We start from the raw sequence: 144,179 nt of genomic DNA on the forward strand, positions 1-144,179 counted from the left end.
TCTAGCTTTTCCCCGTGACTAATAGACACAGTTCTAATCGGGGTTGAGGGGGTCTGCAGGTGTCGAGTCTATTGCACCTCAACATTCTGTTATGTGGTCATCTCAATAAAATCAAATCTGTTTCAAGATTGTTAGCAAAAATAATCTATTGCCAGAGATTTTCGATGACTTAGTTGAATTTAAATTATACAAAATAAATTCAACTTAATCGATTGAAATGACCTGAGTTGATAATCTCAAGTTACCTACCAAGAGCTGAAAGCATGCTTCACAGTGGTCGACCGGGCGAAATAGGCTAGGGCCAACCGAAAGTAGAGGGTTAGGCCGACTGAGTGAAGCTTAAAGCTGACCGAGCGAAGAAGCCGACCGAGTGAAGCTTAAGGCCGACCGAGCGAAAAGGTCGATCGAGCGAAGAGGTCGACCGAGTGAAGCTTAAGGTCGACCGAGCGAAAAGGCCGATTGAGCGAAGAGGTCGACCGAGTGAAGCTTAAGGTCGACCGAGCGAAGAGGCCGACCGAGTAAAGAGGCTGACCAAGCGAATTGAAGGCTTCTGCTGAGCGAGTTGCTGCCGAGCGAATTGTAGACTTCTGCCAAGCGAATTGCAAGCTTCTGCCGAGCGAGTTACAGGCTTCTGCCAAGCAAGTTACTGTCAAACAGCAGAGCGAAGCCTATAAAGCGGTCGGACAAGTGAACTGAGTAAATTGATGCCTGCGACGAACGTAGTTTCCTTGAAACAGATTCGCCCTACCTCTGGATGTACTTCGAGGCTTTCTTGGATTGTCTGTTTCCCTGAATACAATGGTGAACCATGATTTCCACCAAGCACTAATGGTCACAGCAAATTGAGAGGTACCCGACTACTATCACGGACACTCCACTGAGCAAAAAATGCATGATAGAGGAGATGGGGAACGTAGGTGGAGATTCATCCTTTCATGTATGTAATCTTTTTCCTGTGGTCGTAGCCTTCTTATGTAAGAGTTGAGACCAATGACAGTGTTAATGATCGTTTTATGATCATTATTTATCAGCTGTGTAACGCTAACGTTTCACTCGGCTGCATTAATCGTTTTTTAATGAATCTATTTCACTCGACTGCATTAATCTTTCTTTAATGCATCCGTTACACAAGCAATAAAAAGGTTTACGTGGCAAAATGTTGGTTGTTCTGCTTGGGCAAATTTCGCCCCAACCAGTCTGGCATTCGACGCGCACAGGTCATGCCCGCACACGAGTCAACATGGTTCAGTGTAATCCGGACCCTGGATTTGTACCCTCCCCCTGCGCACCACGCGTGAGAGAGAGTCTCCCCCACGTACTTATTCACATCCTCAATGCATGTGAATCACTATAAACTAACCAACATATCTTAAAACTCCCAATGTGAGACTAAAGTTTTATTCATAATAAAACTCTATGCCTCTTCTACCTTTTTTTTATTCACATATATTCAACAATTAATTAGTACCATTTAAATTTAGTAACGGAGGTTTTTTTATTAGATTTAATTTTATTATTTTTATGTGGACCACATATTGTCTGCATTGATTATCATGCCAATTACAATCTTATATAGTCTAAGACTTCCTTTATAAAGAAGATAATAATAGGAGGATTAAAATAAGTTAAGATGAATAAAAATTATATTAATAATATAATATAATGGGATGAATTAGGGAAATCTCTATGAATTTTTACCATATTTTCTTATTTACCTAAAGGAGCATCTTAATTTAAAAATTACCAAAAAAAATATTAAAAATAATATTATTCTCTTTCTATCCTTCCCACCAACCTTCTAAATCTCCTCTTTATAATATATCCTCTCTTTAGGATTAAAAAGGGTATGATATTTTCTCATATCAAACCTATTCTGGGTTTGATATGGTCCAATATAAAATCCACATTGGATCTGATATGAAAATATCAGGTCCACTCTCAACCTGATATGGAAATATCAAGTTCACTCTCAGCCTGATATTATCCATATCAGGTCAAGTGTGAGCTTGATATTTTCTCACATCAAATCTAGTGTGGGTCTGATATGGTTCAATATCAGGGCCAGTATAGAGCTGATATGATCGAATATCAGATCTAATATAGGTCTGATATTTTCTTATATTAGGTCCAATATAAGTCTGATATTTTTCATATCAGGTCTATAGAAGATATATTGAAAAATAGCGTCGGGAAATAAGAGATTTAGGAAGTTGACAGGAGTGATAGGAAGAAAATAATATTATTTTTAATATTATTTTTGATAATTTTAAAACTACGATATTCTTTCGAAAAACGTGACCGATTCGGTTGGTAAAAAGCCGAAATCTCTAAGGTGAATTAACAATAAATTTAAAAAGAATTTTAATTAAAGCAATTAATGCAAAATGGCTAACAGAGTTTCGTCCACTTAGATTTAACATCCTTACACGATAAGGAATAACGATCAAATGAATCATCAATACCAAATAGTGCACGCAATTGATATGACCAAGACATGAGAATGAGGAAAAATCACCATTACATGTGCTTGTTATTAAAGAGGCATCATTCAATTCTCGATAGATATAAACTATGTTTTGAGTTATCTCATGTCCGTATCTAGGAAAGTCCCTCACTCGGTTACGATGGAATAATTTACCTTATTCTAAAACCCGCAGAGTCATCCTTGAGAGCCATAAGATGATGACTTATACAATCCGAGAATGAGGAAAAATCAACGTTGGAGGGCTACACCATCTCAATCAAGGAAAAGAGTTTACGAAAAATATTGAATAAGTGGTTATATGAATAAAAAAAAGTCAACAAATTAATAGGGAGTAGAAAAGGATTTTGTTGCAACAAGCCAACAACATTAAAAGGAAAGGGACTGAAGATTCCAAAATGGTCACAAGGAACGAGAGGATGCACCAAATATTACGAATTATTATCATAAATTTATTTTTTTCAGAAAAATTAATATTTAAAATACTTTTTTTATGAAGAAAGTAATAATGGCATGAGTCGAGCACAGCAGAGTCCACGATATATTTTGCACCAGTATTCAATTTAAAGATTAATTCGATTCTTAGGTTAATTATTTATTAAAAAAAATATCGATTAATTTTTCGAAACTAAGATTCAATCTTAAATATTTTTTAAAAAAAACTAGCAAACGCATCATTACCCCAGGAGTAAAGGAAAGTCCACATACATCACCCGTGAGTGTCTTATGTGCAAATGTTATCTAACATGGTACTAATTGAGAGACAACTTAAAAGGTGGGTCGTCCTCGAGAGTGGGGCAATTTTGACTGATGTCATCAGGAAAATGGGCAGATCAAGGGAAGCGAACAGCAGCCCATTTATCGGGCTTAAATTTGGGGAAATTAACTAGTTGAATCTGCAATCCTGTTGGGCTTTCAGAACACTAAATCTTTCATAATAAAGATACAATTTTACATGTCAATACATCTCCTACAATAGCATTGCTTAATCATCGACATGCACGCCATTTAGCTAGTAAGCATTACACTACTAAACTTTAAGCTTATCAAGCTCGCAGTGCTGCATATGTATCGATGCAGGATCCTCCCTTCTTCCTAATTGCCAGATCGAGTAGCTTTTGCAACTGGACCGACTTGCCTGAGCAACTGGCAACCAAAGCGAGAGCATCGTGAGAAAGCTTAGTTCACACATAATAAGATAGAAAGAGTATATTTAGAATAATGAAAAGGCTTCTTGATGGAATTCTTTGCGCTTTAGTCATCAGTGTAGAACCTGGAAATAATTCTCCAGCTTCTGTCTCAAGCATGCATGCTCCTTCTTAACCTTTTGGAATGATCTTATGCATCTGAATATAGTCACGGATGCATCAATAAGCACAGTATTAAGAAGATATCCAAGTGATATTATTGAAGATGGTAGTGAAGGAATAAGAGGTACCCTTCTTGATTTTCTTTGTCACAGAAATCTCTGAAAACAGTGCATTCATTCTTCATCTTTGCAGCACCGATGCTAAACAAGTTTATAACAAGTGAAATAAAAGCTACAAGATTAATGGACTTACAATTAAATGAAAAAAGAAAGAAAAAGAAAAGGAAAACAAGAAGTCATGACTAGTTTCACCTGGAAGCACTACCCTTTAGTTGGTGTATTAGTGAGTCCAGCCGATCAAAATCTTGAGGAAACTTCTCTCTGTAGGAAAAAGAAGCTGATGGAATATTAATATAAATACTACACTACACATACATTAGAAAAGATTACCCACAGATGTGCTTACAGGGCATGATCAATGTTGCCCATTAGTCTCAATGAGTCCTTGAAGAACAAGGTTACAACCTCCTCCACAAAATTAGGGCTAACATCATCTTGCAGCTCTTCTATCTGAAAAAATTGTTCATCTAGGAACCCCTACAATTAACACAACTTGATCAACCTCCACTGGAGGTAAAAGTGCTGATCTTATTTCAAAACCTAACCTTTTTCTTTTCAATTGAGCAATTTCAAAATCATGTTAATAAAAGCCTTCAATATTACTCGATGTGAATACGACAATGTTGCATGGTATTAAATGTGACATTAAGGTGCTCCAAAGTCAATTTTAACATTAATCTATGGGAACCATTTTGTGTAGTGACTGAGACAGGAAAGTTAAGCATTTAAACTAGCCATCAGACAATATGTGTGTCTTAGTTGCTCATTAAACAATGTTGACTTTGCATTGGCCATCAGCAAACATTACATGAGAAGCTCTCTATGCAATAAGGAAGCATAAAACGGGAGAATTAAATAGATAGCAGGATGCTTATTCTTACACTGTTAGCTAGTGCTGTACTATAGTTAGAAGAAAATTATTGTTTGTATTACTGTCTTGTAGTTATTGGCAAACAGTAATTTATAGACCTTAGGAAGGCAACAGTAAGAGGTAATTGTGAGTTGTTCTGCAAAAAACAAAGATACTAAAGTGATGAAGCACAGAAATTTAACCTGATCAAAGAAACTCTTCTTCATTGTGGCAAGCTGTCGGTGCAAACTAGAGTATTCCATGTGTGACCACAGGAAAAATGCAAAATGGAGCAAAGGATGAAATGCAAAGGGAACAGTTGCTGATGAGACATGAAAACCATGAAAGGCTGCTATTTATAGAGCAGAAAAAGGATTTTTCATATGTGATATAAGCCACCAGGACAATGGTTTAACAAAAATATCATTGAATCCAAGAAGAAAAAATACATTTCTAATTCCAGTCTACTTTTTCCTTAGATACTCTCTAAATCCTTTCAAATTATAAAACAGTTCAAAATTTGATGCCAGCAGATAGTGAAACATTGGCATGGCACGTCCACTTAAATAAAGAAATATACTTCTTTTAACACGCATTAAAATTGGGTTTTAAAAAAAATGGCAGGCAAACCCAACAAGCAAATACTTGAATCGATCTAAAACAGAGGCACAAATTGGAGCTAAAAAATACAAAATCAAATAGATAAAAGTCATTGTCTTGCTTTTTTTTATGGTCTGAACCAGCTGAAAAAGAAAAGATGAGAATGTAATAGACATTTGATATGCTATCTTTATTCCACGTCCAATATGAGTAAGATTTTGTAATGTTTCTCAGAGCCTGATTTTCAGTTTTGGTTTCTTTAGAGTGTTTGGTCCCGTCCTGGTCCCATCCACTTCTTTGCTAAAGGAGTAAAAGTTGTGAGATGCAATGCATAATTGGAGCAAAAGGTGAAGCTGTCATCTTAGCGGCCCCTCCCGGGCGGTCCCACACGCTCTGGAAGGGGGTAAATCACAAGGGGCATTTGCCCTAGCATAGGGGTGGGAATTGACCCTAAGAACTATTGGAGCAACCATCATCCATGTAGGTACCAACTACACCAACCCGTGGTGGTGAGATGCAATGCATAATTGATCCAATACATCATTGTCCAATGTAGATATCAGAATCTAAACTTAGATTGGCATGCCACATGGCAATTTTGTGATCAACAGCATTACAAAAAGATAAATTCTAAGCCAAGTGAACAATAATGAATAGAAGTGATTCTGCAGTCATTGAATAACCCTGCTGTAGGCACATTGTTGCAAGGTAGCAGGTTCAGCTCAGGCAGGCAAAATTGTCCATGGAAGATAAGTTCCTTTCTAAGCACAAACACCAAAGATAAGATATTGTGGAATATTCATCCAACAAAGTATTAACAAAAGGAAGATAAACAGTGAATATGCAAGGTGGCAATTATTTGAGATGCCATTAAGTTCCACTGATTTGCAAATAATACACTACTCATTCAAAAACTCACCAAAATATTTGGGATTTTTTTTTTAAAAAAAAAATCCTATTTAAACACAAAGAAAAAACTGCCACCACTTGGCCTTACTGAAAATTCAATAATCCAAAAGAGAATTATATTAAGGAATCAACAGACCATGAAAAAATACATACTATAGTCAATTAGCAGCCTACTCAGACAATAACCTGAAACCAGTTATATGCCCAGATCATTGTCTCTATAAATAGGAGGTAATAATGCAACTGCTACAGTCCCGAACACATCTTGAGTTATTTCATTTAGATGAAATTCCTCTCCACTGTTTGTTCCTGTGTTATTCAGAATTGTACCATGTGAATCCAAGTGCTAGACACAGTTTTCTAAACATGTTTACATGTAATCAATATAAATATCGAAAGTTCACTAAGAATGTTCGAGTGTTGGTATTTGACATGAAAAAAGGTAGATGAAGAAATCCAAGTATCAGAGGTTAACGTAGGAGATTAGGACTTTTATATACTTGATCCTAATAAAAACTAGTAAAGAAATAAGTAAATTGAAAAATACAATTATTCTCACTAATTGACTACCAAAGTGAAGGATAACAAGTCAAAATAGACTAATTAACAAACAACTAGAACTATTACCAAACAACTCAACTTGGAATTCAAAATTCAAATATTCTCCAATTTAATTCTTTTTCTCTATTTGGAATTATTACCAAAATGTTCTCCAATTACATCATCAGCTCATTAATGATGCAAAAAAGTAATCAAATTTGAGAATGTTTGATATAGAATTCAGATTTGAGTTGATTGGTAATAGATCTAGTTGTTTAGTAATTAGTCTATCTTGATTTGTTACCTTTTATTTTGGATAGTTAATTAATATGGATAAATGTATCTCCTGAATTCCTAGTTTTCATTAGGATTGAGGCAATAAAACACATAGTCTCTATGTAGCTTTCAATTAATAAAAATTTTCTACTTTCAATACTCTGTGAGGCTTAGTTCGTGTTCATTCTACATCACATTCATTATCGTACGTCATGTTCATTCTCCTCAAAATATAAAATTGAATGGGATAAGCTAATACGGAATCAAACAGATATATATGAGACAAAGAACCAAGCGATCTACAAACTTTCAAGAATATTCGCATCACAATATCGAATATACAAAATGCTGCATCAGGACAATACAGTAAATCACAAAGGAAATATCCTTGTGTTCATAAACACATCACTAGTTTTTTTTTAGTTGATAAATGCCAAAACTATGGATCGTAGATTTTGCCAAAGATAAAAAGTGGAAACATTTGAACTCTAGTTATGATTTTTTTTTTTTTAAATAGAAGTTTAAAATTAAAAATGCAACAATAGGAAGACTAGCAATTTTTGTGCAGATTGTATTTTATCTGTAACATACTAGATATTCTAGTTAAATGCTTGGTAAGCTTGTCTTATCTGGATTCATTGTCAAAAACAAATAATACATTGCATCATGTATGAAGCCTTTTCATCTTGTATAATTCTACAAAAGTGAAAACTGAGTGAAAATGCCAACAATGAAATAAGCCATATAAAAATTCCATTATATATGCTCTGTTGACATGTTTGCATAAGAATACCATCAATATTGATCATTTGACTACCTAAGATCAGACTATGTAGAAGATGGACATTTTTTTATTTCCTTCAGTTTGCATATATTTTTTCTAATAGTTGATGAGGAAAAGTCATAATTCGCCAAATTCTAGCAGAAAATCCAATTGAATGTCTGCAAGATATTTTTCGCATGAACAAAAGATGATAACAATTATGACTAGGTCTTAGCTAGGCAGATAATATTCCAGATAGACACAGTGCTGACTGTAATGAACTTATCCTGTATCAACTCCAACTTTATTTAACAGGAATCAAAGGCCTGTATCTACTTTTGAAGCAAATCTAGTCCATGTTCAACCAGTAGCTGAACAAACCTATGAATCAGCCAGGATACATGTGTGTCACAGAAATCATCCTTATCAATAAATATGTGATAAATCAATCATTGGGACAGACTTTACTGCTTCGGCTATCCAAGAGAATCTCAAGATGTTATTGGTTCTTTTAGTGGACGCATATCCATTGAGCATCACTCAAAGTAGAATGAAGTGACAGATCTTGCATCTTCCTCGCAAGGTATAATTTTGCTCTACTCCACTTAAGCACATACCAACAAACTGAATAAAAGAGGAAGTCAAAGACGTCATCAAATATATTAGCATATGAATCTTTGATGTAAAATGTTTCACTGGCAATCAATCCAGAAATCATAAAACGCAGTTGAAAATTACTGAAGGAAATAACTATGTTGCACTGCATACAATAGTTAGAGTTGGCAATACCAGCAATTTAAAACAATTGGGATGTAGTGCCTATTGAAAAATAGAATGTAAAGATCTATCATCGAGGTTATTTATGAAAGTTGTATAAGCCGCACTTTTAAATGTTATTAACTTATTTCACTTTATGTGTAAGTTCTCATTTCCAGTTATGTTGAACATTAGTGATAATATTTTTCATTTTGCGGGTTTTGGGAAAAGTTGAGAACCGTGAGGACATAGGATAGAGCTCAATTCTCTGTCCACACATGTTCTTTTTTATTGTTTAGTCTTGATTGCCAAAGTAGTTAGAACTTGTTACGTTTAGTTACATACATTTTAGAAAATCCTATTGAACCTAAAATGAAAGTGGACAAATTCATTTCCTTTTCTCTTTATTTCCTCAAGGACCACCGCAAAAACAATCAAACAAACTGCACCTTATCTTTATCACAAATAATGAGAACAAAAAGATGGTTCCACCAACCAAGGCGTGGCATTCGGCTCTTCTGGTAGAAAAAAACCCACCCGAACGACACAGAGCAGCGTGAGAGCCCATTGTCAAAAATTTGCATGTGATCCGTTGGTTCCTACCATAAAGAAGGGAAATCGAAAGACACTACAGTTTTTTTTTAAAAAAAAAAAGTACCGTTGCATTAGATCATGAAGCAACTCAAATTCTTACTCAGCACAAAAGTGTATTCCTGACATGGTATCGACCATAAGAATCTTCAACAAAGACAGTAGGATTATTGGCTAAATTAAAGGAACGAGAATGGACATATGGAAAGAGGGACGGTAGCGGAATCGAATCTTTGTGCAGCAGCAAAATGTTAACTGGTTGCATATGGAGAGAGGGCCGGTTGCGGAATCGAACCTTTAATTGTCACCTAAATGCTGGTGGCAGCTCCGACACGGAGAGCGGCCTCGTTGTATTGAACGATCGAAACAATGCAGAAGATGAATTGGGTGCCTCCTGCGACGTGAATCCATCGAATAAACCCTAGATTTCACTGGCAGCGAATCTGAGGAAGGCGCAGCGGACAAGGTCTGTCCTTCCTAACACTCCCAGTCCCTTCCCTTAAAATCTCAAACATATTTTGTCGAAAAGAAATTGAAGGGAAAAACAAAACTATTGGGCTTGAATATTGATGGATTGAGTTGAGCTTAAAAATTGATGAGATGATAATAACACAGCACTCAAAATTGTGATGCCAGCTGACATGACTTTATTGTTTTTATTTTTCACTTTTGTGCAGCGTCTCAATTTTTATTGGGTCCATATTTTTTGTTTTAGAGAAATGATATTCATCTAAAAAAATTCATCTAGAAAATTTTTAATAATAGACACATAAATAATGAGACCCATAAAAATTTTTTTAAGGATAGACACATAAATGATGGGACCTATCATTTCATTTTTTGTGGGTCTCATTATTTATGTGTCTATCCTTAAAAATTTTCTAGATGAATTTTTTAGATGAATATCATAGTTTTTTTTTTTTTTTAAAGAAAGGAAACGAATAGATTCATAAAAATTTGCATAATGTCATTTCCAGCAAAGCTTTAGATTTAAAGATCTCGTTATTAATAGATAGAATCATAAAATGGCTTAATTTTTAAATTTATTTTTAACTATGTATATTATTTTATAGGATGTAATCTTTTAGTATTTAATATCCCTCAGCCCTAGTATTTTCTCATTATGTGATGTTTTTTCAGTTGATAGTTAAGAACATGAATTAGAAATTTTTTATCTATATAATGTAAAATAAAATATTAGTTTTTTTTGAATTCCCTTTCTTCTCATTTTCCAACTCCTTTTTGTCTTTATTTCGCTCATTGAGATTGGAGAAAAAAAATCATAGCTAATGTTGTCATGATAATTCGGTTGGTACTACTATGTATGCTCCTTATTTGACAAATAAGTTCAAATATTGATATCTGATTGAAATGGAGAATTTATTATTATTTTTAATAATAACGAATTAGATACTTTTATCATTTCATGTCTATAATAAATTTATCTTTTATTTAGATGTATTTATAGTTATAATTTTTTTGATTTCCTCTAGTCTTCATTTATCATTTACAACTATTATGATTTAGTAATGACTATTATGATTTAGTAATGAAAAATATAATTAATTTTTGATAAATGATAATAATTTTTATTAAATTTTATCATTTTGTACATGTACTTTTTATTTATTTATTTATTTTTCTTTACAGATGAAGATGAGTTGAGGACGGCAACATAATTTTTTCTATTATTATCTCATTTTGTTATTCTTATTTTTTAAATTTTATTCCTTTATTTAAAAGTTTTTCTTAGACCGATTAAATAATTTAGTAATTCTATCACTTTTAAAAAATATATATGTAAATTTAATTAATAATTTTACATTTAAAATGGCTAGAAAATTAAATTTATATAAAATTTTATTTTTAAAATTAATATTTTAATCTGTTTAAAATAAATTTTAAATTTATCGTTGTCAGATTCAAGTTCGAATGGAAAAGGATGAAGAATTTATTTTAACAAATGTCAAAAAGGTCTAAATTTTTCCGACAAGGCCTCAAGTAGATTTGAACTGACGTCGATGGTGTGATGGTAAAAAGTAAGACAGATTTCTTCAGCAATAAGAAATCAAATTTTACTCGCGGTATATTATATTTAGAGAGTTTGAAGAAAACTATGATGCTAAATTATTTTTTACGATCTATCCGTGATGAGATGACTGATTAGCACATCCAGCTTTTTAAAAATGACAGAAGGTTACAGAACTGGGGTCAATGTGAGATGAGATGAGGGTGTAATAAGTCAAACGCGAGGTGTAGCTCTCTCATAACTATCTTCCTCCTATTAATTATGGGCAAAGGGGGAGGTGCACCTCTCTCATAACTATCTTCCTCCTATTAATTAATGGGGTAGATTGCTTTCTCCACTAATTCACTTACCATAAATTTAGAATATAATTTTTATATATTTTCATCTTGGTTGAAATTCAAATTCTAATCCATTTATTCCTGTAAATAATTTACGACTTTATCAAATCCCTGTGAGACGTTCAGGTTTCAATTCGGGTAGATTCTATAGGTTGGGAGCGGATTGAAATTCTGTTATTAAAAAAAATCTTAAATCCTACTCGAACTTAATTTGAAAATCTTAAACTTAAACCTACTCAATTCAATTTTTTTATTATTATTTTCTTATAATTTTTAATTTTTATCTCAATATTTTATCATTATTATACACTCTATTATTTATGTACATAAAATATTTTAATTTTTAAAATAAAATTTAATTTAACCATTAAAAAAACTTCTAAATTATAAATTTAGGTGAATGGAAATATGAATCCGGCCCAAAATTAAACCAAATCCAATACCTCCAATTCGAACCCAATCTAAATCTAAAAATCTTTAACCTAAACTCGATCTGACCCGAAAATCCTCTACCTACACTTAATTTTTTTTTTTCCCGATCGACTCAAATCGAGTTGACGGATTAAGTTTATTTTTGGCAGTTGGCACCCATAAGTACATTGATTAAGAGAAGGCATAACCTTTTCTTAAATGGGCGACCCTAATCCTAATTACACTCAGGAGATTTTCAAATATAACGATTTGATTTGATTAAGTTTACTCAAAACTTAGTGATATATAGAGAATTGTGGGAATTTAAAATTTACACAACCTTGAAATATGAAAAATAATATACATTTAAATATTATAAATAAAAAAAATTGGCTCCGCATTTCAATAAATGGTCGAATAATCGATCATTTAATGGACCAGCAAGCGCCACCTGGCATCAGACATCCCACGGTCCTCTCACCATTTTCAGCAGTTATAGTCCTCACGGACTGGATCAGCTGGTTAAGTGCCTGCAACTTACCACTGAAGTCGTGAGGTCGAAGATCGTCAGTTACACTCGGGGATAAAATCTTGGTCTGCTGTGTCAAAAATTCCTTCGACCCCCAGTCACCTATCCTGCCCAACATTAATCATGATTTATTTTCTCTGAAATCTTATGGGGCCGGGGCCAGAGGACCGCTAGGATGACGTTTCCACTTTTCTTTTTTTTTTTCCCACCATTTTCAGCTGTTATCAGAAAACTTGGAGTCCCAGTGAGGCTCAGTTTGTTCATATTACACTACAGGTAATAAAATAATTGTGCTATCCTGTCGACCATGCATACCCGCAACACCCTGTTAATAACGCGCTTGGACAAAGTCGAGCCGATTAGTAAATTTATAAAATTGAAGCAGAATCGATGAGGAAATATCCTCTGTTATTTACTCCCTTCTAAAATATATGAGGTTGTCCTGAAACGATCACTAAAATAACGATTTCATCTTTACTGTAACAGTGTGTTGATGACATCTCCAGAGAGACAAATGGTATAATGGTAAGATACTTTCTTTAAATAATTAATGATTGACTTAAAGAATGTTGTATGGATAGATTGTCTGGATCTATCTTGATATTCGTTGAAAATTTTATAGAATTGGATCGCCTTAGTCCGTTTAAATTAAATACATTTTGCTAATAATAATAATAATAATAATAATAATTCTAAAACAAAAAAAACAACCTGCTAATGACTTGCGTCGTGTGATGTCGCATGAATTGGGAGAGGCGTGATCTTGCGCTGGATATAGTAGCTAGGTTCAAGATTCCACAAGGTTTCACGTGCAGTTTTAATCATTTCCCAGAGGATGATGAAGACGAGTTCAGAGTTGAATCTTCGTCGTGACTCTATTAAAATAAAAGCTTCATAAGGACTCAGTCAAATGTAGAACTAATTAATGGAAATATATTTCTAATTTATGTCATATTTCCTAATCGCACACCTGAATCGAAATCAGAGGCTGGCACCACTCGCTCGTTCCCTTGTTCCCCTCCTCTTTCTCGATCTTTACCTCCTGCAGCACGACTGAGTCCACCGAGGCGTCGCCGGCTCCGGCCACGGCCGCGCACGTCAGCAACTGAGCCCGCCGGGCCTGCGCCTCCCAGTCTGTTGTCCCCACTGCGTGAAGCATGAGGCCGGCGCAGCAGACTTGGGCCGCCAGCAGGCCCGTCCAAAGCCCGACGAAGCCTAAACCAAGCCAGAAGCTGAGACCCACGGCCGCCGGCATGCCGACGAGGTAGAAGGCGCCGAGGTTGACGTGGGCCGCCCGCACCGGCCGCGCACTACCGCGAAGGACCCCGCATGAGACCGTCTGCGGGCAGTTTCCGAGCTCGCAGAGCCCGACGACCGGAAGAGCAGCCGCCGTCAGCCGCAGGATGTCGGCGTCGTCGGTGAACATGCGGCCCCAACGCTCCTGCATCCCGGCGGCAAAACACATGGCCGCGAGTCCCATGACGGCGGCGAAGAGCACGGAGACAGCGGCGGAGACTCGCGCGCGGGATGGGCGGTTGGCGCCGAGCTCGTTGCCGACGCGGGCCGAGACGCCGAATCCGAGGGAGGAAGGGAAGACGTAGACGAGGGCGGTGGTTTGGATGAGGACGCCCATGGAGGCGACAGCGGGGCGGGGGTCGGGGAGGAGGCCGCAGAGGAGGATCATGAACTCGTACCACCACCACTCGAGGCAGACGGAAGCGCAGCTGGGGGCCGCGAGGCGGAGCAGCGGACCCCACCCGGCGAGGCACTCGGCGGTGGCCCCGCGTGGCGCGTGCGGTAGGAGGCAGAGGATCAGAGCAAGATTCGAAACCGCGGCGGCGGTAGCCACGCCCGATGCGCCGAGGCCGAGGCGGGTCACCAGCAGGAAGTTCGCCGGGAGGTGGACAGCCGCAGCAAGGGCGGCGGCGGCTGTGAGCGGCCGCGTGACGCCCTGCGACCGCAGGTAGATACGTATGGGGTGGATGAGCGAGAAAGATAAGAGATCGGGGAGGGAGAATAGGAGGTACTCCTGCGCCGCCGAGGTGATCTCGGGGTCCTGCCCGAGGAAGAGCAGAATGGGCGACATGTGGACCCAGAGCAGAGCGATGGGCATCGAGGAACAGAGGAGGAAGAGGACGGAGCGGTGGAAGGTCAGCGCCAGGACGCGCGGCTGGTTCGCACCGAACGCCTGCGAGCAGAGCGGCTCCATGCCCAGCGAAAGCCCGGAGAGAACAGAGTAGCCGGTGATGTTGGCGAAGGCGACGGCCAGGGAGCCAGCGGCGAGCGGCAGGTCGCCCAGCGAACCCAGGAAGAGCATCGAGACTACGGAACGCAAGTAGACAAGCAACGCCGTCACCGCAATGGGGAAGGAAAGCCGGAAAAGCGAGGCGGCCTCCTGAAGCGCTTCCGCCGGCGATGGAAGCGGTTTCTCCAGATACTCTGTTGCGGGGAGGGACTTCAAGTTCTTCAACCGCTGCTCTTGGATATTGCCAAGGCCGGATTGTTTGGAAAGACGAAGGAAGGTGAGGTAGAAATGGGCGGGCGACCGAAGAGCATGGCTTTCATCCGTTGAGGCGCCGGCGGCTGTGGTGTTGCACATCGCGGCGGAGGCGACGAATTTGGAATTCAGAAGGCAACAAAAAGTTAAGATGGAATGGAAGCTTAATTCTGCACTGCTTTCGTTTCTTCCAGCATTTAATGAGCGGGGGCGCAGCAGAAGCGTCGGTTCTTCTTGGGCATTAAATTTTGAAAGATTGGCGTCGCTTCCAGCCTTCAAATTCTTGTTTATCCTGCTGCACAATCTCGAATCATGTCTCCTAGATTTTTTTTTTAAAAAAAAAAAATCCATGTGTATTTTTTATTACTCTGTGTTTAAATTCAAATTTTATTAAAATAAATACATAAGAAAGATAAGACCGTTTAATGTTTGTGGAAGTAAATAATTCACTGCCGCCTTCCAAGGAACAGTTTGCATGTCCGTGAGGAGGAAACTGCCTTCTTCCTCATGCACGCAACAGATGTACGTGTTGTATAACCTAAAACACGCAGCTAATAATCTTCATCATATCTCTCACATTAAATTTTCTTTATTCAGAGGAGCCTGCTGGCACGCAAGCTTCGCACGCTCTCATGGCGTATATATGTGGGACTGTAAGCCGGCAGTTACAGCGGTGACATCAGAGTTGGGTAGGCGTATCTGCTTGTTTAGGTGCATTATGCTGCCATGTAGGGTTTGGCAACCCTAGAGAGCTAACAGGCCTTGATTCACAGAATGCATTATGATGATGCACAGGAAAGATTGTACACGTAATTTATTAGTGAAACAGAATAAAAAGAACAAATGGCCCCCAGTCTCATTAGGAAAGGGAAGAGAAGGAAAAGGTTAAAAAATAAAATAAAATTGGTGATGGACCCTCCATCGCTTGAATCGATGAAGAACTAGAGGATGCCAATCAGTATTGTTTGGATCTAACCTATAGAAACAAATAATCCACTGTTGTTTCGACCAAAGTATACATAGCTCTACTTAAACAAAGGGAACCCTATCCTCACCTAAAGCCTAGATGGAGATCCTCGGTCTAAAATCTAGAAGTTGGATATTTTTACCCCATCTCGATATAAGACAAATACAAACAGCAAACAAAAGGCCTTCCTTCACAGCAATCTTGCTTCAGCAATTCCACCATTGTCGGTTGATCCGCCTTCCTACACAAGCGTGTCTCATTTAGCCAAACTGCATCGAGTCTAGTAAGCTTACCGTGAACTGCACATTCATAGAATTTGATATGCTGATCCTGTTTAAGTATCCATCGCATGAATTGATTGCCTATCCCAAAACTTTAAGCTGTAGTAGTCAGACTTAACCTGCCACAGAAGTGGAAAAACAATATAAGGCAAGACAGTATAAAGAAAACAGATGTTAACATTTCTCAAGCGGCGTGCAGGGTTACGATATCCATGCCTTAATGCAGACTTCTGAGGAGCATCAGTAGACACTCCGTGTGATTTAATTGCTACTCTGACCGTGATGTTTGGCTTAGAAAAATATAAAAAGAAAGTAAAGGATGAACATTTCAGCAATAAAATGAAATTGTGCTCATCATATAATACGAAGTAAGACAAGAAACAAAAAGCAATACCTCCAACTCATCTGCCATACTATCTTGTGCAGGTTCATTCACAATCTGGTCCGACCCTACACTTGTAAACTGTCTCCCATCTTGCAATATTTGACTCTCATCTGCAATTTTGCTATCACATCCAACAGATTGCTGCAGAACCAACTGTTTCTTAGTCTCTAGATCAGATGCCACATTTCTAGTGGAAGCTCCTTCACATTCGAGGCATGAAGTTCCATTTGCCAACTTCTTGCTGTAGTTCTCATAAGATCTTACCACTGCACCATCCATTATGCTCCTGACTGCCGTCAAATCCTTGAAACTGTTAGTGCTACAGGTTACCGTATTGTCAGGATCACTACGAACTGCACATTTTGTTCTACCTGACATCCTTTTGTAATCTTTAACTGAGAAACATACCTGACTGCTGCAATTGCCTGCCCGGACCAACATGATCCTCATGGTAACCTAACATATTGTCATTCTGATTCACTTTAACTACATGATCTCTTCCATCAATTGTGTGGTCATGTTTTGGGCTAATTGATGCCATTTTACTAGGTCCAGCACACAAGCAACTAGTTTCAATTTTCATCTTAGGTTGTTGTACAGAATCACCACCCATCTGCTTACAAGTGTATTCACCTTGGGCATCTGTTCTACTCTGACTTTGATTCTCTTCTATGCTTACAGGACCTTGTCCATCCGATTTTAGAGACTTTTCCTTTTCTGGGCTAATTGAAGCACGTTTATCTGGGATAGTACCTAAGCATTCAACGTCAACTTTCCTCTTACGTCGCCGCTCTGAGGATCCACCTTGGCATTCCTCTTCACTCATAGTTTTATCAACATGCTGCAGGAACATTGGTCTCGATGGACAAGGCCTCTTATAGCCATCAGGAAACACATAAGAAGGTATTTGCTTCCTTCGTACATGAGAAACATATATTTCCATCCCAGGTTTCCAGAACATATACATATTCACTTCATGCCTGAACTCATCAACAGTACCGCGAATATCAAACTGTTGACCTTCTTGTATGTTAACCCCTTGTTTCCTTTGCAATCCCATGAAGAAAGCACAATGTGAGCACTGTTTGGATGGATCAACATACTCATTTGGGTATGGATGGCACTGCAGCATACCATAAGTATCACGCTCAATCTGCTCAAAGATGAGAAATGTTTAAGTAGTTGCATTCTAAGCATAAAAAAAAGAAAAAAAATTGGTAAAATTAGTATTTTAAAATGCTAAAACCTTGAGCGTCAACTGCCTAAGACGAGATTCTATCCAACCCTTCCACAGTCTTAGATCCTCAGCATCAGCAGCAACAATGTCGACCTGGAGATAATTTTTGTATGCCTCAAAGAAACGGTAAGGTTCAAACAGAGCAGTCCAGCAAGCCTTATTCAACTCAATTTCCTGCAAGCATGAAAAAAAGGAAATACAACAGATATTGGTCCAAATAATAACTAAAAGTAACAAAGTAAAATACAGACCTCACAGATCTTGTTGCCCATTTGAAATTGTTCCATCATGACCCTCAATGTGCTTGTTGATACATTGTAGCTAGAGTTCATGCATGGATATGCCGGTGTAATAATAGGCATGTGGTGAGTCCGATCTCGTGGGTTCTTGCGTGGATCCCAAACTGGAAAGCCAAGCTCATTTTCTTCAATAGCACACAACATCACTGGATTTGGCCAACGCCACTGTGTATAAACTCTGAAAAATCGGGAAATTAGCATACTGGGCACAGCATTAGGGTAAAGTTGGCAGACCCGAGCAACCAACAGTGCCCAGTTAACACCCCCAAGAAATCCAGTGACCTGAACATGAAAGGAAGAACCCACATGATCTTGAGATACTAAATCACAACAATTTGAAGAGATTCAGTTACAGAACAAATAAACACAGTCTTACATTGGAATAAACACCGCGTCTATTCGCCCAAAATTTTATACATCTGAGAGTGGTTCGAAAATTCTATGAAAAATATAACTTTAGTATCCATATAAATGCATAATAAATTGCTAAACACAAAAAAATGTAATATAAAAACTAACCACTACATTTGGCACCAGACGCAAGATTTGGTCTGCTCCCCTGCAGCCATTAAGACTTCTGACAGTTGCCTCATCAACATCATAAAGCACAGACCCATTTGAAATATCAAGATCCTTCATAAAATGTTTACGGTAGATATGTTAAGCATAAGCCCAAATATTACAATGTAAAAAATTTTAGGAGTTTAAAGTCCATGTGATCATAAGACTTGAGGAGAGAAAATATAACAAAACAAAGAACTGCAAGCATTTGAAATTTATTTAAGCACATGACTGGCTGGTCACTTTATTCATTTCACTATTAATCTTGAAATACCACATTAAGTAAACAATAAATTCAGTTAACAATAACCAAACAAGAATGAACTTCATGTCTATCCATATTCATTGTGTCTACTAATATGCAGACTTTACATGCTAGCAAAAGGACACAAGCTGTGAAACTAAGTAACAGTGTCAGTAAAAGGCTACAAGCTGTTAAACTTAGGTGTAATTAAAAAAGGATCTCCCGACATAATCTAAGAGAACCTCCAAGCATGGAAATGTAAAAAATAATATAAAAAGAATCAGGACCAAATTTTCCTGGTAATGCATGGTGTTGGCACAAGCACTACCACATCATGATTAGGCATAGGCATACATCTGCAGTGAAGATAAAAGGAGGTTCCAAAATAGGTGAGAGGGCATCAAGTATCTAGATAAATAATCACACAACCCACCAAAACAGTGTTGTGATATCAAAAGATGACATGTGGAAAGATACATGTGACTCACAATAATTATTGATACAACTAGATATCAGGTCTGTGAAATGAAGAAACACACAAAGATGAACAAATATGGGCATATGAATGATTTTGAATGTGTGGATTGCAATGTGTGGTCAGACAGGTAGAGTAGTGAACAAGAAACTAGGTCAGCTATAGATAAGGGGAGGAATTTGTGTAAAGGGAAAGATATCAAGGTATATTTACACTCTGATCACTGGTGCTTTTGATGGATTTCAGTCTATTGTTATATCTAGTCTAAAAAGATACTTATAAATTCCATGGAATTAAACCAAGGATCAGCAATGAGCAGGTACAGCACAAAGTAAGTGATAGAAACAACTTCCTCCTCAGGGGTAATAAAACCAATCATACAAATGCCATATTTTAATTGACAGTTCCTAGCTATTTATGGACAACTCAGAGGGTAGGCAAACTGAATAGGGCAAACAGATAAAAAGAAACTGAACTAGTAAAGCATATAAACACTGAAACAAGAAAGTGTTGAAGGGTGGAAAAAATCCATTGACGCCTAAAATACCCAACTTTCACAATAACATGCATACCTGTGGAACAACTAACTGTGATATACTAGCATAGAGTAAATCGATGGGTATTTCCCGGAACTTAAATTTGAGGACTGGAACATGAGCATCAGGAACTGGATGTAGTTCAGAGACTTCCTCCATTTCAGCCAATATATCATGGAAAATAATAAAGAAATCCTCCTGCAAAAAGCAGGGATTAAGTATATAAATTTAGCAATACAATTAATTAAAAAAAAAAACAGAACCTCTCGGTTAACATAGGAAGGTCCAACACATAAAGTGTCAACATCAGCCCCTGGTCCATGAACCTGCCACCAGCGAAAGCAATTTTAGCTTGCTAATAGTTAACATGAATCTTGAGTAACATTATCAGATGCCAAAAAATTACGTGTGGAGAGGGAGGGAGAGAGAGACACTATTTGTAAGAGCACACTAGATAAAATCTTATAAGCTTGCATACTCAAATGAAAATGAATACATGACTAGTTCACAAAGAAGGCATATAACCAACAAAACGTACATACAGGAATATACTCAGTCATTGCAACCATTGCTGTTAAGGTTATGATTCTGATCTAGATCATTCCTAGACGTTCCAAATGCTAAATAGAACCTGCAAAAAAGGTCAGTCTGGTGCACGAAGCTCCCACTAATGCGGGGTGTCGGGGAAGGGTCTATTGTACGTAGCCTTACCCTGCTTTGCAAGAGGTTATTTCCGAGACTCGAGCCCTGACCTCTAGGTCAGGGAGCAACAACTTTACCATTACGCCAAGGCTCCCAGAACATGACCATTCTTCAATAGGTGATGGAATATACTTCCATCCATCTAAGTGTTCTAAAAACTCAACCACCATTGAAAGTAAATATAAGTTATTGTCATACCATCTCATAAAATTAATAATTATATGATAATACATTTTAACTTAAATGTCTACTAATTTTTAAAAATTATATCTGTTAAAGGATCTTAGCATCCGATGCTTCGATCTTAAGTATCAGCTACCTAGGTAGAACCTTAATCCTGAAATCCATTTTTACAACTGTACCTTAAAAACGGCAAAATAGATTTTGCATATTAAAAGACCATTTAGTGCAAAATTCAGTTCTGAGAAGTAAAAGTTGTGAAAAACAAGCGAAGTGTATAGTGCCAATTAAAAGAATGCAACAAGAAATAACATGACTAACTACACAAGGCAGAACATATACAACTAATTTTCAACCAAGAGATTAGAATTTTATTTACTGGCAAGCAAGATTATAGATAGAGTGCAGTGACAGGAGCTCCACATAGAAGGCAAGGTTTTATGTGCTTAGTCCTCCACAGCCAAATGTGGCAGTTAAAAGATAGCTTAACAATGGCAAGTACTGCATAGGAATCCACTTCCATAATCAAAGTATAATATGTGTGTTCGAATGTGAATACTGTATGGTGCTTGACAAATCAGCCATATATTTTAGCAAATTTCTCAAGTGATATTTGTCATACATTGTTTGATGATTTTACAATGGTTCACTTTAAAAACACTAACTTTAACAAAAGAACATTTATAGAAATCAATTTTCATGAAATTTCCAGAAAAATTACATAACTATAAGACAATCATAAAGTAATGTGATAGAGAGCCTTGTATTTGAACTAAGCAACAAAAATACTGTTGAGAGTTAAACTAGTAGAAGATTTGTGATGCAATGTGAATTTTAAGAACTGAATAACCAGGATTTTTGCAGGCAGTAATAAGAGCCCCATTTTACACTTGTAGTTATTCATCAAGAACAATCATCAAAATGGTTTGTTTTCTAACCTAAAATACACAGCGCACAAAAGCCTAGCATAGAAAACTTAAGTTCAGATTACACACCCTAGTAAAATTACAAACTTCAGGCCTCATACAGCTAGAATGCAAAGTGTTGATAACATACCCCCAATCTATAAGATCCAAACGTGAAAATGACAGCATTTGCTTCTTCAACCATTTGATCAGAATAGCCCCTTTGATGCGTTAATTGTTTCACCCAATTTTTGACAATCTGACAATTTCAAATTAAAAAAAAAGTACAATGCAGCAAATGAGATCAAGAAACGGCAAACAAAAGAATCTGAAACCTTATAAAGCTTAAATTCCAGATATTAACCGTAATTGTTGATGAATAGTAAACCAAATATTTAAGTATGAACCAAGATTAGCAAACAATAGGATTTATACTGTGTTACCTTGTGTGGAAATGCTCGAGGAAAGGTCAGGCTGTGAAAAGAATTCCTCAGCAGACCTTTCCCTCCATTTGATGAAAATGAAGGAAAGAAAAGGGCTATGCAATTCTTTCCCCAATTTTGCATAAAACAAGCAGACAAAATTCTATTCACATTTAATCAGTCAAATGTCAGCTAAATCTGACCCGTAGAAAACACATGATACACAAAAAAAATCAATTGTGTTGATCATTAAAATATCAAATATCAAATTTTTATAATTATTTTGAGAGAGAGAGACACAGAGAGAGAGAGAAACTCCCTTTCTTTCTTTACCTCCAAGGGAACAGTGTGAAAGAAAACTATCTACAGTTTTCCCCCAAGAAAATACAAACTAAGGAATCATTTCCCTACAAATATTTTACCCTACCCTACGTCATTTCCTTAGTTGTTTCCCTCCCAATGAAGAAGGAACCATGACCATATGGCATAAACCATCCTAACAAAGATTCTAAACCCCAACAGTAGATGTGTCTTACCAATACCTAAACAAAAGGACCCAAAACTCACCGCCTTCTAAGCAACTATGATTAACCTTATGTATCCATAATTCCAATATGCATTACATTGAATTGATAACCTGATCATGGTGTTTTATATAGACAATTCATCAAATCTAAAGGAAATTGCAAACTCTGAAAGCTGGTCTGGGTAAATTTACACAAAATTATTGGATGATAAGCGGGCAGAGAGCAGTAAAGGGAGGACCAAATTGAAACCAGGAAACACCAACCCAGATTAATCAGGGTTGACACAAGCTTGCCTTGGTATTGTTCAAAGTCAGCCAATTTGGCACGTGTCGCAATCTATTTACCATCCGATAGGAAAAGCATTAACAGTCAGCTCAATTGAACTCTCAGCAACTCAAATGCACTAGATCAAATTCGCTGCTAGTTTGACTGATTTAGGTTGCTACTGAACTGAACTGAAATCCATAGTGTGTCATCTCTAAGACTCTAACCATACCTGACAGAAAACCTGCACTGACCATGTGAAACCAGATTTGAACATTTCTTGGAATTTAGATACAACAAAAAGTGGGCCTATTCAGGCAAGAAGATAAGCCGCACACCAAGTCCAAGTCAAGTAAGCTATTCAGAAAATTTTAAAGAGACAAAAAATAATGGGAAAACATTATCAAATAGAATTATTGGCCAATTTATCATTATCACCAAGTTCACATTTGTGAATAATTAAATAGTAAATACTAGAAAAATAGGGCAGATCCAACAGACAAATTCTCAGTACATTTTATATAATACTGCATTCCACATAGAAAGAAGTATCCAGAAAATATGAGCAACTAACAGATGAAACAAGCAGTTCCCTAATGAAATAGATTGAAAATATTTATTCACATGATAAATAGGCTAATCTTTCAGAAAACAAATTAAAAAACTACCTTATCTAGTTCTTCTAATACTTCCTCCCTCTTGGTAGATTCTTCCTTGCTCTCATAAAGTCCAGCATCAACCAAGAGCTTTTGGTAGACCAAAATAAACATTCGACAAATTAGGGTTGATAATTAGATGCAGCATGGGAGGGCTGAGGAGATCAATAATGTAGTTTGATAATGGAACAAAAAACAACAAGCATACCCTTTCAAGTTCAACAGTCCTCTTGAGATCAGCCTCAGTAGGTCCAGCAGTCGAGATTGGCTTTGTTATACCATACTGTATTGGGAAAGGTGGAGGTGCACTACCCATTTCTGAAGAACTACCCATGAACAAAATGAAAGAGATATTCACTAGACGAACGTTGGGTCTAGCGGGAGGAGGCCTTCCAGATGGTAATACTCAAGCAGCCCTAATTATCAGACAGCGATGAAACTAATCCTAAACGGCGCCTAGAAAAAAAAAAGTAGGGAAAAAAAGGGATGTTCACTCTTTTAGAGAGATCACGGAGAAGCAGATGCTAACACAACACGGATAAAGCTAAAACCCTAAAGACACCCAACAAAGTGATTGTTCAAACAAAAACGTCATCAGAATAGATAAATTAAAGCTTTGATCCAACAGAGAGACAACACGAGTAAGACTTCCAGCAATCGATTACGAGCGCAATTCACCCGGAAGTGAGCTTCCAACCAGCATACAAGAGACCAAAGACCCCTTTCTTCACCTTTTTTTTCTTTTTTTTTTTACATCCTAAACTAGAACCTACAGAGTGGAAAACGAAGAAAAGGCCTTTGAAAGGAAAGGGTCACTGACAGCCACGAAATCGGGATGCAAACGAAATTACCCTAGAAAAACAAACTCCAGACGACAAACACTAGAAAAAACGAAATTTTCTTTCTTATCCCACAGAAACAATTAGACCGAATTGGGGATGGAACCACAGAAAAGAAAAGACAGGCCTAAACGGCAGATCAAACCCTAGAGTTTACTGAATCACGTCGACTCCCATGACCCGGTACGGCAGCGGCGAGGCGGTGAAACCTCAAATGCAGGCGTTGGGGTCTTCTCCTCGTCCAGAAGCAGAGGCGGAAGACGCAGCGGAGGTAAATCTAAGCGAGAGGGAGCGACACCATAGCGACGGCCCACGATGATTGAAAAAACCAGATCTTAAAGGAAGTCGAAGGAGACAGGACAGGGATCGACCTCCACGCGGTGTCCCGTACCGGCAATTCAACGAGGTGTCGAGGTCGATCGCCGGAAAGCAAAGGGGGAAAAAAAGAGGAAGGCGTTGGTTGCGGCGTTGTTTCACGAAGACACGGAAATCAAGCCTTTTCTTCGTTAGATTTGGTGGCGGAAGGAAAGCAAGAATAATGAATGAGGCCGTCGGATCTATCCTGATCGACGGCCCAGATACGCCTGGTGACGGCGAAATTATATAAACGATTAATATTAAATCGAAAGAAACCACTTTTTTTAATTAATTTGTATCATATTAATAGAAAATGTTATTTCCATTTTTATTCGTCAAATAAGAATTTAAGAATTAACATTTTAGTAATTGTCCGCAATCTTCGCAACCGTTGGATCTGCCGTCAAATTAACAAGGCAATAAATAAAGTGATGCAATATTTAATTAATTAGTGTCGATTTTTTTAGTTAGTGCTAGATTTTCAATTTACGCTAATTAATTTTGAGTCCTACAATAATACCGTCAATTTATCCATTAATTTAAATTAAGATTTGAGCATATATTTGAGAAATTAAGAATGCACTCTATCGTAGTACCATTGCCCAATTGCCCGGGCAGAGTGCAGATGTTTTAAACTATAATAACTGATACTTATTTGGTTTCCATTTATGTAATCCAAAGAGATTTTCCACCTTTGAAATGTTTCCAAATGATATTAAATTTAACACATTATTTAGAGTTTGATGTCAAATTAAACATTCCATTAGTTAATTTTATGTATGTATAAATAATATGTTATGTGCACTGTAACATAATTTTTATAAATAATTATTATCTTGATCATGGAAAGCCAACGAGGGTTTCCACCTTTTCCATGTGAAAGTCATGATCCATTCACACTTGTTACGTGAAAGATTCATCGAAGCCATAGGGATATTGGAGTTGTTATACTATTGGAATTATCTACACGACTACACTATTGTACTATGCCTCCTTTGTTTTTGTAATTTTGTAAACAAAAGGTTGATTTTAAAAAATATTTCTATTTTAATAATTAAACTCTCACAAGAATTAAATTATAAATTATAAAATTTATAATTATTTTGAATCATAATTGATTGCATAGCATAAACCGATAAGGTGATCCCTTGTATCACTAGCTCAGGTGATGTTACAAGCAATACAACTGACTAGGACAGCCAGATTGGAAAAGAACAGTTCACTCATTCCACTTCTGCATTCATAAAACTGTTAAAAAAAATATATATGAACTACCCAATAATCTGGAATTAAAGGTAGCATTATAATTCTACCAGTGGAGAGTGCCTTTCAATTACCCAGTTCATCAATACCTGTGTCTCAGCCTTCTGTCACTCCCAGTCCCCACATGTGCATCAGTTGCAGGCCTTGAGCATCAAATTACTATGATATTTTGCTATGCTTCTTCATTAGAGTACATAAAGATGACAGCAAATTCTCCTCGATGCAGGATCATCTGCAAAAGAAAAAAGAAAAAAGAAAAATGAAAAATGAAAAATGAAAAATGAAAACAGAGATCAGGCATAAACAATGGAGAATATTCTCCATAGCATTGGTTAAAAGGGTATGGCTAGGAGTTCTCAAGCAGACACAGAGTTCCTTCTATAATTTTGTGTATAAGAAGAGCTAGAGGTATGACTGTCCATTCAACTTTTTTAAAGTATTCAACTGGCTTTGTTAATCTTTTCAGTGGGAGGAGCATCCAAGGAAAATTAGCAAGGGCAAGCTCCATCATTCAGAGGGATAAATGTTTACATGGAGTGGGAGTAAAGTAAAAGGACAGCATAAAGAGCACAGGAAAGAACGAATACTACAGTAAAAATCTAAAGCATATTTGAGCCAATGAAGTGCAACATCTCCTTTTAAGACATAAAGGAGAGAGCTCATGCCTCCACGAGTATAACAATCATGGCACCCAATAAACACAAACAAAAGGCTTTGTTGAGTACAAAAGAGACTCACAATTATAGGCAAAACAAGTGGGGACGACCAATAAAAAAAAAATGCTTGGACTAATGTTGTGGCACAATTCAAACTGGTTAGATGGTTAGTGACAAAGTAGGAAGTATAATGGCTCCAAACTGAGTTTAACTAACAATACAAAAGGAATGCATGATTGAGGTTGGAAGTGTCCAAAGCGCTCTGCCAAAGATAGTGATCTCATGCTCATTTGGCTCTTCAAGGAAGAAAAGTACAAATGAGTTGGATATTAGCAACTCCATTAGTATACAACAAAAAAAAGTGGTCCTGGATTAAGAAAGGTACATGATAGATATTCATATGGTAAGCACAAATTCTTACTGAAATTTAAGCAGACAGAATAGTAGACAGGGTAACTCTAAACTTCAATAGCTAGCCATCAACTTCGTCTCCTTTGCCAACCTTAAATTTCAAGGTGTATTCTAGATCATTGCACCAACTAACTATCAAACACTTTCTAATAACAGAGTGCTTCAGATGAACAAATATGGAGAGAAATGGCACAAAATTAAGAGGGAAAGAACCTTACACAGTCCAACAGTAGGCTCAATGCAGTCCAAGCATGCTCCTTGTCATGTAGTGGGAAGGTATTTGCCTCCCCCCGTTAGTAGAAACTCCATTCCTCCGGCTATTTCGCATTGGTGGCAAGTAAAACCTGAGCATGCCATTGTCGAGACGGTTGGGGGAGTACCTAGCACTTCTGTTCCTTTCCAAAACAAAGTCATCTCTTCTATTCTTATAATAATGGCTGCCAAATTTTGAGCTGTTCTTCTTCGTGCCCCCATATCCAGCATTGCCACTGAAAGAATGCCTAGAGCTTATGCTGCTGTTACTACGCAGCATCCTATTATTGAAGCTACTGGACCTCAACTCTGGCCAGGACTCCGACAAAGATCTCTCGACTATATTGGCTTCTCCTCTGCTACTGCTTCTTCGCTGAATGAGCCCCCAAATGTTCCATGCTTTGCTCCACCTCCGAGATTTCTTGGCAGAAGCACCTCTTTGATCCTTGAAGGCTGATTCGAAGCTTCCCAGATAGTCATCCCTGAGAGAATTTGAGCTCCAATCTTTGACATCCCGGTCAAGCAACGTAGTGGGGTTACACTGGAAGAAATCCATGCCACCAGCAGGGGATAACTTCCCATTAGGGACAGGTTTGGACTCAGTAGGCTCGACAGGCTGCTCCCGGATAGAGGCTGATCGGTCCAGGCTATGCCGTCGCCGGCTGGACGAATCCAAGTAGTAGTCCCGAGTCTGCAACGAACCACCGGGAACGGTTGTGTCCTCCTCGACGGGGATCAGAAAGTCCGATCGCGGCACAGCTTGAGTGGGGGCGTCCTCGACGACTGAGAGAATGGGAGGGAGACGAGGGAACACTGATCGCCCTCCGATGAGGTAACCGTCCCAGGACGCCCTCGGCTCGTCCCAGGAGAACCTCGGGTCCTCGAAGGACATGCGGCCGGCATCCAGCGAGAATCGAGGGTCAGTGTCGCATGATCTCCTGCCGGAGGCATCCACGGCGACCTCCGACTGCGTGTCCCGGAACCTCCGGGACGCAGTGGGCGCCTTCTCCGCCCGCATTGCGCCATCGCCGCCTTGCTTCTTCAGCTTCTGCTTTCTGCGCCACTTCTGGAGCTTTTTGCTGAACACGGAGGCAGCGAGCCAGAAGCTGCTCGCGATCTCCTTGAAATCCTTGGCCGGCAGTTTCTTCGCCTGATGCTGCTGCTGCTGGGAGTCGAGATCTATATGGTCCTTCATTGGCTTCACCTCAGTCGTTCTCTCTTCTATTTCCGCCTCCTCTTTTCTTTCCTCATTTATCTCCCCCGAGCTTTCGACCACCAGGACCACGGGATCGACTGGCGTGATCTCATCATCATTCTCATTTTCCTCTTCTCGTGTTTCAGAGAAAGGAGGGGCAACGCAGGGACCAGGAATCCCTAGGTTTCGGCACTCGACCTCACTAGCTATCACACCACTGGCGACAGCAACGACGGAGACCGGGTGTGAAACGGAGGAGGGAGCAACAGAAGTGTTCTCGGCTACCCGTTGGTGGTCGTCCTGGTTAAACAACGACCACAATGTGCTACGGCCACGAACGTCGCAGGACCTCCGCTGCGGCTCAAAGGCCACCGCAGGCGGCCGCTGGATCGATAACCCTTCACCTCCTCCCCCACGAGCGAAGGAGAAAGACTTGGAGCGGCGAAGGAAGGAGGGCCCAGCGGCTGGCGCGGCGCCGGAGGAGACCTTCTGGAAGACGGATCGGAGAGCGGAGGTGGACTTGCGGCCCGAGGAGGCGGCAGGGGCCTCCAGGCCGGAGAGGCGCTCGCGCAGACAGGAAGCGCAGAAGCCGGTGACAGTCTCACCCGGGTGAAGGTCGCAGGTGGAGGACGGCAGGCGGCGCTGTGGCTGCAGCAACTGGTGGTGGTGGAGCACTTCCCTCTCGATCTCGGCCGTCATAGGAGCCTCGCGTCCCCGTCCCCGCCCCTACACTCAATGAACCGAGGCTTCTCGGCTGCTTCCTTCTTGCGGCGTTGGCCAAAGCTGACCCAGTACTGTCGCTACAGCACCCGCCAGTCGCTTCCTCGCCAATGGAGCAAGCCGTGCCGTTGCAATGGCAGAAGCAGGAGAGCACAAGCGAGTCGCAGAGAAGGATTTGGTGGTTTGATGAAGGAGACGACAGTAAAAGCAGACACAAAAGCAACAAAAATTGGATTACAAAGGAGAAAAAGTAAAAGCGATCAGGCTCCCTCCTACCACTTTATCCCCTCTCTTCCCTTTTCTTTCTCATTTTCCATGCATTTCTTTCGATACAATTTCACCTTTATTTAATAAATTTTTCTAAGAAAGGCACATTAAAATTCAGAATTTACTCGGAGGTACACAAAGTTCCAGAAATTCCTCAATCTTCATGCGGGTGCATTCTAGTTTCTAGATACCTATTCGTTTCTAGATACATAAAATATCCTTAATATTATAAACTAATGCGGGGTAAATAACAGTCTTCTTGACAACGGTAAGTTCCTTAGGCTCAATCACTTAGCTTGGTCATCCGAATCAGCCCGGCTAATTCTTTCGACTCAATCACTTAGCCCAATCATAACAGTTTCTTCAACTCAATCACTCAGTTTAGTTACTCAGCTCGGACAGGTCAACTCGTCTTGCAAGACTCAACCTTACCAACTCTTCCTCGATCATGTCGACCACAGCAACACCGAGCCATACTAAAAGAATAGCCCATGTGAAAGTGGAGGTCAACGGAACATGAGATCACCTGACCCATACGAGATAACATGATTAGCATGGCATGATATGACAAGACTCACAGATCAGGGTAATGTGACACCTTCTATACTTATACCGAAACGTCTCATTAATAAGGGTACAAAAAACGTGGGTCTCATCCCTCTTGCAATGGAATATATAAAAGATAATTCATCTTGACTAATGATGCTTATCAGTAATTATCCTTTTCAGAATTCAATCTCTGTTGACTCAGACATAGTCGCGATTAAACTATTCTCTCTTCGATTTCACAAGTATTTAGGAATCATGAGATTGAGTCTATTATTCTCTCTTGAGTCGGATATAATCACGGATTGACTTATTATTCTCTCTCTGACTCCACGAATATTCAGGAGTCTAGAGATTGAGTCTACTATTCTCTCTCGACTCAAATATAATTGTGGATCGAGTTATTATTCTCTTTCGACCCAGACATAATCACAGATCAACTTATTATTCCCTTTTGACTTGAACATAATTGAGGATCAAGAATCTGTTCTCCCTATCTAGACGATCATTGGCATTTCATCTCCTCTGCCCCAAGTAAAGTCGTCATGCCAAAGTCTAATATGCTCATCTCATTTCTATCAGTCATATTTCCATTAATAGTGGAAGACTTCCCCGATCTTCGGTGCCAACAGTCCAATCAATCGGACTTCTGTCTCCTTCAACTATACTTGAGAGGATACTTGTGATACGAAGGTAAATAAGGGTCCATATGGCGAGTCATTAACTTGGTCAATATAGACTCCATAGACATGTCAATTGCCAAGCAAACTCGACTAGCCGAGTCGTTGACCTCTCTCAAGAAGCTTTCCCAGCGAATGTTGGTTCTTTCAACTCAATCATTCGGCTCAGTCACTCAGATTAGCCAGGTAAGTCCCTTCAACTCAACCACTCGGCTCAGTCATGTCAGTTCCTTCAACTCAATCACTCGGTTTAGTCACTCAGCTCGACCAGGCCAACTCGTCTCGCCAGACTCAGCCTTGCTGACTCTTTCTTCTGTGAAGACCCAATTTTGGACATGATGATGGACACCAGTGGAGATACCTTTGAAGGTTAAGTTAGGTTCGACTCCTAGAAATGTTAATACCATAAAATTGAACCCAAATTTATGATTACTTTGTGTTATGTGTAAGCTTGGATCTTAGAGATTTCGGATGTTGGATTTAGTTACTCATATGTTTCTTCTATGCTCTTCATCATAATAATTTAATGAGTCACATGTTAATTTTATGTGTTTTAAATTTTTATTCTAGTTATATCTATATTTTTCTTACTTTCTAACAAGATGACTTGTGAGTCATATGTTAAAATTTTATGCATGTGTTTCTTTTAGTTTTATCATGATAACATAATAAATCATGTGTTAATCCTTCTATGTAAATTGGACTTGTTCTAGCTATGTCTATGTTTCATGTGCTAAGTTGTAATAGTATGGTGACCTTTCACCTAGCCTTTTTAATGGATGACTTTTTATCTAGCCATGACCTTTCACCTAGCCTTTTTAATGGATAACTTTTCATCTAGCCATGACCATTCACCTAACCTTTTTAATGGATGACTTTTCATCTAATTATGACCCTTCATCTAGCAATGACCTTTCACCTAACATTTTTAATGGATGACCCTCCATCTAGTCATGGTTGGTCTATAAATAACCAAGGCATTGTCTCCCAAAGACACACTTGAATCCTTTCAAAAACTTCCTATCCAAGTGCTGCAGAAATTCATCCAAACCTCATCCACATTTCATGCAAGTTTCTACCCAAGTTTCGATCAACAAGTGCAAGTTCAAGTCCCATAAAATTTCTATCCAAAATCGAAGAAGTTTCTAACCAAGTAAGTGGGCTTTTACGTTTCGAGTATAGCTGCGAAATATGTTTACATTTCATCATTTTATATTACAAATTTGTTTCTTTTTATTCCAAGATACTGTTATGACTCAAGTTAGATATGGTAAAGGGAATTTCCAAAAATATGATAAGATATGACAAGTTATGGCCCTGATGCGGTGGGTAATAATAACTGATATATGACCTCACCCCTTAAAGGAATTATATATAGGGGACTGATTAGTAAAGGGAATTTTCGAAAACATGATAAGATATGACATGTTATGACCCTGATGTGATGGGTAATAATAATCGATGTATGACCTCACCCCTTAGAGGAATTACATATAGGGGACTGATCAGTAATACCATGGAAAACAAGATGATTAACAGTGTTATATTTTCGATTAAGTTATGTTTCTATCATGAATTCTAAATGTCTTGCTAAAAGTATATGTTTTCGATTAAGTTATGTTTCTGTCATGAATTCTAAATGTCTTGCTAAGAGTATATGTTTTCAATTAAGTTATGTTTTTACCGTGTTTTAAGAAATATGTTTCTGTCATGAATTCCGAATGTTTTGCTATATTTTGTATTATGTCGTGCTATATTCGATCGATCCCACTTACTGAGTGTTTTCCCAAGTACTCACCCCCCCCCTTTACTTTCATCCCCAGATAAAGACGAGGAACAAGTCGAGAAGGAGGAGCAAGAGATATTCTGGGGCCGGTAATGAAGGCGTGTCTAAGTAATTCATCCTTTTAGTTCATGTTATCTTTATTTGTACGCTTTCACTTTTGGATTGTAAAGACATTATTTTCATTATATTATTATTGGTTTGGTATGCACTTTATGAGACTTATTGTTTTCGAGTATTTATATTCGTGAGCAACGCAAATGTCACGCGCCTAGGTCACAAGGTGTGACATTGAAATGGTATCAGAGCCAAGTTCTAATCAGATTGGGATGTTTGTATGCAAATCTGACAAAGTTGGATTTTCGACAAACGGCTAGTACCTTCTAAAATTGCCTAGGAAAATATCACGGACCCTTCATCGTGACACATGCCATTTTTTTACTGAATTCCATCGTTTAGGCCCTCGAAATCATGTTTTTGTCATTTCAAAAAAGTTTTCGATTACCTATAACTTCTCGTAGGAAAGTCAAAATTCGATTCCATTAATTGATTCTTAAGTAGTTATCTTTGAACTATCATGAACCATTTCGCTTATCTAATTTTAGAAAATGGCTGACAGACCCGTCCGGAACAACCATAACCCCAACTGTGCCAACCGCAACAACAATGAAGATGTAAACCCTCCCCCAAGAGTTAGCCTAAGCCGAGAAGATTTAATGGTCATCGCTACCATCGTAGCAACCACACTGCAAGGGATAGCTACCCCAAGTGCTAACTAGAATCCCAACCCACCACCAGAAGCCCAACCACGTGACATTAAGTACTACTATGAGTCTCTTCAGAAGAACAGAGCCCCGACGTTTGATGGCAACCCTGACCCAGAAGTTGGTCAAAACTAGCTCAAGAATATCGAAACTCAGCTTCGACTATTGGAAATTCTGGAGGTGTTTAAAGTGGACATCATGACACCCTTCCTAGAAGATAAGGAATGCAAGTGGTGGGAAATCATTTCACTAGCAATGACTGAAGTTGGACTTGTGACATGACAATACTTTAAAGAGATGTTCTTAAAGCAGTACTATCCGATTGAGCTAATGTTATAGAAGCTCAGTGAATTTGAAAACTTTACTCAGACTCCGGGGTATGTCCGTACTGGAGTACACCGCAAAGTTCAACTCGCTCGGGACCTATGCCTCAACCATCATGGCAGATGACACCCTGAAGCTACATCGCTTCAAGAAGGATTTGAGTAGCCGAATTCAATCAGCATTAGTAATCTACAAGCCAACTAAATTTGCTGATATGATGGGAGTAGCTATTAGAACTGAAACGGACATCAAAGGGCGTGAAGATGAAGGCAAGAACAAGCGACTCCTCGCAAGTCAATCTTCCCCAAGTGAACAAAGGTTAAAACGGCTCAACCTATCAAGTGGCCAGTCCAAAGGACCCTCTTTCACTTTGCCCTCCCAAAGCATTAAGCCATGTCTAACTGTGGGAATGTCATAGGATCTCCGATGCATGCTTCAACTGTGGGAAGATGGGGCACCGAATTGCGGATTGTCCTGAACCCAAGAACAAGGGGCGGTATCAAATTCTGTTGCAATCCAGAATAAACCAAAGGAGAATAAGTCCAATGCTCGGGTGTTCGCTATTGCTCAAGAAGAGGTGGACAACGCAAGCGATGTGGTGGCAGGTACCATTCTAATCAACAAAATGACTACATATGTATTGTTTGACTATGGTGTCACTCATTCTTTTATATCTAAAAGATTCACTATGAAGTTAGGACTCAGAGCTGAAATACTTAGTGAACTATATAGAGTAGCTATGCCCATTAATAAGGACATCGAAACTCATAAGTTGCATCGAAACTATCAGGTCAGTATTGGTAATCATACATGGATTGGTTGGCCAAGAACCACGCATTAGTGGATTACCACAAGAAGAGCGTCAAACTTCGGACTCCAAGCCAAGAAAAAATCATCTATTATGGCAAGGCCAATGAAAAGAGATCTCTTCTGCCCGCATCTCAGACTTTGAAAGCCATGAGGAGTGGTGATGGAATCTATCAGCTATGATAAGTGAGGTGGAAGAGAAGACCAAGGCCAGGCTAGAAGAAATTTCAATAGTTCAAGACTTCCCAAATGTATTTCCTGAGGAATTACCTGACATAATTCCAGATCGTGAAGTAGACTTTCAAATTAATTGGGCACCAGGTGCGACACCAATATCAAAGGCACCCTACCGAATGACCCCTGACAAAACTCAAAGAACTAAAAGAACAACTTCAAGAGTTGTTAAATAAAATACAAATCAGACCAAGCGCATCTCTGTGGGGAGCCCCAATCCTATTTGTGAAGAAGAAAGATGGGAGTATGAGATTGTGTATCGATTATCGAGAATTGAATAAAATCATAATCAAGAATAGGTACCCCTTCCAAGGATAGATGACCTCTTCGACCAACTTAATGGGGCTCCTTAACCAGCTGAAGGTTAAGGCCGAAGATATACCAAAGATGACTTTCAGAACCAAGTATGGACACTACGAGTTCATGGTAATGTCATTCATCTTAACCAATGCCCCAGTAGCATTCATGGATCTCATGAATAGGATGTTCAGATCATATCTTGATAAATTTGTGATGGTGTTTATCGACGGCATCCTCGTATATTCACCTAGTGAAGAAAATCACAAAGAGCACCTTTACCTTACCCTCCAGACACTGAGAGATAAGAAATTATATACCAAATTCAAGAAGTATGAATTTTGGTTAAAAAGCGTCACCTTCTTGGGTCACATAATCTCCTAAGCAGGCATTTTTGTAGACCCCAAGAAAGTGGAAGCAATTTTAGACTGGCTAAAACCAAAGACAGTAACAGAGATTCAAAGCATTTTGGGGCTAGCTGGCTATTATCGAAAATTCATTTAAGGATTTTCCTCGATAGCTATACCTCTCACCAAACTCACATAAAAGAACTCCAAATTTAACCGGAGTGAAGAATGTGAGAAGAGTTTTGTAACCTTGAAGAAAAGGCTTGCATCTATACCAGTACTAGTACTACCGGCAGAGGATAAGAATTTCACTATTTACAATGATGCCTCAAAAGGAGGTTTGGGGTGCGTCCTCATGCAAGAGAGAAGGGTTATTGCTTATGCTTCACGACAATTGAAACCATACGAGCAAAACTATCCAACACATGATCTCGAACTAGCTGCAATAGTATTCACGCTAAAAATTTAGAGACCCTACCTATGTGGTACCAGGTGAGAAGTATTTATAGATCATCAGAGTCTCAAGTATCTATTTAAGCAGAAAGAATTAAACATGAGTCAACAACGATGGGTTAAGCTCTTAAAGGATTATGACTTAATAATAAACTACCACATAGACAAAGCAAATAAGGTAGTTGATGCATTAAGTTGAAAGAGCATGGGCAAGACAGTTTTAGCATCGTTCTCAGCACAACCATGCTTTCGAGAAACAATCAAGTTGAAGCAGAAGCAAGATCCGGCGTTGGAAAGACTTACAGAGTAGATCAAAAAAGGAAAAGCTCCTGATCTTCAAATAAATGATAGCGGGATCTTATGGATGAAAGGAAGGTTGTGGGCGCCTGACATTGATAATCTTCGACAAGAAGTAATGTCTGAGACCCACAAATCAAAATTCTTGGTCCACCCTAGCAGTATAAAGATGTATAGCGATTTAAAGAACTTCTGGTGGAGCGGAATGAAGAAGGATGTCGGGGAATTCATCTCTAGGTGCCTAGTAAGTCAACTGGTCAAAGCAGAACACCAACAACCTGGAGGACTTCTTCAACCTTTAGAGATTTTAGAGTAGAAATGGGAGTACATTTCCATGGATTTTGTGATGGGATTGCCAAAGGCAAGACAAAGTCATGATGGGATATGGGTAGTGGTGGATAAACTCACAAAATCTGCACACTTCCTACCCATTCGCATGAATTACAATCTGGATAAGTTGGCTACTCTATACATGGACAACATTGTGTGGTTGCATGGAGTTTCGACAAACATATTATCCGACAGAGACCCAAGATTTGCGTCCCATTTTTGGCAAAGTTTTCAAAAAGCTATAGGCACTAAGGTCACTCTCAACACGACCTATCACCCTCAGACTGATGGTCAAACTGAGAGGACAATACAGACACTTGAAGACATTCTAAAAGCATGTGCTTTGGACTTCAACAATAATTGGAGTGAGCACCTGCCTTTAATCGAGTTTGCTTATAATAATAGTTATCATAGCAGCATTAGAATGACCCATACGAGACTCTATATAGGTGCAAGTGTTGGTCACCTCTATATTGGGATGAAGTAGGAGAAAAAGTTATCATTGGACCTGAGCTTATCCAAACCACGGTAGAAAAAGTGACTGTCATTAAGGAACGACTCAAGGCTGCTCAAGATCGACAGAAAAGTTGGGTTGATTTAAAAAGAAGACTACTGGAATTCGAAATAGGTGATAAGGCCTATATAAAGATTTCGCCAATGAAGGGAGCAGTTCAATTCAATAAAGCTGGGAAATTGAATCCTAGATATGTAGAGCCTTTCGAAATTCTAGAGAAAGTAGGATCACTAGCTTACAGACTAGCATTACCACCGGATATGTCAAGGATTCATAATGTCTTTCATGTCTCCCAACTAAGAAGATACTTTGCAGACCCGAGCCATATTCTGGAAATTAGACCACTCCTAGTCGAAGGGAACTTGAATGAAGAATTGAAGTATGAAGAAGTTCTCATTTGAATTATTAACACTAAGGATCAAGTACTTAGATGAAGAACCATCCCATACGTCAAAGTACAATGGTCCAATCACACTGAAAGGGAAGCTACTTGGGAACCCGAGGAAAAGATGCGCAAACATTACCCATATCTCTTTGAAGATCAAGCAAGCTCAAGTTTCGAGGATGAAACTTCTAATAAGGAGGGTGGGATGCGAAGACCCAATTTTGGACACTAGTGGAGATACCTTTGAAGGTTAAGTTAGGTTCGACTCCTAGAAATCTTAATACCATAAAATTGAACCCAAGTTTATGATTAATTTGTGTCATGTGTAGGTTTGGATCTTAGGGATTTTAGATGTTAGATCTAGTTACTCATATGTTTCTTCTATGCTCTTCATCATGATAATTTAATGAGTTACATGTTAATTTATATGTTTTAATTTTTATTCTAGTTATATCTATATTTTTCTTGCTTTCTAACAAGATGACTTAGTGAGTCATATGTTAAAATTTTATGCCTATATTTTTTTTGGTTTTATCATGATAACATAATAAGTCATGTGTTAATCTTTTTATGTAAATTTGACTTGTTCTAGCTATGCCTATGTTTCATATGCTAAGTTGTAATGATATGGTGACCTTTCACCTAGCCTTTTTAATGGATGACTTTTCATCTAGCCATGACCTTTCATCTAGCCCTTTTAATGGATGACTTTTCATCTAGCCATGACCCTTCATCTAGTAATGACCTTTCACCCAACCTTTTTAATGGATAGCCCTTCATCTAGCCATGGTTGGCCTATAAATAGTCAAGACATTGTCTCCCAAAGGCACACTTAAATCCTTTGAAAAACTTCCTGTCCAAGTGCTGCAGAAATTCGTCCAAACCTCATTCACATTTCGTGCAAGTTTCTGCCTAAGTTTCGATCGACAAGTGCAAGTTCAAGTCCCATAAAATTTCTATCCAAAATCGAAGAAGTTTTTGATCAAGTAAGTGGGCTTTTCGTTTCGAGCATAACCGCGGAATATGTTTACATTTCATCATTTTATATTGTAAATTTGTTTCTTTTTATTCCAAGATGCACTGTTATGACTCAAGTTAGATATGGTAAAGAGAATTTCCAAAAATATGATAAGATATGACAAGTTATGACTCTGATGTGGTGGGTAATAATAACCGTATATGACCTCGCCCCTTAGAGTAATTACATATAGGGGACTGATGGTAAAGGGAATTTCCAAAAATATGATAAGATATGACAAGTTATGACCCTGATGCGGTGGGTAAAAATAATCGATATATGATCTCACCCCTTAGAGGAATTACATATAGGGGACTGATCAGTAATACCATGAAAAATAAGATGATTAACAGTGTCATGTTTTCGATTAAGTTATGTTTTTATCATAAATTCTGAATGTTTTGCTAAAAGTATATATTTTCGATTAAGTTATGTTTCTGTCATGAATTCTAAATATCTTACTAAAAGTATATGTTTTTTATCAAGTTATGTTTCTGTCATGAATTCTGAATGTCTTACTAAAAGTATATATTTTCGATTAAGTTATGTTTCTGCCATGTTTTAAGAAATATGCCTTCGTCATGAATTCTAAATGTCTTGCTATATTTTGTATTCTGTCGTGCTATGTTCGATCAATCCCACTTACTGAGTATTTTTCCAAGCACTCAACCCCCCTTACTCCCATCCCCAGATAAAGACGAAGAACAAGTCGAGAAGGATGAGCAAGAGATGTTTTGGGACTGGTAATGAAGCCGTGTCCAAGTGATTCGTCCTTTTAGTTCATGTTATCTTTATTTGTATGCTTTTGCTTTTGGATTGTAAAGACATTATTTTCATTATATTATTACTGGTTTGGTATGCACTTTATGAGGCTTATTGTTTTCGAGTATTTATATTTGCGAGCAACGTCGGTGCCACGTGCCTAAGTCACGGGGTGTGACACCTTTTCCACTTGAACATGCACAAACATAAGCTATATCAAGCCTTCAATTCCAAAAGCATGGTTCGTGTGAGAGGCAAGGGTCAACGGAACAGGGATGAGATAACCCATAGAGTACGAGATGACATGACTAGTAGGAAATGGTATGACATAACTCAGAGAATGTAGCGATGTGACACCTTCTATACCTGTACATAATATCTTATCGATCAGGATATAGAAAAATGTGAGCACCGCCCCTCCCATAATAGAATATACATAAAAGGTAATTCATCTTATAAGAGGAGGTTTGTGCACAAGACTATTTTCAACATTTTTCCTCTGCTCTACTATTCTTCTTCTGCTCCCTTTTCATTTCCCCATCGGAGATCTTACTTGAGTGTCGGAATGGTTTAGTTAGACACCCCTAATCTCCATTCTAACCCTCTCTTGAGCTTTGCAGATGTTCAGATAACTTGCTAGCCATTCCTCCTATGCTTGATAACTTTGTTAACATAGAAGAATTTGATAACTCACCCTGTCAACGGTCTTAGTTAGGAACATAAACTTTAAAAAAATCAACTATTTAGAAAATCTTACACACATACACACATATATAAAAGGTAATTCATCTTATAAGAGGAGGTTTGTGCACAAGACTATTTTCAACATTTTCCCTCTGCTCTGCTATTCTTCTTTTACTCCCTTTCCATTTTTCCGTTGGAGATCTTACTTGAGTGTCAGAATGGTTGAGTCAGGTACCCCTGGTCTCCATTCTAACCCTCACTTGAGCTTTGTAGATGTCTGGGCAACTAGCTACACCTTCCTCCTATGCTTGATAACTTCATTAATGCAGAAGAGTCCGGTACCTCACCCTGTCAATGGTTTTAGTTAGGAACATAAACTTTAAAAAAAAAAACTATTTAGAAAATCACACGCGCGCGCGCGCACACACACATATAGTAATTTGATACCTTGTACATTATTATCCTGCACACTCATGAGCGACCGAGTACACTTTCAGGCTCCCGAAAGCCCGACTGGGCTTCCAAGTGCCCGGTCGGGCTTTCAGGTGCTTGAATTTGTACTCAGTCGCCCATGAGTGTGCATGTACAGGATAACATTTTCACACACACACACACACACACACACACACACATATATATATACATCCTGTACACCCTTACCTTGTGCATTCCTAGGCACCCCTCATAGGTCCGGGTACTTAGATGCCTATCCGGGTGCCCGGATACCTACCCGGGTGCCTCGATTTTCAAAAAGTGAATCGAGACATCCGAGAGTGCTTCCGAATACCCGGACCTGTGAGGGTCACCTAGGAGTGTTCAGGGTAAGCGTGTACAAGGTATTATTTTTCTCTTTCTCTCTATATATAAAATGATAGTCTGCACATCCGTGCGGTGCACACTCTTAGGAAACCCTCACATGTTCAGGTGCTCGGGTGCACCCTGGGGCCTCGATTCTCAAAAGTGAATCGGGATGCCCGGAGGTGCATATATATATATATATATATATATATATATATATATGATCCTGTCCGAATGCTGAATCAATGGACGCTAGGCACGGGGCGCTCTTCGACTGCTGTCGTGGATCTTCGACTGGTGGCACGAAGCTCCGGCGAACCTGCACAGAAGTCGGGCCGGGAAGGGGTTCCCGGCAGCGACCCTCCGACGCTCAAGTCAGGTGAAGCTCAAGAAAGAAACAGTGGCCTCAAAACTCGTAGAAAGTGTACCTCCGGCGAAGAATGAGGGCCTTTATATAGGGCAGCGAAGAAGTGAGTGTACACCTACCGAGGTGTACACGTATCCATGGTCCATACTCCAGTAAGGACTTGTCAGTGAGCTTCCCTAACCCATACTGCTACAGTCTCAGCATGTCCTCGATGGGACAACGGAATCCTTTGTCATAAGATTTGGAGCATGGCCCACACGTGAAACATACCTGCTGTCAGAAAAAGACGTTCCTTGTCCTTTTCCCCTTTGCTCCAGATCTGGCTTCCGGGCGGACAACTCCCTCAACATCCGGCCGGACATATGCGGTGGTTTAGTTGGGGAGATCTTCCATCACGTGCTTTGTGGAGACTATTAGCAGTGTTACCTTATGGCTTTGGCCGAGCGTGAAGTCCGCTCGGCCCCGCGACCTTTTCCACTGAGCGCCGGAACCCTGATTTCGACAGGGCGCCTTTAACCATCAGCCGAATATCGTCCGGTCGGCCAGCCGATCGGACCCCTCCCTCTCCGGACGTTCAATTCCACCGGCCGGCCGGCCAGCCGGCCAGCCGTCCGGTCGGACCAGGCCCTCTCTGGATGGACAACTGCCACTGTGACTTCCACGTGGCTTTGACTCCACAGGGCGGGGTCTCCTGTTCTTACTACCGGATCACTTGCCTCCCCTTCAAGTCTAGTCGAAGGAGGCGAATAGTCCGACTGACTGGACTAAGAATCTGGCCGAGCGGCTCCTCCGTGCTGGTATCCTCAGCTCGGCCAACCATGGAGGTAGCCTTAAGCGAATCAACAATGGCATTCACCGGATCCCCTCATGTTCTGCGCCAATCTTCGACATTAAGGTTGAGCATGCTTTCATTAAATGCTCCGAATGATTGAATGCCACGTGGAGCACTGCCATCGGCGTACGGCGGCGGTGGCATGGTGTTTTGATGTGATCGAAGCGATTCGAAATGGACGGCTCGATGCATGCTTTGATTCCCGTGACCTGGATCCAACGGTGGAGGTCGCCCGGCCTTCACCCTATAAATTCTTCGTTTCCTTCTCTCCCTCACTTGCCTCCGTGATTTCGACCATTGCCCCCTGCGCTTTGGAACTCCGGCGATCCTGTTTCTGCTCTCCGACGCTCTCCGGCGCCTTTTCCTTGATCCCTTTCCCCGCAGCAAGGTTTTATATCTTTCCTTCCTCCTTTCCGGTGTTTCCTCTGCGTTTCTTTCTCAGTTTCGATCCTTGAAACCTCCTTTCGTTTGCTGTTGTTTTTCTCCTGCCTTTTCGCCTTTTGATTCCTTCCGATCGGCCCATGGCTAGCTCTTCCAATCCCGAAGATCAGTCGCTCGACCCATGGTATACCACCATGCAGTCCCGATTTGAACAGCGGGACTTCGATATTTTGACAGACAATTTCGAAATCCCAGAGGATTTCGAAATTCGCTTAGCTGGTCCCTCCGCTCGGCCTCACAGGCCGCCGCGCGGAGCTTTCTGCGTCTTCCGATACCAGTTTACCACCGGTCTTCGTTTTCCTGTACACCCTTTCATCATAGATGTCTGTAATTTTTTCGGTGTGCCGCTCGACAGTCTAGTACCCAATACCTTCCGTCTCCTCTGCGGTGTTGTCGTTTTGTTTAAGATTCACAACATCCCCCTCCGACCGGAGGTCTTCTTTTATTTCTATTACCCCAAGCAAGCCGAGCCGGGCACCTTCATGTTCCAAGCTCGGCCCGGCTTGGTCTTTTTCAACAAACTTCCTACTTCCAATAAACATTGGAAGGATTATTTTTTCTATATCTATATGCCCGATCGGGCCAACTTCCCGACCCAGTGGCAGGTCAGCCTACCCCCCACTCCCGAGTTGAAGAAGTTCAAGACCCGACCGGACTATCTCCACGCTGCAAATATACTGGCCGGTCTGTGACTTGACATCAACAAACTTCTCCACGAGGGAGTGATGTACATCTTCGGGCTGAGTCCTATACGGACTCCTCTTCCGACCGGCTTCGGTAAGAATTTTGCTTGGGCATTTGCTTTAATTGCTAACTAATTTCTTTTCTTTCTCCTGCAGCTGACATCGTCATGGACTCGGTGATGGCCGGCGTTCTGAAGAGAAAGGCGGCGTCGCTAGAGGCCGCGGCGGCCAAGGAGATGGAAGCGCTGGGTATCCAGCCGGTCGGATCCCACGAAGGAGAGAGCGGAACTCAAGCTCAGTCGGCCGCTCAAGCTTCCCAACAAAATGTGGCTAGCGGCGTCACCCCCTCAAGAGAACGAACTGCCCCCGAGGAAGGTTCCGCTCGGGAGGAGGAGCAGCCCTTACAAAAGAGGCGTCGAGTGGAGACTCCCCTGCGCTCGGCTACCTCAGCTGTCCAACCCTCCGAGCGGGACACTGCAACCGCTCGAGGCAAGGCGCCAGTGACTGAAACCATTTCATCTGACCGGACACCTTCTGAATGGGACGAGCCGACCGCGCCAATTGATGCTATTCCGGTCAGCACTCTCCCGCCCGCTCGTCGACCAGTCCAACGCTCGACCATTCATTCGCAGTTTTCGGTGCCGGCTTCTGATCCCCTCCCGACAGCCGGTCGGACGACCCCCGGTCATGGTCGTACCATTCGGGTCACTCTTCATCTCCCGACTGAAGAGCTGCTGCCGGAGGCCGATCAACCGACTGCGCCCGAGCACACTATCACCCTGAAGGGGCCTCTCGCTAAGATGTGGGCCGACGCTCGGGCACGCGTCGCCCTGATCCCCATCGGGAATTTGGCCAATAGCCACATGCGGGAGGCCACGGGGGTAAGTTTGCTCTACTAAGCTTTGTATGCATTCTTTCCGATCGGCCGCTAATAACTATAATTTTCTTTTGCCAGAGATGGGTGGAGGAAATTGCGGTTTCCAACCGCTTGGCCTTGGTGGATGAAGAGCTGCGACAACTGAAGGCCGCAGTTGGTCCGTTCGGCCTTCAGGGCCATTCCTATTCCGAGCTGCAAAAGGAGCTGAAGAAAACTCAAACTTTGCTGGCGGCCGAGTAGAAGAAGACAGCCGACCAGGCCCACGCCTTGGCCGAGTGCGAGCGACAAGTCAAGTCGCTTGACACAAAAATAACCCTGGCCACCACTCGGAAGAATACAGCTATCTCCGATCTGGAGAAGAAGAACGTGGAGACTCGGGGCCTAGAGCTGAAGATAAAAGAGTTGACAGAGCAGCTCGACAGGGAGAAGGCGGGCCGCTCGGCCGACGCGGCTAAGATTCAGAATCTGAATGAGGCCTTTACTGGCTCCCAGGCGGCTTTCAAAGAATATCAAGATGCCGAGCCGAGTCGAGTTGCTGCCTTAAGACAGAGCTACATCCGCTCGCCCGAATTCTCAGAGAAAATATGCGAGTGGATGTACACAGCCTTCGACTTGGCTATGACCGCCACTATCACTTATCTGAAGTCTAAGGGTCTTCTTCCGGAGTCTACTACTATTCCGGCCGGCGATCAAGTGGAGCTTCTGAATAACATTCCCCGGGACCTCTATGATTATATTGAATAGTTTTATGTAATTCGGCCACCCGCTTGGATATCATCCTTTTTGTAATTGGGCCGCTCGGCCTAAAACTTTAACTTTAATGCAATGTTTTCCTCATATTTGCTGTCTTTTTACATAACCAAAATATGTGTTCATCCGCTCTCCCATTATCACTCCTCTGGTATTCGAAAGGGATTTTTACCAAGTGCCTGGCATTGCCCTGCCGTTCGACTAAACATGTAATACTTTGCCTACTTAATTTTCCGCTCTGATAGCAGAAATCCTTCGCTATGTATCGAGCAAGTACTTTTTGGCTCTGGGCCGAGCGGAACGTAGAGACGATTTAATGATATTGAGGGTGAGTTCCTGGGGCAATTGTATTCTCTTTATAGGCATTCCCCGCTCGGAGGGTTTATAGACGTCGGCTCGTCTCTCGATATTTAACGTCGGAGCTCGACGGTCCTCAGCTCGGACGTTTATAGACGGCGGTTCATCTCTCGATATTTAACGTCGGAGCTCAACGGTCTTCCGCTCGGACGTTTATAGACGCTGGCTCGTCTCTCGATTTTTAACGTCGGAGCTCGACGGTCTTCTGCTCGGACGTTTATAGACGCCGGCTCGTCTCTCGATTTTTAACGTCGGAGCTCGACGGTCTTCCGCTCGGACGTTTATAGACGCCGGCTCGTCTCTCGATATTTTGTCGGAGCTCGATGGGCTTCCGCTCGGACGTTTATAGACGCCGGCTCGTCTCTCGATATTTAACGCCGAGCTCGGCGGCCTTCGCCGGACGTTTATGACGCCGCCTGTCTCGATTTTTAACGCCGAGCTCGGCGGTCTTCCGCCGGAGCGTTTATAGACGCCCGTCTCTCGATTTTAACGCCGGAGCTCGGCGGTCTTCCGCCGGAGGGTTATAGCTCGCCTCTCGATATTTAACGCCGGAGCTCGGCGGGCTTCCGCCCGGACGTTTATAGACGCCGCTCGCTCTCGATTTTTAACGTCGAGCTCGGCGGTCTTCCGCCGGAGTTTAGACGCCGGCTCGTCTCTCGATATTTAACGTCGGAGCTCGACGATCTTCCGCTCGGACGTTTATAGACGCCGGCTCGTCTCTCGATTTTTAACGTCGGAGCTCGACGGTCTTCCGCTCGGACGTTTATAGACGCCGGCTCGTCTCTCGATATTTAACGTCGGAGCTCGACGGGCTTCCGCTCGGACGTTTATAGACGCCGGCTCGTCTCTCGATATTTAACATCGGAGCTCGACGGGCTTCATGGCTAATCTTTAACACAGCCGCTCGGCAGGAATGATAGCCATCCTTTTAATTCATTTCTGCTTCCTGCATTACAAGGACATGGGCAACTAGAATATACATAAATATGTGTTACACCAGTGCACCTTTCATCCAGCACGATAAGACTGGAGATGATTCACACTCCATGGCCGATCCAGCTGCCGTCCGTCCTCATCTTCCAGATAGTAAGCGCCCGAGCGGAGCTTTTCGATAACCTTGAAGCGGCCCGCCCACAGAGCTTCAAGCTTGCCGACGTCGCCGACCGGCTTGTCTTTCTTCCAGACGAGATCGCCAACCTGGAATGATCTGGGGATTACGCGGCGGTTGTAGTTTTGCTTCATCCGCTGCCGGTATGCCATCAGCCGAACGGACGCCTTGGCTCTTTCTTCTTCGACCAAATCCAGCTCCATGTTCCTCCGTTCGGCGTTGTCCTCATCGTAATTTTGGATCCGAGCGGACTCGACGCCGACTTCAACAGGAATGACCGCTTCGCCGCCATACACCAAGTGGAAAGGCGTGACGCCCGTCCCTTCCTTTGGAGTCGTTCGGATGGCCCAAAAGACGCCCGACACTTCATCTACCCAACTTCCTCCCAAGTGATTGAGCCGAGCGCGCAGAATGCGAAGAATTTCCCGATTGGCTACATCGGCTTGACCGTTACTTTGGGGATAGGCCACGGACGTGAAGTGTTGCTCGATGCCATAGCTTTGGCACCAATCTTCGAGCAACTTTCCTGTGAATTGTCGCCCATTGTCGGAAACCAGTCGGCGAGGGATGCCGAACCGACAGATGATGTGTTGCCAGATGAATATTTTGACCATTTGTTCGGTGAACCTGGCTAGCGGCTCGGCTTCCACCCACTTGGAAAAATAATCGACCGCCACTAGTAGAAATTTCCGCTGTCCGGTCGCCATAGGAAATGGACCAACGATATCCATTCCCCACTGGTCGAACGGACATGAGACCGTCAATGCCTTCATTTCCTCTGCCGGTCGGTGATAGAAGTTGTGGTATTTCTGGCACGAAAGGCACATCGACACGGTCCGAGCGGCGTCCGCTTGTAAGGTCGGCCAGAAGTACCCGGCCAACAAGATCTTCTTAGCCAGCGATCGTCCGCCCGGATGCCCACCGCAGGATCCTTGATGCACTTGTTGGAGGATATACGCCGCGTCTTCCGGGCTCACGCATTTCAGTAACGGACGGGAGAAAGCCTTCTTGTAGAGCTGATCGCCGATGAGTGTGAACCGACCGGCTCTCCTCCTTAGCAGTTGAGCTTCATTCTGATCGGACGATGTGGCGCCCGAGCGCAGAAACTCCATGATGGGTGTCCTCCAGTCGCTCGGAAATGCGAGGCCCTCCATCCGATCGACATGCGCCACCAAAGATACTTGTTCAATTGGCTGCTGGATGACGATCGGCGTCATTGAACTTGCAAGCTTGGCTAACTCATCAGCCGCTTGGTTCTCCGCTCGGGGTATCTTTTGGATGATAACTTCTCGGAAGTCAGTCTTGAGCTTCTCGAAGGCTTGAGCGTAAAGCTTGAGCCGAGCGTTGTTGATTTCAAAGGTGTCTGTCAGCTGCTGAGCGGCCAATTGGGAGTCTGAATGGAGTGTTACCCGTCCGGCACCTACATATCGGGCGGCCTGTAAGCCGGCTATGAGGGCCTCATATTCTGCTTTGTTGTTTGTAGCTTTATAATCCAACCGGACGGATAAGTGCATCTTTTTTTCTTGAGGGGAGAGCAACAGTATCCCAATCCCGCTTCTGAGCCGAGTGGATGATCCGTCCACAAATATTCTCCACATAGCTTCTGGCTCTGAATTCTGAACTTCAGTCACAAAATCCGCCAAGGACTGCGCTTTGATTGCCGAGCGGGGCTGGTATTGGATGTCAAATTCACTTAACTCCGTCGTCCATTTAATGAGCCGCCCGGACGCTTCTGGATTCAGTAATACACGCCCGAGCGGGCTATTGGTTTTGACAATGATAGTATGCGCCAAGAAATATGGACGAAGGCGTCGAGCGGCGAGGACCAGAGCGAAAGCTAACTTTTCGAGCCCAGTGTAGCGAGATTCAGCATCTTTTAAAATGTGACTAAGGAAATACACGGGCTCCTCTCCGCTCGCCCTCACCAGTGCTGAGCCGATTGCCTGCTCGGTCGAGGATAGATAAATACAAAGTGGCTCACCAATAGTCGGCTTGGCTAATACCGGGAGCGAATTCAGATATGCCTTTAAATCTTCGAACGCCCGGTCGCATTCTTCGTCCCAGTGAAATTTTATAGCCTTGCGTAAGATCTTGAAAAAAGGAAGGCTCCGATCGACGGTTTTGGAGATGAATATGGACAGAGCGGTTATCCGACCGGTCAAACGCTGCACTTCCCTTGTATTTCTTGGAGGCGGCATATCTTGTAGAGCGGAAGCTGAAATATACGCCGAGTGGAATCGATCTCAATTTTTATAGACGCCGGCTCGTCTCTCGATTTTTAACGTCGGAGCGCCCCGTGCCTAGCGTCCATTGATTCAGCATTCGGACAGGATCAAAATATATATATATATATATATATATATATATATATATATATATATATATATATATATATATATATATATATATATATATATATAACCCAAGCCCGATGTAATTCTATTTTTATATTTTAATATGTTTAAATCTCTTAAAATAATTTGGTAATTTACCAAAGGGCGCATATAGATTTCTAAATTTGCTAAAAGGCGTACGTTACTTTAGTATTTATCAAATAACACATATTTTTAATTGTATTTCTTATTTTATCATTCTGACAAATATGTCTTTTTTCCTTTTCTCTGTCGTTTCTCACTCTCTCTTCTATTTTCTCTCTCCAATGCGTGCAACCAATCCACTGATGGACCTAGAGAGCTCTGATTGCGCTTATTTTAGTTTATGTAGATTTTTGATGTTGCAAGGAGTTCAAATGTACTATCTATTATTTATTTTGACTTTTAGAAGTTATATATATATATATATCCTGCGCGTCCGCACAGTGCGCGATTGTGCGCGCGCGCAGGATATCACTGATTTTAGTTTGTTTTTTATTTTTTTTATTTTTGAATTAAAAAAATAATTAAAATATTTTTTAAAAATTGTATTTCTAGGGTTCAGGCTTTGGGTTATACTATTAAAGTTTTTTTTTAGATTTTATCTCTAGGGTTCAGGTTTTGGGTTATAGTATCAAAGCTATTTAGGGTTCAGGCTTTGGGTTATAGTATCAAAGCTATTTTTTTTTTTAGATTTTACCTCTAGGGTTCAGGCTTTGGGTTATAGTATCAAAGTTATTTTTTTTAGATTTTACTTCTAGGGTTCAGACTTTGAGTTATAGTATCAAAGCTATTTTTTTTTAAGATTTTACCTCTAGGGTTCAAGCTTTGGGTTATAGTATCAAAGCTATTTTTTTTTTAGATTTTACCTCTAGGGTTCAAGCTTTGGGTTATAGTATCAAAGCTATTTTTTTTTAGATTTTACCTCTAGGGTTCAGGCTTTGGGTTATAGTATCAAAACTCTTCCCAATTAGGTTATAGTGTTTGGTTTTAAAAATAATTAAAATAAAATTAACTTAAGTATTTATTGAGTATTGTAATATGTTGAGGGGATATATTAATGTATTAAAAATTTATATAAGGAAATGTTAATTTTTTTTAATTTAAAATATTAAAATAATAAAAAAAAGCTATTAATTGATCTCCTGCGCGACGCGCATAGTTGCGCACTGTGCGCGTCGTGCAGGAGATCAAAACTCTCTCTCTCTCTATATATATATATACAACCCAAGATCGATGTAATTCTTTTTTTATATTTTAATATGTTTAAATCTCTTAAAATAATTCGATAATTTATCAAAGGGAGCATGTAGACTTTTAAATTTACTAAAAAGAGCACGTTACTTTGGTATTTACCAAATAACACACATATTTAAATGCATTTTCTATTTTATCCTTATGACAAATATGACTTTTTCTTGTTCTTTGTTGTTTCTCACTCTCTTTTATTTTCTCTCTTATGCATGCAACCAATCCACTGATGGACCTAGAGAGCTCCGATTGTACTCATTTTAGTTCATGTGGATTTTTGATATTGCAAGGAGTTCAAATATACTATACATTATTGCTTTTGATTTCTAGAAGGTGTTAAAATATAATAAAAAGAATCAATAAAAAAATCTCCATATTGGACCTGATATAAATCATATCAGACCCACACATGAAGATTTTTATCGATTCATCATTATTATAATTTTACACCTCCTTAGAAGCCGAAATAATAATTGATCAATTTCTATCGATTTCTGGGGTTGTAAAGAGTTTAAATATACTATTTATTAATTATTTCGACTTCTAAATATATTAAAATGTTATAAAAAAATTAACTAAACTTTAAACGTTGTGGGTCTGATGTATATTAGGCTCATGTTATGCATGTACACATGAGAGATGAGAGGAAAATTAAAATTAGTTGTACATCTAGGAGAGAGAAAATAGAAGAGAGTAAAAAATGACAGAAAAAAAAGAAAAAGTTAAATTTATAAAATAGAAAATGTACTTAAAAATATATAATTTTTGATAATTACTATACTAACGTGTGTCTTTGATAAATTTAAAAATTTACATGTACCCATAAATTGTTCAAAATAATTTTAAAAGACGTATGAATAAGACAAATCTTCAAACGAATCGAACCGTCGGGTTCCATCTGATGTCGGTATAAAAAAAATAAATGACAAAAGCACAAGGGTATGGACAGTGGATTCGGGATTCGTAGCCTCGGATGACGTGGAAGCAAAGGAGTTGCTGCTAGCTAGAATACAACTGATAAAGGAAATAGACCCAGTTGCCATGCGAAACCATGAAATATTATATATCAACATTATTCATAATTATTTAATTCTTTTTATTACGGCTAAGATCCAAAATAAATAAATAAATAAATAAATAAATATATATATATATATATATATATATACCCACTGAATATCTATCTATATTTGGTTAATTAGATCTACGACAGGTGATTGGTGGATGGATTCCCTACCAATGGCGTGGAACCAAATGGAATTATGGAGGCCTCGATGTTGGCACCGGTGTCGCATATATATATACTCCGAGACCGGTTCGAGATCGGGCGGACCAGAGCAGCGAAGTGGCAGCGCGTGTGTCAGGTACAAGTGAAAGCGGCCAAGTGGGGCGACCGTCACGGAGGTCACATGAAGGGAGTTAATAGCGCAGCAAGTAAAGCGCGTGCGCGAGAGACCGACACATGATTATTATATTGCTCGCTGCGTCTACGTTAATTTGGGGGCGTTCTCTGCTCTGCGCTGGATGCTGTTTCACTACTATCTTCTGCCACGCATCGTAATAAGAGTCAGGATAGCATCGTCCTCGCTGTACAAAGAAAAGCAGCATGGAGTTTAATGGACAAATATGCAGATTTCTGAGGGAGTGCTTCAAACTTTCCCACAGCACTAGCACTGAAGTTGGTAATTATGTAGCATGATAGGGGAAAACAAAGCTTTCACTCTTATCGGTTCCCATGGAAGGAGTCACGGTGTGATATGGCAAAGTCGTGGGATAATTTTAAAAACATGAGCAGATGCAGATTCTTTGCTTATTTATTACCGAGGAAACAACAAGAAAAAACATCGGTAGTAACGGAGAATAATAATATTAGATAGCTTGCAAATATTCCCTACAGAATTCTTTGTGGCAAAATGAGAAGATGGAGTAGGCTCTCATCATTGACACCACCGTGACATTGCTTATTTTTCGCCATTTTGACTGTACTTTCCGTTTGTCTTTGGAAAGAAAGTATTTTTCCTCAGGTTCATTAATTAACTCGTCGCTAATGGAAGCGGAAGAGGGAACAAAGCACTAGTAGACTGAGGATGGGCAGGAGTAGATGTGCTGTTGGAGTTCTCCGGGATTTGGAATAATATTCCGAGGAGAGAGACAGAGAGATGAGTTGCTGCTGCTCCTTGGAGTTCACGAAGGGGGCTCTACGGCCTCTGATAAAGCAGCTTGATTGGATTGCATGGAGATCATCATCATCATCACTGGCTCGCTGGCTGCACGGGCCCGATCGACTCTGCTTCGAACAGAGTAGCGACTAAACATCTATGCTTTTGATGGCGATGAGAAAGAAAGAAAGAAAGAACGGAGGACATTTTTACCATCTCGTTGCAGCTAAAATTTGACGCCATTTTTTGAAAATGTGCATCGCACTGCATGCCCAGGCTACTCACATTCCCATCCGCGTACTTTCTAGCTGTCGAAAGGATGGAAAATGAATGGTAGAAAATTCTGGAGATGATTAATTAAGAATGTGATTTATGTGTTGATTGGATATAGTGTTCGTTCCGCTCAATAACGTAATAAATGTCAATATCGAGTTAAGAATCTAGGGATTCCGACGTTCACCTTCTGACGTTCAAGTTAGTCATCAAAACGATGGAAGGAAAACGGAGTAATAGTAAATATAGGCATGAATTGTGAATAACGCGTATCTTTACCGATGCATAGATCCCCCATTATATAACATCCCAGCGGACGACGTACACGCTCCTCGAAACATAGGTACATTCTCCGAATGTCCTATGGAAGAACCTATTAGGAAAGTGTCTTTGACACTATACCTTAATAGAGCATGTAAATCTCTGACGAGACAATAGAAACTTCTGTCATACGATCCGTCTGTTGACCACGTTCTATTATCAGCGGTACTATCTCCCAAAGGGATATCAAAAGATAAGAGAGAGGCCCCAATGTTTAGCCGAGTGGGGAGCCGCTTGGCCGGGGATCCTTGTTCGGTCGACCTCTACTACTTCCCTGCAATGACTCGATTCGATAGATTATTTTTGTTCAATCGGACTAACACTCTAATCATCCCAACGCTCGTATGCTCCGTAATGAGCGCTGATGATCTTGATTGTACAAGCATTTTACTTGAACTAACATTTTGCTAGTCGGAAGCTTCATGTTCATGCCCACTCGACCACTATAGTAGAGCTCCGTTCAACCCTTCTTTAATGAGTCCGTTAGTTTTCTGATTTTAACCTCTTGATCTTGACCTTAACATTGATCGCTATCTCTATCTTTTAACCTACACTTGATAGATCTTCTTTTATCACCGCATCGTTCAATTTTAAGTTTCACCACATACGCACAACACGAGGAGGTCCTTTTACCCTTCTGCTAAAGTAATGAAAAAGAGAAAGATATTGAGACGGGACCTGTGATCACGCACAGGCGTTTGCTCTCCCTATTGTTATTTCTGTATTTCCTTTTTCTTTTTCCAAGAAAAGATTAGTGTGTGGGATCGAATCTAGAGTAAAGTATAACTGCAGTGGAGTGAGGATCCGTGCTCAAATTGTTTGCTCCAGATTTGGTGCTTGTCCGACAAGGTTATTTAGCTTGGGAAATGAGAGGACACGTGTGAAACTAATTGATAGACCGAGACAATCTCATCTAATTGAGGATGGATCCAAAACACATGAATAAAAACCAAAACCATTTTAATTATTTCAAGAGGTTTTTTCTTGTCCGAGACCAAGCATGGATAGGTGAACGGTGAACCATCGATGAGTTATCGTATACTCGCATGCAGAAAGGAGAACCGGTCGACAAGGAAGTCCACAAAGCTTGGGAGAAAGAGAGAAAGAGGGCGAGAGCTAGAATGGAGGCCAGGGAATGCACTGGCTTAGCTACTCCGATATTCAAGTTAGGTTTCAGTAAAAGAGAATAAAGAAGAAGAACAATAAAGTAGCTTGCATGTGAGTGCATGCATGTATATAATCGTAAGTGTATACCTCTATTCGCAGGAGCTATATATATCATAGCGGTCTGATACTTTATTTTCGGGTATTAATTGATGATATGAATCATATGATGTCTATCATATTTTGGTAAAGACAATGTCACATCATATCTAAGGTCACATCACTCATATTCTGACCATGTTGTGCGAGTTATCACACGTCATATGCACCATACTGTTTCACAAGCTCTAACAACCCACATGATGTATGACATGTTATTGATCGATGGGGTTGAGGATCTGAGCATATTAGGTTATAGTGCGTTAGATGATCAAAAGCAAGTTGAATGTGCCTAAGTATCGGGCCAATAAGAACTGAGCCAAACATAGCAGTGAGTAAGTCAGTAGAGCTGAGATGAACATGACGGTGAGTTGAGTTAATGGAGTTGAGCCGAACGGGATCGTCAAAATCCTAGTTACATAGAAGGCCAGACATAATGTGTCAAATCGGTAGGATCGAATGGAGATGAACAAAACATCGAATTGGTGAAGACTAGCCAAATGGCACTGACCTTTCAGATTGGTAGAGCTGAACCGAATTAGATCACTGGAATCCTAGTAATATAGAAGGTCAAGTACAGTGTGTTGAATCAGCAAGACCAAAGAAGATAAACAGAGCATTAGCCAAATGACACTAGCTTATTGGATCGATGGAGCTGAATCAGATGGACAGTCGACACGGTGGACTCAATAAACTCATAACTTTTTCCATACAGATGGAGGTTTTCGATAATCCCCATAATCCCCATACCAAGGTGTGAATAAAATAAAATCTACCAAGAGAACAGTGGTCTTGGTCGCCACTGTCTCTAAAATTCTAAGAGTGTTCATCCTTGTTGCCGATGTATGAAAAGCTTTTTAATAGAATTTCTCAATGTCAGAGGAAATTTTTTTCCCCTAAAAGGCAGCTTGTGTTTTAGGTTTTATCACACATCGTTTTAAGAGCTCACTTTCTATTGATTCAAAATATTCTCTCATAAAACCAAATAAATTTCAGTCCTTTATTTGCAGGAGCTTGTCAAATTTAATCTTGACCTTTATTTTTAAGTTATTTTGATCTACCCAATAATTTAATGAACCAAAACACTTTAACACGTGGTAAAAAGTGATCTACTCATCCTATCATCTCTGTCAATTTATTTCTAGATCAACACAGAAGAGATAAATTATAGATAACTGCTAATTATTAGTACAATGACTAAGACTAAAATACTTTAATTAACATGATATTCAAATGACTTGTCTAATAGATTAATTAATAATTCCTATCAATTTGACAGACTTGGTCTCCTACAACAACGCGACTACCACGAATACAACAATTAATAATTCCTATCAATTTGACAGACTTGGTCTTCTACAACAACATGACTACCACGAAGATTGAGTTTCTCGAAGTATTTACCCACCCTCAAACGAGCAAAATACAGAGCATGATCTACAAGCATGATTCATAGATGAGCATGATCTATGCATGTCAAATACCAGACCAGTCGAACTAAAATTTGTTTAATTGGAACAATCGATACGTGGATAATTCTTTTACTTAATGCTAATGTGTAACAGATGAATTAATCATTCATTAATTGAGAATCCATAACCGTCGATTTGAAATGATCACTATTGATGACTGAGCGACTGGAGGCAATGAATGACTATTACTGGGTCATTCAATGCAGCGAAGGCATGAAGCTCGTATAAGAGGAAGTCATGACCTTGAGAGTAGATAGATGCAGTAGCAAAAAGAAATCCTCCACCTTCGTTCCCGGTTTTTCTTCTTTGTCGTGCACTTGCTTGGCAACTCTACCTGTTATAACATATGGGGTACTCTCTCAGTTCACCACGAACAACTAGTGCTTGGTTGTCAATGTGGTCTACTATCATATCCCGGGAAACAAACATCCATCGTAACCTTGAAACACTATTGGAGGGGACACATCTATTTTAAGAAAATTACGTCTAACACAAGCCTCATACATCTTGGCATCTCGGATAGCTCGACATCTAGGTTAGCTTGACATCTCGATTATCTTGACAATCTTGGCTGTCTTAGCTATCTCGGCATCTCAATCTAGACGTCTCGACTTTGACATCTCAACCAAGGCATCTTGGCCAAGGCATCTCGGTCTTAGAATCCCGGGTGCCAAGGCATCTCGACCAAGACATCTCGACCTCTGCATCTCGATCGGGCATCTCTGTTTGCTAGCTTAGTTATACCAACCAACTCTTCCTTCTCTACTTGGCAGCATGAGATTATCAGCTCAGTCATCTTAAAAGGGATGAAATTGATTTTTGAAGTAGATTTCAATTTAGCCACTGTCCCTGTAATTTTCTACGAGCAATCTTCATTGTGGAAGATTGTCTAACAATCTTAAAATAGATTCATTTCTGTTGAAAAGATCACAAAAAATGTTGAGGTGCAACAAACTCATTACATGAAGGCTCCCTCCGTCACAATTGTAAATGTTCTAATCAACTATAGAAAAATCCAGAGAAGTTCACTGGGATGAACTTCAAAAGGTAGCAACTAGCAGAAGATGTATTTTTAGTTGACCATATTAAATATGGCTCGATTCTTGATCGAGGAACCTCCCAAGCATGTTAAGGATACTATTGATGTCTAAACCATTAGTGTAGTAGAAGCATGAACTCATTCTAAGCTCCTTTATCGAAACTACATTCTCAACTGCTTTACAAACTTATTATACATAGTGTATAGTATGAAGAGAATGACTAAGGAGATGTGTCAATCCTTGGATAAGAAGTACAAAGCGGAGGATGCAGGGGCAAACAAAATTCATTTTGGGTCAATTCTTGGACTACAAGATGGTTGACTCCAAGATAGAGATCAACTAAGTCTAAGAGCTTTAAGTGATTCTGCACGAGCTTCATTCAGAAGGCATGATGTTGAGTAAAACCTTCCAAGTGACAACAATCATTGAGAAATTACCTCTCGAGTGAAAGGACTTCAAGAACTACCTGAAACACAAGCTTCAGAAGATGAATGTCGAGGAACTCATTGTTAGATTTGACATCAAATAAAATAACAAAGAGTTTAGGGAGAAAGTGTAAGTACCCCGAGGAAATTTTGATGTGATCAACTAAGTTAAGTTAGGTTCTGTTGTGGTTTAACTCCTATGTTTAAGTGCCCAGGAACTTAGAAGCATAGGAAGTCGAGCGAAAGACGCAGCTAGCGAGAATGATGACACGGGAGAGAGCTGATGGGCTTGGTGCGCCCAAGGAACGAGATGCTGCGAAAGAGTACGTGGGCGGATGAGAAGGAGGCGTGCGACATTTCCGAGGGATGAGAAGTCGGAGCGAAAGATTGCTCGAGAAGGCCAGAAAATGGGTTATGGTGAGCCCTATTCCGGATGACCGAAATCACCCTAGCAAGTGGAACCGGAGTGGAAGACCCAGACCAATGTGACAGGAATCGAAGTGGAAGACCGGGACTTTTGGTCCGGGCACCTGGACCCCCGGGACAACCCGGGGGTGTCTCAGCTTTGCGGAGTCACGGATGGCATTTCAACCCGGTCCGGGCACCTAGAACCCTTTTGGGCGCCCGTACTAGAAACTTTATCGAAACGCGACGTAGCACGATCCGTTGCGACGGAGATAAAATTTTATCCCCTTTTAGGCATGTGGAACCCCTCCAAGAGCCCCGATCAGGGCTATACATACAACCCTGATCCCAGTAGCTTAGAACAATCACTGGTAATCAATTCATTTGTCTGTTCTACTACTGTATGAGCTGTTAATGCTATAAGAGGCTTCTCCGCCTGAAGGCGATTTTAATAGTGAACTTTAACTGCCTTGGATTAGTAATCATCTGATTCTAAATCAAGTAACCTGTCTGTGCCTCTTCTTTCTTTCTAATCAGTTTGTTAATTACTTTTTATGTAAGTGTTATTTTAATAAAGCTGTAAAGTTCGAGAAGGGTTTTTGTTTGTTTTATTTTTGTGCAGGGCTATTCACCCCCTTTACTCGACCGCCAGGGGACCAACAATTAGTATCAAAGCCAGGACACTTCAAAAAGACTAACCATCAACCAAAGCACAAGAGATGGTCGGACCGAACATCTACCCACCTAAGTTCGAGGGGGAATTTGTGATTTGGAAAAATAAGATGGAGGTATTTTTCAAAACGAACTTTGATTTATTACTAATATTGAAATATGGTTTTGTAACACCAAAGGACAAAAAAGAGTATCAATAGACCAAGAAGAAGCAAGCAGACTTCGTAGAAAATGGACGAGCCAAATTCCATCTACTGAGTGTACTACCTCTGCAAGAAATCAACAGAATCGGCGCCTACGAATCAACAAAGGAGCTTTGGGAAAAATTCTTGGAGCTACACGAAGGTACGTCTGAAGCCAAACTAGCGAGATGGGACCTGCTTCCGAACCAGATCAACAACCTCCCATTAGAAGAAGATGAAACTGTTGCACACATTCACTTAAGGATCAAAGAGCTCATCATCAAACTCACGAATCTCGGAGAAAAGGTAACCAATCGAGATTCGCTAAGGTACACGCTTAATATCTTTCCTAGGAATTCTGAATGGGTATCCTTAGTAGATACTTATTATATCTATAAGGATCTAGAGGTAAGTACTTTAGAAGAGTTATTTTTAATATTTGAAGTTCATGAAACAAAATGTGCAAATTTGAAGAAGGAGCCCAAACACAACATTGCCTTAAAAGCAAAAATGGATGAATCAGAATCCGAAACTTCTCTCGATGATAACGAAATGACGCTCATGGTAAGGAAATTTAAAAAGTTATTTAAAACTAATAAATTTAATCAAGTGTAGGGTAAAAGAAGGAAAAGAAATGTAAGATGCTACCACTGCAATGAGAAGGGCACATGAAAGATAACTGCCCAAAATTAAAGAGCAAGGACAAGGAAAAGAACAAGAAGCCAACCCAAACCAAGTATAGAAATCTAAAGGTGACATGGGACGAAACGTCGTTCAAATCAAAGATTAAAGCCCTCACCAGACTTGCGCTAGTGAAAAGTCACCAAGAAGATGAAGCAAGCTAATCCGAAATGAATATCGAGAGCATCAATGAAGGGGGAGCGACATTAGAAGGAAGCAGCACTTCAGGGGGAGCTTCAGATTATGTGATCGATAAGGTAAGTCAGGTATGATCTCTACCTCATGATAAATTATTTCAGTTTATAAAAATATTATCAAAAAGTTCTTGCAAATTAGAAAAATAAAATGATGAATTAAAAGGAATTCTAGCAATAGAAGATTTGAAAAAATATGCATGCTCCCATATTCAATAAGTTAGAAAATATAATGGACTAAATTGATAGTTTAGATATCATAAGGGCCAAATTAGAAGAATATCACAGAAGTATATTTCTAGAAAGTTTTTGATTAATCTAGTAGGAAGGAATTTGTTTTAGGTTCCAAAGTCATGTTTAAATTAAATTATCTTTTTGTACATGCCTTATTTTTTGAAAGGTAGACCTAGGTCTTTCAGAAAGAAAATTAAATATTTAATTTCTTTAAGAGGCTTTATCTAGAAGTGATTGTTATTCTAATAACCAAGAAGACCTAGTGCCTTGCCACAGCATGGAAGTCAATTGCTGAATGTTTAATTAACTAACTGTTAAGCATTTAACTATTATAAAATTATCTAATGCTTTAAAAAAATTGTTTTGTAAAATTTATGATTAAAATTAATTTGATATTAATTTTTCAGAGAAAGAAAAGTTCAATTTAAAAATACTTTTCAAAATTCGCTCAAAGAATCTAGATTTTTCAAAATTTAGGGTGCGTTTGGTTTGCACCGTTTTCGTTTTCATTTTCTGGAAAACGCGCGTTTTCTAGAAAACAGAAAACGACTTTTTGTCATTCTCTGTTTTTCTAGAAAACGATAGTCAATTTTTTAGAAAACGCGCGCGGAAAATGCAAACAAAACACCGTTTTTCAGAAAACGCGCGTTTTCCAGAAAATGAAAATGGAAAACGCGCGTACCAAACACCCCCTTATATTTTCCTAAGTTTCTGGATAATAGTCATTTTAGACTTTGTTTCTCTTAGATTTTATTTTAGTTTTATTTCCAAGTCATTTTAAAGTACCCATTTTTAATGTGATAAAAGGAGGAGAATTAGAGGTAAGTCTAGGGGGAGGTAGATTTTCCTTTTTTTGCATATTTTTCTTAAATGAAAAATATCTCTATTATTTATTTATTTTTTTTTCCTAACTTAACTTGGGCTGCTCACATCAAAAAAGGAGAAATTATAAGTACTCCAAGGTAATTTTGATGTGATCAACCAAGTTAAGTTAAATCCTGTTATGGTTTAACCCCTATGTTTAAGTGTGTAGGAACTTAGAAGTATAAGAAGTCGAGCGAAAGATACAACTAGCAAGAATGATGGCACGGGAGAGAGCTAATGGGCTCGGTGCGTCCGAGGAATGAGGTGCTACAGAAGAGTACGCGGGCAGACGAGAAGGAGGCGCGAGGGGTTTCCGAGGGACAAGAAGCTGGAGCGGAAGGTTGCTCAAGAAGGCTGAAAAATGGATTCGGGTGAGTCCTATTCCGAATGGCCGAAATCACCCAAGCAAGTGGAACTGAAGCAGAAGACCCTGATCAATACAAACGGAACCGGAGCAAAAGACTAGGATCAAAAGTTAATAAAATATTAACTTTTTGGTCCACCCCCCCGAACCTAGTCTGGGGTGCCCAGAGCCCCGGGATAGCCCGGGGGTGCCTCGGCTTTGCGGAGTCACGGATGTCAGTTTAACTCGGTTCGGGCACCTTGAACCCTTCCGGGTGCTCGGATCAGAAACTTTATCGAAACACGACGTGGCGTGATCCGTTGCTACGGAGATAAAATTTTACCCCCCCCCCCCTCCTCTAAGTGCCTGGAACCCTTCTAGGCACCCCAATTAGGACTATAAATACAACCTTGATCCCAGTAGCTTAGAATAATCACTAGTAATTAATTCTTTTATCTATTCTACTACTATGTGAGCTGTCACCATTGTAAGAGGCTTCTCCGCCTAAAGGAGACTTTGATAGTGAGCTTTAACTATCTTGGATTTACAATCATCTTATTGCAAATCAAGTAACCTCTCTGTGCCTATTCTTTCTTTCTAATCAGTTTGTTAATTATTTTTTATGCAAGTGTTAGTTTAATAAAGCTATAAAGTTTGAGAAGAGTTTTTATTTCTTTTATTTTTGTGCAAGGCTATTCACCCCCCACTAGCCGGCAGGGGACCAACAGAAAGCTATTCTCTTAAGATGCTATAAAGCCAATGTGATTATGGTTAAAACTTAAAGGAAAAGAATTCCAAATCTTCGAAGATTGGACCCAGAGGAGGCATAAGTAAAAAGTTCTCTAAGAAGTTCTTTAATTGTGACTGAGTTGGTCACAAATCTTACAAGTGCAGAAAGCCGAAGAAGAAGTAGGAGTCAACTTGAACGAGGGACTAGAAATGGATGACCTCTATGCCATGACCTTCGAACTGAATATGATCGGTTCAAACCCACAACAATAGTGGATCAATTCCGATGCTACTAGATATATATGCTGCAATAAGGAGTTACTCCACAACTTTGAAGAAATCAAAGATGGAGAAAATCTGTTCATGGGGAACTCAATAACCTTAGACATCATGTGTCAAGGAAAAGTAATGTTGAAGATGACCTCGAACAAGAAGTTGATTCTCAATAATGTGATGTATATTCTAAAGATTCAGAAGAATCTAGTGTCTATATCACTATTAAGCAAGTATGACTTCTGTATTATTTTTTAGTTAGACAAAGTTATTCTGTCTAAAAATGGAGTAATTTTAGAAAAGAGTTATGTAACAGATGGCTATTCAAGCTTAGTGTAATGACTATTAGGCCTAAAGTTAATAACATTGAAAAATCTTCCTTTTATATATTTGAGTCTTCATTTTGTGACATGATAGACTAGGACATATTAACTACGATGTATTACATAGATTAATTAGCATGCAAAACATACTTATATTCCACTTTTACCCAAAACACAAGTGTAAGATTTGTGTTGAAATGAAAATAATAAGGTCATCATTTCAATATATTAAAATAAGCAACTAACCACTTGACCTAATTTACACTAGCATGTGCGATCTAAAAGGTACACTGACATATGGTGAGAAAAAATATTTCATCACTTTTGTAGATGATAACACAAAATATTATTATGTGTATATTCTCAAAAGTAAAGATAAAGCTATAGATAAATTTATTCTTTATAAGAATGCGATTGGAAACTAACTTAATAAAATATTAAGGTGGTTCAAAGTGATCGAGACGATGAATATGTATCACCATTTGCTAAGTTGTGTGTTGAATATGAGATCAGATATGAAACAATAGTTCCTTATACTTAGCAAAATGGAGTCACTGAGTGAAAAATTAAACTTTAAATGGAATAATGAATGCTCTTTTATTGAGCTTTGGACTTCTAGAGTTCTTGTGTAGGAAAGCTGTATTAATGGCTAATTACTTTTTAAATAAGGTATCTGGAAGAAAATAGATAAAAGCTCTTATGAGTTGTGGAGTAGAAGACAACTATCTAATAAATATTTGTGAATGCGAGAGTATTTTGTCAAAGTTTTGGTATATAATCCGATGGTTTAAGATAAGACCAAAAATTATTGATTGTATATTTATTATATATGGCCATAATAACAATGTGTATTGATATGTTATGTATGAGTCACAAATACCGAATATACACAAGAACTCGATAATAGAATCGAGAAATGCCTCATTCTTTAGGCATGTGTTTTCATATAAAACTCAAGAGAAAGCAAATTCCTCAAAACAGACATTTGAAAGACAAGAGGAAGAACAAGATGATGAACTAGTTGAGGTTAAACTTAGACAAAGTAAAAGAGTTTGGATGAAAAAATCCGACGGAATAATTTTTATCACTCTCATATTGGAAAGTGAGCCCCAAAGTTACTCTAAAGCAGTAAGCTCTTCTGAGTGGAGTTTGGGACCATTACATGCTGACAACTTGGTATTTTCCTCTCGATTTCTATTTAATAGAGCTCGGGGTGCTTAGGCATGATTGATGAAATTAGTGGTTGTTAATCCTAATTAGAGTCTTCAAGTGCTCAAGTGATCTAGTATGATCTTGTGTGAGTTGTGGTGAGATTTCTCCACTCACAAGGAGCTACGCGAGCTAGCCTAAAGTTCTCCGGGGAATCATCCACCGATGGATTGAGATCATCTATCTTACGGACAACCGTGGAGTAGGAGTAAGTGATCTCCAAACCACGTTATATAAATATGTTAGAGGTTTGATTGTCTTGGTCATTGCCTCTAGGTTTAACTTTCTATTTGTTAGTTTTATTTTATATTTTTTCTATGCACCAACAAGCGTAGGAAGCGACACTTTGGGTGATCAACTATTCACTCACCTCTAGCCAGGCATCAAGGTCCCAACAAGTGATAACCCTAAGAAATCATGTACTAAGGTTAGACCTATTAAGACCCAAACCACTTTTCCTAAGGGAAGGAAAGTGGGGTGAAAACATAAGCATTAATCCCAAGAAAGGGAGATATATACCTAGGAAAGTTGGTAGGTCGAGGAATGTCCAAGGTGGACATGTTGATTCTAGAGTTATAACCCTAGAATTGGAAAATCAAGCCTTGAAGGCAAGGCTTGAGGAAAGAAGAAAGTCCTAGATAGGTTCATTATTAGACCTAAAGGACTTGACATATGTTTGGATGGTCAAAGATCCAAAATTCCAAATTGGGTTCCTCCAAGGCCAAGGAGAAATCATATGCTAGTGTGGCAAATGATAATGGCAAGGGAGAGTCATCCAAGGCCAATAAAAAGGAATATTCTAGAGTGACATATAATTATGACAAGGATGAGGTATCTAATGCTAAGGACAAGAATAAATTAACCAAAGACAAGGTGTCTAAGTTTAAGAAGGTAAAGTTTGTAGGCCAAGTGTCACCCGAGGTGCACCGAAGTTGCCTAGCCATAATGAATGAGTCACCAAAGGAGGCAGCTAAGACTAAGAGTTCTAGGGGAAGCTCAAAGAGTCTTTGGGATATATGGTAAATGGATCTCAAGTGGGTATTACTTAGGAGTCTAGAAGAGCCATGAAATGTGCCACAGGATTTTAGAGATGGACTTGAGTCTCAAACCTAGGAAATTGGCATAATTGGGTTGAATTTCATGCATGAAAATATGATTTGGGTTCATATTGTATGAAAATTAATTTTTGATGTATAGATTGTTGGATCAAAAAGCGCTAAAGGGGGGGGGTGAATAGCACTCGTGGCTTTCACTTTTCATTTCGGAAATCTTAGAATAACACAGCGAAAATTAAAACACAGAGACACAAGCAAACACAGGAATTTACTTTGTTCGGAGCCTGTGACGACTCCTACTTCAAGGCTCATACTCGTTGAGCATTTACTTTGGACAACATCTATAATCACATAAAAGGTTATAAGAGATTATTATAAAATTGTATTGAAAAAGCTATACTGACAACAATGAGTTGAAACTTCGTAGCTTCGGGTCATTAGGGTCTTGTTGTAGCTCAGCTGGATCGTCTCGTTAGCAGTGCGCTGAAGAAGTATTGCCAAAACTATGTTGTTACAAATTGCTGGTCGAGACAGGCTTATATAAGCCGTTGAGGGCACCTTCAATGCCCTTGAGGGCGCCTCCATCCCCGGCGGATCTGCAGCATGGATGAGCTTTGACTCCTTCGCAGACTATCCACCTGAAGGCACCTCCAATGCCATGGAGGGTGCCTTCAAGGGCGCCCGAGGTGCCTCAGCACTCCATGAGAGCGCCTCCAGCTTTGTTGCATACACTCTCTAGCTCTTGCACCCGAGGCGCCTCCAAGCTCCATGGAGGGCACCTCGGGTACTGTTCATCTAAGGCAAACTATGCTATTTTGTCTCTACAAGATACGTTAGTCCCAAAATACCAAGCATACCATGTAACACAAAGTTAGCACACAATAACAAGACAAACATAAATGTTTTGACAGCCACCAGACTGTCTGATTCTGACTTCGGATTTTCGATCGGAAACCCTAGGTCGAACCGACGACTACTGTTCCCTCTTCCGGGGAACGCGTCCTCACCTACTCCACTCAGGAGAGTATACCTGTTGCTAGTTCGATCCTCCAGATCGACTGGGCTTTTGCTCAGTGCCCGAGTCTTCAGGTCTTTCCGCCGGACGTCCGCTCCACGACCCGCCCAGACTTTCCATCCGATCCGCAACACCGGGATTTTCACCTAGAGTTTCCGACTCTAGGAATTTTGCCCGAAGACCTCGACCCGCCAAGGCTTTCCACCTAGGGTTACCACCCCCTAGGGTTTTCTGCCTGCCTAACCGCAGCTAGGACATTTGCCTAACATACCTTAGGACTTTTCCTGCAAGCTCATTCAAACACATTAGATCACAAATAACCTTAACTTTGAATCCTTTGCCATTATTAAAACTCAGGTTCGATCATCGGATGCTTCCCGCACCAACAATCTCCCCATTTTTGATTATGGCAACAAAAATTTAAAGTTAAGTAAAAAGACATAAAGTATAAAGAACAATGCAATAAAGATTTTAAGAACAACGCAAGCATAACTGAATTTAAATAACAGCGCAAGCACGAATAAATTTAAAAAAAACTCCCCCTTAATAAAAGCTCCCCCTTTTTTTTAGACTTTAAAAATTTCATTTTTTTAAAATTCCTTTACTTGACTTTAATTTGCTTATACTCTCCCCCTTTACCATATATCAAAAAAAACTTTGTGAGGGAAGGAGTAAGAAAATGTTGTTTGACATCACTTGCTAAAAAAAAATTTGATTTTTCAACAAATTGATAAAGACTAAGTTTAAGAGTGATAAAAGTTTAGCTTATAAAAACTTAGCTGTTAAAAATATGAGAAAAGAACCTTTAGCTAAAACTAACTTAGTTTACTAGGAGGTTGAATAAATACTTAAACCATTTTGATAAACACTTAGCTTTTAGAACAAATTTTCTTGTAAGAATTTTTAGCTAAGTTAAGGAAACAAACCACAAAGTTTAATAGGAAGCGTAGTTTAAAAATAATCTGTTGTTAGAAAAAATCCTTTCCTTTTTTTTTTTAAATATTTTGCTCAAAAACTAAGTTTGGAAAGTAGTTTAGCTAAGGGAAAGTTTATTGACTTTGAAAAGTAACTTAGCTAAATCTGATTTAAAAAAATATTTGATAAAACTTTAAGAATATTTTGAAAAACTTTAGGGTTTCAAAAAGAAAAATTTGAAAAGTACTTAGCTTAAATAGTATCAATTTGTATAACTTTAGCTAAGTCTACTCTCACTTAGAACAAAAAATAGTAGGATAATTAAAAAAAACTTAGTTTTCTTTCCAAAGTCATAAAGTCTAAGCATGAGAGTAATTAAAAATTCAAACTAAATACCTAGTTTCCTTAGCCAAATGTCTAACCATTAGCTATTAGCTGCTTATCTAAAAGGTAATAACTTTCACTTGGTTAGTCAAGCTAAGTCAGTGATCCAGTTAGATTTGACTAACACAGTATAACTTAACTTGATTAATGTAAATATGGTATTTATTGCCCAGACTTATTATTGATTCTGAAGTCTAGGCAGTACCCTATGCATCTTACACCATTTTAAGTGTTTTCATACACAAGCAAGGTAATCCTAGTGTGCTTGTGAGATGCTCTGGTTGAAAACTAGGGGTACATGCTTTCTAGGGGGTAGATTCCTAAGCTAAGTCCAAATTTTGAAAACTAATAAAAATTGAAATTTTGAAAATATTTTTCCTAGAATTTGAATACTACACAAAACAACATAACCTATTTTAAAAATAGAATAAGTGAGGCATCAAGAAAGTCCTAGGTAGTAATGCAAAAAGATGAAATGTACCAAATACAGACTATCTATAATATGTTATATATACAATGCATACTCTAATCAATCATCCTCAGGTGGTGGTGGAGATCGCTCAGGGGCTCGTGAAGTCTGGAAGAACTGCTCAAACCTGGAGGTCAAGTCATCTCTAAAAGCAGTGAAGTCACTCCGAAAAGCAGTCAACTCTCCTCGGAGGGAGCTAAAGCCATCTGTGATAGTCCGTTGTATCTGTGCGGAAGACTCCTCAAGTCGAGTGAGTCGATCTTCAATAGATAGTGAGCTCGAGGGCTAGGCTGACGTCGTGGGCTGTGCTGGAGGATCCTCAAACATCTCAGTAAGTGTGAATCCTAACACCTCCTCTCCCTCGGCTGGATAAAAATACTCATTTGGAGCTGGGACGAACCCCTCGGCTGGAGCAGCGCCCTCGGTTGGAGTAGCAACCTCATCCTCGGCTAGATCAGCTGGCGGCGCCCCACCTCTCCATGCGAGAACCCCTTGAGTGGTGATGTCTATATGAGCTAACCTAAGATGACACTGGACGATCTTGTCATAAGGTCTAAGGGAGGTAACCATCCCTTGAGTCATATTTATATCTAAAGTCGAGAAGATATATGTCAGGATATGGCAATAAGGCATGTGAACTGCAAGGGATGTAACGAGACTGGCCGCATGAATGATGTTATGAAACATGTGTAATGCTATGTCTATATCTAAATACTGACATAAGACATACAAAAAGAAGGAATGAGAACGACGCATCTTCGGGACGTCCTGAGACGTGATAGGAAAAATACATGCAGTTAGGACTCGATACATAATGTAGTCTTAGACCCTAAGAGAGAGTGACCTGAAGTCAGAAACTACAGGTGGTCTCTCCTCCCCTAAAAAAATACATATAGAGTGTATCTAATGTAATGTGGGAGTAGGGCTCACCAAATGGTAGATCCCTACTAGGGTAGCACAAAAAGAGGCATGTAGATGGTCTAAGACCTAGACTAGTACGTATCAAGGTAGGGGTAAGCTGAAGATCCTTTCCACCAACTCTGGTGGAATAGGTCAGGTCATCAACCCTCTCAAGGTTGTTATAGAACTGAGCACATAAGTCTTGATTTACTACATTGCTGCAGTAAACCAGTTTATCAAGCTGAAAGTGCACAACCATCTCGACTACGGGCTGACAATATTTAGAAAAAAATATTCTACTCAAATATCTACATTTAATTGGAGAAAATGTATGCTCAATAAACTCAATCCTATGTCGCTCAGTGGGGAACCTAGGATCGATGGACGGGACACTACCGGAAGTAGACGCAATATTATGTCATTTCCTAATTTTAGGCAAACACAGATATAACAAAACAATGCACAATAAAAGCATATAGAAACATTTAAGATGGATTGGGGGTATACCTAGGAGGCATTGTGAGGCTTTGATGAAGTTAGAGGGGAGAAACTTGAGTTGAAGGTACCTCGGTGTGGTTGATTTTGAGAGAAAATAGTGAACAGAGAAGACTTTGTTCGCTGGAAAATCGTGTGTTGAGGGGGCCTTCATGACCCTTGAAGGCACCCTCAAGGTTGCCGTGGAGGCGCCTTGTATTCGGTCGAGGCGCCCTAATACGAGTTGGCAGGAAATTTCCCGCCACTCTTGAGGGCACCTCCTTTGTGTTGGAGGCGCCTTCGAGAGGTGCCTTGCTGAGGAGTTTTTGTTTCCCCCTTTTTTATTTTATTTTTGTTTTTTTTTGTTTTTGTTAAGTTTAGATTAGGTTAAAATTATTTAATTAAAAATTAAGTTAGAATTGTTTAATTAAAAATTAAGTTAGAATTAGTTAATTAAAAATTAAGTTAGAATTAATTAAGTGAAAATTAATTAATTATTTATTTAAAATAAAATTGATTTAATTGATTTGTTTGTTTAAAATTAATTTGTTAATTTAAAATTATTTTAATTCATTTCTAAATTTTACCTAGGTCTATCTCACTCATTTCTAAATTATCAATCAGGGATCCTTATGGATTTTGTGAGATGGTTTAATTTTATCTTTGATTTATGTTATGTTTAAGGATTAATTTATATTTAAGTTAGACTCAGGTTTTTCAATTGGTCAATTAAATACACATTTCAAAAATTGACTTACAGGCTGTGGCGAGGCACTAGGCCTTTTTGGGTATGGGATCATCCACCACTTCTAAACAAAGCCGCTCAAAGAAATTGGGTATTTAATTTTTCTTTTGAAATTCCTAGGTCTAACTAGTCAAGTGTAAATTACGCCTAGGTCCTTATGTAGCCTAATCTAAGCATGTGTAGTAAAAGCAGTAAGCAACAATCATCAAACAATTCTAAAAACGGTCTTCCTATTGGCTCCCCCTGGATCATAAACTCGATTTGGTCTATCAAGGTAATGAATTTAATCCTTGGGGATCCAACATTGACCAAGTCCAACTTGATTTACCAAGTTTGACTTGGGGACCCATGCTTGGACTAGTTTCTTGTTTGTTCTATTGACAAGAGATAGATATGAACAATATTTCTTTTTTGTCCTAAATCCTAGTCCGGATTGATTGTATACCAAGTTGCCATTCGGCCACTCATGGGGGCCAATATCACACTTGTACTCTTTTTGTTGTACATATATCCTGTACACTCACAATTCATATCAAATACAACAAACCTAAATTAAACCTTTGACCAAACATCAAAACCTAGACTACCCAGATTACTCCAACACAAACCTTATTTTTCTATCTTGACATAGAAAACCTTTCAGGTTGCTCTATATAGATTTTCTCTTCTAAATCTCCATTTAAAAAAATTATTTTTACATCCATCTGATGTATTTTCAGATTTTATAGAGTAGCAATAGCTAACAATACTCTAATAAAAGTTATTCATGCCACTGGAGAACATATATCAAAGTAGTCAAGACCTTCTCTTTGTTAGTGACCTTTAATTACCAATCTAACCTTGTACTTACCAATTGTGCCATTTGATTTAATCCTGAGTAAGATCCATAAGTTCCCAAGTATGATTTTACAAGATAAAAAATGAAAGAAACATGAACACAGGGATTTTTACTTGGTTCAAAGCCTTTGACATCTTCTACTCTAAGACTCAGGTTTTGTAGACCTATCGATAGATAATCTACTAAAATACCTCTTCCTGTACCTCTGGAAGAAGGAATCGAGTACAAAAAACGTTGGAACAAGTGTAACACACTGCACTTGTCCTTTTGCAATAATTAAGTATACAAATGAAAGTTTACCAAACACTCGTTCAAAGATAGTCAACTTGAGCTCAGTGTTTGGGCGGCTTCTTACAGGTAGACAAGTGTAGCAGCTTCGCAGTAGAGTTGTAGTAGGAAGCTGGAGCGTTCGGAAGTCCAATCGAAAGCACAGATGTTCGTATGAGTGAGTTGTTTCATAGCTTGGGCGAGCACTTCTTTTATTGAGCATGGAAGGCACCTTCAAAGGCCTTAAAGGTGCCTCCAATGTGGTAAGTCTAATCCCGAATAGCCCAGTCCTTATCTTTGACGAAATCTGAACTTTATCTTGCAGAAGGCGCCTTCCATGCATCGAAGGAGCCTTCTATGAACAATGTCAAGGCACCTTCCATCCCCTAGAAGGTGCCTCGGGTACTGTTCACTCGAATCTTTTTATGCTCTTCTTGCCCTATAAAACATGTTAGTTAAATAGACTAAATAATGACCTGCAAGACAAGTGTTAGCATAATGATACTGAGTAGTAATTAGACCCTATCTCTCCTAAGATCAGGATCTAGTCAAGGTTTATTTAGGGATACTAAATGGACCTAAATTGAACTGATGCCTACTATCCCATAACTGGGACACGTCTCATTGAGTCACTCTCCTCCAGTGACTTACCTTCACTTTCCAATTTATAATCGGTTGACTAGCCTTATAACCCACCAGGTCTTCATACCAGTTATCAAGTCCGCATATCCAACTGGACTTCTACCGGTTGTAAGGTCCCACAGACTAAACTAGACTTTTTGCCAGATATCAGGTCATCCCGTTAACCTATCTGGACTTCATACCAGTTATTCGGTCCCACGGACCTAGCTAGATTTCAGCCTTATGTCAGGTCTTTCATATCTATCAACTCCTGCACACTTGGTAAAGTACTTAGATCACAAAAACACCTAACTTAACTTACTTGTCATTTATCAAAACCTGAGTTAGATAGTTAGTGTAAATTGTAGGACTGTAAATATGCTAGAGGGGTGAATAGTATTTTTTTAAAATCGAGAGCAAATTACACAGCAGAAGAAGAAAGAAAATCACATGCTAACACAAATAGTTTTATTTGGTTTGGAGCATTCGACGACTCCTACTCCAAGGCCCGCACTCATCAAGTGCTTTCATTGGGCAATCACTATCGGTTCATAAAAGTATTACAAAAGTTGAGTACAAGAATTGAAAACAATGTTATGAACAACAGAGAAAATAGAAAGATCTTGATCGTCGATTGTCGGAGGAGATTCACAACATCGTAGGAGTTTTTTCGGAGCACTACACAAGAGTGAAAGTCATATTAGTTGTTGTCGTGAAGCTCCTAGTCAAAGGCCTTTATATACGCTCATTTCGGGTGCTTGGAACCCCTCCGGGCGCTTGAACCATGCCAGTCGACATGGCTCAGCTAGTCGATGCACTTCACCTCAACTTCTGGATGAGTTTTTGAGTCCGGGCACCTGACCAAATCTGAGCGCCCAGACCACCTGGGTGCCCGCGGCACCTGGCTTAGCGAGCAAGTCCGGGCACTCGAACCAGGATCGGGCACCCAGACTCCTCTTTTTCCAGTCTTCTTCCCTGTAAAAAAGAGTTAGTCCTGGGTGGCAAAAATAAGTATATCCTGTAAAATAGAGTTAGCCCAATTCAGTAAAATAGTAGTAACAAGATCCTGTCTCCCTGAGACCAGGATCTAATCAGGGTCTCAGCTTAGGTTTTTCAAATGGATCTAAGCCGGACCGACGTCTATAGTTCCCTCAATGGGAAGCACATCCTCACTGGATCTCTCCTCTAGTTGCTTACCTTCACTTACCACTTGTAGTCGCTTGACTTACCTTTGACCTACTAGGTCTTCCCGCCAATTGTCAGATTCCCAGACCCAACTAGACTTTAGTCGATTGTCAAGTACCATGGACCTTACGAGACTTCCCACCAAATATTAGGTCTCGCGGACCTATCTGGACTTCCCACCAGCTATCGGGTCCCATGGACCTAGCTGGATTTCAGCCTGGTGTCAGATTCTTCAGACCAGTCAACTCCTGCACACTTGGTAAAGTAATTAGACCACAAAACACTCTAACTTTAAACCCCTTGTCATTCATCAAAATCTGAGTTAGATCATTAGTGCAAATTGCACTAACACAAACTGCACCAATAATCTCCCCTTTTTTGATGAAATGACAACTTAGGTTAAAGTTAGGAAAAATATGCAAACAAATATATATATATATATATATATATATATATATATATATATATATATATATATATTTAAGAGAAGTCTAAAGCAAGGTAGCTAGTTTGTTCTCTTCATCATTTTTAGGCTTAAGTTCTTCTGATTTCCTTGGATTTCTAACTTAAACTGTAACCCTTCCCCTTTGACATTCATCAAAAAAATATGCAGATAGATGAATCAAAGAAAAAATTGTAGAGTAAGCATGGAAGGTAGGCAGGGAAAGGTTTGAGAAAAATAGTAGTAATTTTTTTTTAGTAAGCTTAAAAAGAATACTAAGTTAAACATGTATAAGTAAACTTTTTGAGTCAGCTTAAAAAGAATACTAAATTAATAAATGTATAAGTAAACTGTTTGAGTTAGCTTAAAAAGAATACTAAGTTAATAAATGTATAAGTAAACCTTTTGAGTAAGCTTAAAAAAAATTGGTTGAGATACTTTGTATATCTCAGACTTAGGGAGATGTTTGAAAGAAAAGTACTAAGGTAAAAAAAATTACAAGTAAGCTTTTTTAAGTGAGCTTCAAAAACTTTCTAAGTAATATTAGAAAATGTTTGTCAAGATGGATTGCAAAAATCTGGTTCAAAACAAGTAATTTGTTGGCAATTTTTTGAAAAAGTTTTGTAAATTATTGTTCCAAAATGTTTTTAAAGAGACTGGTCCAAGAAAAATAAGTTTGGAATTTTATAAAGGATAACCGTCAAACTTTTTAAAACTTGGTAAAGTGTTTTAGAAAATAGTTTTTAAAATATTTTTCAAAATATTTTGCAACAAATGATAATATAATTTTCAAAACATTTGCACTTTTTAGGACAGACATTTGAAAAAGTAGAAGAGTATTGTTCAAAGTAAATTTGAAAGTAAGTTTTGAAAGTATCTTGTAGAATATTTTTACAATGATTAAGCAAAGTACTCTTGAATGTATATCATTTTTTCAAATATATTGTACAAAGTTTTTCCAAGTATGAATTTTTGAAAAAATTACAAAATAAATTTAAGGTAATTTCAAAGTATTGATTACTTTTCAAAACAATTTTGAGAGTATCGTTCAACATCTTCAAAAAAAATAGTAAGAAAATTTTAAAAGTATTTTTCACAATATTCTCCCCTGAACCTGATGTAATTTTTAAGGAAAATAATTATCTAGAAATTGTCCTTAAATGTCTAACCGTTAGTTACTAATTGACTATCAGAAGATGACATTATTCACTTAGTTAATCAAGTTAAGAACATGTATCCAGTTAGTATTTGACTAAGATGGATTACTTAATCTAATTACTATAATTTGGTATTTCTCGCCCAAACTTGCCTCGATACAGTGATATAAGCATCATAAGTTCAGGCAATTTGCCTATACATCTCACACCGTTCTAAGTTTTTGAATGCGAGTTGAGTTAATTTGGTGTGATCCCCATACATGTGTCTAGAACAACCACTGTCCAATATTCACTTGATTTTCTACAAAAGGTGAGAATCATTATTAATTTAATTCAATTTTGATTTTGATTTTGATTTTGATTCAATTTTTGTATTTAATTTTAATTTTCTATTTTGATTTTAATTTAATTTAATTTAAATTTAAATTAATTTTAAATTTAATTTTAATTTTAATATAATTTATGATTTAATTTTAATTTAATTTTTAATTTAATTTTGGATTCTTAATCATCTCACCTGATTTACATTTCAATCAGGGAATCCTATAATTTTGTAAGATGAGTTAGGTTGAATTTTAAGATTGTGTTTAACTTTGTGTTAGATTCAAATTTAGCTTTGGGTTCAACCAATAGATATTTTTTGGATAAACTTCTAAGTTGTGGTGAGTCACCTAGGCATCATTAGAGTAACAACTCCTTCAAAAATTTTCAAATAGTCCTATCCACTAAACTTAATACAAAACTCTAGTCTAACCAGTTAGGATTTGTAAGGGGTAGCTTCAATTAGTTCCACTAAGTCAAATACACTAGGTCAAAGTTATATCTTCCTAGACATGCATAGATAGAGCTTCCCTAACCTACTATCATTCAAAACTTTACCAGTACCATTTATTAAGTTAAACTTTGTCCCTTATTTAACCTAGTCCTAATTACCTATCCGGGTAAGTTTATTAATTTTAGAGGTGCCAACTAGTTTGGGGTCTCCCCCTGAATTATTGGATTAGATTTTAGGTTTTAGGTTTATGTCAATTTACTTGATAGTTATAATAGACTTGACTATAATTTGAGTTTAGATTAATTTTATTTTTATTTAATTTAGGTTTAGTTATAACCTTGGTTGACTTTACTGAATTTAGCTTAGAGGGTTTAATTTTTTAGATTGAGGTTGACTTTAGATAGTGTATTTTATTTTTAGGTACGTAATATTGATTGATTTCTACTTGCGTGGTTAGGCATGCTTTCGGAACCCAAGCTTTGGTTTGATTTTTTATGTTGATTGATTAAAGATATAAACATTTTGTTAGTTGATCTGGACTTGTATCTGAGTCTGGACTTATTGTACATAGCTCTTTGTGATCCAAGTATCATATCCAAATACTTAAATTTAGTTGTGAATTTTTTTAGTAGTTGTTTTAGTTCAAGTACTTCGCTTTTCAACCTGGAATTGTCCTCCTCAAGTTGTGCAACTTGAGTCGGGACTTCAGGTTGAATCGACTCAGTTGTTGAGTTTGAATTTAGTAGTTCATTAAGTATTTTATTTTCTTTACTTAGTTCATTTATTTGATTTTCAGATATGGTTAATTTCTTATGGAAGCATGTAATAATTTTTAAAAACTTTTTGCTTAAGATAGATTGTACCTCATCGGAACCTTCAAAAATGAGCGTGAACTCGTGGCTCGATTCGAGTTCAAACCCGTCTTCTGATTCACTTTCTGATTCTGGTCCATATGTCATCAGTGCGAGGTAGTTGGTGGCCTTGGTTCATCGTTGTCCGATCCCTCTGTGGACTATTCATCCCAAGTTGCTTTGAGGGTTTTCTTTTTCTTGAGATTCAGGTAGTAGTTCTTGTAATGTCCCTTCTTGTTACATCTAAAGCATGTGACATTAGACTTGTTGTTGTTGGAGTTTGAAGTAGAGTTGATCTTCTGAGGTCCTTTTTAGTGAAGTTCTTCTTTTTCCTAGTGAACATCTTTCTTACCAGATTCACCTGATATTCTTCATCATCTAAATCTTGGTCAGACTCAACTTCAAGTTCTGGTTTAGTTTTAGATTTTTCTTTTGACGTTCCTGCAATAAGAGCAATACCTTTATCGGTTTTGGTGTTAGTCTATATGTGTAGCTCTAATTCACAGAAAAGTTGATTAATTTTAGTTTAGATAAATTCCTTAAGATTTTGTAGGCTTTCACGATGGATGCCCACAATGCATTTCAAGGAAAGGCGTTTAGAGCATTCCTTATCAAATCTCGGTTCTCCATCTGATGATTGATTGTGTGGAGTCCGTTGAGGATGTCTTTTATCCTCGCATGTAGCTGACTGCAAATTCTCCTTCCTGCATCTTGATGTTAAATAATTTATTTAAGAGTAAGTATCTTTTTATTACCTTTGCGTCATTGGTCCCCTCATGTAGTTCTATGAGCTTGTCCCATAGTTCCTTTACGTTTTTGTATAGGCCGACGCAGTTCAGTTCCTCCTTCGTTAGTTCGCGCTAGATTGTGTTGAGGGTCTTGAAGTCAATCTGGGCCCTTTTCTTCATCTCCATATTCTAATTTTCAAGGTCTATTGGAATTTCGGTGTTGTGGTCGACTGGCACCTTCTATCCTTTGGTGACATTGAACCATTGGTCAAAGTCTGTCTTCAGGTACACTTCCATCGGCTTCTTCCAATATGAGAAATTGTCCCCGTTGAATAAGGATGGGCAAACAGTGTTATATCCTTTGTTTTGGGTCATTTATCACTGAAATAGAAAACTAGAGGAAGGTACCAAGACTTGGTCTTGGACTAGCAGAGTTTAAGAAAATAAAAAGTATATCGAGAAACTCGAGTGGTGTTGTCCAACTTCGAGTAAAAACTGAACGAGAGAGAATTATTTGAAGAGGTAAACTTTTATCGATTCAAATAGAATACGAAAAAATGAAAACTAAAGAATAAAGAAACTCCCCCTGGCTTGATTGGTGGTTGCACCAATTCAAAACAAAATCTTGCTCTCATACCACTTGTTATAACTAAAAGGAATTTAGATATCTCCACAATGGCATGATATTATCCACTTTGGGTCTAAGTCCTCATGATTTTATTTTTAGACTTTACTCAAAAGATTTTATACCAATGGAGATATTTTTCCCTTATAAATCTATGATCTTTCCCATATATTTTCAATGTGGGACTTTGTTTATAACCTTACAACCCAACACATCCTTTACCTGCTATCCTAGAAATAAAGGGAAAGCAAGGGAGTAGTGAGTATAAAATACTCAACGGGTATAAGAAGATAGTACATGATACTATATATAAGGAGATCAAAGGATGCAGTCTTCGGTGAAATACTATAAAAGTAAAAGAGTCAATATACGTAATCACTAATGAAGTATAAACAACTATATAACTATCTACTAACCTACTCCACTAGATAAGACCAATAAATCATGAGTACATGTAGATCTTACACAAACAATTACACAACTAATATATATCAAGCATATAGCAAACACTGGCTACACACAACAATATGTTAAAACGAATGGGTCTCATGGATGGTCAGGGTATAATAGTCACTATCCACAGGAGAACGGTCTACCATGGATGGTCCCGTGGGCGGATACGATGAGGTAGCTATCTAGCCCCTTCGCCACTATTGTGGGAGAACGCTCTACCACAGATGGTCCTATGGGTAGGCAAGGTATGTAAACAATCACTATTTGTGGGAGAATGCTCTATCATGGATGGTCCTATGGGTAGACAGAATTTATAAGTGGCTTCTATCTGTGAGAGAACACTCTACCACGGATAATTCTGTCAGCGGACAAGATTTATATGTGGCTATCTAGCTATGGACTACTGGCAAACTATAGGACCGTGAATATGCTAGAGGGGGTGAATAATATTTTTTAAAAATCGAGAATGAATTAAATTGAAGTACACAACAGAAGAATAAAAAAGAGAAGCTAGAAGAAGAAAGACAATCACATGCTAACACAAGTAGTTTTACTTGGTTCGGAGCCTTTGACGACTTCTACTCCAAGGCTCGTACTCGTCGAGTGCTTTTATTGAGAAATCTACATCTACTAATAGCTTGAATGATTACAAAAGTTAAGTACAAGAACTAAAAATAATGTTACCGATAACAGAGAAAATAAGATCTTGATTACTGGTTGTCGGAGGAGCTTCACAGCGTCGTAGAAGCTTTTTCGGAGCACTACACAAGAGTGAAAGTCGTAGTAGTTAATGTTCTAAAGCTGCTAGTCGAAGGTCCTTATATAGGCCTATTCTGGGCACCTGGAACCCCTCCGGGTGCCTGGACCATGCTGACGTGGCTCGACGAGTCGACGTGCTCCAACTCAGCTCCTGGATAAGTTTTCTGATTTGGGCTCATGGACCAACTCTGGGTGCTTGGACTGCTCGGGTGCCTGCAACACCTGCACGGGTAGCTGGTCTGGGCGCCTGGTTCCCTTCCAGGCACCCAACCTCCCCTTTTCTTTAGCAACTTCTTCCTTGAAAAAAAAGGTTAGTCCAAGCAACAGAAAATATATTTACCCTGTAAAATAGAGTTAATACAACATAATAAAGTAGTTGTAGTAATTAGATCCTGTTTCCTCGAGACTAGGATCTAGTTAAGGTCTCAGCTTAGGTTTTTCAAATGGACCTAAGCTGGACAGACGTCTACAGTTCCTTCAACGGGGAACGTGTCCTCACTGGATCTCTCTTATAGTTGCTTACCTCTACTTACCAACCGCAGTCGCTTGACTTGCCTTTGACTCACCAGGTCTTCCCTCCAGTTGTTAGGTCCGTAGATCCATTGAACTTTGGTCGGTTGTTAGGTCCCGCGGACCCAACTGGACTTTCCATCGAATATCGGGCCCCGCGGACCTATCTAGACTTTCCACTAGCTATCGGGTCACGCAGACCTAACTGGATTTCAGCCTGGTGTCAAGTCCTTTAGACCAGTCAACTCCTACACACTTGATAGAAAGGTTAGATAAATAACACATCTAACTTTAACCTATTTGTCATACATCAAAATCAGATTATTAGTGCAACCTGTATCAACACAAACACACAACCATAGATGGTCACATGGACAGTCATATGCATCATGATCACTGATGACTCTCTATCAACTCAGAATGAGAGACAATGATTGACAGAGGATACTAACAATCACTGATGACTCTCTCAACCATGAATGGGAGGCAATGGTTGATAGGATATACTAATGATCGCTGACCACTCACTCAATCACGAATGGGAGACAATGGTCGATAGGATATACTAATGATCATTGACAACTCTCTCAACCATAAATGGGAGAAAATGGTCAAAAGGATAGACTAACGATCGTTGACAATTCTCTCAACCAAGAATGGAAGACAATGGTTATTAGGACATAATAATATAATGATAAGCAGAAAATGAATAATCTCATCCAATATAACACTCTATAACCACACATTGGTCTAACCTCACTAGCGTACAGGTATGAGACTTACTAACAACAAGAGTCTAATAGGATACTCAATATCCTACACTATAGTATGATCGTACTGATAAATAGGCATGAGCCTACATAACAAACAAGGGTCTAATAGAATACTCGATATCCTATACTACGAGATGATCGCCCTAATAATAAGCACAAACTCAAATAATTAAACAGGGGTCTAGCAAGATATCCAACATCCTACACTATGGTATAGTAATATCATACATATATAACAAAATTAAACATAAAGTAATGAGACCGTAAAGATATAAAATGAATCATCTCTAAGATTAAGTAACATAAGTATCAAGCTTAAGTAATGATATGAATAGAGTCAAGGTAATAAAACTACCAATCAAATCATAACTCATGCACTAAGATCAAAGATCTAAAGAAGACAAAGCAAGAAGTACCCACTTTAAATGTAGCTCGTGTCAGATAACTCCTCACGTCGAGACACTCGTCTCTAATCAAAGTCCTGCATCATAGGATACATATTATGGCTAAGTTCCACCATAAGACGAGCAACAAAACCTAATCCTAATCCAATCAAAAAACACTAATAGCTCCACCCAACATATCCATTACTTGAAGGTTAATTAACATATCTTTACAATTTGATTCCAATTAACATTATCAATCACACATAGATTACATCTTCAAATCAGAGAGCATAGGTCAACAATATTGTAAAGAAATTCGTTACCTAACTCTTTTTCTTTGACGATGCGACGATGTCCAAAGGTCCCTAACAGTGGCACGGTGGCCAGGGGTCACCTGGTTGAGCAACCTCAGGCGCTTGGCTGTAGTAGCCGCAACACTGACCATGACTGTAGGCGGCCGGTGGTGGTTGTAGGTCAGATCTAGTGCAGGGGCAGCGTATAGTGTATAATGGCATTGACTTCGATTGCTCAAGGGTAGTTGGTGACATCTAGCTACACTGGCTAGTGCCAGGAGGTTGTATATGGCGGCTCAGCTCTCCGGCAGTGCCCCCTACAGCGAATATAGCAAGGGGTAATGACGGCTCGAGGCAACAACGAGCTGTAGATGGTGGCAATCATAATAATCTACCTTCTAGCGGCGATGTGGGCTCTAGGAGAAAAATCGGTGGCAGCTAGCAGTGGATAAATTGGCTAGGGAGAGGCGAAGCTAGAGAAAACGGCCATACTAGGGTGGTCGCAGAAGCTCGGCTCACGACAGAGAGAAAATGTCGATGCTTGGAGGTCGGGTGTGCTAGCGACGGTGATCGTGGCAACGCGTTGACGAAGGGGGCGGCTAGACAGGCGTCTCTCCCTCTCAATGGTCGACACCGTCGATCAAGCGGCGACATCAGTGGCTATCGAGAGGGAAAGAGGGGAAAACGGAAGAAAGTAAGATGAAAACATTAGGTTTTTCCATTATAACTTAGGATAATTAAACCTAACCTTAGGTTGATGACATCAATCAACTCCCACTGAATTAATATATCAAACAGGTTTTCTCTAAACCTAATTGATTCATCCCTTTAAATGTGTCATATGAACTCCGTTTAAATCCTAAAAAAAATTCTATAAAGTTATTTCTCCAATAATACTTATTATTTAATTGCTATATTTTAGAAGGGAGGACCAGATGACTTGCTAAAGTCCAAATTGTACATTTGGCAGGAGGATCTAGTGGGTCAAGATATCAGAGTCAAGTAAGTCTGTAAATGGTAAGTATAGATAAGCACTAGAGGAGAGAGATCCAGTGAAGATGAGTTCTAGTGGGGCTATAGGCATTGGTCAAACTTAGATCTATTTTAGAAATCAATGTTTATACCAAGACTAGATCTTGGTCTTGGTAAGACAAGATCTAACCCATAAATATATATAAACTGTTCATACATATATTTTTCTAAATCTGTAGTGTAGATACATATGTATATCTTTGAATTATACACATGTAGCCACCCACAAACCCTGATTCTGAGTCTGAAATCAAAAGATATAGCCTCTGGAAGATTGTTATATCGAACCAGTGACTAGAGGCACCTCAGATGGGTTGGAAGCGTCTCAGATGGGTTGGAGGCACCTTAGATCCTGTTGGGTCATTGGAGGCGCCTCCAATGACCTATATGAGGCAATTTCGACCAGCAACTATAGGACCACCAATTTATAGACTTCCAAGCTGATTTGACTGCTCTTTCTTTGTACTACTACTCTGCTACAATCCTGTTATGCCCAACTACTATAGATAGAGCAACACCGACCACAAGCTACAACCTTCAACCACTATAAGTGTCGGTATAATTTAAATATTATTTTTTACTTATCATTGAATAAAGAATGTGTAAGTTGTTACACTTTCTTCTTTTTCTAATCGAGATTTGATTGTTTTGTGAATTGCTCATCGGATATGTCCCAAAGGAGTCGTCGAAAGCTCCAAACCAAGTAAAATCAAAAGTGTACCTATTTTCTATTGAGTTTTATTTTCTTTTATTTCCGCTGCCATTCGATAATTTTTTTAAAACTGTAAAGAAAGTAAAAAAAAAAAATGATTCACCCCCTCCCCCCTCTCATGTTCTATACGATCCTACATATGGGTTATTTCTAAAGATTCATCGGAAGCATTGTGCATAATTTAGCTTTATGGACGCCTTCCAAATTTTTGTCACTTGTGTGTAAGGCTAGGCTATGTACTTAGAAATTATGGGGACAAAAAAAATCTTGGTCTAAACCAAACTTTGGGAATAGGATTAGAGCTTCATCGATGGGTGGTGATAGGAAAAAAAACCCTCCTTCAAAGGCAATAGACCAAATCAAAGTAACTCCCATAAACATCAGTCGCATGAGGACGTCATGGGAATAGTTGAGTCGTTGGCTTTAATATTGCCTCCAGTTGATAGGACTGGGTCTATATCTTCCCAAGCTAATAGTGCAATGGATGAAATCTTTATGTTAAATGTGGATGATTACAAATTAAACCCTTCAATCTCAGAATTATCATGTGTTGGTCAGATGAAGAAGCCTCACAATGATAGTGTGTTGCCTATTAGTTCAATTCCAAGCAGTCATAACATTGCTCAGGCAAGCATGAAGAAATGAAAGTGGTAGGCATGGGGCTCATCAACTGTTGATTCAATGGAACTTGCAGTGCCTTTGCGCGGTATTAATCGACAAATGTCGGAGTAGGGTAATTTCTTAAAGAAGATGGAAAATGTTTGCTTGTGACTATTTCTGATATTAATATTGGTTTATCATCGATGGAGGCTGCAAAATAGCCCTGCCGAGCACAATGAGTTGCTTAATCCGAAATGCACAGGGGATTGGGAACCAACATGCAATCCCTAACCTATGATGACTCATCGCTTAAAGAAACTCATCTTACTTTTTTCGTGTGAAACAGAAGAAACAACTCCACAATGTCGCATGTGGATCAGTAGCTTGCACTTTAAGGGATTCTTTGTGGTGGATAGTGACAGGCGAAGCAGGGTCTCATTTTGTTATGGATAGATCCATTTGATGTCAACATTTAATCCTACTCATAAGTTATATAGATTGTATTGTTAGCCGTGACATTTTTCAGTGGAGATTTTTTGGTTTTTATGACAATCTTACTGTAACACTTCGAATTCACTCATGGCCATTTATTAAGTGACTTGCAGACATCTATGAATTCAAAACTCTACCTTGAGTAGTGGGGGGGTTGAATATGAAAAAAATGGGGACTACGAGATCTATGGTACAAATGAAGGCTTTTTCTGAAACCTTGGATGATTATGGACTTCAGGACTTAATATTTAAAGGGAATCCTTATACTTGGCGTAACAAACAAAAAAGGGATGATATTGTCTTTTCTCAGCTTGATAGATTTGTATGCAACTTTGATTGGAGTACTCTCTTTCCAATAGCGGAGGTTGAAAACTTGAATTTCTAGGGTCCAATCACAGGCCAATTATACTAACTATCAAACCAAACTCGATCACTAACTTGAGTAGACTGTAGAGGAGGTTCACCTTCGGACACAAATGGTTGTTAGAAGGTGATTTCATTGCTTTATTTCAATAAATATGGGAAGATCTCACTAGGAATGAGGATCTTCCAACTAAGCTCAAGTTGTGCAGTGATATTCTTCAAAAGTGGGATGGTTCTCATTTTGATCAATTGAATAAAAAAATTCTCATTTTTACCCTTTATATAAGTCCCACAATGGGTCCACTAGTCTTGCATTTTGTTTTGTCCTGTGGTTCTAAGTGTATGGAAACGCATCCAGTTGTGGAGCTATCTTAGCAAGGATAGTATGGCTTCGATCATGGATTGCGGCTTCTACCTAGCCATGATGGTTTCAAAGGATGTGTTCAAACTGCTTGCAAGGATGTGTTGGACAGTGTGAGGAGAGCCCAAATACTATATTGATAGAGATCAAGGTAGATTGGGTGCTTATGATGCTGGAGGTATTCCGTAAGTCTAATTTGTTAGGAAAGGTACTATAGTCTTTAATGAAGGTGTAGGATCGGTGCACACATGAGAGGGGGGAGGGGTGAATCATGTGTCTTTTAAAAAATCTATTTTTTCCATTTTAAAATTAAAGTGCACATTGGAATAAAGCAGAAAAAGAAACAAAAAGAACACAAATAAGACGAACACGAGAAGTTACTTGGTTCAAAGTCTTTGCTGACTCCTACTCCAAGACTCATGATTCCTTGGATCATATTAATAGACAATCCACTATAAACCTCTTTCGGAACCTTCAGAAGAGGGAATCGAGTACACGTACGAAAACAAAAATGTGTAACAACCTACATTTTCCTTTTGTAAGTAAGAAAAGATTTATAACAACATTAAATCATTACCAACATCATAGAATCTAAACGCGCTTGTGTGTCAGTGTCGGACTGTCGACAGTGGTCGAATATCTCTGAGCAGTAGCGCACTAGCAGAGCGTAGTCAACGCAACAAAAGAGTCGTTTGAAGCTTGTTATTGAGTTATCTTGAATGCTTGGCTAAACAATCCTTTTATTGAGCATGGAGGGCGCCTCCAAGCTCAATGAGGGTGCATTCAATAGAAAAAATAATTTCAAAAACTTTGATATTGATAAGTTCCATGAACTACGCTCTTTATCTACTCTAAGGCGCTTTTTAGGTGCTTCAAGATGCCTTCGCGCCACGCTCCAGGGAGCCTCTGACCACATGGGAGGCGGCTCCACACCTTTTCGCGAGCGGTCTTCCGCCATCACTCAAGGGTGCCTTTAACCAATGCGTGAAGGTGCCTCCAACACTATTCATCCAAGGCTTAAAACATATTTTTACCCCTGCAAAAAAGTGTTAGTCCAAATAACAAACTATACCCTATAAAACAGAGTTAGCATAATAATAAAATAAATTTATTAATTAGATCATATTTATTCAAGACCAGAATCTAGTCATGATCTCAGTTTAGACATCCAAAATAGACGTACACTAAACCATTGCCTAAAGTCCTTAATTGAGACTCGTTCTAACTGGAACACTCTCCTCCAATGCGTACCTTCATTTACCTGCCAAACATCTGGTCCTCCGGACCTATTTAGACTTTCTCTAGTTCTGCTTAATGTCAGATCAATCTAATCCACTAAGACTTATCTGCAACACTGAGTTAGCACAATAAATATAAATAGTAAGGTAAAATAGTGTTAACAAGCCAAGATTTGATGGTCTGGTCGACCGCCCAATCAATCCCACATGCTTGGAATTTACTCCAAAACTTCTCATTACCTAGGGTTACCTCCCCCTATGTTTGTCTAGCTTCACTCACTAAGATTTTCATTGTCTAGCTTCACTTACTAGGAGTTTTTCCACCTAGTTTCACTCATTAGGGCCTAGCTTCACTCACTAGGATTTCCATTACCTGGCTTCATTCACTAGAACTTCCACCACTTAACTTCACTCACTAGGGCATGGCTTCACTCACCAAGACTTTCACAACTTAGCTTCACTCACTAGGGTATGGCTTCACTCACTAGGACTTCTATCACCTAACTTCACTTACTAGGGTCTGACTTCACTCACCATGACTTCCACCACATAGCTTCACTCACTATAGTCTAGCTTCACTCATTAGGAATTTTCCTTGCCTAACCTCTAGTTAGGACTAGTCACTTAGTAGACTTCTCACCCGCATAACCTTCAGTTAGGACTTACTCTTGCTAGTCATCTAGTTATGACTAGACTTTTCTCTTCTAAACATCAAGTCCTGTTTGGATTAACCCTTAGTCAACCTGATCATACTTGGATATATTGTCAAACATAAAATCCTTTAGAGGTCAATTACACCAATAGAAGGTAAACATAGAACATGTTTGGAAATCTTCGGATCCTAACTAGGTTCAACTGGATGTAGATATGGGCTATGATGAGGTCAAGAACCTTTTTAGAGTTGGAGCAATTATTCAAGATTCGCATGGATAGGTTTTGAGTGCTAAGGCAGAAGCTATTTAGGATTCGGGGTCGGTGAAGGGGGCAGAGTTGATAATGATTCACACTGGAATAGACATATGTTCTCACTTGGGTATTCAAAATGTTTGTATCTATTCGGACTCCCTATAGGCAATTCAATCAATAACACAACATGCAGGGGCTTTGGTCCCGATGGTGCACTAGCTATGAAAATTAAATCATTACTTACTAGTCCAGATTTTATCTCCCTTGCTCATATAAGAAGATCAACTAATAATGTTGCTCACTTATTGACCCAAAAAGTTTTCCTTTCTTCCTTGGCATTCGAATGGCTAGAAGGTTCTTATCCTAGTTGGTTATGTCAAGTTGTATCTAAAGACATGATGTTCTCTCCTTAATGAATGCATGTGGTTTGGCTCAACAAAAAAAAGGTTCATTGTGACTAATCCTAAAATAACCAACTTAGCCCCATAGAAATTTTTCATCGACTATCAAGATAAATCAAGAAACACAAATGAATATTAATGGATGGCACAATATCATAAGTTTTTCAAACTCCCCAAATGTAATAGGCTTGGAAAAATTTAAACTTTTGTTGCCTAGATAGTTTGTCCCACCTCTTCCCATCTCCTCATAGTCCAAGGGCACCATTTATGTATATTTTTGTACTATATTAATGTGAAAAAATAGTGCATGATAGATATGCTAACCAATTTAGAACAACTATGACTAATAATCATTCTTGTTTTTGCTAAATAGAGAGCAAATTTTTCAATCTACTCAAACTCATTATAACTGCTAGATAATATTCCATAATAAAGATTACTTGTAGAAGATTATAGGGATAAGTGTTGAATTGAAATTTACTTTAATAATCAATTTTAAACCTATTAAGATGACATGAGCTGATAATCTCAAGTTACCAAGCAAAGAAGTAAGAGATGCTTGGAATGACTAAGCTACCTGGCCAAGATGTCGAGGCCAAGATATCGAGGCCAAGATGTGAAGGTTGAGATGTGAGGTTGAGATACTAAGGTCAAGATGTCTTGGTCGAGATGCCAAGACAGTCGAGATGCCGAGATATCCGAGGTCTACATTATACATAGTTTATTTAAAATAGATTTGTCCCTCTCTAGTAGTGATTCAAGGTTACGATGAACATTTGTTTCTCATGATACAACGAAGATACCAAATCAATAACCAAGCATTGATTATTCATGACAAATTGATAGAGTACCCAAATGCTATCACAAGTAGAGCTACTGAGAGAGTGTGTGAAAGAGAAAAAAGATGAGGAACGAAGGTGGAGAATTATCTTTTCCTATTGCATCTATCAGTTCTTAAGGTCATGGCCTCCTCTTATAGGAGCTTCATGCCTTCGCTGCATTGAATGACTGAGTAATGGTCATTCATTGCCTCCAGCCACTCAGTCATCAATAATAACTATTTCAAATCAGTAGTTATGGATTGTCAATTAATCAGTGATTAATTCATTTGTTACACATCAACAACAAGCAAGAGAATTATCCACATGGAAAAATATTGGTTGTTCCACTTAGGGAAATTTTACCTCAATCAGTCTGACATTCGATGTGCGTAGGTCATGCTCACATACAAGTCAACTTGATTCAATGTAAATCTAAACCTTGGATTTATACACCCTACACACCCATGTGAGAGAGAGAGTCTTTCCCCATAAATTTGTTCGCATCTATAATACTTGTGAAATAATACAAACCAACTGATATGCCTTGAATGTTGGTGCAAGGAACACCAGACGATCAAACTTATGTTTTGATAATGGTAAAGAAGTTTAAAATTAAGCTATCTTGTTGTCTAACAAGTTGAACAAAGTATGCAGCAAAGTTCTAAGTGATCTTTGGTAAAGGAAAGTCCTAGCTGCGGTTAGGCGCGGGTGGAAAGTCCTAGCTACAGTTAGGCAACGAAGTCCTAGTCTAAGAGACTGAGCGAAGTCTTGGCGGGTTGAGGACTTTGGTCGAACTCCTAGAGTCGATGACTCTAGGTAAAAATCCTAGGAGTCGCAGACACCAGGTGGAAGACTGCACTGGTCATGGAGCGAACATCTAGCATGAAGTCCTGAAATCTCAGACACTGAGCAAAAGTACAGATGGTCTGTTGGACCGGTCTGGAAAAAGGTAAGTTCTCCTGAGTATAGTAGGTGATGACGCATTCGCCAAAGAGGGAACAGTAGGCATCGGTCCGACTTAGAGTTTCATTGAAACCCAACGTCAAGATCGGGCAATCCAAAAGCTGTCAAAACTTATCATTCTTTAAATATTATTTGCCTTGACTAACCTTGTTTTGTAGAAAATACAAGTGTAAAAAATGGTGGTCTGGGCGCTTGGAGGGAGTGCGGGCCCCTGGAGTCCAAGCGCTTAGAGGGAGTCCAGCGCCTAGAGTTGCTCCGGGCGTCCGGGATGCCTTCAGCAAAGAAGCGCCCTGGAGGTGCGCCTGGCCAAGCATCGTAGCGGTCCAAGTGCTCGAAGTCACTCCAGTCGCTCGAACTGCTGAAAGTCGATCTTCACAGCAAGCTGGTGCACACTGATTGACAAGGCTATGTCATGGTTTGGGAGCCCGGTCGTGGTCTAGGCTCCTGGAGAAAGATAATTTTTGCAGATCAAGTTTTGATGAGAGCACGCCACATCAACCCTGTGGGGGAGGTTCCAGGTGCCTAGAGTGGACCATAAAAGGAGGATTCAATCAGCACTTCAAACACAACATTTTGAACAACTTCCGCTTGTATGTGTTGTTCAAAAAATACCTCCACGATGCCTGAAAAATACTCTGACGATGCCTATGTTGAAGATTACATTCAACAAAGTCATCGGTATTATTTACTTTTCTAATTACTTGTAATCATTTGAAATTATACTTGTATTATTTACGAATGATTAGTGATTGCCCATCGAAAGCACTCTCATGCGCGGGCCTTGGAGTAGGAGTCACCACAAACTCTAAACCAAGTAAATCATGGCGTGTTAGCATTGTGTAGTCTTTCTCGATTATTCTTCGAATATTTTAAATGAACGTAAAAAATCACGAGTGCTTTTCCCCCCCCCCCCCCCCCCCCTCCTCTAGCGCAACGATCCTACATTGAACTCCTAATATATAACTAAAGTCTCATTCACAATGGAGCCTCTTTCATTTTCATATTTTTTTCATTCACATATATCCAACAATCTCCCACGTGAATAGAAACTGTAGGATCATTATGTACGTGAGAGAGGGTGAATCACATGATTTTAGAAAATTTATCTTTTCTATTTTGAAAACAAGTATGCAGTGGAATTAAAACAAAAAATAGAAAATAAGAAAACACAAGTATGTGATTAGTTACTTGGTTCGGAGCCTCTGACGACTCCTATTCCAAGACTCATGATCCCTCAAATCGTATCGATGGGTAATCCAATATAAACCTCTTTCAGAACCGTCGGAAGAGAAAATCGAGTACAATAGAAAACTAAGGACAAGTGTAACAATTTACACATTCTTTTATGCAGTAATTAAGCACTTAGTTAAAACTTTCGTTACCTAACACTTAAAGATTATCAGATCGAGCTCGGTGGTAGATGACTTCTCAGTAGCAGTAGGTCGTAGCAGCATCACAACACAACAGGAGAATGAAGTCGGAGCAGTCGAAAACTCGAAATGTCACATATTGAAGTTGTAATTGAGTTGTGTAGCATGTTTGGTCGAACAACTCTTTTATAGGCTAGTGAGGGTGCCTCCAAGATCCTCGAAGGTACCTCCATCCCGAAGTTTAATCCCATAAACTTCAGTTGTGATAAACAGCATCGTCTTCAGCCTCTATCCACTCTAGGGCGCCTTCTATGCTCTTCGAGGCACCTTTGAAGCACTCCAGGGTGCCTCTGAAGCACTCCAGGGCATCTCCCATCCATTTGAGGTGCCTCTGCGCCCATCCAAAGCACTTCCAATCCATCCGAAGTGCCTCCAATCTGCTGGTTTGACACAACAATCTTCTAGAGGTTATATCTTTTTACTCTAAACTTGGAATCAAACTCTGTCAGTTGCCACGCATGTAGAATTCGAATATCTACGTTTGTCTCTACAACACATAGTTAGAAAAAATATATACATGAACAATTTATATATTTATGAGTTAGATCCTGTCTTACCAAAACTAGGATCTAGTCATGGTCTCACTCTAGATTTCTAAAATGGATCAAAAGTAGACTTATGCCTAAAGTCCCTAATTGGGGCTCGTCCTCACTAGAGACTCTCCTCCAATGATCAGTTACCTTACTTACCACAAAGAATCGCTTGACTCCCTTTCGGTCCACCAGGTCTTCCTGCCAGTGGTCAGGTCCATAGACCCAACTGAACTTCAACTAGCTGTCAGGTCCTGTGAACCCAGCTAGACTTTCCTTCAGATATCGGATCACTCCTTAATCTATATGGACTTCTATACCAGCTATCAGGTCCTCTAGACCTAGCTGGATTTCAGCCTAATGTCAGACAAGTTAAATCCTGCACACTTGATAGAAAGGTTAGATCACCCAACACCTAATTTTAATCCATTTGTCATTCATCAAAACTTAAGTTTGACCATTGATTCCAATTGCACCAACAATCTCTCCTTTTTGATGTAATGACAACTTAGGTTAAAGTTAGAAAAACATACAAAATGAAATATGAAAATGTAAAATGATTTAAGAGGCATAAAATAATTTGGTTTTGTTTATTCTCTTAATCATTTTCGGGGTTAAGTTTTTTTAGAATTTCTTAGTTTCTTACTTAAACACTTACCCTCCTCCTTTGACATTTATCAAAAATTATGCATATAATTATACCAAAAGTATCAAATTTGTAAATTTATAAAACAATAAAGTTTCATAGGTCTATTTCAAAGAGGGGTTAAAGACTTGAAGAAAAATATTGTGCAAAGCATTGTACAAAACATTTTTCAAAGCAAAAGTTTGAAAGTATTTTTCAAAACAATTATCAAAAAAATTTCAAATATTTTTAGAAAAATCAAATATTTTCAAAACATTTCAAAGTATTGTTTAAAATAATTTCAAAATAATTTATCCTCCATTAGTTGACATGCCCCTTTAATTTGATACTAAGATTTAGGTTTGTAATTTGCTCGATATACACTACAAGAAAAACGTCATTCAACAACACTCAAACGACAACGGTTTTATACCAAACCATTGTCTTTTTGCCTTTTAACAACGGTTTTAACAAAAACTGTTGTCTTTTAGTAATTTTTTTGGCCTATGACAACGATTTTTAAAAACCGTTGTCTATTTATATTTTTTTTGAGGATACGACAACGGTTTTTAAAGGGTACGACAACAGTTTTTTAAAACTGTTGTCTATGTGGGCTTTTTTGGGATTACGACGACCGTTTTTAAAAACTGTTGTCTATTAAGTGTTGTTGAATGCGATTGTTTTTTCTTTCGCCACTTTTTCTCCTTCGTCATTTTTCTGTCTATTAAGTGTTGTTTACGCCTTGTTTTTTTCTGTCTCTTTCCCAAAACCCTACTCTTCGCCGCCTCCTCCTCACCGCCCTCTTCGTCGCCTCCCTCCTCACCACCCTCTTCGCCGCCTCCCTCCTCACCAGCAGCGGCGAAGCATCCTAGTCACAGCTGCCTCCTGGTGACCTGAGACTCTTTAACAACTACTACAAACAGGGGCATCTCGCCGCAGACTGCACGAACGAGAAAGCATGCAACAATTGCAGGAAGACAGGGCACCTAGCTCGTGATTGCACAAACGAGCCTGTTTGCAATCTCTGCAATGTCGCAGGGCATGTAGCTAGGCAATGCCCAAAGTCAGGAACGCTTGGTACCTTTGGAGGTGGCTTTGGCGCCGGTGGCTTTGGTGGTGGGTTTCGTGGTGGGTACCAAGATGTCATCTGTCGGAACTGCAATCAGGTTGGGCATATGAGTCGGGACTGCATGGGTGCTCTGATGATCTGCCATAACTGTGGCGGAAGGGGGCATATAGCCTACGAGTGCCCATCAAGTAGGTTCATGGACCGTGGGTTCCGAAGGTACTGAATGCCATCTGCTTTTCCATCCGCCAACTGATCTTTTTAATGCCATATTTTCAGTATTGTATTCTCTACATATTTGATACTTAGTCCATTTAAAGACCATTTAAGAAACTTGAACGTCCAGGCCGTAGAGAGGGCTCGTATTTCTTGTCTTTGGTGATAATTATTGGATGCACTGTATCAGATATCTTTTTCATATTTGATGTGTCGTTCGCAGACGTTTAGACCTATAGCAAATTCATGCAGACGGTTTGGATATTCCGTCCAATCTCCGTGCCTGAATCATGCCCGATTCAGGGGGCATCCAAAAGTGAGTCAGTCGTGGATAGAGTTGTGCACGAGGAGTTAGATAGCATATCATCTTCCTTCATGCAAAGTCGATAAATTGCAGGTATATTTCATTATTTTTTCAAAAAAGAAATTAGAATCATGTAATGCTTAAACTATTTGGTCAGGAAAATAAATTATTGCAAGGTGAATGCCGATTAGGAATGACTCTGCTCCAGGAGATAGAGAATCTGTAGGCATCCAGGCCCATGTCATGCATCAACTTCACATCTTCCTGCCAACAAGAAAAACCAAAATTTTATATGCCTACAGTTCACAGGATTGCATAATTGCCTAAAAAAAAGAGCAGAATTAGATACTTGTTTTCCACAAATGTGCATAGTCATTCATAAAAAAGAGTAGAATGAAATTGTTATCACTTGTCTTTAATGATCAACTAATGCTCTTCACTCTTCAGTCCTTACTAAAATGATTAAGATATTCTAAAGTTAGATTTCAGCCTGATGAAGAATGTTCTTTGTGACTGTACAATAGTGCAAGCAGAGCAATTAAATGTGCTAGTTGTTGTAAGATTTTTACTGAAAATGTGTTATAATACATATAGTTTGTCGGGAGTAGGTTTATTTGCTGAAATCACTCATTTTACAATTTAACAACATTTAGGAAGTGCATTTCTCGGTGCTCTAGCATTATGTTTAGGCGAACTTATGGAATTAATTTCTATTTTTTTATCTAACAGAAGTGTTAAGTAATTATCTTTACAACCTTTTATTCTTGGACTTTCGTTTACAAAAGTATTTATCCTCTGTTGATGGTAATTTTCTTAGCAGATGAACTATCCAATCTGGCTAACCGGTCATTGTGCATACCTAGTCTTAGCGTTCATCTTTATTTTTAAATTAATAATAAAAGATTCAGTTTAAGTCTAGTCAATCAGTGTCAGTTCCAGGATTGTGGATACTATTTTTGTGCCATCATCAGACAATCTAATTCAAGTTTATGATTGCTTCCAGGGTCATTTTGATGACGTTGAAAGAGCACCTATCTTGCCATCTAAACCCCCTAAGGAGACCAAAGAGATGGTAATTTTCTTGTTATGTCTAAATTTGGCAACATTAAGATATATAAATTGAACACTTCTAAGTGGGAACAATGTCATAATGAACTTTTTAACAGGATGAAAATAAGAGTAAGAAGGGTCTTGCCGAGATATATGAGGTTCGCTGCTTCATTCATGCAAATCATTTTTATTAATCAGCTAATGTGTGATACATAGACTATGCTCACTTCTCTCTCCCTCTCTCCTTTTTTTTTGTAATTTAGGAAGAATATGCGCAGAAGACGGGTCTAGCTCCAGCTCTTCTTTCTGCTTCTGATAAACTTAAGATTGAGGTATTTTACTTGTCCACTTATTTACTATTCCTATGTGGTAAATTTTGTCATAAAAATTCAAACTGAACCCTGGCAATTAGTAGCTATTTTTACCAAAATTATCTGCATTTTTTTCAATTTCTAATTTCAGCTGCTGGTAGGATAGTAATCATAGTTTAGTGATTGATGGCTGATGAGAATGAGAATTTGTATGTCTTAGGTGTCAGTTTATAAGTCTTCATCGACGCATTTTCTTTAAGCTCCTTACAACGGTTGTATTCTCACTATTGAGAAATTATATTGAAACCTCTCAAGCTCTTTGGGTTTTCCCTCCTTTTTGTTTGTTTGCCTGGGAAACTTTCTCAGAAGTCCTGATGGAAGATTATATTATCGATAGATGTCTTTCTTACTGATGCATATAATGACTTTACTTTATAGCAAAAAAAAACTGACATTGGGATATCTACAATCTGAATTTGTTAATAATACAGATCCAATAGATCTATGGTATTGATCTACGATAACATCTGGCTGCTTGTGTAGCTTCTCAGCTTTTCTCATACACTTTTTCTTTTATGCCTGCAGGCAACAATGCTATTAAAAAAGATTTCCTTAAAGTTGGATGCGCTGTCTCACTTCCATTTTGCTCCAAAGCCGGTAAGCAATAAAGCTTATCAAGTGTTTAATTCTTTTAGTATTTATTTCTTGATTGACCATAAGTTATGATGTAGGTTATTGAGGACATGTCTATACAAGTCAATGTACCTGCTCTAGCAATGGAAGAGGTAAAAATATCTTTTGGAGTTGTCTTTTAGTTTATGGTAAAAACAGTTTCGAGTCACTGAAATACAATGGTTTTGCAGGTTGCTCCATTGGTCGTCTCAGATGCGGCTATGCTTGCCCCTGAGGAGATTTTTCATGGAAAAGGAAACATCAAAGAAGAGGCAGAGTTAACAAAAGAAGAGAGGAAAAGGAGATGGGCCAACCAGAAAAGAAGATTTAGAAGATTGAAAGGTATCCTTTATTCGCTTATATTTATGGTTCTGCTTATTTTCATGCTTGTCTACAATCTGTGCATAATGGTCAAAAAAAATTAGTGGCGAACTTGTGACAGACATGATCTACCACTTAGAATTACATAGTTCTTGTGCACAGGATTGCATAATTTCATTATGCTCTTTTTAGGTGTCCTCAAGAGTATTGGGAAGAATGCCGACAAGCTAAAAAAATGAAGAGACTTTAACAAATTAAGGAGCACTAGGAGCTGCAATCCCTCCTCTTCACCGACATTTAAGTAGAAAATCTTGTGTTATATTGTTCTACCTTTGTTTTAATAGTGTTATCATTTTGTTGGTTGCTTATGAAATTTTGTTGGTTGCTTATGAAATTTCTTCAGAATGTTATAGATATTATTTTTGAATGTTAGAAAATTGTATATTAAATTTTATTTTGAAATTTAGTATTTTGAATGATTTATAATATTGGAAAATTGTGTATTATTTTTTTTTATTTTTTTTTAAAAAAGACAACGGTTTTTCACCGTTGTCGTAGATAGTTTAAAACTGTTGTTGAAGACCCTGTTATTAAAGGTAGACGCTCAAAGACAACGGTGAAAAACTGTTGTCTTTGAAGGAAAAGACAACAGTTTTTCACTGTTGTAAAAATGTTGTCTTTGCCTTCAAAGACAACGGTTAAAAACTGTTGTCTTTGGGCACCCCTTTTAACAATACGGCCTTTAACAACAGTTCAAAATGGGCTACGACAACGGTGAAAAACCGTTGTTGTTAGGCTTTTTGCTTGTAGTGATATTTTCAAAGCAGTACCTCCTCCTTAACCTAACACCTCTTGATTATCTTTATTAGTTACAAAGAGCTCTAACTAAGTGTCTAAGGGACTTGGTATTGAGAATACTTAATTTTAGAAAAGTAATATTGTTTGAAAATTATAGGTTATTTTACTTGATCAATTATAAATTGATTTCAGCTTAACTTGATTAAGTCTATGTAGTGTAAGTTAAATTAAGATTAACTAAGTTGAAGTTAGTATTAATTTAGAGTTAATTAGGTGGTAAGTTTGACAAAGTTAAAATTTTATTAAGGTTTTTAATTAAATTATTAATTAAAGTAAAATTTATACTAAATTTTAATTAAATTGAGTTGAATTTAGTTTAAAGTTTTGATTTTAATTCACTTAAGGTTTAATTGTTTACATATTAATTATTAATTGAGTTTTAATTTTAAATTAATTAAATTTTAATTATTTGTCTAATTAAGATTTAATTTAAAATTAATTATTTACATTTAAATAATTATTTACATTTAATTATTTATTTATATTTAATTAATTTAAGTTTAATTAATTTAGGATTTAAAGTTTATTTTTAAAGTTTCTAATTAAGGTTTAATTTTTTAGTTTACAAATTTAATTGAGGATTAAATTTAGCTTTTAATTAATTAAGACTAACTATTGTTGATTAGATTTAACTAATTATAGGTTTAGTTAAAGGTTTAAATTAGTTTTAAGTTTAATTTAATGTTGGATGAATAATTCGCAACTAATTGATTTTAGGTTTTATTTTAAGTTAGATTTAATTAATGTTTTAGTATAAATTTTAATTAAGGTTTTAAGATTTTGCAAAGTGTTTAAGTTTTAACTACGGTTTTTTTTTTTGCAATAATTTAAAAAAAAAAATTAAAGGATTTCTAAAATAATTTTTAAAATATTTTTTTAAAAAAATAATAATAATTTTTAAAGATTCTTGAAAGAAATTTTAAAATATTTTTAAAAGGAATTTTAAAATATTTTTAAAAGAAAATTTTTAAAAATATTAAAAGATTTTTAAAAGAATTTTGAATAAAAATTAAAATTTTTTTCTAAGAATTTTTAAAATATTTTAAAAAGAATTTTTAAATGATTTTAAAAATATTTTAAAACTATTTTTAAAATATTTTCGAAAATATTTTTAAAAAATATTTTTAAAATTATTTTTAAAAATATTTTAAAATTATTTTCAAAATAATTTTATAAGATTTTAAAAAGAATTTTTAATATAATTTTAAATTTTTAAAAAAAATAATTTAGAGTTTAAGTTTGATTAAGTTAAAATTTAATTAAGTTCAATTTTAATTATTTTTTAATTTAAGTGTAACTCAATTTTAGTTTTAAAGTTTAATTAACTTTAATTTTAACATTTGATTTAGTTTAATATGCGTATGATTTGATGAATTTATTTAAGTTTAATTAAGAAATTAAGTGTTAATTTAAGATTTTTATTAAAATTTGTGGCTTAATTACTTTAAATTTAAAGTCTAATTCAATTAATATTGAACGTTTGATTAAGTTAATATTTAAATTTAATTTAAATAATATTAAACATTTAATTAAATTTTAAAAGGTTAATTAATTAAAAATATTCAATTAATATTTTTAATTAAATTGGGGTTATTTTTAATTAATTAATATTTAATCATCTCACTTGGTTTAATTTATCAACCAAGTTATTTTTATGGTTTTGTGAGATGAGTTAGTTAAATTTTTTATTTAAAGATAGTTTGACTTTGTGTTAAATTCAGTTTTAACTGTAAGTTAATTAAATTTACATTTAAAAAACTGACTTCCAAACTGTGACTATACACAAGAGCTGAATGATACAATAATATATATTAATTAAATAAAAATATTATTAGAGAAATAACTTTACAGAAGTTTTTGAGAATTTTTAAATATTTTTTAGCATTTACAGAAAGGGATCAATTAGATTTAGGTAAAACCGTTTGACATATCCTTTAATGGTAATTGATTGGATTAATTAATCTAGTGGTTATAATTATTAATCCTAAGGTCGCATTTGGTTAGGGGTTATCTAGAGGTTAGCATTTACATGAAACATTCTTCATTCTGGAATGGAAGAGATAGAAGATTCTCTGAGTTACAATTGGGGGAATCGAAGTTGTTGTGAATTAGGGCGAGTAGACAACCTCGGCAAAATTCGAGAGGGGGTGCAATTGGGAGGGTCCTCGAAGAGGGAGAGGGGGAATCGCTTGTCGATGATGCCAACATCGAAGTGGATGATCCCGGAGGTGTTGTCGCTGAGCCGGATGGCTAGGCCAGGAAACCAGAGGAAGAGATCCTGGGCAGAGATGCCGGAGAGGGCAGCGATCTAGCCGTGGGTGATGGTGCCGACGATGCTAGCATTGTAGAGAACTTTGCTTTCGAAGGTTGCAGTGCAAAGGGCGTCGAGGCGGGCCTGGAAGAGGCTGTCGGCATGGATGGAGAAGTCGCTGACGCCCTTGGGCAGGAGGACGATGGGGAGGCCGTGTGAGCGGAGCACATCTTAGGCGTTGTCGATTTGTTTTAAAAAAGAATAGTTTAGCATTGAGGCTAAGAATATTTATTTTAAAAAAGAATAAAATATTAAATTTAACAAAGGATAATATAGGAAATGTCAAACTAGATTATAGCATTATCTATATTGAACGAAACATAACTAAGGTTATATTTTATTCTTCATAATTTTAGTTATGTGATTATCTAGTAATCACATAACCAAGGTTATGCATGATAACATGAACTAAACACATCCTAAGTATACATAGAAAGACCTAAGTTTTATTTCCCTAATCTACCCGATCCCCTCCTCCCTCCTAGCGTTGTCCACACTCCTCCTAATCCCCTTTCGTCCCTTCCCCTCCGAATGTCCAAGCAAGATCACGCCGCCGTCGTCATCACCTTCCGAATCCAGGAGATCAGCCATCAACGCACTAGCCACAGCTGTCACCCGAGGCGATGTCGTGCGTCATGGCGAGAGCCATAGAGCCCCTCGCCGTCGGTCGAACCTCTCTTCTCCTACTCCTATCGCTGGCTCATCGCGCCCCTGGATCCACTGCCAGCCGAGGGTTGTTGCTCTCCTCTTTCCTTCACATTTCGTTCTGTTCCGTCCGAGCCACCCCACACAAGGGAGTCTTCGACCAAGGGTGGGGAGCCATGCCCTAGTTGTCGACCTGCCGTTGTCGCATCTTTGAGCCTCGGCTTCGACCCTCAGATCCCTCTGGCTAACCCTCTACCTCTAGGGTTAGTGTCCGACCACTCCCTCTGCTCCAAAGTGAACCTCCTGGCCAGAATCCATGTACTGTCCAAGCAACACTATTTTGACCAGAACCTTTGCCGACATTAGCGATCCAAACAGAAATCAGAGATCAATTGAGGGTAAGATCTCTAGGTTAAGAGGTTATTCATTAGAACTTTGGTCTAATGCTCACAGGTAGATGGGTTAATTATGTTTTGTTAGGGTATTGGTCTTGGAGATCTACAACATCACATTACGCCGGCCACCCTTTCCGATAGTAAGGTCTTCGGTTGTGAGATAACAGGGGAGCAACCATATTAAGGTAGGTTGTGTATGGAGATAAGTATGTATTTTGGTGATGGATTGGTTGATTATTGATGATGGTGTTAGGTTGATATGGATTTGTATCAGATTTCTTTTTAAGTTTGTAATTGGTGTAGCTTTTGGTTAATGAGTGATTAGTTGTTTTAAGACATGGATTAAATGAATGGGTTGATTGAGGAATAAGGATGATTAAATTTAGTTAGTTTCAAATAACTTTGTAAATTCATTTCCACGAATGATTTATGCATTAGGTCGATGGCGTTAAATGCAATCATTAACTGATTGGGGTTGTCATGTTTGATTAATTCACAAGGAGTTGGAATTCGAATGTAATGTGTTGATTTGGGTAAGTTTTGGAGATATGCATGTACAAACCTAATCTAATGAAGATGATAGATTAATTAGGGTTAAACGAGCTTAACTCTAGTTAATCAATGACTGTATTTGATTATCGTTAACCCTTAATTGGTTTGGGGATTCGATTTAGCTATTTAATTTATATGTACTTAGCTAAATCTATATGTCATGGAATTGTAGATATGTCATGGAATTGTAGGACTTTGATTTGAGGTGAACATCACAATGTGGGTATTGTTTAGCATGATCAACATATAAAGGCAAGTACTTCATCCTTGGTCTCTTTAGTTAATTGAATTTAGTGTATGGTTGTTTTTTATTGATGGATTAGGTTGGTTTACTTTAAATCTGTTTATTTTTTTATCCTGCTTGATACTTATTTGCTTGACCTTATAGATGATCTAGTTATTTTATATATAGTCTTTGTTGGTGCGGAAAGCACCAGACGGTCGAACATGTGTTTTGATTATGTCAAAGGGCTCAAAGTTAAGGTTATTTGTTATCTGACAAGTCTTGGCGGGTCGAGTGCTTTGGACAAAATCCTAGAGTCGGGGACTCTTGGTTGAAATCCTGGTGGTCGTGGACCGGGTGGAAGTCTAGATGGGTCATGGAGCAGACGTCCAGCATGAAGATCGAAAGTCTCGGGCGCTGAACAAAAGTCCAGTCGGTATGGAGGACCGGTCTGGCAATAGGTAAACTCTCCTAAGAGTAGGTGAGGACGTGTTCCCCGATGAGGGAACAGTAGGTGTCGATTTGACTTAGGGTTTCCGGAGGTGAAATCCGAAGTCAGAATTGGACAGTCCGAAGACTGTCAAAATAACTTTTTATCTCATATTTTATTGTGCTAACTCTATTTTGCATGATATGTTTTGTATTTTGGACTAACGCATCTTGCAGGGAGAGAAAAGGACTTAAAAGCCTCGGATGAACAGTTCCCGAGGCGCCCTCCATGGAGCTTGGAGGCTCCTCGAGTGACTTGATCAAAAGCCTCGTGCAGCAAGGCATGAAGGCGCCTTCCAAGGAGATGGAAGGCGCCTTGGATGCTAGATGGAGGGCGCCCTCCATGGAGCTTGGAGGCGCCTGCGGGTGGATAAGCGGCGCAGGCAACGGTGCTTATCGACACTGTAAAAATGGGGATAGAACCTTGGCTGAAGGCGCCTCCTATGGAGGTTGGAGGCGCTCTCAATGGCTTACTTAAGCCTAGTTCGAGCAGAGGCAAAGAATAGATCAGAAATTTGCAAGTCTTCTTCTATGTGCTGCTTAAAAGGCATTCCGACAAAGTCATAACACTGTTCCAACAACCTAAAGCTCCAATTCCATATTTCTTAGTTGTTGGTATATTTTTACTATACTTAATTAACTATACTTTAATTTGTAATATTTTGGATTGATAGTGAATTGCCCAAAGTAAACACTCAACGAGTGTGGGCCTTGGAGTAGGAGTCATTACAGGCTTCGAACTAAATAAAACCAACTTGTGTCATTGTTTTCTTTAATTGTTCTTATTCCACTGCATTTACTCAATTCTTTTAAAACGAACGAATTAGTCACGAGCGCTATTCACCCACCCCCCCTCTAGCGCTTTTCGATCATACAGTCTTATCTTTAGATATCTATACTTTGCTATGTGTACACATGTAGAGTATGTACTATAGGGGATATCATATTGACTGAGTAAACATGTTGATTATGCATATGATGCTGAGTGTGCATATGATTGGTATGTGCTATAAGAATTACCATATTGACTGCCCATTTGCATGTTGTGTGTGTGTACACGTGTCTGGTGTATACTATTAGAGGAAACATGTTGATTATACTTAGGTTGTGTGTGTGCACGTATCTGGGGAATACTATCAGAGGAATCATGTTGATTAAACCTATATTGGATGGGTACACAGATTTAGTGTGTACTGTTGGAGGTATTATAATGATTATACCTATATTGTAGATGTGTATGTGTCTGGTATGTACGTTTCTGGTGTTGTTGTTTATTGTATGTGTTGATTAGTAGACATGGATCTATTTAAACCTATAGACTTGGGTGATTGATAGATCATGTACTAAAGGTACTTATGTGAATTGGGATATTGCATTGATGATGATCTTGTCGGTATCATGATTATTTATATCATATTCATCATCACACTGCATGCTGACGACCATTACTCCCTTGTGGTATGAGCTAGTTGTCAGTCATATTTAGCTGCCCATTCGGCCACTCATGGGGGAGTGGTAGGTAGGAGTGGAGTTTGTAATAGAGTGGAGTTTGGAATGAATTTCGCCGAGTTGCAACCACATCAGCGATCAAGACACCCGGAGTTGGATAACTTAGCATTGAAGCAGGATCAGATATGCTCCAATGGAGGCGCCCGAGGGTGGTCCAGGTGCCTAGAAAGGCCTATATAAGAGGCTTTGACCAACATCTCTAAAACATCAATTGCTACAACTTTTGTACTCAAGTGCTACTTTGAAAAGCTTTCTATGATGCTAAAATGCTACTCCGACGACTATGCCCAAGCTTCAACACAAAGTCATCGATATATTTGTATTTGCTTATTTGCACTTTAATTGTCTATCTCTTTGTAATTATTCGAGCTTATAGTGGATTATTCAACGAATGCACTCAGCGAGTGCGAGTCTTGGAGTAGGAGTCGTCGAAGGCTCCGAACCAAGTAAAACACTTGCATTCCTCTTTCTCATGTTTTCTTTTTTCTCACTTCATATATTCTTTCATTGCGCACTCGTTTGTAAAAAAGTTAAAGAAAAAGAAACATTTTTTAATTCACATGATTCACACTCTCTCTCATGTACAAACGATCCTATAAGTAGTATCAGAGCGGGGTCGCTCTGAATTGGTAAAACCACCATAAGGGCATTTTGTTTCATTTTCGAACTATATAGTTTATTACATGCAGAATTGGAGAACAACGAGATGTCTACAATTTCTAGACTCAATCCAAGCTTCACGAGGAGTCAATGAAGTTGGAGAAACAAGTTAAAAGTGAATCTAGACTCGAGTTCAATACAACAAAGAAACTTACAGAATTAGAGATTGTGTTTAAGGTTAGTATAATTTACTAAAATACTCTTATTAGTAGAAGTGACATACATGATGATAATTACAAAACTACCGTTAGTATGGTGCATGATAACCAAAGGCTAGTAGCCGCCCGTGATTTACCTCCTTCGTGTTGGCCCTGGGACGAGTTGACGGGTACGCTGGGGGCGAACGTATTCACCTTTTTGCCACCATGATAACATAATTTCCTCTTGTGATAATTTAGATATGCATGATTCAATAAATTTAAATAAATCAAATTTAATTAAAAAGTTAGAATTATATAATAATTTATTTAATAAGAATAATTTTACTTTGAAAATTTTAATTAAAAATCTGAATAATTTAATCAATAATTCACATCTAACTTTAGAAAATAATTCAAAAATAAAAATGATCAAATCAATCTAAATAAATTAATTAATAAAAAACTTAAAAATTTTAAAATAAATTTAGATTTTGATAAGTCAGTTTTAATTTGATCAAATAAAATATTGACTAAATCAATTTAAATAACTTAATTAATTATGAATATATATATATATATATATATATTAATAAAAATTAAAGTAATACACAGTCAAATTTAAATATTTCTAAAAATTCAAATATTAATTCAAATAATTCTAAAATTAATAAAAATACAACTTTAATTAATTCTGAAAATTTAAAATTAAATAATTTAAATTTGAAAATTTTAAATTTAACTAAACAAGATAAATCTCAATTAACTAATTCAAATATTATCCTTAATAATTTAATCAATTCAAATATTAAGATAAATTTGAATTTAAAACTTAAAAAATATTGAAGTCATCTAGATAAAATTAATAAAATTTTTAATAAAAATTTGATAATCTAAATAATATAAATTTCTATCTTAAACATAGATAATTCAAATAATTTAATAATTTGAAATTAAAAATTAATAAAAATTAAATATTAAAGATAATCTTCTAAACAAACAAAATAATTTAACAAATTTAAATTAATTAATCTACGTAATTAAATTCAATTAATTAATAAATTTAAAAACTATATCTTAGACAAAGTATTGAATTAAAAATGTCTTAAAACTCATAAAATTATCATATTTGAAAATTTAGAACAATTGAAATTGTCACGCCCCGAGGATATACTTGTCCCTCAAACCAGATGGTACCGCCTAGTGACAATATAAGAAAACAATCGATATCATACCAATTCAAGCCAAACCCACATTGATGCAGTATAAAATCACAACTCATAACAACTTATGCGTGTATGTATGCATATACATGTGAACATATTAATTTAATCAAAAGCATAACTAACGACATAAACATTCCTTACAAAAAAAAAGCAAACCAAAAGTATTTGTAGTGGAAAGTAAACCAACAACTCATATAGAAATCCAAACTCAAGTGGGGCTGGTATCTAGGACCTCTAAGCGACATAACACCTCTATCTGCTAACCTGAAAGTCAAAGGAAAAGTAAAGGGTAGTGAGTACAAGCACTCAATGGGTAGAAGAAGATAGTGCATGAATAATATACTATCAAAAGATCAAAAGATACAGTCTCAGGTGAAGTACTTACTATATCAGTAAGAGAGTCAATATGAGCAACCACTAACTAATCAAACTAACTACATATTCATCTACTAGCCAGTTCCACCAGGTAAGACCGATAAATTGGGGGTATATGCAGATCCTGCACATTATAATCGTGTACACATGCAAGTAGCAGAAAGCAGTCATCATGCATAGGAGTAACTACTCTACCAAAAGAAATACAAATGACATCTAGTTAGGAACTGCGAGAGAAATGCTCTACCATGAATGGTCTTGTGGGCAGACATATATTAGCTATCTAGCTACGGACTGCGGGAGAAACGCTCTACTACAGATGGATCCCGTGGGCAGTCCAGATATATACATCATGATCACTGATGACTCTCTCAACCATGAATAGGAGACAATGATCGATAGGATATACTAATGGTCACTAACAACTCTCTCAATCACGGATAGGAGACAATGGTCGACAGAATATACTAATGATCATTGACGACTCTCTCAATCACGAATGAGAGATAATGGTCGACAGAATATACTAACTGTTGCTAATAACTCTCTCAACCATGAATGGAAGACAATGATCGACAGGATATACTAACAATTGCTGATGACTCTCTCAACTACGAATGGGAGACAATGGTCGATAAGATATACTATTGGTCGCTGACGACTCTCTTAACTATGAATGGAAGACAATGGTCGACAGGATATAACAACTAAGGGTCTAATAGGATACTCGAAATACTATACTATGGTATAATCTTACTAATGTATAGCCATGAGCCTATATAACAAGTAAGGGTTCACTAGGATACTCGGCATCCTATATTACGATATAATCCTACTAATATATAGGTAGAAATAGACAATTAGGTTCCTAAAATGCTAGTTAACTAATCTCATTAAGAGAATACTAGTCATCTAGTAATAACGCCTCAACGGATTCCATAATATCATCACACATATAATAAACAACGGGGTCAAGATTAAGTAATCATAAGGGTTGATCTGAAGGGAAAAGCCTAGTGGAATACACTACCCTTATGCTAAAGAGTGATTTTTATCAAGTGTAGGTTAGTAAAATCTCACCAACATATATGTCCTCACACCAGTATACAACTATACAACATATAATATCAGTGACCTATAGGTACAAGCCTAAGTATATAAGTATACTATAATATAAATTCACAAACATAAGTTATAGACCTAAATAACAACAGGGGTCTATTAGGATACTCAATGTCCTACACTACGGTATGAAATAACAAACAAAGGTTTAACAAGATGCTCGATATCCTATACTACTGTATGATCGTCCTAACAATGAATATAAACTCAAATAAGTTATCAAGGGGTCTAGCAGAATGTCCAACGTCCTGCACACTATGATATGATAATATCATGCATATATATAAACACAATCATGAATAACAAATATAATTACATGGCTATCAATATAGGTCAACATATAAGGACAAACAATAAGATATCAACCTCAAGAGCAATATAAAAAAGATTTAAGATAAGCGAGTAACTGCGATCTTATCAAATATGACAGTAAACAGTCATGTAGTAAATCAAAGCTCTCAAAAATAAGCAGGATCTACCCACCTCTAAACACAAAATGTCCAAGCCGTCTTCAACTCAGTGGGGGTTGTCTCAAGCTTGAATCTTACAATCAGAAGGTACGAGGTAAAACTAAATATTAGAATAATCTTAATAATCATGAATAGTGTACCTAGGTTAATCATTTATTTATCCTTTAGTAATCGTCTAAATTTCTTAATCATATTATTCAATTTCTATTAGATTGAATAAAGATCTATCAATCAATTTATTGAATTATGATTTAATAATTCAATACTTAAACTCATTAGTTACAGTCTATGATCCAATTAATCTAACCATACTAATTAGGAATCCCTTCATCAATCTATTAGTGAACTTTTTAATTAATATCAATATATTAATCAACTCATTTAGCAAATCGGATTCATTTAAACTTAATATGCCTTAATAAATCGAACGATATTTTATCCATTTAATCAGTTTGTAGTTAAAAATTTATTATTCCATTTACTGATCAAATGTTAATCAATTTGATCCAATCCTAATGATCTCACCTAATCATGTGCTGAATTTATACCTCAATTAATTAATTAACCTACTAATTCAATTAGTTAATAGCATGTTAATTAATTAATCAAACGTTGAAACCTCAAATCTCCCTATAATTCCTATGTATGAAAAGCATACTTCTAATTAGTTACTGTATTTTCTAATGGTCTGCGATGGCACTAGGGTGACAGAAATAGTTGGCCGACGCTAGTCTGGCTATACAGCTTCGGGTGGCCCGCAGTGACCACAGCCATGGCGGCAGCAACGGTTGCTATTTATGGTGCGTAGTCGAGCGGAAACGTGCGGCTTGTTGGAGATTAAACTTTATTTTGATGTTGATAAAATTTGTGAAGATAGAAGGATGAGGTGACAAGTTTGACCAAACTTCGTGATAGGATTGTTGAGTTGTCATGATAAGATAAGAGTTTCGTAGAGATAGAATTAAAAAAACAATCTTGATTATTAGTGCTTATCCAATAAGCCTATAAATATGTACCTCTTTTCAATGAATGAAGTAAGTTGTGTGTTTTGTTTTATTCTCCTCCTCTCCACGTAGAGATTCTTCACCTCTTCCACATATTTTTCTACTATAATCCTTTTATTTCTTCTCCAATAATTCCTTTTTCCAACAAAGTGGTATCAGAGCCATGTCGATGCTTCCTATCCCTCGTCTTGTTGATTTGAAGTATGACAATTGGAGTATCCAAATGAGTGTCTTACTGGAGAGCGAAGGCTTGTGGGATATTGTTGAAAGAGGCTATAAAGCGTCTCAAGAAGGAGTCGACCAAACGGAGGCAGAAAAGATGGCAATGGCGGAACAAAAGAGAAAAGATAAAAAAAACTCTTTTCTTTATTTATAAAGCTCTTGATGAAGCTACTTTTGAGAAAGTAGCCGAAGCTACAACTTCCAAAAAGGCATGGGAGTTCCTACAAGTAGCATATAAAGGTGATGAAAGAGCAAAAAGTATTCGCCTTCAAATCCTAAGAGGGGAATTTGAATCGTTGGAGATGAAAGAGTCCGAAAATATATCAGACTACTTTACAAGGGTATTGGTTATTGTCAACCAATTGAGAAGAAATGACGATAACATTGAAGATAGTCGCGTCGTAGAGAAAATTCTACGCTTGTTGGAACCAAGGTACGACTATGTAGTTGCAGCTATAGAAGAATCAAAGATGTGAAAGAAATGAAGGTGCAAGAATTATTAAGCTCTCTACAAGCTCATGAAGCAAGAATGCAAAGAAGAAGGAGAAAGCCTATGGAGCAGGCTCTACAAACCAAGCTCACCATTATTGACCAAAAAGAAGAGTCAAAGACCGAAAGTTTGCAAGAAAATGGCAGTGGCAATGGTAACTTCCGTGGACGTGGTCGAGGTAGAGGTTGTGGCAGGGGCTTTGCTCGAGGCCGAGGAAGAAGTAAAGACAACAATCAAGGTAGAGACCAAAGGTATGACAAAAGAAATGTAAGATGTTATACTTGCAACAAATTTGGTCATTATGCAATGGAATGCCGCTCTAACAATGTGCAAGGGAATGCTAATTACGTGTCAAAAGAAGACAATGACAATGATGTAGTTTTGCTAGCAAGAAAGGATGGATATTCCACAAATAAGAATTTGTGGTATTTAGACTCCGGGGCAAGCAATCATATGTGCGGGCGTAAAGATATGTTTGTCGAGTTGGATGAAACGGTGAATGGACAAGTTTCATTTGGAGACGCGTCCAAAATCCAAGTAAGAGGCGTTGGTAAGATTCTTATCAAACTTAAAGACGGAGCTCACACATACATCACTGATGTTTATTATGTGCCCGACATGAAAACAAATATTATTAGTCTTGGACAATTGCTTGAGAAAGGTTTTAATATGCAACTAAAAGATGGTAGTCTTTGCCTAAAAAAGCAAAGCAAACTTATTGCTCATATTCCTATGTCTAAAAATAGGATGTTTTCTCTTGATATTAAGCATGTTACTGTAAAATGCTTAAGTGCATGCATAAAGGATATTACATGGCTATGGCATATGAGGTACGAGCATGTAAACTTCAGAGCTCTAAAGCTTCTCTCAAGCAAAGGAATGGTGAATGGTCTTCCTTATATTAATGCTCAAGATGATATCTGTGAAGGGTGTATTCTTGGTAAACATCCTAGAGCAAGTTTTCCGAATGAATCGCACAATCGAGCTAAGAAGCCTCTTGAACTCATTCATACGGACATATGTGGGCCAATCACTCCGACCTACTTTGGAGGTCGTCGATATTTTCTAACCTTTATTGATGATTTTAGCAAGAAAACTTGGGTCTATCTTTTGATGAATAAAGATGATGCTTTTGAGAAGTTCAAGGAATTCAAAGGATTGGTAGAAAATCAATCTGGCTATACTATCAAGGCAATACGGTCAGATCGTGGTGGTGAATTCACCTCAAAAGAATTTGAAAAATTCTGCAAAAATCATGGCATCTGGAGGCCTTTAACAGCACCTTACTCCCCTCAACAAAATGGAGTTGCTGAAAGGAAGAACCGAACTATTCTCGACATGGTTCGAAGTATGCTCAAAACGAAAGAAGTACCCAAAGAATTTTGGGCCGAAGCTGTAAACTGTGCGGTGTATTTACTAAATAGATCTCCTACAAGGAATTTAGAAGGAATTACACCTCAAGAAGCATGGACCGGATACAAGCCATGTGTATCTCATTTGAAGATTTTTGGGTGTATTGCCTATGCACACATTCCAGATCAAAGAAGAACGAAGCTTAATGACAAAAGCTTACCTTGCATTTTCATTGGCTACGATGCTAGATCAAAGGCTTGCAGACTCTATAATCCAGTGAACAGAATGATTATCATAAGTAGAGATGTTGAATTTCAAGAAGATGGTGCTTGGAATTGGAGCACTAATATGGTGATGATTCAAGAAGAAGAACAAGTGAAGGAGAAAGAACCAACTCCACCACCATCGCCTACTTCTTCATCACCCTTGGATGAAGAAGTTCCTCCACCACAAAAGACAAGAAGTCTTCAAGAATTATATGAGGTGACAACTCTACTTAATCTCATTTGTCTTTATGCTAATGAAGAAATTGTATCTTTTGAAGAAGCTATTAAAGATAGCAAATGGAAGAAAGCTATGGATGAAGAGATGAAAGCAATTGAGAAGAATGAAACTTGGCATCTTACTACTTTACCTGATGGCCATAAACCCGTTGGTGTGAAGTGGGTTTATAAAGTGAAGAAAAATACTCAAGGAGAAATAGAAAAGTACAAAGCGCGACTTGTGGCAAAAGGTTACAAACAAAAGGCCGACATTGACTACAAAGAAGTGTTTGCTCCCATTGCCCGAATGGAGACTATAAGGTTGATTATCTCTTTAGTCGCTCAACTAAAATGGCAAATATTTCAGCTTGATGTTAAATCGACATTTCTTAATGGCTACTTAGAAGAAGAAGTCTATATTGAACAACCGGCTGGCTACATCAAGAGGGGGCAAGAAAGAAAGGTGTTGAAGTTGAAGAAATCTCTCTATGGCTTGAAGCAAGCACCGAGAGCATGGAATTCAAGAATTGATGCATACTTCAAAGAAAATGGCTTTATGCAATGCCCTTATGAGCATGCTCTTTATGTAAGAGCAGACAATGATAACATCTTATTGGTATCATTATATGTAGATGATCTAATCGTCACAGGAAGTTCGCCTCAAATGATAAAATCTTTTAAGGAAGCTATGACAAAAGCATTCGATATGACCGATATGGGACTTATGTCCTACTTTCTCGGCTTGGAGGTGAAACAAGGAGTTGATGGCATATTTATGACTCAAGAACAATATGCAAAGGAGGTCCTCAAGAGATTTAGAATGGATGATTGTAATCCAGTTAACACACCGGTGAACTACGGAACAAAGCTATCCAAGAGTGACGAAGGAAAGACGGTTGATCCCACACGTTTTAAAAGTTTGGTGGGAAGCTTGCGGTACCTAACTTGCACTCGACCGGATATATTATATGGAGTCGGCCTTATGAGCAGGTTCATGGAAGAGCCTAAAGAGACTCATTGGAAGGCAGCCAAGCGAATCCTTCGTTATGTCCGAGGTACTATGAATCATGGACTATTTTATTCTTACTCTAATAATTCTCAGCTTGTTGGATATTCAGATAGTGATTGGGGTGGAGACTGTGATGACCGGAGAAGCACTTCCGGCTTTGCATTTTTCGTTGGAGATACGACATTTTCTTGGATGTAAAAAAAAACAACCTATTGTTACTCTTTCCACTTGTGAAGCAGAGTATATTGCGGCATCCTCATGTGTTAGTCATGCTATATGGCTAAGAAGCTTGCTAAAGGAGATAAAATTTGAACAAAGTGAAGCAACTCAAATTTGCATTGACAACAAATCGACAATTGCATTGGGGAAGAATCCAGTATATCATCAAAGAAGAAAACATATTGATATTCACTTTCATTCTATTCGGGAACATGTGAAAAACAAAGATGTTGAGCTAGTTTATGTGAAGACTAATGATCAAGTTGCAATCTACTTGGAGTCACAAAATTAAGTTTAAGAGGTGGTGTTGGAGATTAAACTTTATTTTGATGTTGATAAAATTTGTGAAGATAGAAGGATGAGGTGACAAGTTTGACCAAACTTCGTGATAGGATTGTTGAGTTGTCATGATAAGATAAGAGTTTCGTAGAGATAAAAAAAAAATCTTGATTATTAGTGCTTATCCAATAAGCCTATAAATATGTACCTCTTTTCAATGAATGAAGTAAGTTGTGTGTTTTGTTTTATTCTCCTCCTCTCCACGTAGAGATTCTTCACCTCTTCCACATATTTTTCTTCTATAATACTTTTATTTCTTCTCCAATAATTCCTTTTTCCAACAGCTGCCCTCGATAGTCAAGCGACCTGTACCGACGGTGGCATATGGTTGGGTGGTGGAGGACCGGTGCTCGAAAATCAGCAGCGGTAATAAGGAAGCGCCGCAGTGGCATTTCTCACAACGTGATGATGACCATGGTTGCAGCAACTGCATCCCGTCCGACATCGGTGGGGAACAAACACCTTGTCGATTGCTCATGGCGAGGTCTCAGGGGGTGGTTGTCGTTGTCTCCTCTTCAGCAACAAGGAAGGCGAAGATGCTGGAACTCATGGGCATCTGACGTACGATGACGGTAGGTGTGCGTACGTGAGGAAGAGGTGGCACCGAATAGGAACTTACGATTGTAATTAAAACATAGGTTTTGATAGACCAACTTTAGGCTTATATATCAATCAACTCTTAAAAATGGATATTCTCAAACAGATTTTTCTCTTACTCATTTATCCCATAGAATTTAAAATGACTCATATAAAATCCATAAAAAAAATTTCGATAGATTCCGAAAATTCATATAAACTTATTTCCTGATAAATTATATACTAAAATATATTTATTTTTCTTAAAATAATTTAATTATGTCAAATTTTTAATTATTTATATCTTTATCTATATTTTTAGTATATTATAGAAATGCTAAGTAAATTAATTAAAAATATTTTTACTTTATTATTCTTCATACTTAAGACATATAGGAAGTTCCCTTTGTGGCTAACAATTATTCCAAAGGGCATATCAGGTTGAAGAAGAGTCCTGATTAAAAAAAATACAAAGTTCTTTTAAAATTAATTTTACAAATTTTTAAAATTATATTTAAAAATATCTTGATAATGTTTTGAAAGTTCTTTAAAAGTTTGAAAAATCTATTGATATTTTTTTAAAAAAAAAACAAGTGCAAATAATTTTGAAAAGTCTTGGAAATACTTGGAAAAATACTTTGCAAAATTAGTAGATTTTTTTTTTCAAAACTCTTTCAAAATTAATTGTGCAAATCTTTGACAATTACTGTTAAATAAAAAAAAGTATTATTTAAAAAATTTTAAGAAAATTTAAATCTTGTCGATCTTTGATACCTATACTTAGATTAGTTTACTTTTTTTTTTTTTTGAAAAACCATTGTAAAATGTGCTTAAAAAATATTTTGAACATATCTCTATAAGTTCTAAAAATATTTTGAAAAGATCTTTGAAAATTTTAAAAAATGTTTTGAAGATGTTTTCGAAAACCCTTTTGTAAAGTTAAAACATTGAAAATTTATATCCTAAATTTTCAACACTTATTTTCAAAATTTTAAACTTTTTGCAAAACTATAGATTGGACTCTAACTCTCTTATTTGTTTTCTGAATGTTATACTTAAACTTTACTTATCTTCTTGATATATGATAAAGGGGGAGAATAAAAGTTAAGTTAGTAAAATCTCTTTTACTTAGGATTTATGGCTTAATGCATATTTTGTTTTGATATTTTTTTTGGACTTAGTGAAAATCTCTTTACTTAGGGTTTTGGACTTAATGCATATTTTTTTAGACTTAATGTATAATTTTTTACTTAGCTAGAAAGGGATTTATTTTTCTAACTTTAACATATGTTATCATTATATTATAAAGAGGATAATTGTTGGTGTAGTTTGCACTAATAATCAAACTCAGATTTTGATGTATGACAAGGATTAAAGTTAGACTTGTAATTTAACTTATTATCAAGTGTGCATGACTGAAAGACTTGATGAGACATGATACTAGGATGAAGTCTAGTTAGGGCTGGAGGAATTGATAACTGCCAAGAAGCCCAGACTGGTAGGAAGTCTAGTTGGGTCCTCAAGACTTGACAACTGGCTGAAGTCCAGATGTGGCATATGGTAGGAAGACCTAGTGAGTCAATAGTAAAGTAAGTCGGCAAATGGTAAGTGAGGTAAGTAATGGAGGAGAGTGATCCAATGAGGATGAGCCAGTGGGGTTGTAAGCACTGGTCCAACTTAGATCCATTTTAGAAGTCTAAGTTTAGACCATGATTAGATCCTGGTCTTGGTGAGACAGGATTTAAGTTATAAATTGATAGTGTTTTTAACGTGTTAACTCTATTTTATAGGGTATTTTTTTGTTGGTTGAATTAATGTGTCTTGTAGGAAATAGAAGTTGTAAGTTGGCTGGAAAAAGGATTTCCAGCCACCTCGGTGTTGGTTGGTCCTAGGAAGATGGTACGGGTTCCACTGTACAAAAATTTTATACAAGTGTTGAACCTTTCCTAACAACCTATTGTGTTCTTTAGAAATTAAATTCAAAATCATAAACGAAACTTAACATTATTGATTCCAAATTTAACTTATCTGCTCTTAATGGTTTAGACTTGGATTGCAAACGATACTTAACATTATTGATCCAAATCCACCTACGTTATAAATTCAATTAAATATTAATTTCAAAAATCAGCTTCCGGGTTAAACATGGCGAGGCACTAGGCATTCTTGGATATGAGAGCAACCACCACTTCCTAGACAAAGCCTTTTAATGAAATCTAATATTTAATTTTCTTATATAACTCTAGGTTTAACCAAAAAGAACAATCAAATCACAAATTTGAAAAACAACAAAAAAAACACAAACTCGAATCACAAATTCGAAACCTAGAATTATATGCCTCTTGTGTTTGGAATTCATACAAAGAAAAACTAGTATGATGCAGAAAACAATTACTAGTTATACCTTTTTTTTGTAAGCAACAACCTCTTGATCTTCTACCGTATTCCTCTTCTTATCTCGGACGTTGTGTGGGCAACGATCTACCGAGATGAGAACCACCCAAGCCCTTCTTTCTTCTTCACCAAGTTCCAGCCACCAAAACTCCTCCAAGGATGTAGAGGTTCGGCCACCACCACCAAGCTCCAAGGGATGCAAGAAACTCCTTCCTCTTCTTCTTCTCCAAGTAGGATCCGGCCACCACAAGAGTCTCCTTGAGAGTGATGAGGTTCGACCACCAAAAGGAAGAGAAGAAGAGAAGAGGGTGGCCGGTCACACAAAGGAAGAAAAGAGAGAAAATAGAATAGAGTTGTGTCTCATGAAGACACCCCTATCCCCGACCTCTTTTATAATCCTTGTTTTGGCAAATAAGAAAAATTTAAATAAAAATTTCCTTAATTTCTTTGCCATGAAAAGGAAAATTTAATTTGATTAAAACAAAATTCCTTTTCTTAAACAATATGGTCGGCCAACTCCTAGCTCCAAACAAGGAAAGTTTTAATAACACAAGAATTAAAACTCACTAATTTGTTTGCAGAAATTTTTAATAAAAATTTCTCTAATAGTTTTCCCCTTCATGGTTGGTTATAAAAGAAAATTTTATAAATTAAAATCTCTCTATTAAAACATGTGGATGATTTCCAAAAAAGAAAGTTATCTTTAAAATTAAAATCTTCTTTCAATCTACAAATAAGGAAAGATATCTAATCTTTCTCTTAATCTTTTGTAGAAAACTATAAAAGGAAATATTTAATTTTTAAACTCTTCTTTTAAATCATTGCTTCCACATAAGGAAAGATTTTAAACAAAATAAAAATCCTTTTAACATGATGTGACCGGCCACACCAAGCTTGAGTTCAAGCTAGGGCTGACCACACCACTTAACTCATCCTCTTTACTTGGTCGGCCCAAGCTTGAGTTCCAAGCTTGCTTGGCCGGCCCCCTTTAGGATGGGTATAGAGGTGGGTAAGAAGTGGGTATGTGGTGGGTATAAATTTCTATATACAAGAGACTACGATAGGGACCGAGAGGAGTAATTGGTTATGGTCTCCCGATGAAATTAAGCTTCCCATGTTCGCCCCGAACACCCAACTTAATTTCATCAATAATAATTCATACCACTAAAGAATTATTATTGAACTACCGTACCAATCCTAAATTACATTTTGGGCTCCTTCTTATTATGAGTGTGTTAGTCTCCCTGTGTTTAAGATGTCGAATGCCCATTAATTAAATGAGTTACTGACAACTCTCTTTAATTAACATCTCAGTCCAAGAGTAGTACCACTCAACCTTATCGTCATGTCGGACTAAGTCCACCTGCAGGGTTTAACATGACAATCCTTATGAGCTCCTCTTGGGGACATTATCAACCTAGATTACTAGGACATAGTTTTCTTCTATAATCAACAACGCACACTATAAGTAATATCATTTCCCAACTTATCGGGCCTTTTGATTTATCGAGCTAAATCTCATCCTTTGATAAGTTAAAGAAATAAATACTAAATATATGTGTTTGTTATTATATTAGGATTAAGAGCACACACTTCCATAATAACTAAGGTTTTGTTCTTTTATTAAGTCAGTATAAAAAGAACTTACCTTAAATGGTCATGCTCAATACACTAAGAGTGTACTAGTGTAATTTATTAGTTAAGATAAACTAATACCTAATTACACTACGACTATTCCAATGGTTTGTTCCTTTCCATATTAGTCGTGAGCTACTGTTTATAATTTATAAAGAACCGATAACATAATTTTCTGTGTGTGACATCACACACCATGTTATCTACTGTAAAGCCCGAAAAATTCCCAAATTTATTTTAGAATTATTCTATGATTTTTCTGGAATTATTAGATATTTTTCCGGAATTTTCCGAGTAGCGGGAGTAGCAAAAACAAATAGGTCGCAAAATAGCTTAGGCGGGAATCGAACCCGAGACCTATGGTGTAAGGGATAATGTTAGTAACCAGTTGAACCCAGCAGGGCCGTGCTGAAAGGAAGGAGAACCAAATATATTTATATTAGAGTTGGGTTCATTAAACCACTTAATATAAATAATAAACTTAAGTGGGGTTTGGTTTATTTTGGTTCGGCACCTCTTCACCTCACGACACTTTCTCTTCCAAAACCTCACCGCCGCCTCTCCCTTCTTCTCCTCTTCCTCACGCACGGCACACCAAGGCAAGGGTCCATAGGATCATCTTCCGGCGACGACTCCAACACGAAAGGGGTTCTTCTCCACGAGAGGAACGCGAAGACGTAAGCGGTTCGTCGAGCGGACAGTTTTCCGGAAACACCTAGCGAATAGAATCGTAAGAAAACCTTACGATTGAGGTAAGAAACCCCTCACCTGCAGTATAATTGCTCTCGCTTGTTAGTTTTGGCGTTAGTTCAGTAATTTTATAGTTTTCAGTTTTAGGGCATGCTTTTAGTGCACGCCAAGCATTCGGTAGAATGCCCAGTTCAGAAGGATGTACCAATAGGCGTCCTAACCGCATATAAAATGTAATAGAAACATTTTATTCAGTTTATTATTAGTTATTACAGCTATATGGATCAGATATCCATTGGGTGGGCTCCACAGTAGCCTCTAGGTTCAGATAACCTAGCTCTAGGTTCGATAACCTAGAAACAGCAATAAATTAAAAGTATTCAATATTTTACTTTTATTCAGTTGGCATCGTGCTTGGATCAGATATCCATGGGCTGGACTCCCACGATCGTCCCTAGGTTCAGATAACCTAGTAACCCCTGCTGGATTCGAACTTGCAATCCGGGTCTCGTAGGGATCTTGGCAAGATAAAGATTGCTGTGGCCCAAAGAAGATGTTTAGTATTTTCATCTATTATATGTATAGTTTTCAAATTTGAAACCGATGAAAACACTAATTTAGCTTTCGATTCAGTTCAGTTCAATTTACATGATTTGAGTTCATGTACAGATTTAGACATATGCATGACTAGTTCAGTTTCATGCTCGGTTTATATGTTATGCCATGTTTCAGTCCAGTTTATGCTTTGTTTGATATGCCATGCCATGCTTGCATGTTCAGTATGTTTTTTCAAACAACATGATTTAAAATCATAATTGCATCGTATGCATGATTTAGTGAGGTAGATGGTTTCTTACTAAGCTTTAAGCTTACAGGTACTACTTTTCTTATACTGCAGATACAGGTAAAAGAAAAGTGGACTAGCGGAGGCTGGAGGGCGATGCTACAATGATGTGTGTGTGCAAGGGGTCTGGAATAAAGATCCTTGGGATCTACACGCTTTTAATTCAGTTTTAGTACTTAACACGTCTGGTTTTATGAATTAGTCTTGTTACAGTTTAGTGAACTATATCTTGTTTAGTCATCATGTTTAGAATATGAGTATTCACATTCTTGAGTGTTTTTCATGTATCTAGAACTGGTCTCTGTGAGTTGTGGCACGTTCCAGTGCCGGAAGTTCCTGAAATCAGAAACTCTGATTTCATATCAGAGTTGGATCGGTCCGACCGATCCGTTCATAAAGATCAGATCTCGATCGGTCACCGATCGATCCGAGGCATACTGATATGTCTATGTATGCTATCCGATCGATCGTCCGATCGATCCAGACCCGAGAGAGTTCGGGGACGAAATCTGCGATCACTAATCGGTCGATCGACCGATCGGTGGCAGTGGATCGGATCGACGGTGCCGATCCGAGGCAACAAACATAAAGCGCCGATCGGTCTCACCGACCGATCAGTGAGCCTCGATCGGTCGATAGACCGATCCAGCTGCGCCAACGCAGCAGGCGCACGGAGGCTCACCGATCGGTCTCCCGACCGATCAGGGTGCATCCTGCGTTAGCTGGAACGTTCGTGAATCGTTCCGAAGGCTCAATCGACTTACGGATCGGTTGAAATGTCGACTGCAGCTAGCAGGACATCCAAGAGGCATAGATTGTCTCTCTAGCATGTGTACAACACTTGGTACTCCTAGAATGTCGAGTTAAGACTTCACAGTGATTAGTTTAGCAAATTTCAAATTTGCTCAGTTTTCCGCACAGTCATTATAGTTAATGTAGCGATCCGCCTTACAGCCTAGTCAGTAGAAGGTGGGTCGTTACAAGGGGTTCCTTACTTCCACACACATCAGCATTGTGCCTACAGCTTCCAAGTAAGAACATCTCTCACTCGGTTTGTTTTCAGCTTTCATATCGATTATGTGTGCTTCCATGTTTGCTCTCATGTTGGTAGTTAATTAATTTATGTTTACGGTGATAGTATTTAACATGTTACCAGTAGTTAACTATAACATGATAGCTTAGTTATATATATGTGTTCTCCGCTATTTAGAAAATGAGTACGAGGCGTCCCGTAAGAAAGCGGTGGTGAGCCTCAAAGATGAGGCGGCGTTCGGTGCCTCCCGGATCTACATTAGTGGCTCAGCTAGTGAACAGCAGGAGATAGCCTCCTTAAAGGCTAACCGTGAGACTACTCCCAGTCACTCAGATCGAACCTCACGACTCCGGAAATCAGAGGTAGTACCAGTCCCAGTAGCCCCAGTAGCATGGGCTAAGAGAGAAGCTTACCTTATCCAGTGGCGAGAATTAAGCCCGAGAACTTCTCAGGCAATGAACCATGGGATGCTCGGGCATGGTTTAAAACACACTGGAAAGCACGATGGAACTTCTAGACGGCGAGCACGAAAAGGTGAAGTGTGCCTCCTTTTAACTGAGACGCACGCATGTGGTGGGAGCGGATTAAATCGAAGTGGCCAGTAAACCGATGACATGGGCCGACTTGAGAAAGAATTCTTGAGGAATTCTTTCATATGCAAGTCACAAACCGACACTATGACGAGTTTACTGAATTTCGTCGGGGCAACCTATCGATTCGGGAGGCCGTGAAGAAATTCAACAGTTGGCTCGTCTGTGTCCGAACTAGTCAGCACGAGAAAGAACGAGTACGCTTGATGCTGAAGATGCTCAGACCAGAGATCGCAATGAATGTGGCTGGTGGTGTTCATAGGCCACAAACCACAGAGGAGCTGGTGAGTAGTGCTCTGATCACCGAGCACTATCAGCACAGTATCACCCAGCAGAAGCAGGTTTCCACAGAGCCCAAGGGACAAACTAGCTCAGGTACTCAACAGAAACAACAGGGACATAGCTCCAACTGGAAGGGGAAACGCAAGGCAAGTAGTGACCCAAAAGGAGGACCAGCTGGAAAACATTCCAGACATCCCAAGTGTGCTACTTGTGGGAAACATCATCCAGGAGTTTGCCGCAAGGGTACGCGAGGTTGTTTTGAATGTGGACAGGAAGGGCACATGGCTAAGCAGTGCCCGAACAAGAACAGTCTTCCTCAGCCTCAGCCAGCCCAGCTACACCAGATGTATGCTGTCTTAGATGGTCCACAGATCAGTCAGGGCAGATTAGAAGCCCCCACAGCTACCACAAATGCCAGGATTTTCTCACTGACCAGAGAGGACGTAGCAAATGCCTCGACAGTTGTCACAGGTCAGATCAGTATTTTTCAGCATAATGCAACTGTCTTATTCGATACTGGGGCAACCCACTCTTATGTATCCAGGGCATTTGTCGAGAAACTAGCAACACCTCCAGAAGTACTCAATAGTCAGTTTCTGACAACGCTACCCTCAGGAGACATTATGGCATCTACGCACTGGCTCAGAGCAGTGCCAGTCATTATAGCAGACAGGGAGCTTTTTGGTGATCTGATAGTGCTAGAAATGACTGACTACGATGTCATCTTTGGAATGGATTTTCTGATCAGATACGGCGCTTCTATAGAGTGCCGTAAACAGAAGGTCATATTCCAACCTGAAGCAGGAGTACAGTTTGAGTACACGGGGAAGCCAGGAAGTTTCTCTCGGCATTGAAAGCACAACAGCTATTGGATTCGGGATGCGTGGGATTTTTAGCAAATGTAGTCAACACCGGCCGGGACAAGAACCAACAGCTATCGGAGGTTCGAGTCGTTTGTGACTACCAGCAGTCTTCCCTGAAGAGCTACCATAGCAGCCAGGGAGATTGAATTCGAGATAGAGCTCATTCCGGCACAAATCCAATTTCCAAGGCACCATATCGCATGGCTCCGCAGAACTAAGGAGCAATTCAGGAGCTTCTTGACAAGGGTTTCATACGCCTAGTCACTCACCATGGGAGCACCTGTGTTGTTTGTGAAGAAGAAGGATGGAAGCATGCGCCTATGCATAGACTACCGTGCCTTGAACCAGGTCACAATTAAAAACAGATACCCTCTTCCCAGGATAGATGACCTGTTTGACCAGCTAAAGGGAGCCACAGTGTTCTCTAAAATTGACCTCAGATCAGGATATCACCAGGTTAGAGTCAAGGAAGGTGATATACCTAAAACAGCTTTCAGGACCAGATACGGACACTATGAGTTCGTAGTCATGCCTTTTGGCGTGACAAATGCTCCAGCTACTTTCATGGACCTCATGAACAGGGTATTCAGAGAATACTTAGACAAGTTTGTCATCGTGTTCATCGATGACATTCTTATCTATTCAGGCACTCAGGAGGACCATGCAGAGCATCTGAAAACAGTTTTGCAGATCCTTCAGCAGAACCAGTTGTACGCCAAATTCACGAAATGTGAATTCTGGCTAGACCAGGTAGCCTTTCTCGGTCACATCATCTCCAAAGATGGTGTTATGGTAGATCCCAGCAAGATAGAAGCAGTAAGTAACTGGAAGAGACCCAGGAACGCCAGTGAAATCAGAAGCTTTCTGGGATTAGCAGGCTACTACAGGAAATTCGTAGAGGACTTCTCCAGGATAGCCTCCCCACTGACAGCTCTCACCAGGAAGAACAAGAAATTTCAGTGGACAGAGGACTGCGAGAACAGCTTTAGCGAACTAAAACGGAGATTGACCAGTGCTCCTATTTTAGCTATACCAGAAAACACAGACAGCTTCGACATCTACAGTGACGCCTCTAAATTGGGATTAGGAGCAGTACTGATGCAGCAGGGCAAGGTGATCGCCTATGCCTCCAGACAACTCAAGGATTATGAGAGGAACTATCCTACTCACGACCTTGAGCTTGCAGCAGTGGTGTTCGCTCTCAAGATTTGGAGACATTATTTGTACGGAGCTCAGTGCAGAGTGTATACAGATCATCAAAGTCTGAAGTATTTCTTTACTCAGAAGGATCTGAATATGCGACAGCGTAGATGGTTAGAACTAGTCAAAGATTATGACATAGATATCCTCTACCATCCAGGAAAAGCTAATAAGGTAGCAGACGCACTCAGCAGGAAGTCCAGTGCTACCTTATTATCTTTAGCAGCTATGTCACCACCCCTAAGGAAGGAGATTACGGCCTTTAGTCTCGAGCTTATAGTCGGACAACTTTCCACTATGACCTTAGAGTCTACCTTGCTTGGTGATATTCAGTCAGCTCAGGATCAGGACCCTGAAATTCAGAAAATCAAGCAAGGGCTAGCAGAATCGGAAAGTGGAGAATTCAGAGTGTCCGACAGCGGGGTGTTGTATTTTGGCGACAGACTCTGTGTTCCAGATCAGGAGGAGCTACGGAGACAGATTTTAGACGAGGCTCACAGGACTCCCTACGCGATGCATCCAGGCTCCACCAAAATGTATCAAGACCTGAAGAAACGCTTTTGGTGGCCCGGGATGAAGCGAGACATCGCCAGATATGTTAGCATCCGCCTCACCTGTCCGAGGGTCAAGGCAGAACATCAGCGACCGGAGGAGTTCTCTATTCTGATTCCAGAATGGAAGTGGGAGGATATCTCCATGGATTTCATAGTGGGACTACCCGGAACCACGAATGGTTTTGATGCCATCTGGGTAATAGTCGACGGGTTGACTAAATCAGCCCACTTTTAGCTATCAAGATATCCTACTCTATGGAGAAGCTAGCTCGGTTGTATCTCCGTGAGATTGTCGATTGCATGGAGTCCCACGAACCATTATATCGAATAGAGACAGAGTTTACATCACACTTATGGAAGTGTGTGCACCGGTTAAAATTCAGCACGACCTTCCATCCTCAGACGGATGGTCAGACGGAGTGAATCGGTACTCGAAGATATGCTCGAGCTTGTGCCCTAGATTTCAAGGAAGTTGGTGCAAATATCCGAGTCTAGCAGAATTTGCATACAACAACAGTTATCGTGCCACTATCGGCATGGCTCCTTATGAGGCACTCTATGGGCGGAGGTGCAGATCACCAATCTGCTGGTATGAGAGTGGTGAACAGAAGGAACTAGAGCTTCAGACAGATCTAGTAGCAGATACCACAGCAGCCATACAGCAGATTCGCCAGAGGATAGAGACAGCACAGAGCCGTCAGAAGAGCTATGCTGATACACGCCGCAGACCCCTAGAGTTTTCAGTTGGGGATACAGTTTTCCTCAGAGTAGCTCCCATGAAGGGAGTCATGCGTTTCGGGAAGAAGGGCAAGCTAGCTCCCAGATATGTGGGACCATACCTTATCACGAAGAGAGTGGGCAAGGTAGCATATGAGCTAGAGCTACCTCAGGAGATGTCAGCTGTCCACAACGTATTTCATGTCTCCATGCTGAAGAAGCATATTCCAGACGCCACCCAGGTGATTGAGCCCCAGTTGGTACAGGTCCGTGATGATCTCAGCTATGACAGTCGGCCTATTCAGATAATAGACCGAGCAGTAAAGAAATTACGGAACAAGGAAGTACCATTAGTTAAAGTCAGCTGGCAAAATCACACAGCAGCAGAGGCGACTTGGGAGACAAAGGCCAGCATGAGACAGAAGTACCCAGAATTGTTTTAAGTTCGGGGACGAACTTTTTATAAGGTATGGGGGATTGTAAAGCCCGAAAAATTCCCGAATTTATTTTAGAATTATTCTATGATTTTTCTGGAATTTTTAGATATTTTTCCGGAATTTTCCGAGTAGCGGAAGTAGCAAAAATAATTAGAACCCCAAAATAGCTTAGGCGGGAATCGAACCCGAGACCTATGGTGTAAGGGATAATGCTAGTAACCAGTTGAACCCAGTAGGGCCGTGCTGAAAGAAAGGAGAACCAAATATATTTATATTAGAGTTGGGTTCATTAAACCACTTAATATAAATAATAAACTTAAGTGGGGTTTGGTTTATTTTGGTTCGGCACCTCTTCACCTCACGACACTTTCTCTTCCAAAACCTCACCGCCGCCTCTCCCTTCTTCTCCTCTTCCTCACGCACGGCACACCAAGGCAAGGGTCCATAGGATCATCTTCCGGTGACGACTCCAACACGAAAGGGGTTCTTCTCCGCGAGAGGAACGCGAAGACGTAAGCGGTTCGTCGAGCGGACAGTTTTCCGGAAACACCTAGCGAATAGAATCGTAAGAAAACCTTACGATTGAGGTAAGAAACCCCTCACCTGCAGTATAATTGCTCTCGCTTGTTAGTTTTGGCGTTAGTTCAGTAATTTTATAGTTTTCAGTTTTAGGGCATGCTTTTAGTGCACGCCAAGCATTCGGTAGAATGCCCAGTTCAGAAGGATGTACCAATAGGCGTCCTAACAGCATATAAAATGTAATAGAAACATTTTATTCAGTTTATTATTAGTTATTACAGCTATATGGATCAGATATCCATTGGGTGGGCTCCCACAGTAGCCTCTAGGTTCAGATAACCTAGCTCTAGGTTCAGATAACCTAGCTCTAGGTTCAGATAACCTAGAACAGCAAAGTAAAATTAAACAGTATTCAGTATTTTACTTTTATTCAGTTGGCATCGTGCTTGGATCAGATATCCATGGGCTGGACTCCCACAGTCGTCCCTAGGCTAGTAACCCTACTGGATTCGAACTTGCAATCCGGGTCTCGTAGGGATGCGCGCACAGTAAGTTGGGCCCCAGCAAGATGTTTAGTATTTTCATCTATTATATGTATAGTTTTCAAATTTGAAACCGGTGATGAAAACACTAATTTAGCTTTCGATTCGATTCAGGTTCAATTTACATGATTTGAGTTCATGTACAGATTTAGACATATGCATGACTAGTTCAGTTTCATGCTCGGTTTATATGTTATGCCATGTTTCAGTTCCAGTTTATGCTTTGTTTGATATGCCATGCCATGCTTGCATGTTCAGTATGTTTTTTTCAAACAACATGATTTAAAATCATAATTGCATCGTATGCATGATTTAGTGAGGTAGATGGTTTCTTACTAAGCTTTAAGCTTACAGGTACTACTTTTCTTATACTGCAGATACAGGTAAAAGAAAAGTGGACTAGCGGAGGCTGGAGGGCGATGCTACAATGATGTGTGTGTGCAAGGGGTCTGGAATAAAGATCCTTGGGATCTACACGCTTTTAATTCAGTTTTAGTACTTAACACGTCTGGTTTTATGAATTAGTCTTGTTACAGTTTAGTGAACTATATCTTGTTTAGTCATCATGTTTAGAATATGAGTATTCACATTCTTGAGTGTTTTTCATGTATCTAGAACTGGTCTCTGTGAGTTGTGGCACGTTCCAGTGCCGGAAGTTCCTGAAATCAGAAACTCTGATTTCATATCAGAGTTGGATCGGTCTGCCGACCGATCCGTTACAGCATCAGGATCCTGGATCGGTCAGCCGACCGATCCAGAGGCATACAGTATGTTACTGTATGCTATCTGATCGGTCGTCCGATCGATCCAGCACCGAACAGAGAGCATCCAGCGTTTCCAGGTGCCTGGATCGGTTCGCAGACCGATCCAGCAGGGCACAGAATCAGGGTGCTTCTGGATCGGTCGGTAGACCGATCCAGTTGCGAACAGAACGCAGCAGAAGCACGGAGGCTCACTGATCGGTCTCCCGACCGATCCAGAGGGTGCATCCGTGCCAGTATCAGCTGGAACGATCTGTGAATCGTTCCGAAGGCTCAATCGACTTACGGATCGGTTGAAATGTCTGACTGCAGCTAGCAGGACATCCAAGAGGCATAGATTGTCTCTCCTAGCATGTGTACAACACTCAGGTACTCCTAGAATGTCAGGTTAAGACTTTACAGTAATTAGTTTAGCAAATTTCAAATTTGCTCAGTTTTCCGCACAGTATTTTCAGTAGTTAATGTAGCGATCCGGCTCACAGCCTGGTACCCAGGAGTTGGGTCGTTACATCTACAATATAAATTAATTGAACAACTACACTTAACATATAAATATAGACATTTTTGACTAATGTGATTCTTTATTTCAAAATAAATGTTTACAAAAGCTAGGCTTTTAGTATACACTCTAACAATCCCCCACTTATACTAAAAGACTAAGCTGCCATATCTGTTGTCATACATCTGATTCTCATCCCCTCCACATGTCGATCAAAAGCTTTCACCGGAGGGCCTTAGTGAAAGGATCTGGCAGGTTATCTGCTGATGCAATCTTGGCGATGACAACTTCTCCTCGCTTCACGATGTCTCGTATCAGGTGGTACTTGCGCTCTATATGTTTACTCGCCTTATGGGCTCGTGGTTCCTTCGAGCTTGCAACTATACCGCTATTATCACAATAAATTGTGATGATTTTGGGCAAACCAGGAATCACATCTAAGTCAATAAGGAAGTTCCTAAGCAATATACCTTCTTTGGATACCTCAGAGGCTGCCACATATTCAACTTCCAAGGTTGAGTCTGATACGCATTTCTGCTTAACACTCCTCCATGCAATGGCTCCATCTCCTAAAGTAAACATATAGCTTGATGTAGACTTACTATTGTCCCTATTTGATTGGAAAATTTAATCCGTGTAACCCACATGGAGCATATCATCTGCTTGGTAAACTAGCATATAATCTCTAGTCCTTCTCAGGTACTTCAATATATGCTTTACAGCAGTCCAATGTCCTTGTCCAGGGTTACTTTGATATCTACTAACCATGCCCACGGTAAAACAGATATCCGGTCTCGTACATAGCATTGCATACATCAGGCTTCCTACAGCCGAAGCATAAGGAACTGCCTTCATGTCCTTTATCTCCTTTGATGTCTTTGGAGACATCTTTTTAGATAAAGCTACTCCATGCCTAAAAGGTAAGAAACCTTTCTTGGAGTTTTGCATGCTAAAACGAGCAAGGATTGTATCTATATATGAAGCTTGAGATAGACACAACATCTTTTTCTTACGAACCCTTATGACTTTGATCCCAAGGATGTGTGCACATTCTCCTAAGTCCTTCACATCAAATTGTTTAGACAACCATACCCTTACGTCTGATAACATTTTGACATTGTTGCCAATTAACAAAATGTCATCTACATATAGTACAAGAAATACCACCACGTTTCTGTTACACTTCTTGTATACACAAGACACATTCGGACACTGAATAAATTCATATGACTGGATTATTTCATTAAATAGGATGTTTCAAGATCTTGAAGCTTGCTTCAGTCCATAAATGGATTGATTGAGCTTGCACACTAGATGCTCTTTGTCTTTTTCAATGAACCCCTTTGGTTGCTTCATATGGATGTTTTCTTCAAGACTTCCATTAAGGAAAGCTGTCTTGACATCCATTTTCCAAACTTCATAATCCATATGAGCGACAATGGATAAGAGTATTCGGATAGACTTAAGCATAGCTACTGGTGAAAAGGTCTCCTCATAATCGATTCCCTCTTTCTGAGTGTACCATTTCACAACAAGCCTTGCTTTGAAGGTTTCTACCTTTCCATCTGTCCCTCTTTTCCTTTTGTAGATCCACTTGCATCCAACGGCTTTTACATCATTTGGTGGTTCTATAAGCTCCCAGACCTTATTAGAATACATAGATTCTATTTTAGAATTCATCGCCTTTTGCCAAGATACTGCATCTTTATCTTGGAGTGCTTCGTCATATGTCCGGGGATCATGTTCATGTTTACCCGGGATCAAGTCCGAAGACTCTCCCAAAAACATAAATCTCTCAGGTTGTCTAATAACCCTCCCATTACGACGAGGCACTGTCTGTAACTGTGCATCATTTATGACACGTGTTACAGTTTCTTATGGTACTTCATCTTGTACTGTTGGTATTGAAGTAGACGTGTCCTCCTTTATTTCTTCTAGAACAATTTTACTTCTGGGCTTGTGGTCCATTATATAGTCTTCTTCTAAAAACTGGACATTGGTGCTAACAATGACTTTCTGGTCTTTAGGACTATAAAATAAACCACCTTTCATTCCTCTAGGATATCCCACAAACACGTGAACTTCTGTACGAGATTCTAACTTATCAGCATCTGCTTTCAGCACATGTGTTAGACTACTCCAAATCCGAATATGTCTTAGACTGGGCTTTCGCCCATTCCACAATTCTGTGGGAGTAGAGGGTACTGATTTAGAAGGTACAAAGTTCAGAATGTGCGGTGTCGTTTCTAGAGCGTATCCCCAAAATGAATTTGGTAATTCTGAATAACTCATCATCGATCTAACCATTTCCATAAGAGTCCTATTCTTTCGTTCTGCCACACCATTCTGTTGGGGTGTACCAGGTGCGGACAATTGGGATTGAATCCCGGCTTCTGATAAGTAATTCTTAAACTCTCCTAAGAGGTATTCGCCACCACAATCAGACCGTAGTGTCTTGATACTTTTACCAAGACGTTTCTCCACATCAGCCTTGTACTCTTTGAAGTTATCAAAACACTCAGACTTATGGCGCATCAAGTAAATGTATCCGTATCTCGAATAATCGTCTATAAAAGAGACAAAGTATTCGAAACCACCTCTTGCCTAGATAGACATAGGACCACACAAATCAGAATGAACCAGTTCTAACACATCTTTGGCTCTATACCCCTTGGTCTTAAAAGGTCTCTTGGTCATTTTACCTTCCAAGCAAGATTCACAGGTTGGAAAGTTTTCCACCACTAATGAACCCATGAGTCCATCAACTATAAGCCTTTAAATCCTACTTAAGTTAATATGACCAAGCCTTAGATGCCAAAGATATGTTTGGTTCATCTCCGAAGGTTCCTTTCTCTTATTGGAATTATAAGACGTGTTATTAATTTCCATTTGTTGCTTTGTGGAAGAAATTGGATTTAAAGTATATAAATTGTTAACTAATGCACCAGAACAGATAATAACTCTATTTCTCTTTATAACCACATTGTTATTTAAAAAAATAGAATATCCATCCATATACAGTTTAGAAACTGAAATTAAATTCTTTCTGAAACTGGGTACATAAAGATAATTTCTTAAAATCAAACTTCTATTCCTATCAAAAGATAAGTAGATGTCTCCCACTGCAACAACCACCACCTTAGTAGCATTGCCCATATAGACAGTTATCTCTCCTTCAAATAGTCATCGGGTTTCCTGAAACCCCTGCAAAGAGTTACATACATGATCAGTGTCTCCCGTATCTACACACCAGGTGATGGTAGATAACACCGCTAAACATGTTTCAACTACTAGAGAATGAGATATACATTTATTGTTCTCTTTCCTACGAGGATAGTCTGCCTTCCAATGTCCTGACTGCCTGCAGATGAAGCACTTGCCCTTCGACTTCTTCATTCCAGCTTTTTGTCCTATACCTTGAGGTTTATTCACCTTCTTTGCTGAGATAGCCTGTTTCTTCTTCTTCTTGCCTTTCGACTTAGAAGTAGAACCATTTTCAGCATAGTGAATCTGAGAACTGTGACGAAATATTCCTTTTGCTGCCTGTAGTTCTGTCAGAAGTTCCGCCAATGTATACTCCCTTTTGTTCATGTTATAGTTCAGGCGGAACTGCTCAAAACTTCTGGGTAGCATTTGGAGAATAATATCGACCTGGGTTTCCCCATCTATTTCACCTCCAAGGATCTATATTTCGTTCAGATAAGCCATCATCTTGAGGATATGATCCCTTATGGGTGTCCCTTCTGACATGGTGGCTGTCATTAACTTTCTCATTGCCTCTTGCCTAGCAGTCCGACTCTGGTGTCCGAAGAGTTCTTTGAGATTGTTCATTATATCATAAGTTGTTGGTAAGTCCTGATGCTGATGTTGCAATACATTTGACATCGAAGTCAAAATATAACACCGCGCCATCTCATCTTCCTTTACCTATTTCTTATGATACTCAATCTCCTCTACACTAGAATAACTATTAAGTGCATTAGGGAACACCTCTGTCAGTACAAACTTATAGCTTTCAGCAGTTAGGACAATGCTCAGGTTCCTTTTACAATCTATGTAATTGGGACCAGTAAGTTTGTTTTCTTTCAGTATAATGGCCAGTGGGTTGAAAGGCATCCTAAGAATTACAAAATAAACTTTGGTCAAGACTTTAAATTTAGAATAATATTGAATCCTCAAATAATACTATTTAAATTAACCAACATCTCAAATCACCGTGAATTTTGTATGCCACGATAGTGTGGACGTATATAAAATCAAACATTTGTGAGAGAAGTTTTACCCATTAATTTTATTCTTGTCAACCTAACTTTATGACAAATAAGATTAATAGTTGGTTTTTCTTCGGTCACACAAATAATAGCAGTGACTCTGATGGGGGGATACTATTAGACGTGCCTAAGTGTATATCATTACTTGACACTTAGTCCATTAAATAAGATTGTGCCCCTTCTGATGGGGAAGATCACACGCTCCTAATTAATTTCCTATAGTCATCCAAAATAGAAGTTTGATCTAGTGATCCACAAACAAACTCATCCGATATGGAGGAAGGCGCTCAGAGCCAGCGCGCAAGTTTGTTTGTATCACTTACAAACTAGTAATGGAGACTGTGGATTTTTTTTTAAATCTCTCTCCCACTTAGTTATTTAAGGTGAGGAATTTTAACCTAGCAAGCACTCATCACACACATAACAGTAAATAAAAGCAATAAATATGAAAATTAATTTTTCAACTATTATGGCATTTTCCATCACTGTCCTTCGCGTGCTACCTGCCCTAGGGTTCTTGTCGTCAGGTCCATCGAGCTTCTTTTCCGCTGTGCCTTTGATCCTTCAATAGCACCACGCTTCGCAAGGATACGATCTGCGATAAAAAAAATAAAATTTTACATACATCGATCCTTTATTCCACAAGGGAATGCACATCAAGTCTAGATCGAACATAAATGTAAAATCCTAGGGCTAATATAGCTTCTGCTATATTAGTTAAATACAATCATGCACTCACAATAAAATGCCCTTGACATGTCCAAGGGTCCAATCACACACAATATCTATAAGTCATAATAGTTGGAGCCTACAACCATAGAGTTAGCAGATCCTACTATTATCCTGCTTAAATTATGTATGACATGTGCATAATTAAACTGAAAACCAAACACACAGAGGTAAACCCTAGCTCTGATACCAATTGTTGGTTGGTCCTAGGAAGATCATACGGGTTTCACTGTACAAAAATTTTATACAAGTGTCAAACCTTTCCTAACAACCTATTGTGTTCTTTAGAAATTAAATTCAGAATCGCAAACCGAACTTAACATTATTGATTCCAAATTTAACTTATCTGTTCTTAATGATTTAGACTTGGATCGCAAATGATGCTTAACATTATTGATCCAAATCCACCTACGTTATAAATTCAATTAAATATTAATTTCAGAAATCGGCTTCTAGGTTAAACATGGCGAGGCACTAGACGTTCTTGGATATAGGAGCAACCACTACTTTCTAGACAAAGCCTTTTAATGAAATCTAATATTTAATTTCCTTATATAACTCTAGGTTTAACCAAAAAGAACAATCGAATCACAAATTTGAAAAACAACAAAAAAAACACAAACTCGAATCACAAATTCGAAACCTAGAATTATATGCCTCTTGTATTTGGAATTCATACAAAGAAAAACTAGTATAATGCGGAAAACAATTACTAGTTATACCTTTTCTTTGTAAGCAACAACCTCTTGATTTTCTACCGTATTCCTCTTCTTATCTCGGACGTTGTGTGGGCAATGATCTACCGAGATAAGAACCACCCAAGCCCTTCTTTCTTCTTCACCAAGTTCCAACCACCAAAACTCCTCCAAGGATGTAGAGGTTCGGCCACCACCATCAAATTCCAAGGGATGCAAGAAACTCTTTCCTCTTCTTCTTCTCCAAGTAGGATCCGACCACCACAAGAGTCTCCTTGAGAGTGATGAGGTTCGACCACCAAAAGGAAGAGAAGAGGATGGCCGACCACACCAAGGAAGAAAAGAGAGAAAAATAGAATAGAGTTGTGTCTCATGAAAGCACCCCTACCCCCTCTTTTATAATCCTTGGTCTTGGCAAATAAGGAAAATTTAAATAAAAATTTTCTTAATTTCTTTGCCATGAAAAGGAAAATTTAATTTGATTAAAACAAAATTCCTTTTCTTAAACAATATGGTCGGCCACCTCCTAGCTCCAAACAAGGAAAGTTTTAATAACACAAGAATTAACACTTCCTAATTTGTTTCCGGAAATTTTTAATAAAAATTTCTCTAATAGTTTTCCCCTTCATGGTTGGTTATAAAAGAAAACTTTATAAATTAAAATATCTCTATTAAAACACATGGATGATTTCCAAAAAGGAAAGTTATCTTTAAAATTAAAATCTTCTTTCAATCTACAAATAAGGAAAGATATCTAATCTTTCTCTTAATCTTTTGTAGAAAACTATAAAAGGAAATATTTAATTTTTAAATTCTTCTTTTAAATCATTGCTTCCACATAAGGAAAGATTTTAAATAAAATAAAAGTCCTTTTAACATGATGTGGCCAGCCACACCAAGCTTGAGTTCAAGCTAGGGCCGACCACACCACTTAACTCATCCTCTTTACTTGGTCGACCCAAGCTTTAGTTCCAAGCTTACTTGGCTGGCCCCCTTTAGGATGAGTATAAAGGTGGGTAAGAAGTGAGTATGTGGTGGGTATAAATCTCTATATACAAGAGGCTATGATAGGGACCGAGAGGAGGAATTTGTTTTGGTCTCCCGTTGAAATTAAGCGTCCCGTGTTCGCCCTGAACACCCAACTTAATTTCATCAATAATAATTCATACCACTAAAAAATTATTATTGATCTATCGCACCAATCCCAAATTCTATTTTGGCCTCTTTCTTATTATGAGTGTGTTAGTCTCCCTGTGTTTAAGATATCGAATGTCCACTAATTAAATGAGTTACTGACAACTCTCTTTAATTAATATCTCAGTCCAAGAGTAGTACCACTCAACCTTATCATCATGTTGGACTAAGTCCACCTTCAGGGTTTAACATGACAATCTTTATGAGCTCCTCTTGGGGACATTATCAACCTAGATTACTAGGACACAGTTTTCTTCTATAATCAACAACGCACACTATAAGTAATATCATTTCACAACTTATCGAGCCTTTTGATTTATCGAGCTAAATCTCACCCTTTGATAAGTTAAAGAAATAAATACTAAATATATGTATTTGTTATTATATTAGGATTAAGAGCACACACTTCCACAATAACTAAGGTTTTGTTCTTTTATTAAGTCAGTATAAAAAGAACTTACCTTAAATGGTCATGTTCAATACACTAAGAGTGTACTAGTGTAATTTATTAGTTAAGATAAACTAATACCTAATTACACTACGACTATTCCAATGATTTGTTCCTTTCCATCTTAGTCGTGAGCTACTATTTATAATTTATAAAGAACCGATAATATAATCTTCTGTGTATGACACCATACACTATGTTATCTACAATATAAATTAATTGAACAACTACACTTAACATATAAATGTAGACATTTTTTACCAATATGATTCTTTATTTCAAAATAAATGTTTACAAAAGCTAGACTTTTAGTATACACTATAACACCCGGAAGGATCCAGGCGCTTGGATTGGGCCGAACCCATCCATGCGTGCAGTTGAGTTGGAGCACTCCGATTAGTCAACACATGTTAGAGTCCAGGTGCCCGAGACTGGATAGAGGCAAGACGGATAGATCTTTGTTGAGGTGTAACTACGCTAGTGGTACAGGTGCCCAGGGGTGGTTCAGGCGCTCAAAGTTGGATAACTCAACATCGAAGTAGGATCGAATAGACTCTAGTGTGTTGGTCCCTTAGAGGTCGGCAAGTGAGAGTAAATTGCCCTGCATAAAAAATTAACACACTTCTCAATCTTTACAGCTTGATTAAAACTAACACTTGCATAAATAGAATTAAAACAACTAATTAAAGAGAAAGAGGCACCCAGGTTTACTTGGTTTATAATCAGGAGATTGCTAATCTAGGACGTTGAAAGCTTTCTAAAGTCTCCTTCGGGCGGAAAATCCTCTTACAGTAGTTGACACACTGAATTACAAAGGTAAACTCAAATAGAATTAATTACAAGTGTTGTATTTAGCTTCTGGGATCAGAGCTGTATTTATAGCCATGGTCGGGGCACCTGGAAGGGTTCCAGGTGTCTGGACGAGGATAGAATTTTATCCGCGTCCCATCGGATCACGACAATGCATGTTTCCATAAGTTTTCTGGTTCGGGCCCCTGGACCGGGCTGAACCTGCTCGCGACTGGGGTACCTTGGCTACCCCAGGTGATCCAGGAGCTCGGGCCAAGTTCGGGCGCCCGAAATAGCTCCGGGCACCCAGACTAGGGTCAACTAAGAGTTGACTACCTATCTGAATCTTCCACTCCAGCTCTGCTCCGGGTGATTTCGACCATCCAGAATAGGATTTACTCAAACCCATTTTTCGACCTCTCTAGCAACCTTCCGCTCTGGCTTCTCATCCCTCAGAATCGTCGTGCGTTTCCTTCTCATCCACCAGCGTACTCTTCTGCAGCACCTCGTCCCTTGGATGCACCGAACCCGTCGACTCTCTCCCGTGTCGTCCTTCTTGCTAGCTGCGCCTTTTGCTCGACTTCTTGTGCTCCTAACCTCCTGCACACTTAGACACAAGGATCAAACCACAACAGGATCTAACTTGACCTGGTTGATCACATCAAAACTACCGCGGGGTATTTACAATCTCCTCCTTTTTTATGTGAGCACCTCCAAGTTAAGTTAGGGTAAACCAAAAAATAGATAACAAGGTAATAAATTTTGCAAGTATAAAATGTGCAAAAAAAATAAATTATCCTCCCCTAGACTTAATCTCTACTTCTCCCCCTTTAATCATATTAAAAATAGGGGTTATCCATGAAAACAACTTTAAATAAATATAAAATAGAGTCTAGGGGTAAAAAAAAATTATCATTTATAAAAGATCAGGAAGTTTAAGTTTTGGAAATCTAGATAAACTACTTTTGAAAAAATTTTAAAAAAAATTAGACTTGGAAAAATCCTAAAAAATTTTATAACAGTTGAACATTCATATATAAAGCAGATATAATTTTTTTTAAAAAAATTTATATTATTTTAAGCAGAAATAAATTCTTTTCTACGTAAAGACATATTTTCCCAAAAAATGCTTGAAAAATAGTTATTAACCTCGAAAGACCTTAAAATATTTTTTGAGAATGGATAATAGGAAATAACTTTGCAGAAAAATAAAATTTAAAAAATTAAATTTTTGAGAGTTTTTATTATTAGAATTTTTATTTGGATAAATAATTTATAGAAAATTCACCAATCATCAAAAAATTTTGAAAAAAAATCTCTTAGATAGAGAAAATGATAAAGTTCCACAAAGAAATAAATTTTCTAAAAATAACTCTGTGAGATGTTTTTAAATGCACAAATATAATTTTTCTTAAACAATTTATACAAAATAATTTAATAGTTAGAAAATTTTAAAATTTTTCCTATTGATTAAATTCTCTTTCTCAGAAAATTAAATTCTAATTAATTTCTAACAGAAATCATGAAAAACAATTTATTTGTAAACAAAAAAAACTTTAAAAAATAAGACATGCATAACAATTTAACCTAAGCATGATCTTGGAATCCAAAATAGATTCTTTCCTACTGGATTAATCAAAAGTTTTCTTTGAATATATTTTCTTGATAATTTTTTGATTTGACCCTTATGATATCTAAAGTGTCAATTTAGTCTTTGATCATTTTTAAAATTTGAATTCAAACATACAGTATTTAACTTCTTTATTTGTTCCTGTAATTTTTTATTTTCTAATTTTATTTTGTCAAAATCTTCTAATCGACAATATATAACTAGAATTCTTTTTAATTCATTATTTTCTTTTAATAAATTTGATCCGACGGTTAGAACAGGGGACCCCCATTTTGAGGGGTCAACGCCACGTGGAAGTCAAAGGCTAGGTGGCCGACCGGAGAAGGACGGGCCAACCCCCCGGCCGGCCGGTCGGTAAATAGCCAATGGTAAAAGGCGCCCCGACAGGGGTCGGGGTTCCGGCGCTCGATTGAACAGTAATGAAGTGCTGAGCGGAAGTCATGCTCGGCCGTAGACATAAGGTAACATACTGCCAGTAGTCCCCACACAGCACCTTACCGAAGATCTCCCGAGCATACCGATGCATATGGAGGGCCATATGTGATGTGAGGGTCGGCCGGCCGGATGTGAGATGAATGTTGGCTGGCCGGACGGGAGATGAGTGCCGGCCGGCCGGACGCCCCGGCTTGGAGTAGGGAGAGAAGGACAAGGAGCATCTTATGACAGCTGTCAATTCCTATGACTAGGCCATACTCCAAATCTGGCGGTAAGATATTCTGCTGTCCCATCGAAGATGTGCCGGAACTGTAGCAGTATGGTGTCAGGTAAGCTCTCTGACAAACACATATCGAGGTATGGGCTAAGAACACGTGTTTGCCTCGGTATGTGTGCGTGAGTTCTTTCACCGCTCTATATAAGGAGCCCTATACTTCGCCGAAGGTACGCGTTCTAATACTAGGGGAACCCCTTCTTCATTGTTCACTTACCTGACTAGAGCGTCGGAGGGTCATCGCCGGGAACCCCTTCCCGGCCCGACTTCTTTGCAGGATCGCCGGAGGTTCACACCAGCATCCGAAGACCCACGTCAGCAATCGGAGAACGCCACCTGCCCAGCGTCCGTTGATTCAGCTTTCGGACAGGATCAATTTGGCGCCATCTGTGGGAACGCTCCTGCATCCGAGCAGAAGCAATGGACGAAGCTGGACGGCAACACACGGTGACGCTTTCCACGGAGGAAATCGACGCTCTGATCGAGTTTAGGGCCGCCAAGCTTGTGGAGCAAAAACAGAAAGCACCAGCCGAGCGGTCGGAGCAGCAAGCAACGTCAGCATCTGGTGGTCGAGCGGAAGCACCACAGACCACCGTTGCATTCCATCGGGCCCTATTCCGCACCCCCGAAGCCGCAGCAACTAATCGAGATCAGGGATTTTCTTCGGATGAAATGCCTAGACGAGACGACAGAAAAGGGAAAGCCCCCCGAGCGGATGCATCGCCCGAGCGGATTGATCGCCAATTTTCAAAGGCTATTCTATGAGACCCTCTGCCCAAGCATTACGTGCCTCCGATGATCGACGAATACAATGGAACCACCGATCCGGATGATCATTTGGGCAAGTTTGATAACACGACAACCCTGCATCAATACACAGATGGGGTGAAGTGTCGGGTTTTCCTCACCATCCTCTCTGGGTCGGCTCAACGGTGGTTTCGGAAATTGCCGAACGGATCTATCTCAAGCTTCAAAGACTTCCGAACGGCTTTCCTCCATCACTTCGCAAGCAGTCGGTGCTATCAAAAGACTAGTGTCAGCCTATTTGTCATCAAATAGGAAGCTCGCGAATCGCTCCGAGCCTACATCCAGCGGTTCAACAGAGTGGCCATGGATATTCCAACGGCCACCTCGGAGACCATGATGAATGCCTTCATACAAGGCCTAGTGGATGGGGATTTCTTCCGATCACTCATTCGGAAGCCGCCTCGAGACTACAACCACATGCTACACCGGGCCAACGAATACATCAACGTGGAGGAAGCCCAAGCAGCTCGGAAAAAAGAAACTCCAACCGAGCGGGCTCCTCCTGCCGAGCGGAAGCCTCACGCTGCTCAACCACCCAGAGGACCAAGGGCCGAAGCAATCCGCTCCCCCCATGCTAGGTCCCACGTGCAAGAGGTAGCTGCCGCTCGGCCCAAGCCAAAGAAGAAATGGACCCCAATGTTCTGCTCCTTCCACCGGACGAATACGCACAACAAAAGGGATTGTCGAAGTCTTCCCTTGATTGCTCATCCCGTTTCCCGAAGTGGTGGTCGACGATCGCCCTCATCCGACAGGCGACAGAGGCCTCGTGAAGCCGATTGGACGATAGCTGACAGACGACAGCAACAGACTCCCGAGCGGCATCGCTCTCCAAGGCGGGAGAATCTCCGGATGTCTAGGGAACGCCCCTGACTGACCGCTCGGGAAGAAGAAAATAGAAGCAATATTTCCCGAGGCGAGATCAACATCATAGCTGGTGGGCCGACCGGAGGAGACTCCAACCGAGCAAGGAAGGCGAGCGTCCGGCAGCTCCAGATCCATGCAGTCGACTGCAGCCAAGACCGGGCGAGTGGACCCGAAATCAGTTTCGGGCCCAGGGACTTGGAAGGAGTTGAAGTGCCCCACGACGACGCTCATCAAAGCGGTAATAGCCAACTACACTATTCACCACATTTTTATTGACACAGGAAGCTCGGTCAACATCATATTCAAAAAGGCGTTCGATCAACTGCAAATTGACTGCACCGAGCTGCTTCCCATGACAACCCCCCTCTATGCAAATTGACTGCACCGAGCGTTCGATCCGACTGGCTATCTCACTAGGAGAAGAGCCGCTCAGGAGGACGCGGACAGCAAACTTTGTGGTGGTTGACTCTCCCTCATCATACAACGTCATTTTGGGACGACCGGTGCTCAGCGAGTTCCGAGCGACCGTCTCCACCTTCCACCAGAAGATCAAGTTCCCCGTCGAGGACAAAGTCGGAGAGGTACGGGGAGATCAACTAGCAGCTCGGCGATGCTACGTCGAGATGGTCCGAGCAGAAGCCAATTCCGCTCGGAAGTCGCCACGGATCGAGGTGAACGCTATAACTGAGAAGCCTCCCTCTAGTTTATGAAGAAAAAGAGGAAGTACAGATTTACCCGACCCGAGCGGAGGCCACAACGTTCGTTGCGTCCGACCTGGAGGCAGACCAGAAACAAGAAGTGATCAAATGCCTCCGAAGAAATTGTGATGTCTTCGTCTGGTCGACGCACGAGCTGCCCGGAATCTCGCCGAGCATAGCGCAGCACAAGCTACATGTTCGACCGGACGCTCGGCCAGTGAAGCAGAGAAAAAGGGATTTCAGCGCCGAGCAAAATGTCATCATCCGGGCGGAAGTTGAGAAGATTTTTGAGGCTGGCCATATACGCGAGGTTCAGTTCCCGAGCTAGCTAGCAAACGTAGTATTGGTCTCCAAGCCGGGCAACAAGTGGAGAGTATGCATAGATTTTCGGGATCTCAACAAAGCTTGCCCGAAAGATTTCTATCCTCTGCCTCGGATCGATCATTTGGTGGATTCCACTGCAGGCTGCGAGTTGATATGTATGCTCGACGCTTACCAAGGCTATCACCAGGTGCCGCTCGCCCGTGAAGATCAAGAAAAAGTCAGCTTCGTTACAGTCGACGGCACCTATTGCTATAATGTGATGCCGTTCGGATTGAAGAACGCGGGAGCTACATATCAGCGGCTGATGAACAAAGTGTTCAAGGGGCTGATCGGGCGAAACCTGGAAGTATACGTGGACGACATTCTTATCAAGTCCGTCCGAGCGGCCGATCTCTTCGAAGACATGGAGGAAACTTTCCGAACACTACGGAAATATGGAGTCAAGCAAAACCCCCAGAAGTGCCTGTTCGGAGCAAAAGGAGGGCGTTTCTTGGGTTACATAGTGTCCGAGCGGGGTATCGAAGCAAATCCCAGCAAGGTGAAAGCTCTACAAGATATGCCGCCTCCAAGAAATCTGAGGGAAGTGCAGCGTTTGACCGGTCGGATAACTGCTCTGTCCAGATTTATCTCCAAGACCGCCGACCGGAGCTTGCCCTTTTTCAAAATACTGCGCAAGGCCACTAAATTTTACTGGGACGAAGAATGCGATCGGGCGTTCGAAGAACTGAAGGCATATCTGAATTCTCTGCCTGTACTAGCCAAGCCAGCCGTAGGTGAGCCTCTTTGTATCTACTTATCTTCAAATGAACAAGCAGTCGGCTCGGCATTAGTGAGGGCGAGCGGAGAAGAGCCTATATATTTTCTGAGCCATATTTTAAAAGATGCTGAATCTCGCTACACTGGGCTCGAGAAATTAGCCTTCGCGTTGGTCCTCGCCGCTCGGCGCCTTCGTCCCTACTTCCTGTCGCATATCATCATTGTCAAAACTAATAGCCCGCTCGGACGAGTATTATTGAATCCAGAAGCGTCCGGACGGCTTATTAAGTGGACAACGGAGTTGAGTGAATTCGACATTCAATATCAACCCCGCTCGGCAATTAAAGCGCAGTCCTTAGCAGATTTTGTGACTGAGGTGCAGAATTCAGAGCCGGAAGCTATGTGGAAAATAGTTGTGGACGGATCTTCGACTCGGCTCGGAAGCGGGATTGGAGTACTACTGCTCTCTCCCCAAGAAGAAAACATGTATTTATCCGTCCGACTGGATTACAGAGCTACAAACAATGAAGCTGAGTATGAAGCCCTCATAGCCGACTTGCAGGCAGCTCGACATGTGGGAGCTGGACGAGTGACTATACGTTCAGATTCTCAGTTGGCCGCTCAGTAGCTCTCTGGTACTTTTGAGATTAACAACGCTCGGCTCAAGCTCTATGCTGAAGCCTTTAAGAAGCTCAGAGCCAATTTCAGAGAGGTCATCATCCAAAAGATACCCCGAGCAAAAAATCAAGCGGCCGATAAGTTAGCCAAACTCGCAAGTGCAATAACACCGTTCGTCACCCAATCGCCAATCGAGCAAGTATCTTTGGTGGCGCACGTCGATCGGATGGAAGCCCTCACATTCCCAAGTGATTGGAGGACACCCATCATGGAGTTTCTCCGCTCGGGTGCTACACCGTCCGATTGGGATGAGGCCCAGCTACTAAGGAGGAGAGCCGGTCGGTTCACGCTCATTGGAGATCAAATATACAAGAAGGCTTTCTCCCGCCCGCTTTTGAAATGCGTGAGTTCAGAAGATGCAGCGTACATCCTCCAAGAAGTGCATCAAGGATCGTGCGGGGGACATTCAGGCAGACGATCGCTATCTAAGAAGATCCTGTTGGCTGGATAATTCTGGCCAACCCTACAAGCTGACGCTGCTCGGACCGTCGCAACGTGCCTTTCTTGTCAAAGGTATCACAATTTCTCTCACCGACCAGCGGAAGAAATGAAAGCAGCTACTGTGTCCTGTCCGTTCGACCAATGGGGAATGGATATTGTGGGTCCATTCCCTATGGCGACCGGTCAGCGGAAATTTCTACTAGTGGCTGTAGATTATTTTTCCAAATGGGTGGAGGCCGAGCCGCTAGCCAAGATTACCGAGCAGATGGTTAAGAAGTTTATCTGGCAGAACATCATCTGTCAGTTCGGCATCCCCCGCCGGCTTGTCTCCGATAATGGGCGGCAATTCACAGGAAAGTTGCTCAAAGATTTGTGCAAAAGCTACGGCATCGAGCAACACTTCACGTCCGTGGCATATCCCCAAAGCAATGGTCAAGCCGAAGTAGCCAATCGGGAAATCCTTCGCATTTTGCGCGCTCGGCTCGATCATATGGGAGGTAGCTGGGTGGATGAAGTGCCCGGCGTCTTATGGGCCATCCGAACGACACCGAAGGAGGGAACTGGAGTGACGCCCTTTCATCTGGTGTATGGCGGCGAAGCGGTTATTCCTGTCGAAGTTGGCGTCGAGTCCGCTCGGATCCAGAATTATGATGACGACAACGTCGAGCGGAGGAACATGGAGCTGGATTTGGTCGAAGAAGAAAGAGCCAAGGCGTCCGTCCGGCTGAAGGCGTATCGTCAAAGAATGAAGCAGAATTACAACCGGCGCGTAATCCCCAGATCATTCCAGGTCGGCGATCTTGTCTGGAAGAAAGTGAAGCCGGTCGGCGACGTCGGCAAGCTAGAAGCTCCTTGGGCGGGCCCCTTTAAAATCATCGAAAAGCTCCGCTCGGGCGCTTATTATTTGGAGGATGAAGACGGGCGGCAACTGGATAGGACATGGAGCGCGAATCATCTCCAGCCTTATCGAGCTGGGTGAAAGGTGCACTGATGTAACTCATTTTTGTATATATTTTGGGCCGCCTATGTACTTGTAATGCAGGAAGCAAAAAGATAAAAACGTATTGAGCATTATCCGCCGAACGACCTACTACGTGAAGACCCTATGCCGTTCGGCCGGGCATACAAATTACACGAGTCAAAGGCTCGATGGTAAAGACCCCGTACCGTTCGGGCGGGGTGTATATTATTCGAAGCACGATCGAGGTCAAAGATCCCGCGCCGTTCGGCCGGGAGTATGTTAGCCAAGTCGGAGGCTCGATGACGAGGACTCCATGCCGTTCGGGAGTGTATAAAAAATTAGCCTTAATAGGCCGTCGAGCTCCGACGTTAAATATCGAGAGACGAGCCGGCGTCTATAAACCCGCCAAGCGGAAGACCGTCGAGCTCCGACGTTAAATATCGAGAGACGAGCCGGCATCTATAAACCCGTCGAGCGGAAGGTCGTCGAGCTCCGACGTTAAATATCGATTGACGAGCCGGCGTCTATAAACCCGCCGAGCGGAAGACCGTCGAACTCCGACGTTAAATATCGAGAGACGAGCCGACGTCTATAAACCCGCCGAGCGGAAGACCGTCGAGCTCCGACGTTAAATATCGAGAGACGAGCCGGCGTCTATAAACCCGCCGAGCGGAAGGCCGTCGAGCTCCGACGTTAAATATCGAGAGACGAGCCGGCGTCTATAAACCCGCCGAGCGGAAGACCGTCGAGCTCCGACGTTAAATATCGAGAGACGAGCTGCCGTCTATAAAACCTCCGAGCGGATAGCCATTCCCGTGATACATGCCGGCGGTAAGAGCCGACCGACGACAGAGCCTGTTCTTTAAGGCCAACATACGGCCGAGCGGCTCGCTTAGCAAAAATATATGGAAAACCCCTTTGAGGTAAGGTCAAAGCAAAAGATGGTTAATACCCGCCGGGCGGAAGGCCGTCGAGCTCCGACGTTAAATATCGAGACACAAGCCGATAAACCCGCCGAGCGGAAGACCGTCGAGCTCCGACGTTAAATATCGAGAGACGAGCCAGCGTCTATAAACCCGCCGAGCGGAAGACCGTCGAGCTCCGACGTTAAATATCGAGAGACGAGCCGACATTTATAAACCCGCCGAGCGGAAGACCGTCGAGCTCCGACGTTAAAATCGAGAGACGAGCCGGCGTCTATAAACCCGCCGAGCAGAAGACCGTCGAGCTCCGACGTTAACAATCGAGAAATGAGCCGGCGTCTATAAATCCGCCGATCGGAGGGTCGTCAGGCGTTGACGGTAAAATTCAACGTTCATGATCGGGCCTACCTTAAGGGCGGGAATGAAGACATCGTGCGGCCAAGCGGCTCCTTTATAAAATGTACTTGGACGCGAGAAAACTGAAACTGAGATGAAAGTTAAAGATTGGGCGCGGTTCGAACAAACAAATAACAAAAGAAGACTATCCGTTTACGCCGAGCGGCGGACAGACAAAATTTATATTCGCCCCTAACGGCAGGCATACAAAAGATTGTACACTTGAGAGAAATTGCATAAGCTCCTCATTCACTATCATCGAAATTAAAGAGGGAGTCGGGGATGGAGCCCATCATAGCCGCCAAATCTTCGGGGGGAACGGACAGCTCGGCGGGTATGTGGCCTTTGGTCTTCAGATATTCCACTGCCACTTTGATCGCCTCTTCAAAGGTTAAGGACAGCTTGTCGCTAAACCTTTCGCCAAATTCATCCGAGCGGATGAATGCTTTGCGCACCTCCGCCGACCGGCCAGGTTCCCCGTCCTGATATTCTTTAAAAGTAGCTTTAGAAGCATCGAAGGCGGCTTGAAGATCTTTCAGAGCCCCTTCCGCTTTAGCCTGGTCGGCCGAACGACCTTCCTGTTCGGCGGATAATGAGGTTTCCAATTCTTTAACCCGCTGCTCTAACCCCCGGTTCTCTACCTTCATCATATCCATGTCGTCGATGGCTTTAAGCTTCCGGGTGGTAGCGGTCTTTATCTCCTTATCCCGCTGCTTGACCAAATCTTCGAGTCGAGCCACTTCGCTCGACAAGCCGGAGGACTTACCCCGTTCAGCTTCCAGCAGCTTTTTGGCCTTATCCAGGGCAGTCGTTGACTGTCTGCTATCTCCTGCGGCTTTGAGCTTCTTCAGTTCGGCTAGGCGATTACTGATTGTAATCTGCTCCACCCAATTCTGTAAACGGATAGGAGCAAGTTAGAAACTAAATCCAAATAACAAACATGGCAAAGAACATACCCCGGTCGCCTGTTGTAGATTGCTGTCGCCCAGTTGACCGGGAGTCATCATGGCAATTCAGAGCCGAGCGTCCTCCCAGGCTTTGGCGAGAGGACCCGTAAGGGTGATCTGCTGCTCGGGGACCACTGGCCGATCAGCAGCCGCCATGTATTCCTCGGACGGGAGGCGCAAGATAGTTTTTATCAATCTCGGGCCGCTCGGATCACCCAAGGGCGCAGCGGCCTTATCGGACGGCTCACCGGTGGAGGAAAAAGGATGGTCACCCAACCGCTTAAGACGCCGTAGGGTTCGGGGAGGACTGGAGGGCGACACCTCAGAGATAGCCCTTGGAGAGCCACGCGGCGTGGGGGTACTTGTTACGCTCCGCAAGTGTACGGAAATGTCGCAAGTAATATAAAAGATTATCGTATCCACAGGGACTGGAATAAGCACTAGAAATGTCTCAATGCGAATTAGCTAAACAACTATCTAATTGTTTTAAATGCAAAGTGAAGGTAAACAAATCTAATATTAAAGATCAACAAACAAGAGTTTAGTGTTTTGGGTTATGATAAAGGGAGATTCTAGGAGTTTCGGTTTCTTTGTAAGATTTCTTGAATGTAAATGGTTCACCAATTCTTATCCCTCAATTGCCAAACACTTATAGAAAGTTGTCGGTTCTCTCTTGCAATAGATAACCGGCTAAGGACTGAGAAATGTATCTAAATATGATCAATTAGACGTGAACCTACGTTGTCCTTACACAGAAGCGCACCTATTACTATGTCTTCCTCGGATATCAACATAGAAGCCCACAACTTATTAATCTATCAAGATACAAGAAACTAATCACAAGATCCATCCTACTCTCTTGAATATTCCTATTTCCTCTTCAAGATTATCTCTCAAACGTCCTTACACGGGCTTGCACCTGTCACGTGGATCCCTCGGATGATCGAGTGAGAGTTTATCTTTACAAAGTCCATAAGAAATCCAAACAATCAATCAAGAATGAGAATTAAGCACAAATCACCATTAATCATTCAAGATCTAATTGATACAAGCAAGACAATGTCATTGAAACAAGAAATTGGCAAATCCATAAGAGATTACATCAATCCATCATACAAATACTCCCTTAATCCTAGAATACAAGATCTACTCCATGAATCGAGGAAGAATACCCGAAGAAATAAAGATTACAAGCATTTCTTAAATCCCCAATCCAAGAAACCAAGAAAAGGGGGAAAGAGAAAACTTATCTACGAAGAAGCCTCGTCTTCGGATCCAATCCTCGCTCTGGAGTTGAAATCATCAAGAACTCCCCTCGAATCGCCTAGAAATCCTCCCAAGAATGGGAGGAAACCACCAAATCTTGCCTTCTCCCAAAGGGGGAGAGATCCCCTTTCAATTCATGAAGGAGGGTTTAAATAGAGGAGGAAATCGGGCGCCACACGGCCCCATGACACGGCCGTGTGAGATTCACACGGCCATGTCCAGTTCCTTCTCTGCCAAAGCTGCACGGCCAGGACCCTTCTGTTCTCTGGAAATGCTACACGACCGTGTGGTGCACACGGCCACCACCTGCTTGGCCTCTGGAAACCTCACACGGCCGTGTAGATCTACACGGCCATGTAAGGCATCTGCTCTAATTTCTTCAAATCAAGACACGGCCGTGTGAGATTCACACGGCCATGTCCTCTTCCCTTCCTGTTAAAACTACACGGCCGTGTGTGGTACACGGCCTGATGCTCTCTCCCTTCAATTCCTTCCAAGCTTGCCCGAGGACGCATAATCTTCACCAATTTCGACTCCTGTGTACAGAAAATGCACAAAAAGCAGATCTCCGAACCAAAAGAGTAAATATGCTAAAAGGAAAGCTGGAAATATAAAAGTGCATAGATCAAGCATGCTCAAAGTATGTAAATGTGCGTAAAAACATGCATA

At 39.5% G+C, this 144,179-nt stretch overlaps 6 protein-coding genes and 1 long non-coding RNA gene across 14 annotated transcripts; 2 read left to right on the top strand and 5 right to left on the bottom strand.

Moving 5' to 3' along the window:
* Positions 1–3,372: 3,372 nt before the first annotated feature.
* On the bottom strand, positions 3,373–9,810 carry LOC122020093 (pseudo histidine-containing phosphotransfer protein 2-like). 6 transcript variants are annotated; one of them, XM_042577847.1, is made up of 7 exons: positions 9,492–9,810; positions 6,457–6,579; positions 4,258–4,388; positions 4,104–4,172; positions 3,921–3,992; positions 3,756–3,828; positions 3,373–3,628 (listed from the first exon to the last, which is right to left on the bottom strand). In XM_042577847.1, the coding sequence occupies exons 2-7, from the start codon at positions 6,481–6,483 to the stop codon at positions 3,578–3,580; spliced, it is 423 nt and encodes a 140-aa protein (XP_042433781.1). In that variant the 5' UTR covers positions 6,484–6,579; positions 9,492–9,810; the 3' UTR covers positions 3,373–3,577. The 6 variants fall into 6 exon arrangements, with proteins under 6 accessions (XP_042433781.1, XP_042433778.1, XP_042433780.1 ...); XM_042577844.1 differs by having other exon boundaries at positions 6,457–8,473; XM_042577846.1 differs by lacking the exon at positions 9,492–9,810 and adding an exon at positions 8,318–9,485.
* Positions 9,811–13,092: 3,282 nt separating this feature from the next.
* LOC122018910 (protein DETOXIFICATION 51-like) lies at positions 13,093–15,301 on the bottom strand. The gene is made up of 2 exons (XM_042576379.1): positions 13,474–15,301; positions 13,093–13,378 (listed from the first exon to the last, which is right to left on the bottom strand). Exons 1-2 carry the CDS (start codon positions 15,100–15,102, stop codon positions 13,325–13,327), a joined length of 1,683 nt encoding a protein of 560 aa, XP_042432313.1. The 5' UTR covers positions 15,103–15,301; the 3' UTR covers positions 13,093–13,324.
* A 487-nt stretch (positions 15,302–15,788) lies between these two features.
* Positions 15,789–24,974, bottom strand: LOC122018908 (nuclear poly(A) polymerase 4-like). The gene is made up of 13 exons (XM_042576376.1): positions 23,850–24,974; positions 23,654–23,731; positions 21,924–22,031; positions 20,249–20,311; positions 20,022–20,183; positions 18,689–18,802; positions 18,546–18,608; positions 18,122–18,451; positions 17,880–18,044; positions 17,042–17,786; positions 16,643–16,923; positions 16,465–16,538; positions 15,789–16,367 (listed from the first exon to the last, which is right to left on the bottom strand). The coding sequence occupies exons 1-13, from the start codon at positions 23,973–23,975 to the stop codon at positions 16,343–16,345; spliced, it is 2,334 nt and encodes a 777-aa protein (XP_042432310.1). The 5' UTR covers positions 23,976–24,974; the 3' UTR covers positions 15,789–16,342.
* Positions 24,975–25,951: 977 nt separating this feature from the next.
* On the bottom strand, positions 25,952–29,313 carry LOC122018909 (protein OCTOPUS-like). Of its 3 annotated transcripts, XR_006121947.1 has the most exons (3): positions 27,386–29,313; positions 26,190–26,332; positions 25,952–26,085 (listed from the first exon to the last, which is right to left on the bottom strand). XR_006121947.1 is itself a non-coding variant. In XM_042576377.1 (2 exons), the coding sequence occupies exon 1, from the start codon at positions 29,311–29,313 to the stop codon at positions 27,403–27,405; it is 1,911 nt and encodes a 636-aa protein (XP_042432311.1). In that variant the 3' UTR covers positions 25,952–26,332; positions 27,386–27,402. The 3 variants fall into 3 exon arrangements, 2 of the variants coding, with proteins under 2 accessions (XP_042432311.1, XP_042432312.1); XM_042576377.1 differs by having other exon boundaries at positions 25,952–26,332; XM_042576378.1 differs by having other exon boundaries at positions 25,952–26,332; positions 27,381–29,313.
* Positions 29,314–33,753: 4,440 nt separating this feature from the next.
* LOC122019420 (DNA-binding protein HEXBP-like) lies at positions 33,754–91,110 on the top strand. Its single transcript, XM_042576888.1, has 3 exons — positions 33,754–34,016; positions 34,117–34,303; positions 90,742–91,110. The coding sequence occupies exons 1-3, from the start codon at positions 33,754–33,756 to the stop codon at positions 91,108–91,110; spliced, it is 819 nt and encodes a 272-aa protein (XP_042432822.1).
* A 1,317-nt stretch (positions 91,111–92,427) lies between these two features.
* LOC122020300 lies at positions 92,428–92,787 on the top strand. Its single transcript, XR_006122178.1, has 3 exons — positions 92,428–92,476; positions 92,571–92,612; positions 92,718–92,787. It is a non-coding gene; the product is annotated as an uncharacterized LOC122020300 (long non-coding RNA).
* Positions 92,788–96,693: 3,906 nt separating this feature from the next.
* On the bottom strand, positions 96,694–97,518 carry LOC122019421. Its single transcript, XM_042576889.1, has 3 exons — positions 97,425–97,518; positions 96,930–97,097; positions 96,694–96,866 (listed from the first exon to the last, which is right to left on the bottom strand). The coding sequence occupies exons 1-3, from the start codon at positions 97,516–97,518 to the stop codon at positions 96,694–96,696; spliced, it is 435 nt and encodes a 144-aa protein (XP_042432823.1).
* Positions 97,519–144,179: the final 46,661 nt, after the last annotated feature.

This window comes from Zingiber officinale, chromosome 9A (genome assembly GCF_018446385.1).
Source record: "Zingiber officinale cultivar Zhangliang chromosome 9A, Zo_v1.1, whole genome shotgun sequence".
Classification (NCBI taxonomy): Eukaryota; Viridiplantae; Streptophyta; class Magnoliopsida; order Zingiberales; family Zingiberaceae; genus Zingiber; species Zingiber officinale.

What these genes read in the sequence shown, in the direction of transcription:
- LOC122018909 (XM_042576377.1), bottom strand. Translation starts at nt 29,313, where the DNA reads ATGACGGCCGAGATCGAGAGGGAAGTGCTCCACCACCACCAGTTGCTG.
- LOC122018908 (XM_042576376.1), bottom strand. Translation starts at nt 23,975, where the DNA reads ATGGGTAGTTCTTCAGAAATGGGTAGTGCACCTCCACCTTTCCCAATA. An exon ending in TGGGCAACAAGATCTGTGAG is followed by an intron (nt 18,045 to 18,121) that starts GTCTGTATTTTA and finishes TCATGCTTGCAG; the next exon opens with GAAATTGAGTTGAATAAGGC. An exon ending in CCTCAGAAGTCTGCATTAAG is followed by an intron (nt 16,368 to 16,464) that starts GCATGGATATCG and finishes CTTCTGTGGCAG; the next exon opens with GTTAAGTCTGACTACTACAG.
- LOC122019421 (XM_042576889.1), bottom strand. Translation starts at nt 97,518, where the DNA reads ATGGCTGATCTCCTGGATTCGGAAGGTGATGACGACGGCGGCGTGATC. An exon ending in ACGAAAGGGGATTAGGAGGA is followed by an intron (nt 97,098 to 97,424) that starts GTGTGGACAACG and finishes ACAACGCCTAAG; the next exon opens with ATGTGCTCCGCTCACACGGC. An exon ending in CGTCGGCACCATCACCCACG is followed by an intron (nt 96,867 to 96,929) that starts GCTAGATCGCTG and finishes TTCCTGGCCTAG; the next exon opens with CCATCCGGCTCAGCGACAAC.
- LOC122019420 (XM_042576888.1), top strand. Translation starts at nt 33,754, where the DNA reads ATGTCCGTACTGGAGTACACCGCAAAGTTCAACTCGCTCGGGACCTAT. An exon ending in TCTTCCCCAAGTGAACAAAG is followed by an intron (nt 34,017 to 34,116) that starts GTTAAAACGGCT and finishes GGAATGTCATAG; the next exon opens with GATCTCCGATGCATGCTTCA. An exon ending in CGCAAGCGATGTGGTGGCAG is followed by an intron (nt 34,304 to 90,741) that starts GTACCATTCTAA and finishes TACTACAAACAG; the next exon opens with GGGCATCTCGCCGCAGACTG.
- LOC122018910 (XM_042576379.1), bottom strand. Translation starts at nt 15,102, where the DNA reads ATGTGCAACACCACAGCCGCCGGCGCCTCAACGGATGAAAGCCATGCT. An exon ending in AGCCTCTGATTTCGATTCAG is followed by an intron (nt 13,379 to 13,473) that starts GTGTGCGATTAG and finishes TTATTTTAATAG; the next exon opens with AGTCACGACGAAGATTCAAC.
- LOC122020093 (XM_042577842.1), bottom strand. Translation starts at nt 5,024, where the DNA reads ATGGAATACTCTAGTTTGCACCGACAGCTTGCCACAATGAAGAAGAGT. An exon ending in AGAAGAGTTTCTTTGATCAG is followed by an intron (nt 4,389 to 4,964) that starts GTTAAATTTCTG and finishes TGTTAATTGTAG; the next exon opens with GGGTTCCTAGATGAACAATT. An exon ending in CTAAAGGGTAGTGCTTCCAG is followed by an intron (nt 3,993 to 4,103) that starts GTGAAACTAGTC and finishes AAACTTGTTTAG; the next exon opens with CATCGGTGCTGCAAAGATGA.